At 42.6% G+C, this 144,179-nt stretch overlaps 1 protein-coding gene and 1 non-coding gene across 2 annotated transcripts; both read right to left on the bottom strand.

Annotated features, from left to right (window-relative positions):
- Nucleotides 1-51,620: 51,620 nt before the first annotated feature.
- On the bottom strand, nucleotides 51,621-51,694 carry trnai-aau (transfer RNA isoleucine (anticodon AAU)). The gene has a single exon. It is a non-coding gene; the product is annotated as a tRNA-Ile (tRNA).
- Nucleotides 51,695-54,931: 3,237 nt separating this feature from the next.
- On the bottom strand, nucleotides 54,932-141,948 carry tgfb2 (transforming growth factor, beta 2). The gene is made up of 7 exons (XM_034102628.2): nucleotides 140,705-141,948; nucleotides 71,005-71,168; nucleotides 62,047-62,179; nucleotides 61,844-61,954; nucleotides 61,219-61,378; nucleotides 59,027-59,180; nucleotides 54,932-58,919 (listed from the first exon to the last, which is right to left on the bottom strand). Exons 1-7 carry the CDS (start codon nucleotides 141,048-141,050, stop codon nucleotides 58,761-58,763), a joined length of 1,227 nt encoding a protein of 408 aa, XP_033958519.1. The 5' UTR covers nucleotides 141,051-141,948; the 3' UTR covers nucleotides 54,932-58,760.
- Nucleotides 141,949-144,179: the final 2,231 nt, after the last annotated feature.

Raw genomic sequence — 144,179 nt, 5'->3', positions numbered from 1 at the left:
ACAATCCCTCAAAACTCACCTTTTCACTCTTGCCTTCAACTCCTAATTCACTAACCCCTCACCCTTATTCCACCTAGCTTAGCACTTTTTACTTTTATTGTTATTTAGTTTTACTTGCTTGTAAGTGCTTTGAGCACCAGGAAAAGCGCTTTATAAATGTAATGTATTATTATTATAATGTGGTATATTGACTACATAATGTTTATTATGTTACAAGGCAAACTGGTGCTTTTTGGACCTCAGTGAATATGGTCCTGGTTAACCTGTTGTAGTGCGCATGCGCAGTCTGAAGGTGAAGTTCAACGTGGAGTAAGGATGTGAACGACATAGCGGTGTCCTTCTCCTTAATACACCACAAAAGCAATCTTTCTAAAGTATACCTGCCAATGTTTTGAAAGGTTCCGTGGTAAAGTGTATTACCAATCCAGGCTTGTAGTTTTTCTTAACTATTGGTGGAAATGTAGACCGAATATGACAAGAAATGGAAACTGCTGAAGCATGGTCGTTGGTTAGGGTCATTGCAGTAGGAAGTTCAGCTTTATTTATAGTATCACACGTGGCTGCAAGGAAGAAAACCATCCCCCTCCGTTCCAGCTTCATCCATGAAGAGTTTAATATCTTCATGCTTGATGATAAAGTCGGAGTGAAGGAGTTGCCTTTCCAGGATGACAGGACATCTTGCCAAAGACGCATTTCCAAGTTTTCCATGCATCCTCTATACAACTCATGGAGAAAGGGGGGATATTATTCAAAGGTTGGACAGGAAAGATGTTGCTTGTGGAATTATGCAAATGGTATAATTGAGGAGTCCAAAGCAGGCTAGCTGGTATTTGGTTTAGTCTGCCAGCATAGACCTGGGCATAGTTATGTGTTGTATTTTCTATGAGGGTAGAGAAGCCTGGAAGGACATTGAGTCCAAACTGATACCTAGATATGTGGTGGAGGTACTTGTACCAGATGTGTTCTCTTCAGAAAGAGGGATGCCAAGGTCTGAAAAATATGTTGCAAGAGTAATAAGCCCGTGGTGAGACATTTGGAAACCTGGGGAATTTAGAATTTAAAATGTTAAACAAATATTACATCCATTAATTTTCAGTTTCACAAAAGTATAGGTAGACATGTTTCTAACTTCATCTTACCACTTCATATCCTTAGATATTTATACAAACAGTGGCCATCAAGGCAGATTTCAATAAGGCTTCAGATGGTTTGGCTTTATGTGTGTGTTTAATGGAAACTCTTCAAGTTTCTGTGGGTGAGACAGGAGCCTGCAAAGTTTCCATCTTAAGATGTTGGACAAATGTGATGCGGTGATTCCTCTGTGGTGATTCAGATCCTCAGCAGCAGGTACTATACGGGAAAAGTTTGTAACTTGGAAAGCAGCTTTTTGTGGTATGCAAAAAATATCTGTTTTTGATGTGCGTATTATAGGTTCAATTGGTTATAGCTGCAAACACTGGTCATCCACATAGACTGCCTTCTGTGTGCTAGGAGTACCTTGTTTTTCTCTGTCTGTAGGACTCCCCTTTAAATAAACTGTCATTTAACTCCATCGCCTGTGAGCCCAAGACCAAATGAGATTCTAATTTCTCAGGCTCCTTCTAGAAGTACTCATTAAAATGTATAAAATATAAAAACGAGTTAGAAAGGACATAAACCTAATTTACTAAATATTATTTCAGACATAACGTGTGTTAGTGAGCAACCAGGTAAATACAGCAGAAGTTAATATAATATCTCTATGGAAGAAGTAAAAATGTTAATTTACAGCAGTGATTTTAGACCACTCTGCCGTGGAACACCAGTTTGCCACGAGAGATCGCCAGGTGTGCCTTGGGAAGTTGTCCAATCTTACTTAATCGTTCCAACAAATATTATGAAGTGCTGCAAATAAAATCCAACAGTGCCTTGGTTCCAAGCTAGCTTAAATATCATCTCCAAAGGAAACACCTGTCACTTCAAAACAAAACACAAAAAAGACACAAAGGTGTCTGAGAGAGCTCTCAAAGCTAGCTACTTAGCACTCTGCTCACTGTGTGCGGTGCTGCTGTATTAACATGGCTGTGACCATCTTTCCATGGTGTCCACATTTAGGGGATGGCTTTTCCATCTTCACGACTCACTTAAGCAAATGTTGAATGATAAATCCCGGTATATTTCTAGGAAATAGGGAGAAAATAGACACAGGCTTTTACTCCATCCAATTACTGAGAAAGGTCAAATTATTTCCATCATATTTTGAGCCAGCTGTGTCTTACTTTTACCGGCAAATTACATTTAGTGATGTAATCAAACCTGCTGCTATGACTAATATTATGAAATGCTGCAAATTAAATCCAACAGTGCCTTGGTCCCAAACTAGATTAAATATCATCTCCAAACTAAACACTCGTCACTTCAAAATAAATAAACAGGGACTTTTTTATTTGCCTGAGTAAACAAACTGATTAACAGGTAACTGTTATGAGAAAAAACACAATGGTGTCTGAGAGATCTCTCAAAGCTACTTGTGCTGAACTCATAGCCAGATTGAGAGAGTTGTTATTAAATTCTCATTATATACTGTACGCTACATCGTGTCATTTTGTACGTTTTTGGGTTAATGTAAAAATGCTATTGCAGCTCAAAAAAGTTTGAAAAACACTGAATAATGGCGCTTTTCCACTGCAGCAGCCGGGTTTGGCCTTGGTAGGCCAGGCTCACTTTAAGCTGCGTTTCCATTACAGTTAGTAACTGGGGTAGTAACTATTGTAACGACGCAGTGTAGGCGGGCGATCGGCTGTTCGGCGGGCGGAGCGACGCTGCGTAAAATACAGCTAACGGGAGAGTTTGGGCAATCCTACAACGCAACAGAGACGACAAGATGACTCTGATCACTTCAAAACGACAACGCTACTAACGTTCGCTAACTAACAATGTGTGTAGGGTCACGCTCACTATATGGCGAGTGTTTCAAGTATTTAATTCATTTTAGCTACCACTTTTATGTATTAAAATTAGGGCTGTCAGTCGATTAAAATATTTAATCGCGATTAATCGCATGATTGTCCATAGTTAATCGCGATTAATCGCACATTTTTGATCTGTTCTAAATGTACCTTAGAGGAATATTTTTCAAGTTTGTAATACTCTTATCAACATATGAGTGGACAAATATGCTTTATGCTAATGTTTATTATCATTTGAACAATGACAAATATTCTCATGAATATTAAACAACAACCTCTGAACATTACAAATATTCGCCTCAATTCAACCTGGAACCTCTCTCATACAATACAAATTGTGTGTGTGTGTGTGTGTGTGTGTGTGTGTGTGTGTGTGTGTGTGTGTGTGTGTGTGTGTGTGTGTGTGTGTGTGTGTGTGTGTGTGTGTGTGTGTGTGTGTGTGTGTGTGTGTGTGTGTGTGTGTGTGTGATGGATGGATGGATGGATGGATCGTCCGTTGGAGCTATGTGCAACTCAAGGCATATTATGCTCGAACGGGAGCTGCCTGGACGCTGCAATCATGTTGCACTATCCGTGCTGAGTGTGCTGACTTCTCCTATTATGTCCCACTGTCTGGCTTCCTGCATAAAGTGAAGTGCTCGGCGCAGTTGTGGCGAAATGTCGCTCCTCTGTTTTCATTTAAACAGCTCCTTATATCCGTTAGCGCAGCTAGCTAGCACCAGATGCTAACAACAACAATGCACGTAAGGTCTCTCTCTCTCTCTCTCTCGCTCGGGCCAAACACACACACACCCTCCCGGTCCTCCCGATGGCCAGTCGGTGCCTGCCGGTGAGCGTGGAAGTGTGGTCTGCCACAAGCGGGCAGCAGGAGCGGGGCTGTCAGCATCAGCTTGTAGATGGTATTTTAAACTCGATGCGCTCTGAAACTACGGGGCGGCCGAGGAAAAAAAATACACATGCGTTAATCGCGTTAAAATAATTAGTGGCGTTAATTTTTTATTGCGTTAGCGCGTTATTAATATGTATGCTTTTTTATGTGTATTTCAGAAGTTATACAATTTGCAAAGTCGCCGCCGCAGACCAAGTGCAGTGTTTCCCCTACCATTGTTTCCTGCCAACAGAGCCCCGCCCCCCTGAAATTCAAGGTGTTTAAAAAAAAAAAGAGATTATAATTTTTTTTTTATATCCATTGATGTGTGTAGTGAGTTTGGTAGAAATATACTGTATAATAGTGAAGTGATTGAATATTATTTTTCGGAGTTGCACTTTGCAGACGGTCCCTGAGCACTCATTTCTTCTCCGGCTGCAGATAGAGACCAATGTAATGTCTCCAGTTTGGAGGACAGCACGTATTGGCTTTTTTTGATCAAAATGTGATTGTAATTCGTTGTCAACCTTACCACGGTACTTAGGAGACGTCATTTGTGTGTGAACAACGTTTTGTTCATGAGTTATTGATCCGTGAAATCTGAATCTGCCAATATCGTTCCAACTTTACACGACTTGTCACTCAGTCATCAGTTTCTATAGACTATCTGGATTTAGTTATTGCGTAATAATTGTGTTCCCACAAATTACTAATGCGTGGGAACATAATAACTAATTCGTGGCCACGCATTATTAACGCGTGGCCACGCATTATTAACACGTGGCCACGTATTAGTAATTAGTAACGGTGCACAGCTGATAGAAAAGGACTTGTAGTTTTTAAAGATATCACTGATTTTCTTTGAATTAAAGAATGTAAATACTGAGTTGAAAGAATAGTCAGGGCAGGGTTTTGGGTGGGCGACTGTGAGGAAGCGCACACACTCCCTCACTAACATGTTGGTCTTAACTATTTGTTTGTTAAGAAAGGTAGTAGGCCTACATGTTTTTTTCTGAGTTGCCTTTATTTCAGTTAAAGTTATAAAAACAGTTTACATAGACAAACTAATAAAATGAGTCTAAATTCGTTTATCAGTCTGTAAAACACAAGCACCAAGTAATCACCATTTCCTTTGTTCAGACCTGGAGGCCATCTTGTCCCAGTGCTCAAAGGGGGAGCACGCCTCCAAAGTACTCGCTTATATGTGCCGTATGATTAGGCGGAGTCTTGGACGCGATTGGTCAGGAAATGTGTGATTTTATGAGTGTCAATTAGGTTAAAAACTATCCGTTTTAAGCAGACCTTGTTGTTCTTGAAGATATAATATTTATGGCGATGCAATAATGAATTTACTTAAGCCTTTAGGGTTGTATTAAAGGTAGACAACAGTGTTTAATTTTGTATTTAAGCCTTCACTCCGCTTTCAGAACCATGACCTGATTGGCCAGGTTGGAGTGGGAAGGCGGGCCGTCTCCTATAAATGTGGTTGGGAAGAGAGGGGAAGGGGGCATTCGTTTTTGTGTTTGTTCCTTGCTGGTGAATGCAGCACCAGGCATAAAGTTTGTGTTTCTGTGGAATAATGTGGAAGGCTAAGAATAAAACGCCTGTTTATTTTTTGCAAGAAAACCCTCTCTCCACGTATCGTTCTTTCACCTGCACCTCACATCGTAACAGAGACACATCTATGGATTCAGAATTTCAATAGCTTACCATTAAATGACGGATATACCTTTCTGTCTGTGATGTTTTACAAATCGGATATTAATGTGTAGAAGTAAAACATGTGAAATAATATAGCAATATCCTGTAAAATTATGGGAAAACATGAATAAAACTACACATCTTCAGATGTTATACATGGAAAAGTTATTATGTCACGCCCTGGCTCAAGGACGGACAAAGGAAGGAGACCACACATGATTCATCCAATTGAAGTGCATTTATTTAAAGAAACTAAATTAACTATGAAGTCAGTTAATCAGTTATGCGTGTAGTGTGTGGGTGTGTGAACATGCATCAGTATATAAATAAAGAACAAACAAACCAAGGTCCAGTAGAGCCAAGCTACCCAAGAGGAGAGAAAGACTGACTGCTCAGGCACCCATACTTGTAGCTGAGCAGTCAACCCAAATCAGGTGTCAGCAATCTCTCCTGATTTGGGGAGTGGCTAACCAGGGACCTGAGTCTAAGGCCTAGGGGCCGTCACACCTCCCCCCTTAAGAATGAGGTAGCACCTCAGATCCTGAAACAAAAACAAGAACATTAGACACAACATTTTTTTCCAATTCATAAATCCGAGTAACACGTTTCAGAGCACATACAAACTGCATTATAAGCCTATCAAAAGTGATACGAGGCAAAGAAGGAACTATGACAAAAAGTACCTGAGGTGACTACCGAAATTTGCACAAAACCCGCAATCATTACAGCCTAACCCCAGGAAAAGCAACTACTGCTGCTTAGTGGACGAAACAGGGAATGCCTGTACGGCCAACACTTCAAGAAGAATGGGACGAAGCTCCCCTTGCCTGCCCCATCTTACCCAAAGAGGTTACTGTAGCTCTCTTTCACATACTTCCGTGTGTTACAAATGTTGCACTCTGACCTTCTAGCCCAATTGACATTGCCACATGTTTTGCACTTCCAATCATTTACACTGAAGAGACCCCTGCCCTTCCCAGCCAGAGTTTTCCAACTATCTGTTCCTCCAGCTATCATCATCTGTGCCCTCATGGGTTTCTTCCTGCCACATCTGTAACAACTGCTTCTTCTAGCAAAGTTCATCATTCCACACTTATCGGACAAAACCAGTCCTCGCCTCTAACATGAAAACTCTTTCCTGCAATGTTTATTTTGTTACCCCTGAATGGCTTTGCATGATCTGGCCAAACACGACCACCTGCCAGGTCATTTCCCAAAATGATGTCCACTCCAGTCACGGGCAACTCTGGACGAACACCAACCTCCACTTCTCTCTGGACCAAATCACAGGACAGAAACAGTTTATGCTCAGGCACAGAAATGGATTGCAGACCAATCCCTCGAACTGGAACACAGCGCCCCATGTCTGAATCTGGAGAAAAAGGCAAGATGGCCTCCCTCACCAAAGTATTCAAAGCGCCTGAGTCCCTCAAAATCCTGACTTGAACTTTCTTGTCACTCCCAACTAGGGTTACAAAACCGTCAGACATAAACGAAGCATAACCCGACTCAACCTCTGAGATATCAATTGCCTTACCCTGCATTTGCAATGGAGCCAAGACTTCTGTTTCACCAACTCTGGGATTATGAACAGTTGTAGCCAAACCAACTGACTTCACACGAAAATTGTTGCTTTTCCCCTCTAGCAAAGGACATTCTTTTTTCCAATGACCCTGTTGATGGCAATAATTACACACATTTGCATTGCTTGTGCCATTAGGATGCTGTGCAAACTTTGGGGACAAAGATCCTGCTTTCTGAGATTCATTCCTTTCATAACGCTCACCAAAGATGCGCCTGTGCGTCAACACATACTCATCAGCCAGTACTGCTGCCTCCCTAGGACATGTGACTTTATGTTCATTAATATAGGTTGCAATGTTCTCAGGGACCGACTGTTTCAACTGCTCCAGAATGATTAAATCACATAACTGATCCAATGTTTTTTACACCAGAAGAAGAGTACCAGCGCTTGAAATGCAAGATCAAATCCCGTGTAAATTCCACATGTGTTTTGTTACCACTCTTTCGCCAGTCTCTAAAACGTTGGCGGTACGCTTCAGGCACCAACTCATAAGCCTTCAAAACAGACGATTTCACCGTATCATAATCTTTACAGGCATCAGAAGATAAAGCGGAGTAGGCTTCTTGTGCTTTACCTGTAAACACACACTGCAACATTAAAGTTCTGTCCTCATCAGGCCAGCCCCTTGAATCAGCAACACGCTCAAACAGACAAAAAAAAGTGTCTATATCATTTTCATTAAACTTTGGCAACAACAGTAAATTACTTGCAACATCAAAGCGTGAACTTACAAGTTCCTCATTCAATGCCGATGCAGACATTTTACCTGCCCTAATCAAAGCCAATTTTTGCAGTTCCAAATCCAGTTTCATTTGTTCTAACCTCAAAATCAACAATTGTTCCTGTTGTTCAAATGTCAAGCCAGACACATAATTAGTGACCATGCTCTTACCTCCCCTGTCCATCAGTACCGCACAGTCTAGCAAATGAGCCTTTATAACACTTTTCAGGGTTTCCTTTGTTTGCTTGGAATCAAAATCAACAGAGTAATAATGAGCAATCTTCACCAACTGCTCCTTTGTACATTGCTCCAACAACTCAGCCGAGGGACACTGAACAAAATCTTCCACAATGTTAGCCATATCAAACCACAAAAATCTAGCAACCTAGATAACCACATTGAGGTAACATACACCGAACCTTTACACTATGCAACTAGTGGCAACAACAACTGGTGACTCCCCATGCTCAACTAACTAATTAGAGTATGTCCCTTATCTGACTAAACTCGTACAGATACTTGTGGCGGGTATTTATTCACTGAAACCCAGTGGCACTGGAAAGCAACTGTATACACAGCGACCCCACAAGAAACCATGGACGTGATCCCGAGACAACTGCTCTAGCCACTTTCTCTGTCACACTAAACCCAACCCCGACAACAGACTCTCTATTAGAACCTGCTGCTTGGCCTCACAGAGGAGAACACCAGTCACATGCCACACCAAACATTTAGCATATTTACCTCAAAGAAAACTGGCCCAAACTAGATTATAATAAAGCTCTCCAAAACAACTACATCCATGTGTGATACACCAACCTAAATTAGCACAGAAAATTCATACCAACAAAATGTATGTCAAAATTTGACTTTTGACTTTAGACGAGCCCCCATGTCACGCCCTGGCTCTAGGAAGGAGACCACACATGATTCATCCAATTGAAGTGCATTTATTTAAAGAAACTAAATTAACTATTAAGTCAGTTAATCAGTTATGTGTGTAGTGTGTGGGTGTGTGAACATGCATCAGTATATAACGAAAGCACAAACAAACCAAGGTCCAGTAGAGCCAAGCTACCCAAGAGGAGAGAAAGACTGACTGCTCAGGCACCCATACTTGTAGCTGAGCAGTCAACCCAAATCAGGTGTCAGCAATCTCTCCTGATTTGGGGAGTGGATAACCAGGGACCTGAGTCTAAGGCCTAGGGGCCGTCACAGAATTGTATGCTGTGTGTACCTTGTGTGCACCGCCTAGTGGTTAAAGCACGTTATTGAATTATTTTTTTAATATGTTATATTTGATGAAAAACATATTAAGAGTACATACAAAATAGGGGGAAAGTAGAAGGTCAATGATAAAAATATAGAATATAAAAAATCAAGAAGATACTGTAAGTGATCTCTACAATAAAACAGTTTAGTACTGGATGTACAAAGATATTAATAGGAGGAGGTGCCAGTTTTGGATAGTCTTCCGTGGTTTCGTTCCATTTCAAAGTGCTGTTTGACACTCTGCGTAACCTTGGCGCACTGCCACTCCAACATCCAATCCCAGAGCTTGAAGATTAATCACGGGGTTTGTCAAGCAACGATAGCTGAGGATTATGGGTAGTGTAGTGTCTTCGGCCATCCTAAACTCTGAATTTTTTTTTAGGATTTCATATCGCATTTATACCATATCCCAACGTGCATTGCGGCTAAAACATCCATTCACCGAGCTTAAACCATAGCTGAGGATCTTGTTCAGTGGGTGTGTACATGAGTTTTGTATCGCAATGATGCTCGAAATGTCCCTTATAGGCCTACGTCTGTTTCCGGTTATTTTATTTTGAAATTCAGTTCCTGATGGACGCCAAAAAAGCCAGAGATTATAGAATTAAACAAATAAATAAAACAAGGATAATTGTGTGTTATTGTTGAGTAAATAACAGTGTGTTATTTTGAAAAGAATAACAAATTAGAAGGAAAAAAAGATTGAAAAAATACAGATTTCAGTATCCTGAGGCTCTGAGCCCCATTTATTTTCCTCGCGGACGGCAAAAAAAGTCAGACATTATACGATTTAAAATAAAAACAATAATTGTCCCCTATTATTGAGTAAGAACATGTTTTTATGAACCCCACAGCTTCCGGTCTTCCAAGACCCGACCGGACAAAAAGATGTGGTGCAGGCAAGAAACACACTACCAATAGAAATATATTGCTTTAAAAATCGTTCTGTGTGACACGAAGAAAAGGGGAAAATCATGTTGGTGAACACGAATCAATAGATTAAATAACACAAAATGCCGTAAGACTGAGTTGCACTGGCTGTCTGTGTTGCTGGTGCTCGAACTGAACGGTGCTCTGGAGCACTGCCATCACTCATTGTTCGGGACTCCTCCTTGCTAGTCACAATGGCATCTAGAACAGCATACATGACTTGTTAATTCCACAAACTGCTGCAGCACAATATTAAATAACAACAACAACTCTAGCCGTCCTGGGCAAGACACTTCACCCCAAATTGCTCCTGTGGCGATTTTGATTTTTTTTGTTTATTTTTTTTTGATTTGATATACTTTATTAATCCCCGTGGGGAAATTGTTTCTCTGCATTTGACCCATCCTAGTGTTAGGAGCAGTGTGCTGCCATTTTGAACGGCGCCCGGGGATTGTCCACAGTATGTAAGTCGCTTTGGATAAAAGTGTCTAACAAGTAACATGTAATATATATTAGGGCTGTCAAGTTAACGCGTTAATAACGCCACTAATTATTTTAACGCGATTAACGCATGTGTATTTTTTGTCCTCGGCCGCCCCGTAGTTTAAAATACCATCTACAAGCTGATGCTGACAGCCTGCGGCAGACCACACTTCCACGCTCACCGGCAGGCACCGACTGGCTATCGGGAGGACCGGGAGGGTGTGTGTATGTGTGGCGCGTGCGAGCGAGAGAGAGACCTTACGTGTATTGTTGTTGTTAGCATCTGGTGCTAGCTAGCTGCGCTAACGGATATAAGGAGCTGTTTCAATGAAAACAGAGGAGCGACATTTCGCCGACAACTGCGCCGAGCACTTGACTTTATGCAGGAAGCCAGACAGCGGGACATTGTAGGAGAAGTTCGCACACTCAGCACGGATAGTGTGCGCAACATGATTGCAGTGTCCAGGCAGCTCCCGTTCGAGCATATGCCTCCATCACACACACACACACACACACACACACACACACACACACACACACACACACACACACACACACACACACACACACACACACACACACACACACCATTTGTATTGTATGAGAGAGGTTCCAGGTTGTTGTGTTTAATATTCATGAGAATATTTTTCATTGTTCAAATGATAATAAACGTTAGCATAAAGCATATTTGTCCACTCATATGTTGATAAGAGTGTTAAAAACTTGAAAAATATTCCTCTAAGGTGCATTTAGAACAGATCAAAAATGTGCGATTAATCGCGATTAACTATGGACAATTATGCCATTAATCGCGATTAAATATTTTAATCGACTGACAGCCCTAATATATATATAATAATAATAATAATATGGTGTTAGCAAACAATAGCTCTAGCTAATGCTATCTGTGCTAACCGTAGCCCTTCGGGGTTCAATAAAAGCATGGGTTGTCGAACATAAATGTAAGGATAAAATAGGCTTGTTTGTTAGAAGTGAGCTGTACAATAGATAGGGACACAACGCTTTCAAGCAAAGAACAGAGCGTTAGCAAACACTTACCATCCTGCATGGCCGTTGCCGAGTCCAGGCGTCGTTTTCGCGTTGCGCCGTCGAGCTCCCGCTGTATTTTTTCATCCGCAACGAGGTGGAGTAACGTCTGTACCTCGTCAAACGACCACGGCGTGTTTTTGTTGTTGCTGCCATTTCTTTATGGATTTGTTGACGGTAGCTCGTCTGTTTTAAAAATGGTGCTTGTCTCGCCCAAGAATTGTGACGATTCTCTCTGACCAATCAGCAGTCGGGAGTGTTTACGTCACTAGTTTAGCATATTCAGCTCAGTTGTTGGCTCGGTAAGAACCTCGATTTTGGAGGGCCAGAAAATAGTGAAAACGTACCCGTGAGCCGGTACTACCCCTAGTGGAAAAGCAAAACAAAACGGGCCGGGCCGCACTAAACCGTGTTACGTGCTGCAGTTGGAGGACCCAAATAATCCTGCAGCTGCTGACTCTCCACTGTAGTCTCATTGATGGTGATGAGGAGGGCTTCTCCCTGTCGCTGCCTATGTTTTGCTGACATTGACCTGGAGGTTGTTGTCTTGGCACCCAGATGTCGGGGCTTTGACCTCCCCTCTCTACGCCGTCTTGTCGTGGTCAGGCCGATGACATTGGTGTCATCAGCAAAGTTAATGATGCTGTTGACAATGTTCATTTAGACCTTTAAATACGGTATGATTAGAACAAATCTGTAAGGCTTTTAATAACTGTTATTACCTTGTCGTCCATTTTTCACTTGCCACGCACAGATAATACTCTTGAAACCCACAAATATGGTTGAATCTGCAAGAATAAAAGGTTGCTGTTGCTAGTGTTATTCCTGCGAAGCCAGACTGTTTACATACAAGAGCCAGAAAGTGTGTGTGTGTGTGTGTGTGTGTGTTTGTGTGTGTGTGTGTGTGTGTGTGTGTGTGTGTGTGTGTGTGTGTGTGTGTGTGTGTGTGTGTGTGTGTGTGTGGGTGTGTGTGTGTGTGTGTGTGTGTGTGTGTGTGTGTGTGTGTGTAATCTGTTCACCTGCTGGTGTGTCTCTGCTTCATTGTCAGCTACAGTAGCTAGCATAAAAGTCTCACGCCTGGGAAAAAGCAGGGAGCACACACACACACACACACACACACACACACACACACACACACACACACACACACACACACACACACACACACTTCCTAAAAACCTTCATGATGTTATGGTTTGTTTATTGTTCCACCCCTGAGGTCTGCTCTGTGAGATGAAACAGTGATTGGACAGTATTAGTCTTCGTGCATTTCAACTTTGGTGGGAATGAAAAATGTTGCCTCCAGTCAAATGTTTTTGGCTCCTTTTTTAAACAATAACTCCCATTTAACTTGGTTTTCTAAATGTGCTGCAACCTTTAAACACATGTAAAGCATAGTTTTTGTTTCATTGGCATTAAGCATAACACATGACTGTAACAAGCTCAACAGTTATAGTAAAGATAAAGGTGTGACGTGTAAGATAAGTGTGTATGTAAGTATGTGTAAGAATGTAAGCCTACAACATAATGAGCTAAGAGGTTCACATTCTAATTCAAATCAACAGAAAATGTATCCTACTAACATGTTATTGGTGTATCAATACGCCACACTGTTTTCACTGCGTCACATGTTTCCTCATCAACATGTTAAAAACTACAGAAATGTGCACACCTTTTCTCCTTTTTTATATTAAATAAAATGATGTGTTTCGCATCTTAAGAGCCTCTTAATCCGTGTATTTACCGTCTATTTGTTTTTCTTTATTACACAAGTAAACGGAAGAGCGTCTGAGAGGCCTTTTTGCTGTTACCTTACTAAATGGTCTAATGGTCATTGGAGCGAGGGGCCAAACTCACGGAAGTGATTTCAAAACAAAAGCACTCGTTTGCTTGGAACGGTGATAATATTATAAACAAGGTGAATTTAGCGATCACAACGAAAACGACCAAGACACATTTTGAGCCCAGAAAATGGATTTACTAAGGGCTGTAAATATAATAAGCCTATGTCTGAAATGGACAACATTGTTAGGAGATGTAAACTATACAGCGATTCTGCACTGCGGTCACTCAGCCGTCTCTCGAGTTTGTTTTTTCAAATCAGCTGCTCTTCATTTTTTTCCCTGCTATATTCAATGAGTGATACAAATATTCTTTACCACAAGTTCTTAATAAAACTGACACTCTTGGACTCGGTCCTAGTTTGACTTCTACCAGAAATGAAATGAAGTACTTTTACTGTGTACTTTGTGAGTAATCCTCTGTCAAAGTCCCCTCCATACAGTGTTGGGAAAGTTCACTTTCTACATGAACTAGTTCAGTTCACAGTTCACAAATTTTAAAATGAACTAGTTCAGTTCATAGTTCATAGTTCAAAATGTTGAACTAAAGTTCATGGTTTCAAAAATGAACTAATTTATAGTTTATAGTTCTTTTTTCAATACGTTGCTGCGAGCTATTATTTGTCTCCTGTACGATGTTAATGGGATTTGGGTGGTAGTGGATCTGTTTTGGCTCTCTTTTTTATTCGCCACTCACACATACCGTGAAAGGCTAGTCGTGTGCTTATTCTCAATGTGCCGTTTAAGGTTTGTTGTCGACGCCGTCGATGTACGGACTTGCTTTTTCAAACCGGGCGGACACAGTTTACAGGCAAACGTTTGATTTTTTCCGTCTGAGTCAGTACTGACTTTAACGTAAAACTCGTTTAAATGCTCATACGCCGACGCCGGAGAGCAGGGGTGGGGAACCTTTTTCCTCTCAATGGCCATTTCAATTTTTACAATATCCTCAGAGGGCCGTACAAGTTATTGACCTCTGCTTAAAAAAACTAAAATCACAGCGCATTCATTTCATTCTGTGCAAAGAAAAAGCAACCTCTTAATCCAGATATCTCACCATGACTCGCGTATGCATGCACGTGCAGGGTGTGGCGTGCTCCCCTGGGAAGATTTTTTTTAAATGTTGAAGTTAAACATCTGGTGCACTTTGAGAGCAACATTAGGAGATCTATGGACACATCTCTCAACACCCAAACACAACTGTAAACAGATTTTCTTTTAATTTATGGATATTTGACAAATCACTCCCCTTTCAAACTGTATTCTTCTTTATTAATAACTGTCATATAGTATTTTATACCTGTTTACTTTATTCTCTTATTTTTTTTATAACTATAATGATCATATAAAGATGTGCCTTTACCTCACTGGTTGTAGAAAAAGCTTCTTATATCCGTTAGCATAGCTAGCTAACCAGATGCTAATGATAACAACACAGTTATTGACTGTCTGATCAGTATGACAGATGAGCAGATCGCCACTGGGCTTTCAACTAAAGACACAGACACGCAGAAACTGCGGCATGTGTATGGATTTATCGGTACTGCAATTTCTGAAGTGCTGGAGTGGCTTTCTGGTGCTCTCCGTCAGAACTGCACCCCTGTCAGTCGAGACATATACCACGTGATGACACGTTAGGCTCGTGTTGTGTTCAAGGACCCTGACCTTGGCCAGGAAAAACAGGCACTCGCTTGTTTAATTTTTTTGCGGTCTAGATTTCTTTAATTTTTTTATTTTTTGCGTGTGTTTATAAATTACCTCGAGGGCCGTACCAAATTGTCTCGCGGGCCGTATACGGCCCGGAGGCCGGAGATTCCCCACCCCTACCATAGAGTCTCAATCTGAGCGAGTGCTGCTCCAGCTGCTCTCGGCTTCGTCCATACTAATTCATTCATTCATTCAATGCTCGCCGGTTCCGCGGCTCCACATTGTTTGTTGTGAGGAGTCACAGGCAGCTTGCTGTTGCCAGATTGGGTGGTTTTCCGCATTATTTTGAAGCCTGTTTACTGTGTGTTTTAACTGGGATTTCGGCTGAAAGGCATATGAAATCTGGCACACTTTTGAACGCCGTTATATAATACAGTGCTGAGAATGAACGCACTTTTGAACGCCGTTATACAGCGCTGAGAATGAACGCGTTCTCAATTACGTTCATCTAGCGGAAATACAGTACGTTCAGTTCACGTTCGCCCAAAATATGAACGCGTTCATGAACGATCGTTCATTGAACGCGTTCAGGTACATCACTGCCTCCATAGTACATAATGCATATTTTTCTGCTATCTTTGATGAGTGATAAAACTAAAATGTTACCATTAGTTTTTAATGAAATTGATTATGTTTGACTTTGTATTAGTTAGCCTACTATCACAATACATTGAAGTACTTTTACTGTGTACTTTTTGAGAAATACTCTGTCAAAATCCCCTGCTGAGAACAAAATCAAGCCACTTCTGCTAAGTTTGATGAGGGAATTCTTTTTTGTTGCCATGAGTTCTTCGTGAGATTGATCCTGTTGGACTCAGTACTAGTGAAACTACCCCACAAGTACTATGAAGTACTTACTGTGTAGCTTTCCAGTAATCCTCTGTCAATGTCCCCTCCTGAGAACAAGAATGCATGTTTTTCTTTTAGTAAGCGTTACAAAACATTTCTTCCTGAGACTGATATTGTTGGACAGAGTATTTTAAGAGGATGGTAGACTTGATATCAGCACTACTTCCAGTCAGTACTCCAGCAGCAGCATGTTTACCCCTTGGAGTCTGGCTAGCTGGTCACAACTATCCTTCAGTAAAGTGACACACTCTGTCACATGGTTGGCCTATGATGCTGCTGCTGTCTTTTAATATATGATTATTTCTCTGCCGCTAGTTCGTTCCTCGCATATTCTTCAGTCTCATCAGCCTCCTTCCATCAGTCCCAGTCAACGCCTCCAGCACACTTCCAGTATCTGACTCCATATGATATTGTCCTGATGCTGTATACAAGGGTGATGCTAGGACTGACTTAGGGAAGAAAGCTTTGAGATGCGCAGCTCCTCTGTCTTGGAACAGTCTGCAAAAGGAATGGAAGCTGAGCCATTTGGTTCCACTAAATGTTTGTAAAGCAAGCATAGATGCTATCCAATCGGAAACTGTTGGAACCTGTAAATGCCACTAGCTATGTAAACTGTAGTCGCTGTAAATATGCTGTATGATGTCCTTTTTGTTTTTCTGTTGTTTTATGTTTTATATGTATTCATGTGGAACCTACTTGCAGCAGGTCACCCTTGAAAAAGAGAGCAATGATCTCAATGGGAATCACCTGCATATATAAAGGTTTGAAATGAAATGAAATGATCCCCCTCACAAAATGACCCCTCTAGAGTCTGAGTGCCAAGGACCTCATATTATGTCTGTCATTAATGTTACATCACCCATTATAACAATTGTCTTTCCTTTTTTCTCTTCTCTTAACTGAATAGTCCTGTCTTTAAGTATAATACAATGTAAAGTCCTTTTCCTGCACCATTTTAAGGTTTCAAAACAGGCATTTTTACTGTATGTGTTTGAGAAATGACACAGTCAATGGCCCAGAATTGCACTTGATAAGCTATGAATCTTGTGGTGCTTGAAGAAATACACACCGGCCAGGTTATATGATTTTTTTGGAGCCCTTTTTTTCAATATTTATTCAAATGTCACTATTTATTTAAACAAACCACTATCTGAGGATAATACAAGCAACCATAAAACACCCTTTATCTAGAGAGCCATTGAAGCCCATGAAGAATTTATCCTTCCACAAATCTTTTCATCTGTTAATAAAGTTGCCACGTGTTTTCAAATTCAAGTTAAGGCACTATCTGTGCAGAACATTAAAAATATTCTTCATTTGCAGTATTTTATTTGAAAAGTGTTCAGACAGACTGCATCAATGATATGCTATATATCTATATAATATCAATACTGTTAACTTCAACCAAAGTCAATTTAAATAGCGGGTTAATTGCCATGCATTGATATAGTTTACGTTCAATTTCAACTATTTTAGGCAGAAAAACGTAGCCTATATTGACTCAAACTTTTTTACAATGTACTATAATTTAGCTCTTGCCTCTAGACCGACAACTTTTTGGAGCTGGAAGTGAACCGGATTCCGGAGCTAAGGGTTAGGGTTAGCCTCTGCACCGCGCCTCTGCGGTGTGAACAGGAAAAACGGTACTTTTCAGGCTCCAGCTCCGAGCCGGAGCTGAAAACGCGTTGGTGTGAAAGGGGCATCAGACTCTCTTCCGTTTACTTGTTGAATAAAGAAAAAAAATGGACGGTAGTGGTGCAGTCATGACATATTTTTGTAGGCTGACCTGGAAGTTAGTTTCAAGCCATTTTAGGTAAGCATTTTAGGTAATGTGCCAGATTTGCTCCAGTTTGTGACTCTTACAACCTCAGATCCAGTGCCTGGATACGGTTCCAGGTTCCTGCTGTGCGGACTGAGGCTGGGAAAAGGAGTCTTTTTTATTATGGTCCTTGGTCTTGGAATGACCTTCAATCACGCCTCAAACTGACGGCACTTATCTCAATAGCTTGTTTTAAATTAAAGTTGTCTGAAGTCCTTACAACCAGCTGCTCTTGCAGTAATAAGTAGTGCCTTTCTTACTGTCCTAATGTGCACAATGTAGTGACTGCTTTTTCCTCTTTTGTTTTCTTAGTTATGTTCTCTGTATTGTATATGTTTGTGTTATGTGTAACGTTGCTGCCTTCTTGGCCAGGTCAGCATTGCAAATGAGAAAATTAGCATCACAAGGGCTCCTGTTAGGATTTCTTAGCCCTGAGAGCAGGATTAACTGAAAAGAGTCCAGCGAAGTGGGTGGCTCCCCCCCCCCCTCAGCTGTTGCCGGCCGTTTGCGCTGGGCTGCTGGGCGGAAGAGCTCGATTCTTGGCTTGCTTCCCTGTTATCATCTGTGGTCTTCTCCTATTGGCCGGCGTCGACGGGGGCGTGTCCAATGCAAATCCTGTTGTTAATTTACAATATTCTAATGTCTGTGGTTAATAAAACATTCCCTAATAACAGTATTGCAGCGTCGATAAGTGAGGGTTAAAGACAGTGTGCTTAGTTTATGTTTATGTTTATTTAGGATCTCCATTAGCTTTTGCTCTTGACAAAAGCTACTCTTCCTGGGGTCCGACACTTAAAACAATACAACAATAATACAGCAACATTCAGGACATAAGTCCTGACATCATTAACAACATCAACAACAATTTCCAACATCAACAATCTCATCCACTTTCAATATCAATCTCAGCCAAGGATGAGTGCACAAGACACCCACCAGTACAAAGTATGCGATCAAATTCAATTAGGGTTCACAGCTCACAAGAGTACATGGTCATTATTAGATGGCACTTCCATCTCTTCTTGAAAGAGGCTCTGGACTCTATTTCAGCAAGGTAGTTTGGCAATGAGTTCCATTCCTTTATAAGACACAGAAGATTTCAGAAGATTTGCAGTCTTATGGTCATGCTCGTCTCTTGTGTAAACTATTTGATCATAAAAATACAGTGTTTTGTTGCTAAATTGGAAATTCTTTAGAAAAATGATGACACGAGATTACAGACGTTTCTCAACCGGAAGCCATGATAGGTTTCTATGCATAACTCCAATATGAGTGTGCTTCGAACAGTGGGGAGCTAGTCTGGCAGCCTTGTTTTGAGCTATTTGTAATTTCTGTATATGTGTTTTTGCTGCTGATGACCAAATGACCGGACAGTACTCAAGATGTGACAAAACCAGAGACTGAATGACTTGTTTCAAAGTGGTTGGTGTTACATACTTTGTACATTTTCACAGCTATGCTCCTTCCCATTTTAGTTACGATACTGTCAATATGCTTTGTCCACCGTAAACCAGAATCAAGAACAATGCCAAGCAACTTAGTCTCGTTGACCTGTTCCACTGGCTGACCAGCCGGCGTCCGGCTTAATGAGGATTGCTGCTTAACATATGTCTGGATCCGAACACCATTGCTTTTGTTTTTGCAATGTTGAGTACCAGTTTGTTATTGTTTACCCAGTCTGCTATGGCTTTAATCTCTATTTTAAGTAGATAGTTTAACTCACTGCATGATGATGCTGTACTGTACATTGTGGAATCATCAGCATACATTATTACACTGGACTTATTTAATACGTAAGGAAGGTCATTTGTGAATATAGAATACAACAAAGGCCCAAGCGAACTCCCCTGTGGGACCCCACACTGCAACACCTTACTTTCAGAAAAGCTCCCATTGAAAAAGACTCGCTGCCTTCCTAGTCAGGTAGCTCTCCATCTAACACACAGCAACAGAACCAAAGCCATAGCATTTGAGTTTGTTCAGCAGCAGACTATGATGATTACATCGAATGCTGCGCTAAAGTCTAACATCACAGCTCCTACAAGCCTCCTATCATCCATGCTCTTGAACCAGTCGTCGGTCATTTGTGCAAGTGCTGTACTTGTAGAGTGACCATCTCTATAGTGTAAGGAAATATTTGTATGTATTCGTGCAAACTGTGAAGAAGCTTGAAAATGATTTGTGTAGACAACTGGGCTGGTTTTGGGCCTGCTAACATGTGGTTTTGTGAGGACAAAGGAAGAAGGGCTGGTAAGGGTTTTATTGCTGTGGGGGAGCTGGACCGAGACCCCACTGTGGTCTCGGAATGTGATGGGGGATGTGTGTCGGTGCAGAGGCTGCAGAAATAGGAGACAGTGAGGGTCAGAGGTGTTTATATGAGATGACTGGACCAGTTGTCCTTAAACTCCACCCCCTCCTGTATCATTTGGTATGAAAGCCTATCCAGCTTGCTGTTCTGTCTCTCTCTTCACGCGTCGCTGGGACAGGAGGTCTGGTGGCCTGTGGGCAGGAGCCAGGAGTAGGCCAAACTCCTGACATTACACATAATACGATATGATTGTGTATGGTAATGTATTTGATTGTATTGCATTGTATATTACCATTAAAGTGGATTATTGTTAAACGGTTAAGTGTATGCTCTGGATTCCCTTCATGTAAGATAACAGCTTGTAGGAACGCGAGGAGATTTAAGCCTATATCTCCTAACAAATGGTGACCCGACGTTTCCGTGTAGACAGGGCTGTGGAAGGATTCAGAGTGTTTTTGAAGTTTGAATGGAGTATACAATGCATATTTTATACCATGTTAGGAAAGTTATATAAACACGTGAACGTTGATCGTCAGGTATAGAGAGTCCTGCGTAACAAGAAATTAGAGCAGTTTGCGTGGATCTTCAGGTAGTTTAGTCCTGAAGTGACGAAGGAGCGGTGCAGTTCGTGAGTTTTGGGTGCAAGTCCCAGACGGCGAAACCTGGATGGTCGATATTTAAGATCGGTCCGCCGTTTATAACTGGGGGTAAAATAGCAGTCTGAGATCGAATAAGCGAAAGTATCAATGGACTGCTATTCTGTTAAATCCTTGGGAGAGAGCGCTAACGTCACCTACATTGTGACGAGACCGGCTCCCGTTTCCCTTGTCTGTAAAAATTAATTTGAAAGGCTGACGTAAACATAACGTTGATCGCAAGGTAGGCAGAGAGTCCTGCGTGACGACATATGTAACACGTTATCAGGCCGGACAAACTGTACGGGGAATAAATCTGTGTGATTTTTACCTAAATAACCTGTGTGAGCGATTGTCTGTGGTAATCAGGCATTCGCTCAGAAGAGTGAAGCTCATTTGTGCTCTGCTGCTGCCATCTAGTGGCTGAAAGGGGGGGAAGCACGTTAATTAAGTCAGATAAATAAAAGCGAAGTCAATATATTGCGTCAGAATAGTAAAGACAATTCTGAAATTCCAGGGAGTTATCGGGAGCAATGGGAACAGATTAAGAGATTGATTTTAAGTGGAATCAAAAAGGGGGATAAAGAAAAGGCTTGTATATTTAAATAAATAAGCTGTCTGTAGGTTGTCATTGTTGATTAGTAAAGACCTTGTTTTATGTTGGTAAATGTAATGGTACAAAAGACAGGGGTACTTATGCCCGTTTAGGTTTTCAATGTGCGCCATCACGTTAGAACAGGATTGGTGGCATTTTCAGTTCATTGCTTACTTCCACACGCCTTCCCCCTCCTTGTCTCTTTCACGACTATAGTTAATGCATTGGAACGATTGTCAAGTTGCCGTGTTTCTAGGAACACGGCTGTTCCGGAACGGCCTTTCAAAATAAAAGCCAAAGGCCGCTGTCCGCCAGAGATGCCTTCACAATAAAACAGTAATTACCTTAACAATATATTTAACTTATATTGCGTCTTTAAATATTGATTTTAATTCATTACAGATCTAACCTGCTTGTAACACAACTTTGATCAAAATAATAGGATAAGCAAGTGGTTAAAGGGGGTTTCCTGTCTGGCTCATTTGATTTAGAACTGAAGTAAGGGAAAATAGTGTTTTATGAGTCATTCCTCATGGTTTCTGAAGATAAATCATCAGTTTGTCTGAACTTTGATATAGAGATAGGATCATGGTGGAGAAGGAAGACCTTTTTTTGGTTTCAAATAATTAAAGTAGAGTTTAAGGATGAAGTAAGCAGGACTTCAACTGGCCAAAAGACATTTTGAAGTTTAATATTCTTGGTTAGCAAACAAGACATCTGATTATTATGTCACACATGATAATCTTGTTATAGAACTAGCTTAAAAAATTGGAGAAAATATGTAGATGTTCTTTCGTGGTGTGTGGAATATGTGATGCTGGAATCATGTACGTTTTTCAATGTATAGGAGAAAATGTTTCCTGAAAGAGTTATGTTGGGTACATATGTAGCAATGGATGAAACAATTTTTAGAGTGAGTTTTTGTAATATCATTTGTAGACATCAATTAGGTTGTTTAGATGGCATTTAACAATTAAGACAGATAGTATGATTACAAAGAGTCAGAGTGGAAAGGGTTGGATTTATTTAACCTCAGTGTGCTAGATTTTTTATAGGTAATGCGTCCCGAGACCTGGACTCCCCCTCTGAGTTAGAAAAGGCTAAGATCCCGACCCTCCAAGCAGACAAAAGACCTAACCCAACAGGAAACTCCTCCTTCTCCATCGAACAGACAGAGAACCAGAGCTGAAACGACAACAACAAGACTGCAGCCAGAACTATCTCCGCCTGTGGCATCCAGAACCAGACAGCATGCTGACGGGCAGAAATCTACCCTCATCAGTCCCTCAGACAGGACCATGAAGTTCCAAGCTGAGCACAAGAGCAAAGTGTGGGAGATGAGCAGAATCCGCCCTCCATAAAAACAGCAGGGAGACTGTAAAGGAGGAGATGAAATGCAAAGCAGTGCAAGATGGGGCATGCAGATGTAACTGGGCCAATGGCTGACAGCGGATGAAGTTACAGCGGATGGACTGAAGAGAACACAGAATCAGAGGAGTTGGCATGGTCGATTAGAAGTGAGGAGGCCGGGGTCACGGCTTGAGAAAACCAGAGGAGGAGAAAAGGAAAACGGGAATGAGTGAGTTTGCACATAAACACACTTATTCACAAAACGCACATTTAAAGCATAAATACGTAAAGACAGAAAGATTTATTAAATAAAAATAGCAGTAACTATTAGAGTAAAATGAGAACACACTGAGGGTTCAGAATACAACCATATTCTTCAATCTTTTCATCAGGTTAACATAATATTCTTTGACATTTTTATTCACGTGTGAATAAAGTAGTGGGATAGTTTTGGGAACCACTCTATAAGACAAATCTTTATCTGTATGGATAATGTTAAAGGGAGAGCTGGTGCCAAGCCAGATATAGTATTCCAATCTAAATAATTGATTTCACCATTGTAGCATAGTTATTACCATGGGAAATATGAAATGACTTCTGTTTTTAAATCCTTGATAAAGGAGGGAGGAATGGTTGCATGTTCGGACATCCAGGGTTCCACACACTGCTAAAGAGTTTAACATTGGTTTTTAGGTGGACCAGAATGGATGACATGTGGTTGTTATACCATTGTTATCGTGAACTAAACATAAATAAGGACATAGTATCTGCTTGAAGATGAATGGATTTCATATCCTAGAGGGGATTAGTTATTGTGAAGACTCCACAAGGTATCTACTAATGTATTGTAAAGAACTTGAATTGACTTGATAAATAAGTGAAGATAAGAAGATCTATGGACCATAAATTAGTCAATTGGTAAATAAAAATAGCGGAAAAGAGGGGAACTATTAAAGGGAAGTGAAAATCAGTCTAATACACAATGATAAAAAAAAGGGGGGGGCATGAAGGAAGTATGCACTGGATTTTTTATTCGTGTGTGAATTTGGTAGTGTTTTAATTTGTTACAGTATTGATCAGTTCAAAGGGAGAGTTTTAGTAACAGCTCTATAAGATCAGATAAATATTTATTTATATAGGTCATGTTGAAGGGAAAGCTGGTTCTAAACAAAATATAGTATTTCAATTTGAGGTACTGGTTTCATGTTCAGACACCCAGAGTTCCACGCACTGTGAAAGAGGGTAACATTGTTCTTTAAGTGCACCAGAATTGAAGATAAATTGATAGAATGAGTTATGGAATAAATAGCAGAGCTTTACAGATCCTAGTAATGTTTTGACACAAGATAGTGAGGTACACATGTTTCTGAAATAGATCTATTAGTCATTTTAATACTAATTAGGTGTAAATGAATTGCAGTAATAGTAATAGTACAATAAGGAAGTGACATTTTTTTGGCTAGACACTTTTCAGGGAATGTGGGAAACAGCAAGGAGGGGTTGGAGATATCTTGAACATTATAGTTGTAATTGTGAATTAATAAATGATGGCGCTCCATATATACAGATTTGTATAGACGGAGGATGCTGGCCTGTGCTGGAACATCAAAGTCTCTGCAGAGCACAACACATGGCCAAAAAGACTGAGACCAACTGACCGACAGGGTAACTTGGGAAGGCACTGTCAATGACTGACTCTGAGGTGTACCTGACCAAACCTGACTTTACAACCTGACAGTGTGAGTGTGAGTGTGTGTATGTCTGCACCTGATCAGTGCAACTGCGTGATTTGAAACGATGACTAATCAAGCATGTTTTGGACTAACACATTATTTTGTGTGAAATAGTGTGAAATGAGGGTTTCCTAACATTGCACAAAAGGGGAAACCGTATCTAATCTGGTTGATGATGTTTCACTCCCACAGGAGGTGGCGGTTTGCAGAATGTGAAACTCAAACTATGAAATTTGGAATTCTGTTTCTTTTAGGACTGAATGATGGAGAGAAACACTCTCAAGTGTTTACTGGGAAAAATGTTTGGTATTGTCTTATAATCCATTATGACCTGAAGGTTTTCTTCCCATACAGGTTTTTGTTTACACATGAGAGAATGTGTAAAAAAGGGGGAGTGTAAACTTTACAATGTACATTTTTCATTTAGGGACTGAAAGGAACCTGCTGCCCAACTCCATTGTTCAATCTGACCATTGATTGACAGTTTTAGAATTGACCTGCTCCATATTTGGGGATAAGAGGCTGTTTGGTGAATGTTGACATGTCTCTAGTATTGATTGAGTTATAGCAGGTAACACAGGTAGAGAATCAGTGGCCAAGGGGCTACTAGAGAGATGTAAGTCCAGAATGAAATACTGGAGAGGCTGACCGGTGAGTAATGTGTCAACTAATGTTTCAACAGGTATTAAAGTAACTGAGGTTTGAAATGTAGAAAGAACATATTTACAGTTAAGCTAAAACATAGTAATGTAATGAGACACAATGTAATTTGGACAACATCATGTAACTAGTCTGGTAAAGAAGTAAAAGCCATAGACTTTATTGTTTAGGTCATTATGGGGATATACATTTCATCTACATTTAGAAAGACATTTGATGACAGTTGGTGGAATTCTGTATTCATTTTTTAGTGGGATAATATCTAAGCACTGACGGGTAGAAGCAGTATCACCAGGAAGCCATTCACTTTGTTAGTATTGTGATTTTGGTTGTTTTTGAATCCATAAGATTAGTGTGTTTCTTTACCAGAAACATTAGCAGTTCAAATCATATTTTAGATTTTTAATGGGATCTCAGGGATTTCATTTAAAAATAAATACAGATGCTTGTCAGAAATTCAGAGCTATTGAAATATGTTATTTAGTTTACCTAAAGATGTTGGGGTTCTTATTTAGTTGGCACAGTCCAAGATTCTGAAGCTGCACAATTAATTTAGAAAACCTGTGCACCGACGTCTGTTGTTTTAAGACACCCCACCAACAGGCTCCAAGTGGCCAGGCACTGGTGGGTCAAACAGCCGAGGGCCCCAGAGCCCGGAGCGTAGGCTTGAGGGATTGGTATCAGATTTCTCCACACAGGTTGTGGATGCCAAAAGGGGGACCCGAGACGCAGGAGGCTGACTGTCAACCCCAGGCTCTCCAGCCCCGACCGAGTGACCCAGAGGACATCCCGTGCCGTCCGCCTACAAGGAAAGGGGGACAACTGGTACCACTGTGCGGAGCCAGTGTGCGGCGGGGGAAAACACCTGCGAGGACCCTAGACGACATCAGGACGGATCGGGCTCTCATCAGGGAGGTCGACTCGGAGGCTGTCATCAGCGGATTGGAGGAGAAGGACATCCATCATCCATCCAGCAGTCGTCCCAGGAGGCATCATCAACGGACCGGAGAAGGAAGATCGGGAGGACATCTATTCAGCATCGACTCAGAAGCCGCCGTCAGCAGATCAGAGGGGACAAAGACACGGCAAGCCAGGACGGCACAGGGGACTCCACTCTCCGCTGAAACAGGAGTGTGGGTTAAGTGCAACAAGACGGTGTATGGAGCCAGCCAGGCCTGCCAAGCTATGGGCAGCCTCTACCATGACAGCTGCTTCACCTGCAGCGCCTGTAGTCGAAGGCTGAGAGGGAAGGCGTTCTACTATGACGCAGGAAGGGTTTTCTGTGAAGAGGACTTTCTGTACTCTGGGTTCCAGCAGTCTGCAGACAAGTGCAACGCAGGTGGACATCTAATCATGGACATGCAGGCCGGCAGGCCCTGGGGAAGTCTTACCGCCCCGGTTGCTTCCGCTGCGTCATCTGCAACGAGAGCCTGGACGGAGTGCCCTTCACTGTGGACACTGAGAATAAAAAGTATGGAGACTCAGCAGACAAGGATGCAGTTTTTTGCAAGTGCCTTGTGTAAATTGCACTCTCTTTTTAAGAGTGCAAAAGAGGGAATTGTAAGGAAATATTTGTATGTATTCGTGCAAACTGTGAAGAAACTTGAAAATGATTTGTGTAGACAACTGGGCTGGTTTTGGGCCTGCTAACATGTGGTTTTGTGAGGACAAAGGAAGAAGGGCTGGTAAGGGTTTTATTGCTGTGGGGGAGCTGGACCGAGACCCCACTGTGGTCTCGGAATGTGATGGGGGATGTGTGTCGGTGCAGAGGCTGCAGAAATAGGAGACAGTGAGGGTCAGAGGTGTTTATATGAGATGACTGGACCAGTTGTCCTTAAACTCCACCCCCTCCTGTATCATTTGGTATGAAAGCCTATCCAGCTTGCTGTTCTGTCTCTCTCTTCACGCGTCGCTGGGACAGGAGGTCTGGTGGCCTGTGGGCAGGAGCCAGGAGTAGGCCTAACTCCTGACATTACACATAATACGATATGATTGTGTATGGTAATGTATTTGATTGTATTGCATTGTATATTACCATTAAAGTGGATTATTGTTAAACGGTTAAGTGTATGCTCTGGATTCCCTTCATGTAAGATAACAGCTTGTAGGAACGCGAGGAGATTTAAGCCTATATCTCCTAACAATAGGCACTACGTGTCATTTCACCTTTAATTCACTGTTTCAAAACGTAGTCTTTATCCACCTGCTAATGCTAACCTTAAATTGAAGCTAACAATATTTACTCGCAAAAGTCGTTGTGTGCACTTACGGTTTTTCAGAATAAAACTGTTTTAAATTAAAACAGTGTATTCAATTTAAATTACGCTATATAAACCTTTTATTTCTTACACTCCCTCGACAAAAAGCAATGGACTTCCTTGTCGGATTTTGGTACATTGCAGAAAATAAGCTTTGTGGCTAACACCAATATGTTATTTTTGAAGCGTAAATGCAATCGGCAGAAATGAAAAGCTAACGTTAGGCTATAAACATCGCTGTGCATTACACCTAAAAGCTAAAGGGGGGCTTGTGCCGTGTGTTGACGTTTAGTTTATTTAGTCACTTTTGTTATGACACATAGAAGCTTTGGGTATTCACGAGTGAGGTATTGACGTATTTTATCTCGTAGAACAAAATGTGAAAATCTCTTAAGCTTGTGCTAAACACAAACTTTATTTCAGGCTCCTAAAAACAAAACCTTTTCTAAAAAACTATGACTTCGATACGAGGGAACAGGAATGCTAAGCCCTTTCTGTGTTTAAGACACAAATGACTGCCCCACTCAATGATCCCTAACTGTCATACATCTCTCTTCTTGCCCATAAACCAGTACTTCTGCCTGTCCCTTCACTAACCCAGCCCTAACCCCACACTTATTTTGCCCCCCTCTCTTCCAGGTCATTGGGTTTATCCCCGGCTAGGCTTGTCATACTGATGGACAGGGACAGTTGGGTGTTTTGGCTTCAAATCAAGGCCAGCACTCAGCCTTTGAGACAACGCTGCATTCAATGAGGGGGTCCATTCCACCGGGGAGAGCTGAGAGTCATTCAATCCACTGCTACCTCTCACATGCCCTGCCCAAACAACACACAAACACAGCAAGAGAGGGGGGGTCACATACACTTTCATATAGAGGCGTACGTCACAGACTCATGCATATTACTCAGAGCTCAAGATCAAGTGAAATAAAAGTTGGCTGAGCTACAATGATATCATATGTAGCTTTTCATCTGTCTCATTCAGATGATTATCAGGATCCTGAAGCAATAAACAGCACTGGGTCCACTGGATACAGATAGATACACATCCTCTCAGTTCTACAGACATTCCATCCACTCTGGCAGCAGCCATTTATCTGGATAATGATGCAATCTCCTAATGTAAGGCGAATTTCACGCAGAAATACCTCCTGCATTACTTTCGTAAATTTTTTGCCAGACCTATGCAATAACCAAGATTAGGCCAACAATCTCATGTTTCTCTTGATGATGAATCCGACCCTGTGGCCATTTGCTGCATGTTGTCCCCTCCCCTAATAAAGGCCAAAAGATAATTCCTAAAATATTCTTTGTTGGCTTTTTTTTTATTATGTTGGCATTGGACTGGTGTCTTTCTGGCTTCCATTACAGCATGTGTAGTTGGTTTTAATACAAGCTATTCCTGTAAATAAATAAAAATCTGCTCATTCTTGCATGTCCTAGTGGACCTAATTTATTCTGAGATATCAGCAGTCCTTGCACTAAGGTCAATGCCACGCTATACAAACATCGTTTTAAAAATATGCTATATAAATAAAACTTGATTTGATACAGATAGTGCAAAATGCAACACTTTAAGTCTTTACAGTTTTACAGCTTAACATTAAGAAAATACACTAAGGAAATCCAATTGGTCTTTGTCGAGGGAGCCCTTGTGATGCTAACCTCCGGGTCGGCCAACAAAAATACCTCTTCACTTCAATGCCCACAGACAATGTAACAGACCTATTAGCACTATTAAGATATCAGGCCAACCCATTCTCGATCTCAGCTCTTCAAACAGGGACTCCTACTGTAGTCACAGTACTGCCCCTGGCCAAATTGGAAATCAAGTTTTAATCTCACACGAGTAGGATGTGAGTGTTTAGGTTTGTTAATATCTGCCCTGAAGGGAGTAGGAAGTAGGAACAGGAAGTAGGGTTTTCTGCAGCCCTCTGGATGAACTGGTCCGCAGGTCACACAGTTTAAATACAAAGTAGTTCCTAACAGCTGCAACACAAACATTGTTCCCTTTGACAGTATAGATGTCAATCATAGAAGCACAGCAACCAGCAGGTCAGGTGTTGTGCCTAAATCTGTGTCCCATAAAAGTGTATTCTTATTAATGTGACTTTTGTGGCCTTCGACAACACACTCTCACTCCCTAAGCGTCCAATAGCGACGTTTGGTCAGTGTCCGTGGCGTCCAATTGTGACGCTCCTAGGCTCCTTCAGCGTCATAAAGGGACGCAAATAGCTTTCAACTGATTGCAATGCATTCCCATCTGCGTCGGGATTTGACGCTCATGGAAGCACGGCATTCGTTTGAGTCGGCTGCCCTTAAAGGCAATGTGAGCGTCCATTCCCATTGGATAACGGAGAATTGTACACCCGGAAGCAGGCTTGGAATTTCGTCATTTTAGGGGCAAGGCCATTTGGCCTTCCCGTTCACATTTATTTTAAGGGCACAAAGGCCACATGACAGGGCACAAAGGCTGTTTGGTTAAATTACGCTGGTCAATCAACATGACTGAAAAGTGTAGCACTAACATCAACACCAGTCGTTTTACAAACGGCTGAATAGCAATAGTGTTTCTTAAACGTATACGTTAAGTTCAGCCATAAACCACATAAGTCAGTCAGGGGTAGACAGTAAGGGTAAAATTGTATTGTCACTGGCCCCACCATTGTAACCACTGGCCCGGAGCATTCGTCCACCAAAAAAAAAATCACACATTTGTTGCAATAATTTATGCACTAACTACATTACTACTTGTACTACAACATTTTAATCATCAGTTCTTCCTCATTTCCCTCAATTATTCATATTTGGTTTATTCAAATAATGATATTGTGGTCATTGTTAAAAAATGTCTGCTATTATTATGAGTATTATTATTTGTATAATGCACTTTCTGCCTTCCTGTCATTAGGAGTTAGACATGTAATGGCTATATGTAATTGATTTGATTAGAGCCTTCATTATCCTAAACTGCTGGGACATTTCGCCAATACCTTTATATTGTCTACTCTTCACTTACTTGTCAGCATAGGTCGGCATTGATGTACAGAGCCGACAGAAGACCTTGTTTATACTGGCATCATATTGAGAGGTGCAGTGACGCGTCCTGAAACCAGGAAGTAAGCTGCTGGTTCCCTCCACAAAAAGCAATGGAATTTCTCCACAGGGTTTTGGAAAATAGCTGGAAATAAGGTCTGTGGAAAACAAACCTGTTTGATAAATGCACGTTTTGTTCAGCTGGATAATCTCCACATGTCTACCCTACTTTTATAATTTTCGAATCATAAATCTAATCGATAGATTATAAAAGGGTTTTAGGACGCGGCACTGCAGCCAACTCCCTGTCACTCCTTTAACTCCTCCGGTGACTTTCTTTTATTTGAAGATTGTTTTTTGCACAGCGCTTGGCCGGTTACCGCTCGTATTAAAAACATTTTGGCGAATGGTTAGGTGGCGCGATAGTCTGTAGTGAAGAAGGAGCGCCCTCCCGCTCACGGGAGCCTGCTCGCGCTGTGCTCCGCAGCAAACAGCTGTTTGCTGCTGAGCACATCGCGAGCAGCAAACAGCTGTTTGCTTTCCCCCCCCAACAACGACAACCGACTCACGAAACGCTATGTTGTAGCGTTGATAAACGAAACAATTTAACTAAATTGCTAGTCAAAGTCACTTTTGACAGAGGCACAAAGGCCACTTTGGCCGTGAATTGCATTTTTTTTAACAGGGCATCACGGCCAACGTGCGGGGCAACGACGGCCATGGCCGTCGTGGCCGTCGTGAAATTCCCACCCTGCCCGGAAGTAAGTATTCCTCTTACTGTCGATTGATTTTACAGTGATATCTGCACTACTCATCGACTAAAAAACACCAGATTATCCTTGTTAATTACACAACATTGATTGGTTTAAATTGTGTGCAATGCTTTTGTATTTTTCCCCTTCGATTCGGAGTAAAGGATGGCAGAAGACACTACACTACCCAGAATCCCCAGCTATCGTTTGTACTACACCATGTGCTCTGTTTGACAAACCCCATTTTTATCACCATTCATTCCGATGGCTGGCGTCTATACATGATCTTCAAATTTCTCCCTGCAGAAAAAGAAAACATGGCCGAACTTCGTTTTATTCTCGGTGGAAAATGCCTATTTTAAAGTTAGTTTGGCCATTAAAATGTCATTTGATGCGAGAAATATGAGTTGTTATTTCAGATTATGTGTGCAGTGGATGTACATGATCTTTAGTTTGCTAGTTATTATGAAGATTACTTCAGGAAATCGCGACGTTTTCATTGTTACCAAGGTGGTTGCTAGGGACGCTGCTATCGATATTATTTCTGTTATGTTGTGTAACTGTTTAATGGTGTTATCTTTATTGCTACCCCCTTCCCGTCAATGTATAGTGTTGGTCCACAGCGCAAACATATTAGTTTAACAAAATCCGCATCTAAAGATATGTTATTTTCCCCCTGTGCAATTCCAGTCTCACATCTCACAGCACATCGTCATTAACACAGACCGAAAAACATTTAAAAAAAGAAAATAATAATACTTTATTCTGAGTGTGCTTGCTTTTCTCTTTGAAAGTCATCACATAACGGGATTGTAATACACGGTTCGGCTGCATTACATATTACATATCTGCTGTAGTTCTGTATTTATAGAGCCCTGATGAGAAGACCTCTAGACAAACATGAGGAACTGAAAACGTGACGTGGATCATAAATATATCAGCCATTAAACAACATCTTACATTTCTTTTCATACAATACGTCTCCTTGCAGTATCAACACTAATTCGGCTCACTTTTATATTTGATCCAATTGGTAGATAGGCTGTATTTACACCATAAAGGTGCACAGCTGATATAAAGGAACACCTGGTGGTTAAAGCATGTTATTGAATTTAATTATTTTTATTATTAGATATTAATACGATCCCTATAAAGTATATTCATTACTCGTTATTCTCTACTAATAGTTAATTAAAGACTGTATATAATGACTATTTTGCACATCCCTTTCAAGATTTCAAGATGTTCTAAGGTTTATTGACATATCATATAGGCCTACACAACTGTGGTGTAGTTCTGCACTGAATGAAAAACTTGGGTCGCAGGTTCCTCAATAGTGCATTACAAGACATCTATCAATATGTGTGCATACCTCCAGCAATGTTAACTATGTTGAAGCACTTATTTTAACTGATATTATACTCTTATAAGATGTATGTAGATATTTCATCTCCGGCCTTCCCAGGTATTGAACAATCAATAAATAAAGAACACAGAATTGTTGAATATAAAACACAGAATTTGTGTGATTATACTAAATGATTTTCAAATAAACACAACTGCATATTTAACTGTTACACATGCTGATGTAACGCAAATGTTCCAACTTGGGATCAATAAAGTATATCTTATCTTAAGCTGATCGATGGCTACTGCCATATTTGCAAATGTGCCTCTGAACCTTGACAAGTGCATGTTTCAGGCTTATCAATTAATGTAATGTAATGTTATCACAGGGGTCACAAACATAAGACCAGCTGTTAAATAAAGCTCTTCTGACCTTAGCTGGCATGTGGGTATATATATTAATACTGCCCATTATGGGCACAAGCAATTTTCACCCATTTATTAATTATATGTTTTAAATGTGAGTGTTTCCTGTCCCCTAAACCTCCAGGGATGTACACAGTTTAATACTGGCAACTTCTTATTATGGGAAATACGAAAACGTCTTTTAAAACTACAACTCCCAGTAGAGACGTGCCATAGAGAACATGTTGCGAAACAGAATAGCCAGCATGTGTAGTTCTGGGGACGGGGTGGGGGAGGGGGGACGCGGTGGACCCGTTCAAATCCAGTTTTGGACAGTCTGCCGTGGTTCCATCCCATTTCAAGTGCTGTTCGAGAATCGGCTTAACCCTCGGAGCACACTCTCCAATCACAGAGCTTGAGGACTATCACGGGTTTGTCAAACAGAGCACATGGTGTAGTCCAAACGATAGCTGGGAATTCTGGGTAGTGTAGTGTCTTCTGCCATCCTTTACTCAGAACAAATATTTGTTTCTCCGAATCGAAGGGGAAAAATACAAAAGCATTGCACACAATTTAAACCAATCAATGTTGTGTAATTAACAAGGATAATCTGGTGTTTTTTAGTCGACGAGTAGTGCAGATATCACTGTAAAATCAATCGACAGTAAGAGGAATACTTACATCCGGGTGTACAATTCTCCGTTATCCAATGGGAATGGACGCTCACATTACCTTTAAGGGCAGCTGACACAAACGAATGCCGTGCTTCCATGAGCGTCAAATCCCGATGCAGATGGGAATACATTGCAATCAGTTGAAAGCTATTTGCGTCCCTTTATGACGCTGAAGGAGCCTAGGAGCGTCACAATTGGACGCCACGGACACTGACCAAACGTCGCTATTGGACGCTTAGGGAGTGAGAGTGTGTTGCCTTCGAATGGAACCAACAACAAGTCATTACAATGTGCTTGTTAATCTCTTGTGAATTTCAAAGACCTGCAAACAAATAAAAACTGTGATAAAGACAATTTAGAAAGTAGCAGCCATTGGCTCTTACATTTTCAACAATACATTCTGAAATTGAATTTTAAAATAAGAGGTTTTAAGTGCCTCTTAAAGCCACCTGTTTTAGCTAGTTTTAGGTTTACCCCCAAAAGCTTTATCAATGTCTGATCCCCTGATTAAACCTTAGTGTCAGATATTCCACAGGACAAGGCAGCACACCTGGGCTAGGTTAGGACCCTGCTGCTCCATCCTCCACGGCTGCTGAGTAGGCAGAGCAGCGCCTCTCTCCACATCCTGCCTCCATGTCACCCCCCAAGTCTATAAACTCTGGGAAATTCCCAGCCTTGTAATGTGACTGTGTAAAACATAATACTATGTGCAGGATTCTCACTGCGTCCTTAGTCCTGGGCTACTACAGCCACAGATGTTTGAGCAGGCATCCAGGAACCCTGGCGAGGTAATTTGCTTGGAAGAAGGGAAGTGTGTGTGTGTGTGTGTGTGTGTGTGTGTGTGTGTGTGTGTGTGTGTGTGTGTGTGTGTGTGTGTGTGTGTGTGTGTGTGTGTGTGTGTGTGTGTGTGTGTGTGTGTGTGTGTGTGTGTGTGTGTGTGTGTGTGTGTGTGTGTGTGTACACATGTGCGTGCTTGTGTGGGCATGTGAGTTAGCGCAAGTAAAAGAGGGATTTCAAAAGGCAGATTTTAACACCAAATCTGAACGATATTTTACTGATAACTTCTTTTTATCTCGTATTTCAACTGTCAACCTTTTCCAAATGTCCTGACCTCACAAATGTTTCAAGAATTTTCTTTCTTGGTGAAGTGTAAATTGCAGAGGGACATTGGCACACATACACAAATTGGTCTAGAAGCAGCCCCAGCTGAGCGTGGAGCTGCAGTGTGTTGGAGAGGTAGAAGCATGTGAGCAGCAGTGAAGGCAGCTCCGTGGAGTTTCCATTCAGCCATGTCATATTCTTTCCACACTGACTGCAGTGTTGCACACACCTCACTCTCTGTCCTCGGCTCAGAACTACCTTTACCTTGTCTCGCCATCTTTTTGTATATTATTGCCTTATATTAGAAAAAGTTGGTGTCTTGGGAGAACATAATGCCACTTGGGAATCCATGTTCTTCAATTTATAAAGCTACATGCTACGCCATTTGCTCTTTGCTCTGAGCAAGGTTGGGCGCAGACCTTTCCATTGAAAACAGCTAGTAGGGTTTTGTTTTTATACCTACCCTGCTAGCTTGCGCCAGTTAGCACAGCTGTCATCTGATTGGTTGCACGCAAGCTCCAGGAAGACCGCCAGCCGATGAAGCAAATTCTCGTAGTGACAAAACGGTGGTACTACACTAATTTCTAGTCTGTGAAGTTATTGGGCCCAAAAATACTTATGGAAAACTGTACGGTGCCAGATATGGGTACTTTTTGAATCTACTGTCACTCCATTTTGGCATCATGCGCCATTGAGAAACTCTCATAGCAAATTAACGGGGTCTCTCGCCTCCGACGCTGTAACCAGTTCTCTCCATGGTTACACGTTAAATGTTCAAAAAGAGATAACCACAAAGCGATATTTAACTGAAAATACTAGGGAAATGTTTACTCAGAATTTTCTTCCACACTTGCCCCTGCTAACATCTCAGTAAATGAGCTAGTAGATCATTTTAATTCAAAAATTAAAAATGTTATAGATGCCATTGCTCCAACTAAGGTAAAGGAAGTGTCTGGCAAGAAAATATCTCCATGGAGAAAGGCCATGACAACAGAAAAAAGAGAATGTCGAAAAGCGGAACGCAGGTGGCGAAAAACAAATCTCCAGGTTCACTTTGAAATCTATAAAGAGAGACTTGGCCTTTATAATTTGGAATTGAAAAACGCACGACAATCGTTCTTCTCTGACATCATTACCAAAAACAACGCACGTGCCTTGTTTGCTACCGTCGACAGAATAACTAACCCCCCAGTGTCATTCGCCTCTGAATTTCTATCCACCAGGGCGTGCAATGATTTTGCCTCCTTCTTCACTGACAAAATTCAGAAAGTCAGACAAGCAGTCAGTGCCTCTGCATCAGGAACAGCAAATGTGTTGTCTCTGTGTCCACTTAACATCAAGTCAAACATCATGACACAATTCCATCAGATTAATGATAAAAACCTAGAGGACATTATACAACTTCTGAAGTCCTCCTCCTGCTACCTTGATATTATTCCAACAGGATTTTTCAAAGATGTTTTGCCTTGCATGGCCTCAGATCTACTTCATATAGTAAACAAATCTCTTCACTCAGGTATTTTTCCACAGGCCCTGAAAACTGTAGTCATTAAACCGCTCTTAAAAAAGAATAATCTAGATGCTTCAGTAATGAACAATTACAGGCCCATATTAAACCTTCCATTTCTAGGTAAAATCATTGAAAAAGTTGTTTTTCAACAGTTGAGTAATTTCTTGCATTTAAATAGTTGTTTCGATGTGTTCCAGTCAGGCTTTCGTCCAAACCACAGCACTGAGACTGCTCTTGTAAAGGTCTTTAACGACATCCACTTAAACACAGACAGTGGCAGAACTTCAGTGTTAGTATTATTAGATCTCAGTGCTGCGTTTGACACTGTTGACCACAACATATTACTAGACCGACTGAAAAACTGGGTGGGACTTTCGGAAACAGTTCTAAATTGGTTTGAATCCTACTTAAAGGACAGAAACAACTTTGTTTCTATAGGTAAATACACATCTGAGTTGACAAATATGACATGTGGGGTACCTCAAGGCTCCATCTTGGGGCCTCTTCTCTTTAACATCTACATGCTACCACTGGCTCAGATAATGAAAAACAACAAAATAAGTTACCATAGCTATGCAGATGACACACAAATCTACGTAACAATTTCACCAGGAGACTATGCTCCAATTCAAACACTGAGTAAGTGCATTGAACAAATCAATGACTGGATGTGTCAGAACTTTCTCCAATTAAACAAAGATAACACTGAGGTAATGGTTTTTGGAGCCAAGGCAGAACGTATAAAAGTTAGCGCTGAGCTTCAGCCTGCAATGTTCAAAACAACAGATAAAGCCAGAAATCTAGGTGTAGTCATGGACTCTGACCTGAGTTTCAACAGTCACATTAAAACAGTTACTAAATCAGCCTACTATCACCTAAAGAACATATCTAGGATTAAAAGACTAATGTCACAGTAGGATTTGGAAAAACTTGTCCATGCTTTTATCTTATTAGGGAGGCGTGTGGCGCAGTGGATAGAGCGTTGGTTTTCGGATCAGGGGGTCACAGGTTCAAACCCCACTCAGCATGTTGTTGTGTCCCTGGGCAAGACACTTCACCCCAAATTGCTCCTGTGTGGATTGTCCACAGTATTGAGTATGTAAGTCGCTTTGGATTAAAGCGTCTAAGAAGTAACATGTAATGTAATGTAATCTTCAGTAGACTGGACTACTGCAATGGTGTCTTCACAGGTCTCACTAAAAAATATATTAGAAAGCTGCAGCTGCTCGAGTCCTCACATCACTCCTGTTCTGAAGTCTTTACACTGGCTTCCTGTGTGTCAAAGAATAGATTTCAAAATACTGCTGCTGGTTTATAAAGCACTGAATGGTTTAGGCCCAAAATACATTTCTGACCTCCTGCTAAATTATGAACCATCCAGATCTCTCAGGTCTTCAGGGACTGGTCAGCTTTCTGTCCCCAGAGTCAGAACTAAACATGGTAAAGCAGCGTTCAGTTATTATGCTCCAAATATCTGGAACAAACTCCCAGAAACCTGCAGGTCCGCTGCAACTCTTACTACTTTTAAATCCAGGCTGAAGACTTTTATTTTTGTCTGCACTGCAACTTTTATCCATGTATTTTTTCTTTTTAATGACTGATTTTAAATGCCATTTTCTTAATGTCTTTCATTTTTTGTAAAGCACTTTGCCATTTTCTTAATGTCTTTCGTTTTTTGTAAAGCACTTTGAATTGCCTTGTGTTGAAAAGTGCTATATAAATAAACTTGCCTTGCCTTGCCTTGCCTTGCCATGCCTTGCCATGCCTTGCACGTTAAAAGGGGAGTGACAATCGAGGTCATAGTTGAAGTCATTTGAACTTTGACCGTAACAATTTAAAATCTCTCCATAGAAACACAACAGCAACATCAGAGCAGAGCCGTTTTACCGCTGGTCATGTGAACGCAACTTCAGACAAAACGATTACAACCAATGTTTTATGGTTGGTAACTGTAGAAAGGTTTCGGATAAAAAAATCCAATATCAATCTACTGTTTTGAATTTTCTAAAGCTCTGATTTATGGGCTCAGAACAGTCTCATAATACACACATGCACACAGAAGGATTCACACTTGTATTTCATGATCCTCAACAGGATCCACACTTGTGTTTTTCAATGCATACACAAATGTGTTCCGTTTCATATACATGTAAATAAAATCCAAATACAGAAAAAGGTTTTACATATGTATTTTTGATCCTCACATATTTGTTTTCCGTTTAAAACCTCTGAACCTTCAAACACAAACCGCTTTCTGTGCACGGATCGCTGTGCATTCGTGTGTGGGTTTTTTGAGACTCCCCTGACGGTCACCCGATTCATACTTGTAATTTTTTCTATCGATAGCCAATCAGATGTCTCCTCAATTCTAAGCCAATCACATGAGCGCGCCCCCATGAGGGTATGATTTATTGCGTTCATGACACTTCATGTACGCATTTTGCGCTGTCCGGTCAGCTCGTTAAACAGAGGGAGGAGCATCAGGTGATCATGCAGAGCAGCGTGTCTCCGTCAGACTCAGCAGCTGATCTGATCTCTCTCTCGGGTCCGGTTATACTTCACTCGCGTTTATGTCCATATCGATCAGATCCAGCTCTCCTGATCGGCCTTTATAGAGAGCACCGATCAAACTATTAAGATTGAATATCGGCCGATAATGACCGGTGGGTGGTGGGGCTCCCCCCGTTAACAGGTCACTGTCTAGCACTGGCTTCGTAGTGCACTGATCGATTAGGTAACCTGTAGCTGCTCCCTCCACACTCACAACAACTTCATACAGACATAAATAAAGCAGCTCTATTCGCCATACAGGAAACACACATTTAAAACGGTTTTGCCTGCCGTTTTTGTGTACACAAGCATTCATCAATGGTTCGGAAAGTGGCGCTGTACCTTAATAATATAAAGGCTTGTATTTGCGTGCATTTCCTGTTTGGAAAGTGGCGCTGTACTGAGAGTGGAGGTGTCCTGACATTAGCGCCTGCAGGCAGGCTCCATGGAGCTGTCAGCTCCGGACAGCGCAAAATGCGTACATGAAGCGCTACGTCATGAACGCAAGAAATCATACCCTCGTGGGGGCGCGCTCATGTGATTGGCTTAGAATGAAGGAGACATCTGATTGGCTATAGATAGAAAAAATTACAAATACGAATCGGCTGACCGTCAGGGGAGTCTAAAAAAAAAACACACACGAATGCACAGCGATCCGTGCCCAGAAAGCGGGTTGTGTTTGCAGGTGCAGAGGTTTTAAACGGAAAACAAATATGTGAGGATCAAAAATACACATGTAAAACTTTTTTCTGTATTTGGATTTTATTTACATGTATATGAAACGGAACACATTTGTGTGTGCATTAAAAACACAAGTGTGGATCCTGAAATACAAGTGTGAATCCTTCTGTGTGCATGTGTGTATTATGAGACTGTTCTGAGCCCATACTGATTCGCTCCTTCTACTGTCTTCTCTATAGCACCGGGCATATCATTAATGTAGTATTCTCCACCCATTTAACATGTCAAACCGTGGAAAATATCCCATTTATCATTAATAAATTGAAATAATTACAACAGATGGCTACAGACCTACAGCATGGTTGCATGATCTGGGAAAGTCATTGGAAGTTAGGGAGAGCTTTTTTTTGTACTTTTATTGCAAAACAAACTCTTTTATGTGTGTGTATGAGAAGCGCACACACAAACACAGATACTGCTGAACCTGTGTACTGATGTGGTCTGACCACAGAATGAAAATGTGTTCCTCATTTGGGCAGAGCGGGATGTGTGTTCACTGCAGTTCGGTGCAAACCAAGAGTTAAAAGCACAGTGGTTAGCTGTGGATGTGTTGGCCGGCTCCCCATAATGACAATACCAGATCGCTATTATCAGAGGTAATAGTACGAGTGCCCCCCCTCTCCCCCACAACATTATATTCCTCTCTCCCTGTGTACACCTCCGTTTACCAGTGGGAATCTCCAGCTCTATTTCAGCCCAGATTTCCTTTTAATTATTATTGGTTATTATCCTAAGTGGGATTTTACACGCACAGCTCTAATGTTGCACAGGGTCACTGAACCAACATAGAATGGTGGTTACTCAATCTGCATGTTCTCATCCCTGACCTCACACTCACACTCCCCCTCACACTCCCCCTCTCTCACACACACACACACACACACACACACACACACACACACACACACACACACACACACACACACACACACACACACACACACACACACACACACACACACACACACACACATTCAGCCCTGGGCTAAACCGCTCTCCCATGGCCCACCCACGCCACATCCCTATGGGTCTCCATGTTACACACTGGTGCACCATGGGAGAAAATAAATCTAAATTCTCTAGCAGGCCCCACTTCCATTTCTCACAATCATAACTCACTCCAACAATAAAGGACAGCTATCGCTCACTGCTGGCATGGATGAGGGAGTCAGTTTCACCGCATCTGAACTGAGGCTTGAAAGGGTCAAAGAAAGGTGTGTGAGGATGGTCCAGAGGACAGGCATTATTCTCAGACTTCCTCCTTTCCCTTTCTCCCTGTGTGTTTGAGACTGTTCTAAACAAGAAGAGCAACTTCATCTGTTGTTTCAGCAAGTGCCCCAAAACAACATGTGTTTATGTTAATGTGAAACACCTTCTAGTGGCCGTAGTGGTTATGATTCTAGGAATTATGTATGTCAGAAGAAAAGGAGGAAAGGTGACGCCCTGTGTAGGGAGTAGGTTGTGGCTCCTGGCTGAGTAAAAATAAATCAGACCTTAACCTGTTAACCCCTGAGCTGAGCCTGTTTTTCAGGTCTCAGGCTCGAAAATGACATTCCCAGAACAAATGACTATATCTTCACTTTTAAAAAGGGGGAAATTAATAATCTTTTTTCTCAAAGCAATGATAAACCTGTGAGTTGGATGTAGAAGAGTCAGAATCAATATAGAATTTTTTATTTTAAAGTAAATTCAGATTGAACATAGTAAACAAATGTAAATTATTAAAGTGTCCATCCAAAAATAAAAAAACACTACTTATTGTGAAAACCACCCTTGAATGATGGGATCGGAGACTAAAAGCTTTAGGAATCCAAACTATAACATATAAGTACCCTGTATCAAGATTGATGCAAAACAAGTGACAAAACATGTCTGGGGTCATTTGGGTGCTACGTCGTGTGTTGTCTGGGTTCGCTTCCCCTGCCGCGAGTTTTGATCGCTCAGTGATGATACTTATATTTCTAGAATCTGTGGAATCTCAGCTTGCTTGCTAATATCTTGTTTGTGCAGATCCGATAAGTAATAAAGTATTTCTACCGTGAATTCTGTGATAAGTGCGTTTGCATTTCTTCGCTCAGGGCTCATTTAGACGCTTCTGGTGAGACTTGTGTTTTGTTTTTTGTAAAAATTGTTTGTATCGTCAGTTAGCTGCGTTTCTTCCCATTAAGTGGGCATACCCACTTGCAAAACAAACTCAAACTCATTAATAGGTTGTTAAATGGGGGCGGGGGCTGCCAGGCTTAACAGGTTAACATAGGAGACCGCGTCATTTCTAGTTTCCAACTGACAGTCAACCCTGGATTCTTTCTAATTGTTCACTTATCTTCATCAACTGTTGAAACCCTAAAGACAGAGGCCCCTAACACGGCAATCATTTCACATGAGCCGCGTTCACACTGCGGTACTTTTCCCACAAAGGTTCATACGAACTTAGTTCCAGAAAAAGTCCCTGGGGGTGGATTAGGCAAATGAAGCCGCTGACGTCACTTCTTCTTCTTCTGCTTTGGGTTTACTGGCAGGCCGCAAACCACTTCACAGCGTATACTGCCGCCCAGAGCGCTGCCGCCCAAAGTCTCCGGCCGGAAGTCCCCGGAGTTGGGGACTGGCTTCAGTAGAAGCTGCTGGGAGTCCCAGCAGCTTCTACTGAAGCCAATCCGAGTAAATCGCCAGAACGCCGACACCTCCTCATCTCCACCGCGCCCATGTTTTATTTTGTGTTGCCATAAGTTAGTCTCTCTGCGTTTCTGCGCTGGGCTAATGCTAATGCTAATAATGCTAATGCGAGGATAATAAAATGGCGGCTTCACAAAACTTTTTGGGAGTTTTACGGGGCGTGGTTTGCAATCCGCCCAGCCAATCAGACATATAGCTCTTTTCTCAAAAAAGAGCCGCTCGAAAGTCTCTGCTCTCTAGCAGGGACTTTCGAGGGGGTAAAAAGGTTCGCATGAACTACTTTTAGTACCGGCTCTTTTTGGTGTGAACGCGATCATGAACTAAGTTCGCATGAACCTTTGTGGGACAAGTACCGCAGTGTGAACGCGGCTATGGACCCTGTTCTGCTCATTTTCAGGTTCATATTTGTATTTTGTGCCACTACTGTGACATGTCTCCTTGCTTTAATGTTCAAAAAGCTCTTTATTTTTCTCATACTGCCTGTGCTGCAGCACCTCTTTTCACCCTCTGCCCAATATAATCTGATTGGTGAACAGCTTAGAGATGTCCCGCCTATCAGGTACAGTGTGTTGGAGCTTGCCAATAGAAGTGTGAATATTACATATTGATGTCACCAGTGGCGTCGCCTGGCCTGGTCCTTCATTGTAACAGTCGCGGGTATACTGTGTATGGGCGTGTGGAGAGTTGCAGTAGAAAATTCCACTGTAGCGCCCGGTGCCTTAATGGGAAACCCTACATGTTTGAGCACCCTCTATGAAACGTCAAGCTACCCCACAGCACCCCCAAAAGAAAATCTCTGGCGCTGCCACTGTGGGCTAAGCCCCGAATGTTTCCAGGTCCAGGAAACGCCCCTGGATGTCACTACGTTACAGAAGTAAACGAGTCAAATGGAGGCGTTTCAGGCAGGAACTTTGGGATTTTAGCCTTTGTAGACCATTTACATGCACACAAATCTATAAAGATAAACCACACAGACATTATTTACCTAGGTTGAAACATCATCAACTCATGCAGACTTTCTGTCGCCTTAGTTGCGCCTCTTGTAATGATTGAGTAGTGGCAACTCTTTTGGGGGCCAGTGTTTGTCATGTGATCCTGCTTTGATTGCCCGTGCATTTACGCTGCACGTAACTGGAGCTTATCAAAAGCTGCTAACCTAAAACGCTGTATGTTTTATTGGGTGAGTTTGGGGAATTGTAACCTCATGGTTGTTGCTGCCTGAATGGCCTGTTCTTAATCCATGTAAAGCACTAGTGACTTTGCTTTGAAAAGCGCTGTATAAATAAAGTTATTATTATTTAACAGGTGGGATTACTAACAATAGCCATGTTCCTTGTTAACATTAATTATCGTCTATGTTTATGATTATATTTTTTAGGGAGTGGTTTTGAGAGCTCGGAGGTCAGTGTTGCAAAAAAAAGTTGCCAACTTTAGGAGCTATCTAGCTACCTGATGCTACATGTTGCTAGCGTCTTTCATTGGAAAAGGGTAGGCAACATTCTGATCATTTATTAAATGTACTCTTACTGGCTTCTCTGAATTGACTGAATCACTATTCCTATTAGCATCTCAATAGATTTAATTCCACCGAAGTGTGTCTTGGAAGCAATTACTAAACCAAGTAGAGTTTTCTTTTAGTTTTTCCCATCAAAACATTGTACTTTAGGCCTGATAGTGAACAATTACAAACATATTTTGTGATAGCATGCATTCTTTGGCATTTTTACCTTGGTAGATTTCCTGCCTGTCTCACTTGGTGAACTCCCCAGGTTCAGACAATAAAAAAGATGATATCTCTGGATGTGTTCAAGGCTCAATATATTGAAGTGAACTTAAGTTAAACATCAGACAGACAGGCAGGCAGGCAGGCAGACAGGCAGACTGCTGCTGGAGGGATTGGATGTCTCTGGCTCCAGGGCTGCCTTCCTGCCTCTTTCTCTATCATGATATCTCCAAGACGCCTGTCAAACTTTAGAAGAAACCAGTACAGAGGAAAGAACAGAGGGTGGGGGGGGGTTCACTTTGTACTGAGCTTGGGAGCGATACTCCAGGCTGCCTTTGTGCCCCCCCTATTCTGTGAAACACAAAGAGAGTTGCTAATCCAGAGCTCAAAGAGAGTTGGCCTTCCTGTGTAATTACAGTCGCAATACAACACTCTGTCTTCTGGGCTATTACCACCACCACAAGAGAGGCGGGTCCAGGGAGGGGGGCACAGTGAACCACACCGAGATGGTATCAACTTTGGTTGAATTGCTGTCAATGGAATGCCTTGGCTGCGAGCATCCAAACACAAACACACACACACATTACGCGGTTAGACATGTACTTTCTGTCAGTAGCCTAGCCTCTGAGAGTTTTCTCTTCTTCTGTGGGCCAACACATTTCTGGAAGCTGATGTCACAGTTTCAGTACCTCTCTCTCTGATTTTGTGTTATTGTGTGCCGCCAGCTGCAGCTGAGTAACCAAAATCTCCAAATCGCTTTTCTCCCCGGAGACAGAGTGCCCTTTCACCCTGAAAATCTGTCTCCTGCTGCAGACCTTTCACAGGGAGTGCCTGCTGCATGGCTGAGGCTCTGTGCAACATTCAGCAGGACCTCAGCTCGTCCCCTCAGAGCTCACCCGTGGTGGTTATATGCAAAGACAGATAGTGAAGAAATGTTGCACAAGCCTCAGGAATCTGATTGGATTCAATATTAAAAAGTCAACCGGTCCTCTTGTAGCAACATGTCTCTGTCAGTAAGAAAACATCACTTCTTTACACAGAGAACGACTAATTACAGCTTAGTTTAAACAGAGAGCTGATGGAAATGTATGTGGTGGTGATATTTGAAGTCAGAATACAACAACTCTGGCTCTGAAGTAAAAAATGGAGAGAAGATTTCTTTACTCATTGTAACAAAGCTAGAGCAACTCACAAACACAAGCTACTGAAAACTAAATGAAACGAAAATGTACATTTCTATTAACACAAATTAAATGAATCAGGTTGCACACATCACTAGTAAATGACCTGCACTGGATTATTTCTTAAAGAGCAACTTGCAGGTTTTTTTTTTACTACATTTATGCTTAACCTTGCCTGAAAATTACAGTTAAAAAAGTTAATGCAGGATTTGATATGTTTTACATGACATAAGGGCAGGAATTCAGAGGGAAAGGAGCCGTTTTGAGCTCTGCTACTAAAAACTGCTTTTTTGTAACGTCAACCGCGTCATATTACGTCACATGGGGGAGCAACTTTCTCGGACTCCTTCTCTGCCGCGGTAGTAGTTTTTAGTTGGTTTGAGCGGTTGTGATTTAGTGAGCTGGTATTTCTACGGTAATTTTACATTGTATTTCACCATTTTTAATCATGGTGAGATGGAATTTGTGCAGGTTGCACAAACTCGAGCCTGTCAGGACATCGAGTCCACAGTTTCCCTAACCCCCAGTTTCCACTGGGTCCGTCTGCGCCGCGTCACGGCTGCGCCGCGGTTTTGGTCCGACCTCCTCTAGCGCCATAACCCACCGGACGCGTCCCAGAAGCGTTTCAGAAGCGTAGCGTCGTGCATGCAGGCTCGCAGTTTTGTTATTGATTCGGGCATCCTGGACATTTGTACTTCTACAAGAAAGTAAGTAGGCTACGTAGTTAAATGTTTTATTTTTGTGTCTGTTTAAATTGTGTTTATTGAATGGCTCTGTACTGTACCTACAAGTATTAATTAACTTAAAATATTAATATGTAGTTGTTACCTTCCACTCCACAAACTGCAGCGACTAAAAACCAGGCCTTGTCCTTTCTGATGTTGTCCTTGTAGTAAGCATTGGTTACATCATATAAAATATTGTGTTTTTCCACTTCCATGATGAAAACCTCGTCGTCCATTGTGCGTATCGTAGTGGAGGTGTTGTGATGAAGGAGGGGGGTCTGCTAAATTAGTATATGTGGGGGATGGGCCTGGCATGGATGCTCACCTTTCCACTTCCTGCGAGGGGGGGCTGCCTGCCCGACCTTATGTTACGGCTGCGCCGCGGCAAACATAGGATTCATCCTAATTTTGGAGAAGCGCTGCGCCGAGCCGCTTCTGGGACGCTTCTGGGACGCGTCTGGTGGAATAGCACCCATTGACTAGAGTTGGCAGTCGTAACACGGTGCAGCCGTAACACGGTGCAGCCGTAACACAGCGCGGCGCAGACGGACCCGGTGGAAACTGGGGGTAACAGGAAAAGGACCGGAGCTAGCGTTCGTTCGTTCCTAGCGTTCGTTCGTTCCTGGGTGCGTTGTGCGAGGTGCTTCCACAGGCCAGGCAGCACATACTCTCCACAGCTGAAGCCTATCAAACAAAAAGTTTATCAGGAAACCGTATTACATCTCTCTCCTCCCCTTCGCTCCTCTCTCTCTCCCCTCCGGTACACAGCACCGTAAGACGTAGTGTGGAGTTGCATTAGGTAATGCGAGATACGGCGGATACTTGCGCATTAGTTTCTGTTATGGATCAGTATCAACAGTCCTGCCAGTAACGTTACTATATTATCAATACTACTTTAGTTATAGCCTGATATATGATAGCTAACTTTACAATGTTGTGATGTGACTGACGTTAGCTAACATTAACTGTCTGTAGCTAACGCCGGTCACTCACCAAGACAGCTGCCCTGTTCTCCACTGGTTCTCCTCACACCACAGCTCCATTTCTCGCCGATGGCCGTTATTTCTTCTAATCCTTGGCTGCTCCTGGTCTCTTGGATGCCTAGCAGGCTCATAATTATAATCATATGCATTCGAATATATATGTTCAACCTCTTCTGTGTCAAAACTAACATTGTGATCCATGTTTATTCATACGTTAGACCGGCCGCTCCCGTCACACGCGGGAGGTCACGTGGGGAGTCTTTTTTTATGCAGAAGTAAAAATGTCTTACAAAAACGCTGCCAGATGTCACTGTAGTGTATATTTCTGTATATTTCTTTAAAAATCTAGTGTATTCATCATTTTCCTACACATGTATTCACTGGTGTGTCTAACCTGCAAGTTGCTCTTTAAGAAAGTTTGGCTTTCACTTCTTTTCTTAAGAAAGTTTGGCTTTCACTTCTTTTCTTTTCATCAGGGATGTTGTAAACCTCAGGGTCATTTAATTTATTGAAAGGTGTGTGGACTTGAGGAATGGCAAATTCCACTAGCGGGTGCTAGTGGAGCTGCAGGCCCCCCCCTCGTCCATTTGCGCTGTCTCGCAGACCCCACGCAGCAAGCAGGAAATGAACCCGGCTCACACTGTCCGCTCCTCTCAGAAGCGAGCCGCGCAACGTCCCGCCAACACGGCACCCAGACCCCATGCAGCATTCTCATCTGTTTGTCATTACTGGTATCATTTTCTGGTTGCCAACGCCATTGTAACACATAATCACTGATGTTCCGCTGTAACGGTGGTTGACTCATCAGAACAGAGTGGGCGAGCTGACCAATCAGAGCACAGTGGGCTCATAGGGAGGGGGGGGGGGCAGGAGCTCCAACAAGCCGTTTAGGACAGAGAGTGAATAATACACATACTATACAGAGATGCTGTATGAGAAACCAATTTGAGTTTGGAAAATTGCACAATATAAATCTATTCTAGTAGACCTCAACAATGGAATTATGTTCAGTAGAAATGGCCATGACATGGGACCACCTCTTAAGCCCCACGGACCCGGAAATCACGTAATTTGCAGGAAACAACAGGCTTGTTTGAGACGAGCTGCGGCTCGCCTCGAAAGTAGACGAGAATAGCCGATCGCAGCCGGGGGAGGTCTCAAAAAGCTCGCCTGAAGTCGGACAGCTCGGAGTCGGCTTCTTCTTCTTCTCTCGTATTTTTGGCGGATTGCAAACAACTTTAAGGTGCATACCGCCACCTCCGGAGTCGGCTTGACTCGGTTTGCATTTATAAAGAATGCACACATGTGTTTAATCGTTAATGTCAGATATGTACTAAGTAAATCCATTTGTTCCTGCTCAAGATTAGATTAAACTTTATTGTTATTGCACATATTACAGGTACTGAGACAACGAAATGCACTTTAGCTTCTAACCAGGAGTGCAAAAAGCAGAAAAGTAATGTACAATCTACAGAATAAAATATAAAATGAATTGAATGATGAATAAACAGTGAGGGGTATGAATACACTAGATATACACAGCAGCCTGTGAGCAGTATGAGCAGTGTGTATGAATATGCTAAGATATATAAAAAAATAACACACTGCTAACAGTGACCCTCTGAATTAGCCCCGAGTGAAAAATGCTAACCTATTACTGCAGTGGTTCCCAAACTTGTTGTGCCCAAGGCACACCAAAGGACAAGTAAAAATCTCAAGGCACACCTATTGTGCAAAATAGCCCTTATAACACGTGTTATCACTCATATCATGTAAAATATCTGTAAATGTGCATAATTATTTACTAATGCCAAATAAAATGTGACAAAGACAACTATATTACTCATGAAATATTTATTAACGAAATATTTCAGAAATTAATTTGAAACGTTATCAAATTAGGCTTCATCAAAGCAGCAACACACTCATTTAAACCAGACAGGTCACAACATTAAAAATGAGACAAAGGAAATTCAGCACAGAGAACTGTCAATGCAAGGAAGCTGCATTGTCCATGGTCCTGAACTACAAATTATAAATGTAACATTTCAGCAGAGATGGGGTCGTTACTAAAATAAAGTAATATATTACACTACTTCGTTACTCTCTACATAAAGTAACTCGTTACTTTACTCGTTACTTTACTCGTTACTTTACTCGCAGGGCCGGCCCGCCCCTCCCTGCAGGCAGATCACGCAGACTGCTAAAGTTTCAAATGTTCTCTTTAGTTCAGTTTCCATTGTCGCATAAGACTGATCCAGATCCTGAATGTTTTCCTATCTGACCGTGGCTGTTCTCTGTCTTCTGCTATCTGTATATTTTGCACAGTCTATCTCTGCTCACTCTGTTGCGTCGGCGTGTTCTCCTGCGTGTTGGCCATGTGTTGCACTGGAACCAGACACCGCAAAGACTTCAGCCGAGCACGTACGAACTGAGCATGCGTGAGTGGCAATAACTCTCCTTACCAGCAGGCGGCGGTAGTGTGTATTCATCATTCAAAACAGGCAACAACCGGAAGACAGAGAAGAAGAACAGACTGTGATATAAACAAACAACAAATGGCGTGTGCGGTAGCTCCACCTTAGCATGTGTTCTTTGCAGGTGCTTGTTGAGGTTTGACGTGGTGTTTACAGCAGTGGATAACAGCTTCTGGCCTGGACACAGTTTGCACCTCACCGTCACATTCCTGTCTATTCTTCGGATGAACTCAAAATAATGGGCATACCTCCACCTCTCGAGAGTTATCGCTGACTCAGCCATGTTTATGCAGCACTGCATGTGGAGATGTGTCGTGCAGATTACGTACATATAAACCTACAAAGTACTGATATAGTAAATAAAAAAATAATTATTTTTGTGTAGTTGTATATTGCAATAATAATGTATGGTTGTCACAAAATCCCACGGCACACCCGGACTTGCCTCACGGCACACCGTTTGGGAACCACTGTATTACTGCACCGAAAATAACTCCTAGCTCCCTTATTACTTATCCTAGCTGCTAGTGCTGCATACCGGTACGCCGAACCGGTACTGGACTTGTAAAAAGTTTCGGTTCAAGTCCAGTTAAAACCGGAACGCCGGGAACCGGTACTTGGACTCGCAAAAAAACTAGCAGTTATGTATATTCTGGTGTCTGTGGTTATTTAAACATTCCCTGATAAACGTTATTCAGCGTCAATAAATGAGTGCTAATCCCAGTGTGCTCAGTGTACAACATCACATGTCATTTCACCTTCGATTCACGGTTTGAAAACGTAGCATTTCGCCACATGCTAATGCTAACCGGAAGTGAAGAATGTTCAGAATAAATGTATTTAGTTAATAGTGTGAACTTCCGGTTTTTTCAGAATAAAACTGATTTAAATTAAATAGTGTATTTAATTCAAAATTACGCCATATCAACATTGATTTTAATTTCTAACAGTATGTATGTACATCACTATGTATGTAGTATGTACTGTATAATGTACACATGTAGAGTTGTAGAAAATACATGGTTTACAGACAGTACAGTACACTCTGACTGTACAGTCACTACAGTGTAGCCTATACTGTATAGTAGGTGTGTAATGCGTATAGTCTACTCTACACTCTACCTTTCAGCAAAGCTTTAGGGATTTAGGCTTAGTCAGCTCAGGGACTGTTTGGTTACTTTAGTTTGGTAAATGAAATAAATGTTTGAACTTTGTAGTAGTTCAAACTTCACTGTAGTTGCTGTCATAAGTCATTTGTAGACTAAGTGGCAAAAAGTGTTTTTTTTACATTTGTACTTTGCAGAGAAATGTAGACACAAGTTGGAAGGGAGCACAATAAACCTGATGAGTTTTAATTTGAGTTGATTATGAGTTAATTTCAATTGATAATTAGCTCACAATAAGTTCACTTTAGTTACTCACACAACTTGACACAAGCCATGGGTTCAGGTCCGGACATATAAGTCCGGAACTGAACCTGAACCTCTGGACTTGAGTCCGGACCTGAACCTGAATGTGAGTCAAGGTACGCAGCACTACTAGCTGCACATCGTTTATGATCGTAAATACATTCCAACGGTGCCCACCTCAACACTGAAGGATACAAACTTGCGACGTTATCAACAAAAACGTACATCAAAACATGTGGCGCTAGGTAGCCTACAACGCTAACATGGCTTACCTAGGTCTTTGTCTGGTCAAAACTGGTCTTCAATGGCATTAAAACGATGCTGTAGTTAATCCATAGGTTAATATCCAATGTGACTGTGTCCCATTTGAAATGTTCTGATAATCTATAAGCAATAAAACTGCAATTCAGTTTTCAAATATCAGAGCAGGAAGATCCTACGCTCTGAAGCAAGATTGCATGCGGAGAGACGCAACCTTTTTTTTAACATGAGTGTGTGCGGGACGATTTCCCATCGATTATATTGGCTCTAACGGTCAGGAAGAGATGTCCCATGTCAAAATTGAACAAGGGGGGCCAGAGATATGGAAAATCCACCCAAATGGCCCCAGAAGAGGTTTTTTTTGCTAAATCTGTCTAAAAAGGTCAAATATCACTTGTTTTGCATCAATCTTGATACAGGCTACTTATATGTTGTACTTTGGATTACTAAAGCTTTTAGTCTACTAACCCATCATCCAAGGTTAGTTTTCACTAACAAAATGTTTTTTGGACGGACACTATAATTTACAGTTTTTTATCATGTTCAATCTGAATTTTCTTTAAAATAAAAAACATCTATACAGATTCTGACTTTTCTACATCCAACTCACAGGTTTATCATTACTTTGAGAAAAAAGATTATTAATTTAACCCTTTTAGAAGGGAAGATATGGTCATGGTCATTTGTTCTGGGAATGTCATTTTCGAGCCTGAAACCTGAAAAACAGGCTTGGGGTTTAACAGGTTAATAAATTAGATTCACTGGCCAGTATGGGGATTGAACCCATGACCTTGGCGTTATTAGCACCACGCTCTAACCATCTGAGCTAACCGGCCGAGAATTCCACTGTATTGTGATGTTTGTGACCTTTTCTTCTATTCAATGTGATATGTTTAACTAGTGAAAACCCTCACATTTGGGCATGCTGCCATATAATGGTAGTTTATTGTTCTTTATTTAAAAATGAATGTTAAGATTGTTATCCTGCTAGTTATTCCCATTTTGCATTATGTAATTTGATGAAGTCTCTTTTTCTGTACGGTTTCAGATTCATCATTATCATATCCTAATAATGTGATAATGTTACATTATCTTCTGTTACTCCCAAAGACTGATCCTAAGTCATTTAAGTACAAAAGTCTCAATTACTATACTTGTTATGGCCTTACTTTGAATGTACCTCTTTAATATATTTGTTCTTTTTTATTGCATGGTGTGAATGTTTGCGGGAGTTGCCTAAATCCTGTCACTGTGTTTTATTAAACCCTAACATAAGTGAAACATGTCATGCCTTACCTCAGTGGGTTATGGAGTTGTTTGTGCTTCAGATCAAAGTCTTCCTCAAAGCATTTAATGTAAAACGCTTTATTGTTTCCTGCAGTTAACTGATCCAGAGGAGGGGAACCGCTCACACAGTCCAGTCCCCTCGTGTCGCTGAGCAGCGCTACTGTGAAGCTCCTGTTTCACCATTTTATTACTGATGATCCATTGTTCACAGCTCTCAAGAAAGGAAACAATTATTCTGCCTTAAATGTTACAAAAATAGTCCTTTCATAAAAAACGAAATATGTGTTTGTTTTTTTAAGTTTAAACCAGTGTGAAGAACTTCCACAATATGTTTACAAATCAGGTGTCTACCTATAGTGTCAAAGAAGAAAACGTAAGCCAAGTACAGGAAATATACAGCCCTAATGATCCAGATTAAATGTTAGTACTGTATTCTCCTCCAGACATTTTGTTTAGTATAGTTTACAGAACTTTTTTTTTAGTACATGAATTAAAAGCGTACACAGCATTTTTTTGTTAAATCAGGTGTCCAACTACTGCATTAAAAAAACAAGTTTAATGTGTAAGCATGTGCCTTTTAATGTATCATTCTGTGGTTTTAAAAAGTATTCAAATATTGTAATCATGCTAGTATCCCATATAATTGTGAGGTACATGTACTTGGGTATTTCCATTATCTGCTATTTTATCATTCTACTTCACTACAATTCCAAGGGAAATATTGTAATTCTTACTCCACTACATTTATTTGACACGTGTTGCTACGTTTTACATAAATAATGTGTTCATATGAGTACTTTTCAACCTCTCCTTTTTTAATGTGACTATAAGGGAATACTGTTACCTTTTTTGTGTATCCTGATTACGTAATCCCATTTCAAGTAAGACACTTCTATCTAAGCCTGATCAACTCTGATTTCTGGATGTTAGCTTCATGTACAAATTCCTTCAGCACTCTTACAAACCCAAATCATTTTTTACAGTATCAGAGTTAAAACATATTGACTGGTAAAAGGCTGATGAATCATCAAACTGTTCTCTAACCCACATCAGCAGGGGTGTGTGTGATGATGACACACTGCAATAGTTTCAAGTTGATATATATGATTCGTGGAGGTCCAGATTAGGCCTGGGAGCCGGTGCCAGGCTCTCCTCGGGTCTTCTCTCCTGGACAGGAACCACACAGAGCCGGGACCACACGCTCTTTATTTATCACAGGTGCAGACCTCTTCCTAATGGAGCCTCATTCCACAGCTGACAAAAACCTCCCACACTCTTTGTGCTGATCTCACTCCCATTGCTCTTCACCCCACCAATCACTCGTTTGTCCTGTCAGCATCATGATAAATCCATCCCATCAGGATTTACCTTGTTGTGTCCCCTAAAACTAATAATCGTATAATTTCAGGATAGACTGGAGACAGGAGTTTACAATGTCTTTTTTATTTTGTGACACTCATGGTAAACAAACTGTACACAGAAGACTTTAATTAAATGTATTAGATCAACTAATTTCATATAACTGTATTAGGTTAGTTGAAACCAATAATATGAAGTTGAACCTACTATTTTTTATTTAAATGTAATATTGCTCCTTTCAACTTGTTGACATAATACATTTAATTAAAGTCAATGTTTCAGTTTCTTCAGTGCACTTTGATCAGTTTATAGAGCCCATGATGGAAAGGAACAGGGAGAAAAAAGTCTAATGTTACCTCTTATTTAAAAATAGATGGTCAGTCAATCACAGCTGCCTATATTAACATTTAATTTCAGTAAATTGAAAAAAAACTAAAACAAGTAACCTGAAAAAAAGAAAGAAAATATTCAACACAACAATCTTCCATCAGCAAAACCGACAACCGGACATCTTCTTACTGTCTCTTTAATTTTTTTCAATACATTTTCTTGAACCTCAGGATGTTCATACAGCCTTTTGAATTGTTTGGTAAAGAATTCCACATTTCAACCCTGACTACATGTGTGAGTAAAGACAAAATAAATTGAAATTCTTTTTTTTGTGGAAAAAAAGTCAAACTTTTATTTTGAAGGCCCGATTTTCTAACGCTGTGCATTAGACTGGAAGTACCGGAGACCATAAACGGTTTTGAAAATGTCTGTCACGTGGTGATCATCTTCTCAATAAAACATCTTTGCTGATGTTTTTTCGAGTCTTCTGGCCAATCAGCATCAAGATTGTTGCCGGAAGTCCCCACGGAGAATAACTCAGCGTGTGTGCCTTTTTATAATACAGCTCAGCTTTGATTCCATCATCTCATTAAACCTTTTTTAAAAGCATACTTTAGTTCTGTGAAGGGAGATATGCACTGTACTTCACTTTAATTAATATTGTATGCTGAAAAGCGTATATATTACAGCACCATTTTTTGTTGAATAGATTTGAGTGGTTCAAAATGTCGGGTCGCGATGTATTGAAAAGTGGGTCCCGAGGCCTGACCAGTTGAGAACCACGGCTTCAAAGCAAAATATTTCTGTATATATTCTGGAAAAATATTTTTTTGCTCAACTAAAGAAATCTGAAATTCAGTTAAATCTTTAAGTTTTAACAGCTCCGAATTTTAAAAGGGTTTAATTGCAAGAAAACCGGTCATCCAATACAACCTCTTTATATTGTAAAGAATATGACCTTAGAAATCATTCTGTTATTGACTCTGAATCTGTTCTTTGGACAGTGGGGTCATCATGTTCTGGTGCAAGCAGACCCAGATGTTTACTACACACACACCCGCTTCAGAAAGTACACACAGAACACAAAATTCCCTTGACACTTAAATAATTTATTTACCACTTGAGCACCACAACAACAATGTGTTACAATACAGCTTTGTGGGTCACAATAACACCATCATCATCATCATCATCATCATCATCATCATCATCAAAAGAACAACAAATACACATAAAAATAACAGCTCTGTTGTGATAAACTAAGGTGCCTAGCTCTCTTGTCTTCTGCTGCACAGCGAGTCCACGGGGGGGTGCTGGGGGTCAACTCTCCTCCCGTCATTAAAGGGGGGGTTCACACTAACTAAGGACACTAAATACTTTGAAAATTAAACAGCATCAGTGCAATTTTTTTGTTGTTAAAGAAATAAAAAAGATAATGATGGACAGACAGAAAATGTATGGGTGAAATACAATTGTTATATTAACAGTATGACCACACACAATGACTCTACACTGAAGAAATTGAAGCATTGACTTGAATTAAATCTATTATGTCAATAGACTTCACATAACTCTATTAGGTTAGTTGAAAGCAATAATATTAAGTTGAACCTCGTATTCTTGCTATTTAAACTTCATAGTATTGCTTTTAAACTAACCTAATTCAGTTATGTGAAATGCGTTGACTCAATACATTTAATTAAAGACAATGTTTCAGTTTTTTCAGTGTACAAACCAGTCAGTCAGTCAACGGCTGGATACATATGTTTTTCAATGTCATACCTACTCTTCATTAATACCTTTTAAAAACTTTTATCAGCTACTTCTGCCTCTGAACCTAGACCTTGATTTGTGGCTGTGGTGAGCGCATGAGAGGGCACCGCTTTACCGCTAAAGTTTAGGAAATGTCCTCACTTCTTTAAATGTTCGCAATGTGGGGAAAGTCTCGAATTGTTCGATATCAATCTCTGCCAAACAAACCAAATGGGACATGAAGGATACCTCTGTTCTTTGAACGATGTTCTTGATACAACAGCAAGATTCTGTGTGCACATAAAATCAAAAGGATGATTCCGGTTTGCAGTGGGTCTGATGTTTAGAGTTGGTGGGCTTTCTGTGTGCAGCTTGCATGGTTTCCTGCCGTTTCCTTTGATGGTTTACAGTTTGATTTGAGTTTGATTTGATTGAACTTACTCAGAATTCCAACATATATTGATTGTGGGGCAAATGTACGTATTCCATCTGTTATGGTTTGTTCAATATCAGAACTCAAATGACCCGACTATCTTGCACACAATGAATGAAAAATCCGGACACCAAATGATGAAATGTCAGGATTAAATTCCCTGCTAAAAGTCAGGCTACTTGCATACTTCTGCGCTGTATATATTTTTATATTCTAGTTGTAGATATCTGGGAACTACTTTAAACATGCCGAAACAGCCAATCTATCCAAATTATTTAAAACACTTCATTTAGGGGTCAAAATGAAAGTGAACACTGCTAAGATATCAATAATACCCTCTCAATGCACTGTGAACATACACACTGAACACTGTCGTGGGCCCAGTTCAAAGGGGTCTGTATACTGTGTAAAAAAACAGCCGTACCCTTGACGTCCTTTAACTGTCTTCAAAGCTAAACAACCGTTTATTTATTTGTTACAAAACTCCAGAGAGATCATTTTACTGTGAAGGATTCAATCTTGGTAGGTGCCTTAAGGCGTGTGAGCACACAGCATCTCTTTCTAAGTTTTCAGTCTTGATTTCGCCGTACAAGTGTGTTTACAACAGATATCATCATTCCCCCTTTAACGCTTTTGGAATGACTTCCTTTGGTTGGTGACTTAACAATGTCAAACAAATAGATAGTAGCACAAAGATATGATGAAAGACAATGGGGCGATGCTAGTCTGTCATACAAGGGGGTGATTAATACATGGTTGCAATAGGAAGATAAGATGCTGCTCTGAAGTGTTCCCTAGCACCTTTCTGTCAGCACACACACTCTGTGGACACACAGCCTTATGTCATCTTCATATTTATCTGACGGGAGGGTTCGGGCCAGGACAGTAAATCCCATTGTGACAAATACATTCGACTCCTTCACTAACTCTGCGGCCAAGAGAGAAATCAGGTTTCACTGATTTCTAATGTTTGAATGGAAATTATGTCTAACTGCAAACATTAGACCATTGTTACAATAAACCGGAATTATCCTTCAACGAGCTTCCATGTAATTCTCTAATGGTGGCTCATGCATTATTCAACAATCCTTTCCCAACATCTTTAAATCACAAAATGAAGTAGATATTATACATACATATATGTACATCATCAGTGTGAGGTTGATTCCAATTATCGACTGGGTCAAACTCTTCAGGGTGCTAAATTATAAACAGATTTATTTTAAATAGCAAACAAAAGGACAAGATCTATAAAACTCCAAAAGATACCAAAAGGATAGACAAACACAGAAATGAGGACACGGTATGGTGTGACTGTGAATACTGTGGAGGGCTGATGGGGTGGGGGGGGTGTTAGTGGTGGGGCTGGGTACATTTCAGGACTTATTTCACATATAGATCACTTATATTTCCAGTGTTTGCCTTACTCTCGGTGTGACAATCGTGTGAGGTGATGCATAGTGACGGGGCCTTCAAAATGCAAAAAGGGATATTGACAGTGTGTGTGTGTGTGTGTGTTTTATAAATGTGTTCTGCCAGCTGAAATTGTATTAGCAGGGAACGTTATAAGAGGACAATTGTAGTGCCTCTACTGTGACATGTCTCCATGCTTTAATGTTGAAAAAGCTCTTTATTTCTCTCATACTGCCTGTGCTGCAGCACCTCTTTTCACCCTCTGTCTGAAATCAGAGCCCAGTCTGCTCTGATTAGTTAGCTGGCCGGCTCTTTTGTGATTTGTAAACCGCTTAGAGATGTCCCACCCCTTAGCCTATCACGTACAATGTATTGGAGCGCTAGCCAATAGAACGTGAGTTACATAGTGATGTCATTATGATACTGAAGTAAACACAATTGAGGCGTTTCAGGCAGGGGGGAGTGTGTGGGAGAGAAACTCCCTCTGGAGGGAACACAGGGATTGTAGTCAGACCATGTACACGCACACAAACCTTTAGAACATACTGCAGGAAAGGGAAACCCGAAAGGCAGAATAAGGCCTCTTTAAGACTGTAATCTTTATTAGTCGGTGATAAGCTCATCCTGTCCGATTCATCAGTTAGGTTCTATTCAATACAGTCAAATCTTTTGAAACCAATATTTAGTTAGCAACCAAGACAGCAGTGAAAGTCCTCAAAGCCTCTCTTCATGGTTTAAGCTGCACTAATAAAATATAAGCGCAGTTATACTTTTAGTTTGGGTTGCTTGGCCACATAAGAACAAACTAATTCATGCAATGTCCGACTCATGTACGAGCGAACACCTGCACTGGCACTCTTCTGGGAGAAGTAGGTTCAATATGTTTAAAAAGCCTTTTGATGCTTGGGTAGCAGGGGCAATAGCTCGTCGTCTGCAAGTGCCTTCATCATTTGATGTGTTAGTTGTAAAAATAAATGTTACTTTGAAATAATGTAAAGCTCAGTTGTACTTGTACAGCATTGGTATATAAGTCACGTTTCTGGTATCATGACAACACTGTTCCTGTTTGTTGTGCTCGCATTGAATTGTTCTGTACCACCATACTCCAGCAAACCAAGCAAATAGTCCAGTTGGACTGTATGTATATCCAAATCCACTGTGTGTGTGTGTGTGTGTGTGTGTGTGTGTGTGTGTGTGTGTGTGTGTGTGTGTGTGTGTGTGTGTGTGTGTGTGTGTGTGTGTGTGTGTGTGTGTGTGTGTGTGTGTGTGTGTGTGTGTGTGTGTGTGTGTGTGTGTGTGTGTGTGCGCGCGCTGCTTTGTAAGTTATTTCAGCTGCACTTGCAGGACTTGACCTTCATGTTGGAGAGCTGCTCTATTTTGGGGGTCTTGCCGATGTAGTAGAGGATAGTGAGGGGCTCCAGGTCCTGGGATACGCAGCAGGGCGATGCCGAAGCTTCAGGGTTGATGGTGTTATACAGGCCTAACACCTAAAGACACAACATTTAGAGATGTTTCATAAAGATAATATGACATTAAGCAAAGGAAAACGACCTGACCCCATAGATAGTTTAATGGTCGACCTGTCCCTCAGTACCTTGGAATGCTGGGTGTCGGCGCTCCACAGATATGGACAGGCCCCGGCACAGAAGTTGGCCTCGTAGCCCTTTGGCTCGTGGATCCACCTCCAGCCGAGGTCCTTCTTAAAGTCGATGTAGAGAGAGCGTAAGCAGCAGTTGTCCTGGACGTTTCTGCAAAGAGATCAGGGGAGAGTTCTAACAGGGTGCAGTATGTGTAAAATGTTTAGAGGGGATACAATAGATAACGTTTATACAAAGGGTCCTCCATTCATAGTCAGGCTTTTTTGTTGTGTCAAGGTGGGGCAGGATCTTTCTTCATGGGTAGAAGGATAAGTCTCTGTGCCCATGCATCGACTACAGACGACTCAATAACATCACTGTCAAGAACAGGTACCCCCTTCCACTTGTTTCCTCTGCATTTGAACTGTTACAAGGTGCTACTATTTTGAGCAAGCTGGACCTACATAACGCTTACGTGAGAATCGGGGTCGACAAGTGGAAGACGGCCTTTAATACTCCTAGTGGACATTATGAGTATTTGGTCATGCCTTTTGGACGTATCAATGCACCTGCAGTCTTCCAGGGGTTGGTGAATGATGTTCTTCTGGATCTGCTCAATATCTGTGTTTTTGTGTACCTGGAGGACATTTTGATTTTCTCCACGTCCAAACAGGAGCATGTTTGGACTTGGAGGACATGTACGCCTAGTCCTCCAGAGGCTCTTGGTCACCACTGGAAACATCAAGAGGGACCCTGAAAAGACCAAGGTGGTGACTGACTGGCCGCACCCTTCAACACGCAAGGAGCTCCAACGCTTTCTGGGTTTTGCCAACTTCTACCGAAGGTTCATCCGAAGCTACAGTTTGGTGGCAGCCCCTCTCACAGCCCTCACCACTGTGGCTGAAGGGGCTTATGGTGAATTGAAATCACGCTTCACCTCTGCTCCTATTCTGATATTTCCAGATCCTACTCGCCAGTTTATTGTGGAGGTAGGTGCCTCGGACACTGGAATTGGGGTAGTTCTTTCTCAACGGTCAGCCGAGGATCAGAAAGTTCACCTGCGTGCCGTCATCTCTCGAAAGCTGTCCACAGCAGAAATAAGTTATGACATTGGGAACCGAGATTCTAAGAACATCAAACCTGACACTCTGTCTCGCCAGTTCAAGCTCCCTCCGGACTTCTTCATCTCTTGCCTATTCCTCATCGTCCCTGGTTCCTCATCGTCCCTGGTTCCACATCTCCTTGGATTTTGTCACTGGTCAACCACCCTCAGACGGTAACACAGTCATACTCACCGTCATAGATCGGTTTTCAAAGTCTAGGGGGGCGGTGGTGGCGAAGTCGATACGGACTTGGCTTGGCAACTGGAAGGTCACCAGTTCAAGTCCCGGCAAGACCAAGTGCTACCGAGGTGTCCCTGAGCAAGGCACCGTTCCCTACACTGCTCCCCGGGCGCTGTTCAAAATGGCAGCCCACTGCTGTGGGACACTAGGATGGGTCAAATGCAGAGAAACAATTTCCCCACGAGGATTAATAAAGTATATCCAACTACCCTGCTTATTCCATTAACCAGATTACCTACTGCCAAGGAAACGGCTGAAATCATGTTACAACATGTGTTCAGGCTGCATTTTCTCCCCATTGACATGGTCTCTGATCGGGGGCCACCATTTACTTCTCGCGTTTGGTCCGAGTGTTGCAGGCTGCTGGGAGCCAGTCTCAGTCTCTCGTCTGGATTCCATCCCCAATCCGATGGTCAAGCATGTTGCCTCACTCCCATCACTCCTGGACATATACAACACCCACCTCACCCGCAGAGCACTCAGCATTCTGGGTGACCCCTTCCATCCCTCCAACTGCCTCTTCACTCTCCTGCCTTCAGGGAGGAGGTTCCGCAGCCTGAGGTCGAACACAACTAGACTAAAGAACAGTTTTTTACACCAGGCTGTCAGGAGGCTGAACTCTCTCCCCTCCCTCCCCCTTTGGTTCATTTGTTCTGTTTTTAATTCACTAGGTGAACCTATATGTTCATAAAATAGTGTGTGTGAGCTTAACTGTGTGTATTAAATTAAAACAGAGCATTTTCCTTTTTTTTTAAACAGTAGAATGTGCTCACGTGTTAAATGATTTGTTTATAGACTTACTTTACAGGTGACTGGTCATTTTAACGGAATATATTTTTAAAGTAACCCTTATTCCGGGTTAGTACCTGGAGCAATAGGCAGCATCCAGAGCTCTCTTGGCTCGATGGTTGCTTTGGTGGGAATGTGACTCCAGCCGGTATGAAGGCAGCAGCATGAGCAGGAGGTGTGGAGCCCGGGATCTGTGCTTAGGCACCGCTGCACTTTGGACGAAGCTGTCATCAATACCTGGAAACATAACAGAGACCAATAAGCTGCATCTAAGGCACACATTAGCTTCAAAGGAAGTTATTGGGGGGTGGGGTCAGCCCACCAGTGATATTGATTGCCAGTCCGACTTTGGCTTAACCCGTGGCTCTTGCAGGATTTAGTGAAACGTTGGTGCCTACACATCAAACCCTCTGGGGGGTCCCTATAGCATGCTCTACTGGAAGATACATGTGGACATTTAAGAGTTAAATGCATAAATTCTGTGCAGAAACATTATGCTAAATCTATGAAGAACCTTGTGCTCTTTTTAGCAAATTATGTATAAATGCATTGGTTTTATACATTTGAATGGATAGGGTATAGGGTAATCAGGAAATTACAATATAAACAACACAATACTTGTGTTTTCATCAGAGTTGTTGACATTCATTCAATTTGGAATAACACCGAACTTATCATGAACAACATTCTGGTTCTCCTGACCTGCAAAGCGTGCTTCCAGCTCCTCACTCTTGTTGGGAATAATGTAGTTATTTGATGGCACAAAGGTGCAGCATGGACAGTGCAGGCTGATCTTGAAACCACTGTTTCTGTCTGTGGAGAAAGAAAAGTCACAACAAGAGGATGCAACCAAACAACACATGGGGCAAACCATGAGGAATGTGATGGGGGGGACATGTGCTCACCTCTGTGGTTCATCCATTCACTCACTGCCTCCGTCACATCGAAGGAGAGCCACTCGCCCTCCGTCTGTGTTCGTACCACCTTGCTGTCTATATATCGCTGCGTCGGGGACGTCAGGTCTTTGTGTCCTAAAATCTGTGTAGAAAACAGAGGCAAGCACAGTTAAAGTTGTATAACAGATAATTACTTCAGTTTAAGAAACTTGGAGTAGTCTCAGTAGATACAGAGAAATGTCTATATATATACATTTACATATATATATATATATATATACACATCTATTATTGCCTTTCAAAAATGATACTAGTTTTACTAATACTACAATATTAGTTTGTTTCTGATTGATCAGGGTTTTGTGACTTTACTTCTTTGTTTAAGTTAGAGAAAGCTTGCAGTCATGGTTAAAGAAATGAAGTGAATTAGCAAAAAGGTTCGGGGGTAGAGCCAAACCTGAACCACACCTCTAATCCGGCCTGGTTTGTCTCTCAATTTTAAGACCCACCCACCCTCCCCTTCTCAATTCAATTCATCTGTTCCCCTTCCTACCCCATCATTTTCCACATCGCTACATCCCTTCATCCCCCCGACCCTTCATCCCTTCAAACATTCATCCCTTCTTTTGGTCTCCCTTATCTCTTTCTATTTCATCTGGCACTTTTTGTCTCATTCCAGGTAGCATCTGGGGGCTAGATCGGGCCGAAGCACACCTGAAATGGAACCCCCACCCTGAGTCTTCCTCTTCTTAAAGGTGCTTTAAGTAACTTTAAGGAAAAATCTGTTACTGCAAAATCAGTTACCAAATATGCAGTTTACTGAGCTTTACCAGCTGCTGTATTTGCTTTTGGTAATGCAGTGTATTCTAAACAGACACAATCACAAGACACACACACAAAGCCATAACTTAATACACCACTCATTAGCATAGAAGACACACAAGCAGACAAAGTATATTTGGAGCACAATTGTTTGAGGCGTTGGTTGAGGTCTAGCAGTCCGCTCTTTTCTCTCTCTTTGATTGATTGGCCAGGTCTGGGAGGAGCAATGAGAGCGCAACCAGATGCTGGACAGAGTGTGTTATTCAGCTGTCCTTCAGAACCATGTGTTTCTGTTGGCTCATCCCTGCCTAATGTGTAAAACACAATTCCTGCTGCTCTCACTGAGATCTCCTGTTAGGACGGGTTAGGAAAGCCTGAGTGAAGGGTAGGCACAGTAAATAGAGAGAAGAATCACAGGTGAGATTCATGAGTTTTTTTGATGTGGAAGAAAGAGATTTTATAACTCTTCTGAGGATTGTACTTGTTGACTCGTCTAGGTGACTGTAACACTGTAATATACTCATGGTCCTCTAAAGACTTTTGTGTTTCTGCTCTATTTTATGTCTAAAGCTGAATTCGCATGATGATTTGGCGCAGAGCCTGCAGTGAAAATAGCTAGTTACGTTTTGTTTCTATGGTTTCCTCCCTTGCTAGCTTGCACTGCTTCATACAGCTGTCATCTGATTGGTTGCGTGTTGAAAGGGCAGCAGTAAACAAAGTAAATATGAATCATCATTTTTACTTTCAAGTGGTGCTGGACTCCGAAGGTAGCGCTTCCACGTATTCAACAGCACTGCTCTCTCCATAGAAACACAAAGGCAACGCCAAACGAAGAGCTGTTTTATCATGTATCATGTAATTGCAGCTTTAGATCCTCATGTTTACTTGTGTTACTTTTTCAATACGTCTTTGTTAAAACATTGTGGCAGGGATTCAGTAAAAAAGCGATAGACGTCCGTGAGAGGTCCACGTCAAAGTATACAATACACAACAAAAGCAGTTCTAAAAGTAGAGTTTTTATGTGTTATTCGAACATGGACAGAATGATGCAGTAATGGGTGTTTGTCAAGAGAGTTCTAGAGGGAGGGGCAGCTATGGAGTAACATATGTAAGTCAACTTAAATCATGTACGTAACTTACATACATAACTCGAGTTACATAAGAAATATACTTAAAAGATAAACGACTTGTTTTCCCAAACCTAACAAGTACGTGTCTTGTGTTTAAGTTTATCAAAGTACCCTAAAGATCAATTTACAAAAGTTGGTCTGAATTAGCTGTTGAAAGTCTTAAAACAAGACTAACGTGTCTTTGAGTGTGTTGTTGGTTGGCTCTCTGTATTTATTGCCCCTTTTTATACTGATCATTAAAGATTCCTTCCAAATGTGCTTCATAATGAATGAAAGATCCTCCTTGAACTATGTAAAAAGTTATTAGGGCTTCCGTCATCTAAATAATTATCAAATCAAGTGTTTGAGTTAATAATTCCCCCTTGGTTTTTTTCATCCATAGATTATTTTAAAAGCATATATGGAAGGGATCTTTCAATGGTCAGTGGGCTACTGTGGCTTTGAGTTAAAGTGCTCGTCCACCAATCGGACATGGTCAACATGTCCATTGTCAGGATGGGGAAAATAGGACCCAAGTGCAGTTAAAAATACAAAAAAGGTTTGGTAACAAAAAGAGAGCTTAATTAAAAAAAAGCCGAACACAGGAAAAACAAGAAGCTAATTAACATAAACAAAACCGGGGAGCACGACAGACAGGAACAAACGTACAGACGGGAACAGGCAGGAGACATGGACAAGCATAGACGAGTGTGGACGAGCATGGAACATGGACATGAAACGACGGGCAGGTATCATAGACATTAAGAGACGACGGTCAGACATGGAGCACAGGGGAAGACAAGACTAAATACACAGAAGGGTAATCACAGGACAAGACACAGCTGGGCAGGGGAGGCAGAAACACAAGGGTAACAGGTGAACACAATCAGACAATCAGACACAGGAGGGAAAATAAAGACAGGAAGGCAAACACAGGAAGCAGGACCAGACACAAGGAGGAAAACATTTCAAAAATAAAAAGGTGGAAAATGAAAACAACATAAATCCAAAACCATGACATCCATGGGTCCTTGGGCAAGACACTTAACCCCAAATGGCTCCCAATAGCATGGCCAATGACGTGTCTGAATGTAACGCATAAAACGATAACGGGTCCCAATGTGGGTAGATCAGCGAACGAAGCGCTCTGGGGGGGGGCAAACGGCACCGTGTTTACGCCTATACGATCATTTCCTGATAACGTTGAAGCAATAGCCCCGCCTCTCCCACCTCTCCTGCTCAGAGATCAGCTGTTGGGCTGTCAGAAGAGGGGGAGGAAAAGAGAGGCTCCGTTTTTTATTCTTATATTATTATATAGAGTCGTTATCAATTTGTTTTAAAGCTCAATAAATAACAAAGAAGACCTCTGACTGGCACTTTTCTAATTTTGTCCGGAAGATTTCAACTTTAATGGACATGTTGACCGGCAGAAAAAAAATCTAACTGAAACTCTGCCGCACGGTTCCCTCGTCCCTTGGAAGAGGCGGACAGGTGGGTGTTTTTCATCTGCTGGTGGACTACCGGAGAGATTTATAGCAGGAGCAAACGCTTGCCTCTGGGAGGGAGAAAAAGAGCCAGAGCGTCCACAGCGGAGAATAAACAGAAGAGCAACCATGGCAACCATGCGCAGGAAGTCTTCTTCGCTGCTTTTGTGGCAGGAGTACAGCGCCACTTACAGGCCCAGCATATGTACTACAGCGTCTCCAGCGCTTTCGAGCGGTCTCGTGTGAACGGACACGTTTCTGGTGCCTATTGCGTGTGGACCAAGCGGCAAACTCTGGGGAACAGCCGGGACGCCAATACAGAAGTGCCACACCCTGCAGTTCATACATGGGCCGCTAGGGACTGGCTGCAAAAGGAGCAATTTCCATAGACCCCCATGTTAAAATGCCCAACTTTACAGCAGAAAAAAACATGTTTCTACCCATGGTAGAATATTATAAATATTATTATCGATATAGTTAGATTCCACCTTCATGATTATGAAGATATGATATATGATGTGTGAGTGAATTGTTTTCTAATGTAAAGTGTTTGCATAAATTAGGGCGTGGTCACTTTGATGGACATGTACATGTCTCACTATCAGCTAACAGCAACTTGTCCACTCTGCTAGGCTACAACCATAGAGGCTACAACGTTAGTTAGTCATAGTCAGAGTTGGGTGTAACGCGTTACTGTAATAATATTACTTTGTCGGTAGGAGTAGTGTAACGCGCTACCTTTATAATTCAGTAATCACACTACAGTTACTAACATTGCCCCGGCACGCGTTACTTTGTTACTTACTAAAATCAGTCATAATCAAACCTCAACAAACACCTGCAAAGAACACATGCTAAGGTGAAGCTAACGCACAGCTATTTGTTGTTTGTTTATATCACGTATTCTGTTCTTCTTCTCTGTTTTCCGGTTGTTGCCTGTTTTGAATGACGAATACACACTACTGCCGACTGCTGGTAAGGAGAGTTATTGCCACTTACGGCCCGTCCACACAGCGGCGTGCGTTGACGCTTGCCGGCGGGCGTGTCTGACACTCGACCAACAACCAATCACATGAATCTCCCGCCCCTGACACACAAGCAGCGGTTTGATTGGCTAGAGCTTGTACTGGCATATGATTTGATTGGCTGACGCCTCACCGAGGCGTCAAAAGTTGAACATTGCTCAACTTTTGTAGGGAGCCACGCCAGCTACGCTCCACGTCGCTTCCCACAATGCATTTCGGCTAAAAGTGACGTCACCCCATTCAAAGTGAATGGGGAAGCGTCAACGCACGCCGCTGTGTGGACGGGCCGTCGCGCAGTTCGTACGTGCTCGGCTGAAGTCTGGTTCCAGTGCAACACATGGCCAACACGCAGGAGAACACGCCAACGCAACAGCGTGAGCAGAGATATACTGCGCAAAATATACAGATAGCAGGAGACAGAGGACAGCCATGGTCAGATAGGAAAACATTCAGGATCTGGATCAGTCTTATAACAATGGAAACTGAACTAAAGAGAACATTGGAAACTTTAGCAGTCTGCGTGATCTGCCTGCAGGGAGGGGCGGGCCGGCCCTGCGAGTAAAGTAGAATAACGAAGTAGTGTAATATATTACTTTTTTTTAAAGTAATATGTAATATATTACTTTTTTTTAGTAACGACCCCATCTCTGGTCATAGTACTGTACTTGACCCTTTAGCTTTAGCCGTGTTCGTGGTGATTGTGCCTTTTAGGGAATATTGTTACAAATACCAGACAATTAAAATGTCGTGCTGTGCGCTTGAATGTACTAACAGAACTTCCAAGAAGTCTAAAATGATAATATTATACATTGTTAACCCTGTTCGCAGGTGTTTGTGTGCATGGTAGCTTAGCTTGTTACTTATTATCCAGCTAAGGACGTAACCCTTTATACATACATATACATTTTAGTTTATGATTCAGCCTTGGGTAAGACTTTTATAGTCTATGGCTATGACGCCCATAATGCTAAACGGGAGCAAATGTTAATAGGGGACCCAATTATCCCAGTGGTGGCCGCCGGAGCTAACGAGCCGCAGGGGGATAGCTCCAGCCGGCGTCCCGGAGCTAGCCCACTGCGGCTCCGTTAGGTCCGGGCGGTGGAGTCCGTCGTTATAACTGGAGATCAAGGAATGCAGCGAAACGCAGACTTGGTTTGCCTGCTGTAGTATTAGCTACATAAATGATGTTTAACAAGGCTTATTAAGCTGAACATCGCCACAATTGTTCTGCTATGTATCGGTACTTATTTTCTTAACGTGTGAATGACAATCATTAAGAATAACAAAATATAGCTAATTCTCTTGCAGATTGTCTAATTTGATTATGAATGTAACGTTTATATAGGGGAACTACACTGTTAGCAGTAACTTGGTATGCATGTATTTCATGTTCGCTTAGCTTCTTAGCCTGAGCTAGCTCTGTTTACTTCCAGTTCGGAGGCAGCAGGTCCCGCCTCGGCTCCGCCTCTTTGCCGGCGGGATTAGACTCTGACGTTGCTGTCAAGCCGTTAGTGGGCGACTCCGCCTACTAAGGGCTTCTCGGCAACTCTGCAGAATCCTATGGGTGACGTCACGGACACTACGTCCATTTATATATACAGTCTATGGTGTGGATGGAAGACTTTTTTGATATCGATTTCGGTCAGTTTGCGTTATCGTCCTCGTGTGGCTCCAGCCTAACGGCCCGTCCACACACAGGCATGAAAATAATCTTTCAAAGCTTCACCCATTACTTGAATGGGGTGACGTAGAAGATTTTGAATCTTCGCCGAACTGCATTGTGGGGAGCGGAGCATGGCTTTGCAAGCATCGTGAGCATCAAAAGTTGAGCAATGTTCAACTTTTGATGCTCCCGATGCTTTCGAAGCTGGCATCAGCCAATCAAATCCCGTTTATGCAAATCCCGCCAGTACAAGCGCTAGCCAATCAAACCGCGTGCAAGCTGGGAGAGCCATTTCCTCATATTCCAAACGAGAAATTACGGTAGCAAATCACCCGGTTCTTTACGACCAGAACTATTTACCGGGATACAAACCGGAGGAACCAGGCATGGAGGGAGGTGGCAGAGACAGTGGGTGAAACTGGTAGGTTTTCGCCTGTTTGGAGAGTTTATATACAGTTTAATTCGTTTTCGTTTTCGTTTCATTGCTATTGCTTTGTATGTCGGCGGCGGGAGATTCATGTGATTGGTTGTTGGTCGCGTTGCTCGCAAAAAATCGCCAAGCTTCAGACACGCCACATCAACATTTTTGTCATGCCTGTGTGTGGACAGGCCGTGAGTCTCCCTGAGCAGGTGCACCTTGTATGACAGCCTCTGCGTCTAATTCCACTGAGTGGAACCGGCCTGAAGTTAGACAATCCAAGGAATTTTAAAGTTCTACTCACTTGTGTTTTACGAATATAACCAACTGGTGATAGTGTCACCTGGCATTACTGTTTAAGAAAATAAATTCATTTTACATGAATTTATGACATGACATGTCATGTCTTAGGAGTCAGCAGTCTTACTATGTATAGACATAAATAAGTGAGTGATGGATGTAAACAAGGTGCATGTTATCGGGTCTCCCTCTTTGTACCGCCCCGTCCCTTCCTCCCTCACACTTCTAGGCGCTTGCGTGAGAAGATCTGTGTTTGGAGCAGAGTGCAGCCCAGCTGTCAGCTCCTTGTCTGTAAGTGAAAATGTGACCTGGGGGGGTGCAGACAGGCTGACAGACAGGCAGCCAGGGGTGACTGCAGGGCCCATCACTAATGTGAAATCATTAGTGTGTTAGAAACAATCATCCCTGTGAACAGTGCCAGTCTTATGTGTGTATGTGTCCACCTCAGGTGTTAATAGTACTGCTATAATGCAGCCCTGTCTGAGATCTGCTGCTGTCAGACACTATGGCCTATGCTTTTCTTGTTAATGAAGTTTGAGTTTCTGCTATTTCATTTCGCAATGGATTTTAGAGCTCTCCAGCTCTTTCCCAAAAGGTGGTCTTTTCTGATTCCTAATGAACTGTAGTAAGAAGATGAACCTGAGGCACACAACACAAGTGAGGCAGAAATTGAAGCAAATTTTTCGTAGTGACCAAGCTCAACCTCTGTGTCAATCTATGACATCATTGGTCCCAAACATACTTTTCTCCATCGACTTACATTGGTTAAAAGACTGCTGTTATTTTCTTTTTACATAAATCAACTTGCCAGGGTGTACACTTATTATACCTTATTATTTTCTAAAAGTTGTAAAATGCGCTTAATCCGAATCCAACATTATTTGCCCTAGTCATTCATCTGACTGAGCCGAGAGCGGCCATGAAGCTGCGGATTGGATGCGGGGCTTAAAGAAAAAGCCATTTTGGCTTCATGCGGCCTCCATCAAGTTTCAAAACAGAAAACAGGCCCCCGCCTCCAACAATGTATCCAGTTGTCTTTAAACATCAATGCGGGCAACCTAAGTGTTGTTTTCTCAATAGTTAATAGCTGATCTGTAAAACATGAACAATTCCATTAGTTACAATTGATATAACTTTTGCAAGGGTCCCTTATTTGAAAGCGGCATCCAGATATTTTCTAGCACTGCTGCTTATCTGTTTTACTGATTATTTAACCAGGAGAGTTTAATTTGATCCGAGTTGTGTTTATCTGTGAAGAAATGGACTGGGACCTTATTGTAGATAGATGAGCCCATCACAACTGTCCCTTCCAGGCGAAAGTGACAGCAAGTGGTTTCCCCCAAAAAGGGGCGTGGCCTTACGTAGAGGGAAAGTATCCAGATGCGTTGCTCTCATCTATCACAGCAGCAGCACATGAATTAACCGGCTGTTTATACAAAAAACAACAATTGAAGTGCCTGTCTCTTTAAGGCCCCTCTCTCAAAAAGCCCAGTCTGCTCTGATTGGTCAGTGTTTCTGGTCTTGTTAGCTAGGTTTCAGATTCATTTTAATTGTGTCTGTACAGTGGCCATAATCCACACTGTTATTAATACATCTTGTGTTGCTTACCAACCACTTAGCTTAGAAACCACTTTTTCACATTTTCCTAGGCTGGATGAGATCTGGAGAAGCTTTCACACACATCTTACACACATTAAAATAACAATGTTCAAGTGTTGTCTTTCAATCTAATCATGATGTTAAAGTAAAAATAAATGTTAAACCTTTCCTCGCCCAAATAAATTGAACTCTTGAATGATGAAAATATCCAAAAATCAACAATATACCATAAACAAACAAAACAAAGACTCTGATGTGCAATAAAATCTATGTGCAATATGTAACTAGTTACAATTATTATTATTGCTTGCTGTCTTCTTAGTTTGACTACTGAACACTGTAACAAGAATCTGTACGTATCTCTGCGCTATATATAAGTGTACCTCTGTGTTCTACCTTCTACCACACTACATTCTACATGTTACCCTTAATTTATTTTACAAATACTGCTGCCGCTGCTTTTCTACCCGAATATGTACTTTGTAAATTGTAATAACTGCTCATTGTTATTTGTATAAAGGGTTCCCGCCGGGGGAAGTGTGTGTACCTGGTACAGTTCAATGCGCTGCTCAGACACCCGGGCCCTGTGGTTTTGAAGACGGAAGATCCTGAGCTCAGCCTTCACCAGGTTGGAGGCGTTCTTTTCCATGGAGGACACATCAAACGTCAGCCGCCTGAAGTAAGGGTTGAAGTGTGTGGGAGAGATTACATCTATAAGAAAGGAGAGAGAGAGAGCGGCTGATTAAGGATAAGTGTGTGAAAGTTAGCGAGAGAACAGACAAAATGACTCGATATCTCTCCAGGGAGACATTACTTTATCTGTGGTGATCCACACTGAAAACTGGAACACTTTTTGGGATCGGAAAAAGGGAAAGATGGGGACCTCAGTGTGTCAGAGAACTGTACTCTGCCAATACAAATTAAAATAATATCTTCCTTTTAAGTGGTTTGTTGACAGCTGCACAGAAAGTATATATAAATATATAAGTATAGAGAACAGAGTTTTTGGGATTAAGAATACATTTTTGAAAAGGCAAGGCAAGTGTATTTATATAGCACCTTTCAGCACCAGGCAATTCAAGGTGCTTTACAAAAATGAAAGACATTCAGACAAAGGCATTTAAAAACAGTAAAAGATAATAAAAGAAACGTTAAAAGAAAAACAAAATATGAAAGACATTAAGAAAATGGCATTTAAAATCAGTCATTAAAAAGAAAAGCTAAGACAATTTTAAAAGAAAAGACAACATTTTAAGATTGTAAGAGTAAGGCAGGCTATAGGCTCACTATATGTTCAATGTGTGTTAATGTGATAGCATTTAAGACATATCATACAATCCAAATATTGGAATACATGGAAATTCATAATTCACGAGAGGTCATCCCCAACATTTTTGTTGGTAATAAATACAAAACAAACACAATGCTTGTGTTTATACACCACCTTATATGTTGGATTGAGTCGGTATCAGATCGGGATTTTTCTGTTTTGGTAAAACAGCGCCCAGTCAACGAATAAGTACAAGTTTGGGTTGAGAGTGTTGACGGCTAAAAACTGTAGCGGTACTGACGGATGTACATGTTGTTGTGTTTTCTATTGTTCTGTTGTGTATGTCTGAGCTGTGGCTCAGGATCAGAATTCATCTAAAGGGGTCTTATTGTGCTTTTTGGGGTTTTCCCTTTCCCGTAGTGTGTTGTATACTGTAGGTTTGTGTGCATGTAAATGGTCTGCAAAGGTTACATCCCTGTGTTCCCTCCAGAGGGAGTTTCTACACACTCCCCCCCCCCCGCCGGAAACACCTCCTTTGGACTCCTTTAATTACTTCCCTAACATACCGATATCACTATGTACCATTCACACTTATTGGCTGGCTCCAACACATTGGCTAAGAGGTGGGACATCTCTAAGCGATTGACCAACACATTGTTACACATTGGCCAGCTAACCAATCAGAGCAGACCGGGCTCTGGTTTCAGACAGAGGGTGAAAAGAAGTGCTGCAGCACAGGCAGTATGAGAAACGTAAATAGTTTTTTAAACATTAAAGCATGGAAACATGTCACAGAAGAGAGAAGAAAGAAGAACCTGAACATCATCAGAATAGGGCCCCTTTTCGTACGGTACTTTAGTAAATGTACTTTAATATGTTCATGATTTCTACTCCCTGTGACTTGTAAACAGATCCTGCAGAGTCCAGAGTGTGCCTTTAAAGTCTGAATGATATCTCTCCTGGCGTGAAACATTTCAAAGCCAGGTCAGATGAACCCTAACACCCAGTGACAGCCGCCATGCACAGTAGCAGCAGCACAATCCCACTAACCCACTGCTGAGCACCATGTGTGTGGAAGTGTTTGACATACGCTTACACAGCACTGGGGGGGACACGCGCAGCACTGACAGCCACATGTGTTGCCATGTCTGACAGATGCAGTGGAACACACACACATGAACAGCGGAATACTGAGAACCATGTGTGCGGTGGAGACGTGTTTGTCAGCGTCCCACAGCACGAGGCCCGGAGGTCTGAGAATGATGGCTGTAACGTAAGGCAGAAGCCCAGGATTAGCAAGACACTGCGGTGTGTTTAGAGAGAGAATACAACCACAGCAAGCAGCCAGACATGCAGCAGCTGACAGGCCAACACACAAACACACACACACACACACACACACACACACACACACACACACACACACACACACACACACACACACACACACACACACACACACACACACACACACACACACACACACACACACACACACACACACACACACACACACACACACACACACACACAAGAGAAATACGTTTTTGATTCATGTCCTGTACTTTTTTTTTTAATATGGCAATTCTTGTCAAACCTTTAGATGTACTGTCTCTGATTTAATTTGGTTTCACCACAAGCGCAAGTGTTACAGGGTTTTTTCTAAACCTGGCAACGGTGGCGCTGGACCCTATTACCTTCGCCGTGCGTCCTCATACCGAAATGCAGATTTACCCCGTAACATTTTAAAGCGAAGTAAAGAGAAACTCCCTCTGGAGGGAACACAGGGATTTTAGACTTTGCAGACCATTAACATGCACTAAAACATATAACACACTCCAGGAAAGGGACAACCACAAGAAGCAGAATACAGCCTTTCGAACAGACAGTTATGAAAAGAGTAATAAGAGACAGATCCATTTGAAACCTTTCTCTGTAATACTTAAGTATTTGCACAGTCATGCAGTTTACTGAAAGTGTTTTCCCTTAGAATAGAATAATAGGACTTTATTGTTCACAGACATGGAAACTTGTTGTTGCCCCTCTGGCAGTTCATTAAACATCAAAGCTGAGACCACATGAAGACAGCCCTGACACTATGTACACTCCCATGTAATAACATTTAAGAAAACATGTCGTCTCTTAAGAACAGAGCAAGCCGACTCCCTCAGGATAATTGACTTCCTATGTACATTGTTAGTATCCAGCTTCACTAATCTGCCAAATACATGGTCATGAGTGTTCCTCAGAAAACAGAATACTTTATATTTAAAGAATATATGAGTAAGAAAAGCCAAATCAGTAAAGTAACTCTCCTAACCCTGGCTATAACATATCAAGCTTTTCAAATATGAACATGCTGCAGTCCATATGAATGAGTACATTGTGGATAGAAGGTACAGAGTACTGTACTACAGTACTGCACGTAGAGCTGTGAGCAGGCCAGTGGGAATCCTTTCTGTTTGCTTGATGAGAGAAAGTGCCATCCTTGGTGGATTTGGAGTACCTATGTAAATGACATAATAGCAGAAACACACTAGAAGAATGAAGCGTACAGAAAGACTTACTGTCTGCTTCACCTTCTGACTGTTTGTCCAGCCAACTCCCAGGACCCTCACACCCCCCTGAGAAATACCTCGCCGCTGTTGTGTTTCAGCCGGCTGTCTCCAGAGTGTCTATCTCTCTCCACACTCAGCATATTCAGCCTAGCATCAGGACACAAAGTTAACATATGTGCCAACTCAGCAGATAACCAGTATATATATGTATATGTATATGTATGTAATATGTATGCATGGGTTTAAATGTATTTGTTGAGATGCTGCACCACCTTTGTCAGAACTACAGGAAGATCTTCAGTCCAGCAGCTTTGAGCTAAATGGTCGTCATAATGCTCAGATTCACAGTGACAATGTTACAATGCTGATCTTAAGCTAATGTGGGTTATTGTTACAGTGTCCCTGATCCTATTTAAATGTGTGCGCATGCTAACCACTGCGTATAAGCACCGCTAAGGTTGATGGGAATGTATTTTTCAAGGTTTTAGGTCAAATATCAAAGTATTGGAATGATTTAAACTTGACCTAATGATGACAATCCAACCAAAACCCTTGTTGAGACATTTGGATCTTAAAAGTGTTGCTATACCAGATAAGCAATCATTTATTTAAGATGTAGGACTTTACAGTTGCGATCTTATCACGATAAACAAACACATTTTGGTTTTAGCACAATCATCAGGTAGCTGTGGTACCTGATGAACTCCGTTACATCGACACAGTTATACCGTCTGCAGTCTGTGCTGCTGCTCGCCCTCTTCGCAGCTCCTTTTCACCGTCTGTTTGGACAAGAACCGTGCGTGAGCACTGCTCTCGATCGGCATGGGTCATTTCCTACAGCAGTGTCTTTTGAAAAGTTTGGGTCTAACAGAGTCTGCTGCGTCGAGTGTTTTAAACTCATTCTACCTGTGGGTTGAAATCATAGACTATGGTAAGATGTAGGAATAGGCCTAAAGTTCACTAACAACTTATAAAAACACAGCTGTTTACTTTTTAAATGAATCACATAACATTAATGTGAGGGTCTGAGGACAGAGGGTCTAAGGACAGAGGGTCTGAGGACAGAGGGTCTAAGGACAGAGGGTCTGAGGACAGAGGGTCTAAGGACAGAGGGTCTGAGGACAGAGGGTGTTGTTTTTCTCATACTGATATTCTGAACAATCTGTGTTGTTGTATTTGTTGTAAAGTGTCTCTACTGTAGGCTATTTTTATTATATGTACAGCACTTTGGCTCCACCAAAAATTGTTTATAAATTTGCTATATAAATAAAACTTGATTTAATTAACTTCATACATTATGAAGGCTGTTACCATATTTTCATTTATATTTGGAATTAAGACATGTGCTCATTGTCTGTAGAGTGAAAAGAGATTGAATAAAGTGTCAGAGAGGGCATCCCGTTTAATTGTATAAAATTGTATACTACAAAACACAAAACACATATTGTGACATACATCTTAGGTCATATCGTGCAGGTCAATATGTGAGCTACTCCAAAAGTTCCAGCCACCAACATCAGATAGATAGTTTGTATAAAACAGTAATAAAACAGATACATAAATAATACTTGTAGGTTAAAACCATTAGTTAATATAACTATAACTATATATATTCATTTATATTGTATGTTAACATATATTAAAATGTAAAAACAAAAGGGAGAAGGGGTCGGATTAAATAAGTGTAAACTTCTTCCGACCCCTTTCCGGACGTGTAATTAGCTAAAGTTTTGTTGATATCAGACGATGACACTACAGATTATTCAATTATTATTTAAATATTTCGTTTAGTTATTGCATTCATTTGTATAGTACTGTATCATGTCTGTATCATCTTTTGTTTCATTTGTATTTTCTTTGGTTTTACACGCTCGAAAAAAGAAAAAAAAACTAACTAACTAAACTAACTAACTAATTAGTGAGTAAGAATGACTAAGACGTGAATTGGTTAAACAACACTTCCTCAAGTGATTTCAAAGTGTACTAAAAGTGTGATGCAATCCACCTTGGAGAGTAGGACCTGTTGGACATGCCGTTGCAAACCAATGAGAACCCAAGCACATGGAGGTGCAGCAATGCTCTCTGGGAAGCGTGTGACCTGTATGAACTCCGAAGCAATGCTCTGATCAAACAAGCACACGTCAACATGTTTAATCCCCTGCTCCATCCGGTCAGCGGCCGACACCGAGCAGTGTGCCGTGTGAGCAGCCCAGGCAGATGAGCCAACACTAACAATGCTCTTTCTTGTTTCCTTCCCATTCCTCAATGAAGAAAGTCACACTTGAAACTCCTGGAGGACCGGCTGAAGGTGAACAGTTTACACAAACTGCTGCCGAGCCTCATGAATGAGTGTGCTGTGCTTGAACACAACACTGGAAGCATTGAGCAGAGGCCACGCTGACACATGCTGGGAATGGCAGACACACACTCACATTCAAACACACACACACACATTCTGATGGACGTCCAGTGGTAGAGCCCAGTTCTAGGGTGAGACTGATATTTGCTCTCATACCAATATTTTCGATGCAATTAACAACTAAAGGGGACATATTGCTGATGTACACGTTCATATTTGTGTGTAGTGTCTCTCCTGGGACATGTCTCCATGCTTTCATGTTCAAAAAGCTCTTTATTTTTCACACTACCTGTGCTGCAGCACCTCTTTTCACCCTCTGTCTGAAACCAGAGCCCATCACGTAAAATGTGTTGAAGCGCAAGTGTTACATTGTGATGCCATTATCATTATTATTATCATTATTATTATTATTATCATTATTATCATTATTATTATTATTATCATTATTATCATTATCATTATTATTGCCAAAGTTGCCTCTCACACATATCCCACAATGACTGTGGGATATTTGTGAGAGGTAACTTTGGGATTGTAGCCTTTGTAGGCCATTTACATGCACCAAAAACTATAACACACTACAGGAAAGGGAAAACCCTAAAAAAAAAACATAGACAGTGGATAAAATAATCTGTGTAGTTTGACACTTACATGTAAGTATTAAAATAAAACAATATATTGTCTGTACTGCAGATCAATATGTAAAAACAATTCTAAGCTCATTGCAGGGACTCAGTATGCTTCAGAGCTGTATAACATGTCATCCTACCACGATATGCTGACTACTTTCACACCACCTGACCATTCTCTGTGTGAAGCATTATCTACTTTTCCCCTTTTTTTCCAATGTTGAGATGGCTATTGGTGTCATGGTGTACGGAGTGTACAGAGCGAAGTAAACAGTAATGTGGGAACAGCAGTGTGTGGTTTTAGGGGGGGTTTAATGCTGTAGCTGTTGTTATCATGCTGTTCACACTACTGCAACCCCCAACATAAGGGAAACTCTTATGTGTACTTTGACACTACCATCTGGAATCTTAGAGTGATGCTCAGAAGAAATTAGTTTTCAAAACAAGAAAATTACTGAGCATTTTACCATTCCCAACGCTTCACCTTTCAAAAAAAAATTTTTTTAAATGTGTGTTTGGTCTGATGCCTGAAATAAGGTCTCTGGCTAACACAAGCTGATTCACATTTGTTCTACATAAAATATGTCAGTAAATACCCCACTGGTGAATGTCTGAAGCTTCTGTGTCATTAAAACAGCCGTTTCTAAAAGGTGTGGACATTAGCCACCTTTAGCTTAGCAATGTCGATGCGCAGCCATGAAATCGTGATGTAGTTTGTTTAAAGTCTAATGGTAGCTTTTCACTTGAAAAAAAGTGGTGCTAACTCGTGAAGGTCCTGTTGTAGAACTTGACAACACTTGTACGTATCATATATGTGTGTTTGTCACAGAGCTTCATTTCTGCAATATTCCAAAAGCCAACAGATAAATTCATCACTTTTTGTTGAGGGAGCCCTTGCAAAGCTTACTTGCTGTCGAAACTGCTGACGTCTGGAAAGGAATACAGTATTCACTATCGCACCGGCAGACTGATGAGCAGCTTCTTTCCACAGGCTGTGAAATACCTAAAATAATTCTACACACTATATCATAGCATAAAGGGACTAAAACTGCATTTTGTTGCACCATCCTGTGTTGTACATTAACAAACAAACGTAATATTATTTTCAATGCTTTACCACAAAGCTGTACTTGTCATACATCCACAAATGGGATGGGTTTAATGTAGTCAGAATTTTACTTGACTTTTCACTATTTGTGACGATTTAAAGTTGCTTCAATTCAGACCCTCCATTTATATTTCCAGATACATTTGGGTATTCTAGTAAAAGGAGATCTGCAGGGAAATTCCAGAGGTTCGTTGAGAGAGTGGGCCACAAGCCAATCACTGCATGAGTGGCTGCAGGCAGCGGTATACAGCGGAGTCAGCCCACATTACCACTGATTTATCCAAACTTGATGATCAAAATGATCCACCACAACTGGCGCCACTTTGGCCGTTTCTATGAGTGTGTGTGTGCGCAGCGCATCACATTGACGGGACTAAGACAGAAGAGAGACGAGTGATGTCATATCACTCTCACACACACACACACACACACACACACACACACACACACACACACACACACACACACACACACACACACACACACACACACACACACACACACACACACACACACACACACACACACAGTGACATGAAGGCTTTCATAGAGTTTCTCTCTCAGAGAAAAGTTGATGTCACGAGGGTTGTCACACACAGCCATCACGGGGCCCCTGATTTCCGTAATCACTTCCGTAGTCACTTCATTACTCATCACTCCCATTACCTCAAATAGCAGTGGCAAAGCACTAAAACATATGATGTAGGACTAACCCAAGTTACAGGAGTACAGAGATTATTTGAGAGACTGTTCTCTGTTGGTTTAATTAGCTGTTAGATAATGAGAACATGAATGGCACAACCATGTTGCCCTGCTAGGTCCTTGGCTCTAAGTTAGGGTTACCCCTAGATTCCACCGCGTCTGCGCTGCGTTACGGCTGTGCCGCGGCGTTCACAAAGATCGTGGCCACTCTAGTCAATGGGTGCTATTCCACCAGACGCGCCGCGTTACGGCTCGGAAGCGTCCCAGAAGCGTGTCGGCGCTGGGCTCCGCTCAAAATAGGATTCAAGTCTATTTTTCTACGCGAGGTGTTGCAGAGGCGCCGGGCAGGGAATCCGGCCCATCCCCAAAATAAACTAATTTTGCAGACCCTATCCCTCCGTAGTCTTTCAAGTAGGAGGAGAAATGCCAGCGTTCTCTTCCGGTTTACAGGCACTGTGTACATTTTATATATAGAATAATTATGATGATGAATGCATTTTTTTAAATAAAATCGGTGGGAGAAAAAGTTTTTAGAGAGTACTTGTCCATAGACAAGTGAGTTTGGCAATTTACTTGTCCGAATACATTTTTCACTTGTCCAGAATGGACAAAAATTGGGGCCACTGGAATCTTCTTCTTCGTCATCGTATTTTACATTTTCCCACAGTTTTTACGACACCGCTAACGTAAGTGAGCGGTAAGATTGTACTGCATCACACATAGGGTTGGATATCGTTTGGATTTTAACGATTCCGGTTCTGCTTTTCGATTCCGGTTATTTGAGAGGGTAAAAATAAGTCAAACTGGGAGAAAAATATATTTATGAAAACATTAAGTCAAATCTGTATTCCTATTTACAAATCACTTCATATTGTTTAATTTCTTACAGTTATTGAATTCAATTATATAAAACTAATCTATGCATTGTTTAGTTAGTTCTAAGTGGTGCAGTTTGAGAATGTACAATTGGCCCAGTCTCCTCTGATGTTACACTCAGGGGAGGTTCTAGGGGGGGCCAGTGCCCCCCTAACACTGACCTCTGACCCCCTGTGGCCCCCTAACAATGAAAAGTAGTTTTTTGTTTTTTTTAAAATGTTAAATGTGTTAGTGCAAACATTTCACTATAACTTAAGCTGAATCTAACAGTAATAACTATAAGATCTATCTGAAATAAATAAGTGTACTGAAACAAATACCAATAACTGTATTGCATTGTTTTCTTATGCGCAATTACTTCATACTGTCAAGTTCTCTTTTTCGTCCTGCATTTATTGTGCCCCCCTCAGAAAATAACTGGCCCCCCCAGTCAAATTGGTCTAGAACCGCCACTGGTTACACTGCAACCTACCTATGAGACAGAGTCCAACCACACATGTCCAACACATAGGACATAACCTAATAATAATAATAAATTATATTTATAGCCTATAGGCCTAGCGCTTTTCTACAACTCAAAGACGCTTGCACGCTTACACATGCCCTGCAATACACATCCTGCAGCTGCCCAGCTGCTCACTGTTTGTAAAAGTAAATAAATAGTATTTTCATTTCAATAATGTAGCTACTTTCTTTCTATACCCTGCTTCATAAACAATACTGACATCCCTGTGCTCCTCCGAGTCTGGGTCCGGGGATGTGAGGACAGCGCGAGGACACAGACAGGGAGGCTGCTTCACTTCATAAAGGAAATGGCGATCAATATTAACAACACAGGAGCTAAAACGCTTAATAACCTTCATTATGTGTTAGAGGAAGAACATAAGAAAGTTTGACAAAGATGAGGCTGTTAAACGGGCAGCGGATCCGCTGTGTGTAGAAAGAGAGAGAGAGACGCTGAGCTGCACCGTGCAGCTGATACGGAGCATAGAGAGAGAGAGCTGCAGTCCGCGGGGCTCGGTCTCGCCTCCTGTCCTCACAACTCCTATTAATCCCGGTACCGGACAATTGTTATTTGTTCCTACTCGGAACCGAGTTTTGCTTCCCAACCCTGCCACTGTGCTACACTTCCCGCCCCGCCCCCGTCTAACTGTACAGAAAGCGGCGAGATGCATTTCCTTAGGAATCGACAAGCAGAACCGAAACTAACATTTCTAAACGAACAATGACGGACACGTACAATTTGCGAATGAGTTCTGCCTTTTGTAAACTGAATGTATCAATAATTTGTCAATAAACGTCACTTGTCCGCCGGACAAGTCAATTGACAGATCTACTTGTCCGATATTGTAAATAACACGTCCCGGACGGTGGGACGTGTACTTTTTCGCACACTGTAAAATACAGCAACACATCTTTGAGTCATGTTGTTTATAACTGGAATATTACAATTATTATTAACTTTGTCTGTACAAAGTAGCCTGTCCAGGAAATATGCCCAAATCAACAAAAACAGCGAGCCGGCAGGCAAGACGCTCCGCTTCTGAAACGCTCCAGAAACGCGCCCGGTAGGGTATGACGCCGGAGGAGGCCAGACCAAAACCGTGGCGCAGCCGTGACGCAACGCAGACGGACCCGGTGGAATCGAGGGATTAGGGTTCTACTGTTCAGTACTATCCACTGAACCCTACCACTTTTTCATCCACTACTATCCAAACATTGAAGTTAGTATAGAACAAATAGCTTCTTCCCCAAGATAAAACATATTTTAGATTGACCTAAGTGTCCAACATTTTAGATATAAAGCTATTTAATTTGGTGGGCCCCTATTGAGACCTATTGTTGTATACATTTTATTAAACACAATGACCACCAATTCTTAATCCAGTTCCTCAATATTGACACCAAATGTGTAACAAAAGCAGCACATGTGTAACTTGTAAAAACTGAGTCACAAATATTTAGCATTGTAGCAAATATGCTAAGTAGGACTGACCTAAATAGTCAACAATTTAAATGAAGCGAAGGCAATTGGAGGTTATGAAACAAAGGAACATTCCATTTGGTCTACATGGGGCTGCTGAAAGTTAGATTTTACCAGAACAATTGTCTGGTTTCTCCCAGTAAATGATGTACACTATGTTGGTATAAATATCAATGTATTAACACTGCTGTGTTGCACTAAAAATGTCCACCTGCTTGTTGTGCGTGAACAAATCACCATATAGACTAAGTTCCACTATAATATAATAATACTGTCCTGAGATTCAAGAGCATGTTATATTTAGAGCATTGGACACAATCCCCCAGTTTGTTTGACTGTCTAAAGTGCTTCATGTATTTCAGAATCCTTCATGACATTGACAGTAATAATAGACACAAATGTACACCTCATAGTGAGCCGGAAGCAAACAGAGGCCCATCTGTCAGTACCTAATATCTTTAAAATAATTAAACCTCTAAAGTGTTTCTGACCAAAGGACATTTAGAGTTTATAAGAAACCTGTGTGAGGATTGATTAAAGGGGTGTTTCCTGCACGGGGGGAGAAGGCTGCTCTCTGCTTCCCTGGCCGGTAAACTCTCTGACTGGTGGCTTTGTCAGCAGAAACCACTGGCTTCAAGGTTCTCTTCCACTCTGCAATGAGTTAGTAGAACTCTGAGTGGCGGACTTCTGGCTAATCTGTCATTACGACATATTTTCCATATGAAATGTAAGAACAGAATAAGGCTGCACTGCACATACTGTAGGTAAATGATACTGGTAAAACTGAAACATATGCTTAGATTCTTAAATATTGTCTAATTGGGGTAATTATCAGCAAACAAAATGTACTGTAGTGTGTCATACTATATATCCTTTTGAATATGTTCTTGAACTACATCATAGATTGTAATTGCTCAGTATGACGAGGTTTGGACCAAAAAGCACAACTAAGAGGCTGGTAATCAGGCAGGTTAATGTAAAGGTTCAGATGTAATGGTGTTCAGTTACAGCCTGTCTGTAGGCATACTTATCCAGAATCAGGCAAAGGGTCAGAAGTCCAAAGAACCATCCAAAGGGTTAAAACAGACAGGAAAAAGGCAAAAATAGAAAATAGCTGTACACTGCAAGGCCAATGGGAAAGTAAAAAAGGTGTGCAGGGAAGCAGGGGAGATCAGGTAATGTTGAATGGCAGGAACACATCATTTACTGCATGGCAGAAAGGAGTGGTGCAATATATGTATATATCCCATCTGCCTCCAGGCTTTATGCTAAGCTAGGCTAACCAAATATGTACACATACATGAGATTGAAAATGTTATCTCCCGCTTGGAAAGAAAAGGGAAAATCGTATAACCCAAAATGTTGACATTTTTCATTGATTCAATACTGAGATATAACTTTCTTCGATGTATCTAAAAAAAGCTTTGATCAAAATAAAAAAGAAGAAGCGTAGTGTCCCTTAAAAAAGTGATGAATATAGATAGTGTGTAATTTGAAAGTATCAGTTGCAGTATCCATGTGATTAACGACCACTCTCTTTTCCTTTAGACCAACTCCATGTTTAATATGTGGTTATTTTTTCCAGTGGTGTAGACTAAAAATCTGTGCTGTGGAAGATAACTCACATTATTCATGGTGATGACAGTTTCTATGGTCTTTAAATAAATACTAACTTCTGCCAACCAGGAGGAAATGAGCACAACAGCTCTTGGCAAATAGTCAAATAGCAGCAGACAATCAGCCCTATTTGACACCAAATGTGTGTTTTCATTGCCAAAGGCTTTGGGCATGCACATTCTCCTATACTCTGGGCGCTTGACATTGCAAGTGTGGGGCTTGCCCAGCAAAGTGACGTCAATAGCCAACAACTTTTACCACGCTTTTTTACCAAACTATTTTATCCAGCCGCCTGGATGGGCTCCATTGGCCCAACTCCTTAACGGTACGTCCACACAGCAGCTTTTCAAAAATCTTGGAGCTGGGCGTGTCTGACAGCTTGGGGATTTTTTGCGAGCAATGCGACCAACAACCAATCACATGAATCTCCCGCCCCCGACATACAAAGCAAAAAACCCCGGGGATTTTATGCGAGCAATATATATATAAACTCCCCAAACAGGCGAAAACCTACCAGTTTCCCCCACTGTCTCTGCCACCTCCCTCCATGTCTGGTTCCTCCGGTTTGTATCCCGTTAATAGTTCTGGTCGTAAAGAACCGGGTGATTTGCTACCGTAATTTCTCGTTTGGAATATGAGGAAATGAACTGTGGTCTGGTTCTCCCTGCTTACACGCGGTTTGATTGGCTAGCACTTCTACTGTCAGATTTGCATAAACGTGTTTGATTGGCTGACGCTTCCAGCTCAGCTTCAAAAGTTGAACATTGCTCAACTTTTGAATCCTGGAGATCCTGGACATCCTGGAAATCTTCGCTTCGCTCCCCCACAATGCAGTTCGGGGAAAAGCAAGACAAAGTGACGTCATCCCCATTCAAAGTCAATGGGCAGAGAAGCGTTGGAAGCGGTGGAAGTTTCTTCTGAAGCTGCTGTGTGGACGTACCGTGACACTCAGGAGTATAACATCGAGATACTCAACTAGATTGAGGCAGTAACTCACTCCCAACATGAAGGCAGAACACTTTTTTTTCAGGAAGACACCATCAAGGCCTCAGACTTTGAGGTACTGACTCTCATTCCGAGCTCCTCACACTCAGCTTCAAACCACAAGTGGGGACATCTTGGTCTGATGAAGACAACACAAGACTTATTCTGAGGTTCCCAAACAAGGCACTCTCCTCCACCCACTACCCATGAAAAAGGAATACATGTACTTATTCTAATAAGAGTAGCAATTATTAAACTAATGACAAGAAATCGGTTAAAAGATCACAACTTTCAAGATGGAAGAATGAAAGATACATTACATTTATGGAAAAAAAGAACTATGAGATAAGAAATGAAGTTCATATCTTTGATGGAATATGGAGGAAATGGGTGTGATATAGAACACAAAACATTACAAATGACCCTGTGGTAAGATGTGACGATTAATCGGCACATGAGTGTTTGTTCTAATTATTTCTCCCTTTTTCTAACTTGTGGATTGTTGTTTAGATATCTGGTGTATTTTAGTTTTTTAACTTCTCATTGTGTTATGTATGCCATGCAGAGGTCGCGTTAACCGAATAGTTTCCGTCTATGACGTATTTTGTTTAACAATGAAGGAATCTGAAAGCAGTCCGTCATTTTGACAGATTAGAACAAACTCGGAACAGCGCCAAAGTTTCCACTTGATGTGGTTTGGAACGTGATGGTGTTTAATCACGGCAGAATTTAGCTGTATCTGCCAGTAGAATTCTGAGCAGGCACAAGCTCCCTCTCCTCTTTTTTTTTTTTTCAAGCTAATGACTCACAATTCACGTTTTTCTAACAGGCCTGAAACAGAGGGACATGAGGTATGTCTAAAATGCATGATCTGTTTGGTATTTTGAGCAAAACACATGATAGACATGTTTTTATATTTAAGCAATAGCTCACGACAGGCCGTGCTATATGCTCATTATATCACAGCTAAGGGGCGTGGTTCGGCCCGACGCGAAGCGGCCTGAAGTGAGCTATTGCTTTTATAAAACGGTTACCAAGTGTGGCAATATGAAAGAAAAATACACACTCTAATTTAAATAGTTTTTATTAGTAAATAATGATGTTCAAAATAAAATAGTCCCTCCGTTGCCTTCTGCACGAAACATAGTGTGAGGTGACTAACAGCTAGCGAATATATTAGACAGAGAACGTTGATCCATTATTTACATTGATTTGTATGTTGCCGTTTATTTACTTCTCCGCTGCTTTCTTGTTCCAGTCTGAAAAGCAAACTGCAGGCAGTTTGCTTTTCAGCCCAACTCTACACACACACACACACACACACACACACACACACACACACACACACACACACACACACACACACACACACACACACACACACACACACACACACACACACACACACACACACACACACACACACACCATTTGTATTGAATGAGAGAGGTTCTATTTCGTATGAGGCTTCGCCCTCTAAGGCTATCGCTATTGGGTAATCCCACTGACAGACTTAATCCACGCCCACCTATGACGTGGGCCCCACCTCCGGCCTCACTTCCGTATAAATAGGAAGATGGCCCGTCCAACTGCTCCCATTTTTCTTCAGCACTCCGTTGCAGAAGCACTGTACAGGCACAAGCTCTTTTCAGAGCTGTTTACTAGAAAGCAAACATTTCCCCCTGGCCCCATCCTCCCTCTCCTCCGGACGGGGGAGACAGGGCGGGGCTCGGGGTTAGCCGACATATGAATTACGACCGGCTGTGGCTGGCTCGCTCCAGGGAGGAAGCGGCTTTACACAGACGATACAGGTGAGTCCTGCCGGGGATTGGAGCAAGCAAACGCGGCTCTCATTCCCAGGTGTCGCGCACTCATTGTGTCCGTGCCACAGACAGCAGAGAGCGAACGCTCTCGCGGCTGCGGCCGGGGATGATTGGCCAAGCCCTTGATTATTGGATCCGAGTGGCGGGCAGCAGTCAGGCGACTCCTTCCCCTCCCTTCACGGATCACTATGTGGTTCCCCCGGCCCCATCCTCCCTCTCCTCCGGACGGGGGAGACAGGGCGGGGCACAATCTCGGCTCTGCCGTATAGGCGGTATTCTCCAGGAACTCCCGGAGATCATCGGAAAGGCAGCCGCCTAAGGAGATCTCCCCGTTCCCCGGTTCAGGAGAGCTCTCCTCCGGATGACATAAGCGGTTGCCTCATAGCCTGTCGGTTATTAGGCAACAGGGCTCGCGGCACAAACCGGCTGTCTTTAAAACCTGGCGGTTGATTAGACAGCACGGACTTGTTTCCTATGTCACAGATATGCCTCCACACACCTTTCATTCCTCAAGCGGGTTTGAGCGTGAACACGCCTCAATGTCCGGTTTACGAGCCTTCTCCTAAACGGCGACATGATGAGAGCCGCTGTGCAATACAGCGTGTGGAGGTGCAAGAGCCGGCTGTAACCTGTCAGTCAGCAGGCAGCAGGGCTCGTGGCGCAAGCCAGCTGTATTTAACCAGGCGGTTATTAGACAGCAGAGCTTGACGTTTAAACCTGATGCTCCTAACCTGTCGGTTAGCAGGCAGCACGGTTTTTTTCCTCTGTCCCAGATGTGCCTACTACACACCGTAATGAGCCCAGGGCTGTTATTACGCACTGTGTGAATAGCACTGCACACACCTCCGCTCATTCCTCAGCAGGTTTGAGCGTGAACGCGCCTCAATGTCCAGTTTACGAGCCTTCTCCTAAACAGAGACAGGATGAGAGCCGGTGTGAGATGCAGCGTGTGGAGGGCCCCTCGCAGCTTTTCGGTCCGGGCCCCTCTTGGGTTGCTTCACGGGCAACGGCGGCGAGGGCTCTGACGTGGCTCGTCACCATGACAACCACAGCACATCCAGAGCATGTCGCGCGCTCTCAGAATATTACTCAGAATGGCGACGTGTGTGTTCGATGGACAGATGAATAATAATAAGCAGCAAGGCCCACCGGGTAAGCCGGCTGCCCCTAACCTGTCGGTTATAGGCAGCATGGCTCGCTGCATAAATAGGCTGTCTTTAAAACCTATTGGTTTTTAGGCAGCTCAGTTTTTCTCCTCTGTCCCAAACCTACCTCCTACACACGGTAATGAGCCCACGAGTGCCATTATTACAGTGAGGACAGCACTGCACACAGCTCCGCTCATCCCTTAGGGGTGTTGAGCGTGAACGCACCTCGGTGTCCAGTTTAACACTGTAAGCAATTACTGTTATTTTTCAGCTGATTTCGGCACTAATCTACTGGCAGCCCCCTAACCAGAATGTTTCTGTGAATTATTAAATTTTTACAGTAATAAACTGAAATTGTTCAACAGTATGAATACTGTATAATTTCAGTGTATTGCTGGCGTCTCTGCTGCCGGTATTTTACTGTTAATGAGAAAGGCTGTAAATCATTTCACAGTATGAGTACTGTGGTATGGCAGTGAAGTGCAGGCGTCTGTGAAGAGACTGCCGGCGCTTTACTGTTGTTTGACAGGAAAATGTGTTACAGTGGACATAATGAGAGCCTGTGTGAGGTGCAGCGTCTGGAGGGCTCTGGCGTGGCTCGTCACCATGACAACCACAGCACATCCAGAGCAGGTTGGCGCGCTGAGTGGCGGCGCGTGTGTTCAATGGACAGATGGAATATAATATGCAGCAAGGCTCCCCGGTTAAGCCGGCTGCCAATAGCCTATTGGTTACTTGGCAGCATGGCTCGCTGCCTAAGCCGGCTGGGTTTTTTAACTTATCGGTTAATAAAACAGCAGGGCTTACTATTCAATCCGTCTACCTTTAAACTTTTTGGGTTTAGGCAGCACGGATTTTTCCTCTGTCTCAGACGTACCTCCTACCCACGGTCGTAATAAGCCCACGGAGGGCCATTATTACACCTCGGGTGGACAGCACTGCACACACCTCCGCTCATCCCTTAGTGATGTTGAGCGTGAATGCGCAGTTTACGAGTCTTCTCCTAAACGGCGACATAATGAGAGCCTGTGTGAAATGCAGCGTGTGGAGGTCTCTGGCGTGGTTTGCCACCAACCACAGCCAGAGAATGTACACCTGGCGCTATCAGAGTACTGGATGGTACTCAGGGTGGCGGCGCGTGTGTCTGATGGACAGATGGATGAGCAGGCGGAGGGGCAGAGAGTCTCTGCAGTTCGCCTCTCCCCCCCGCAGTTCTACGGGATACAGGAAGTCCTGTCATCCCGGGAACAGTGTCTCGCGCTCCGTGCAGAGCGGCAGGAACTCTGGTTAAAAGGAAGCTTTTTTCCAGGGTTCCTCATGGGGAAGAAAATCAGGGTTTTTACTCCCGGTATTTTCTGGTCCCGAAGGAGACGGGGCGGGGGGAATGAGACCCATCCTCGATCTGTCAGTGTCCAACAAGGGAATGGCCTTTTCCCATGCTGACGATCAAACAGGTGCTGGAGTGTTCACCAGGGAGGTGCACATCCATAGTCCTGAAGGATGAAGTCCTCCACGTAACCATCATCCCGAAACACAGAATTTCCTGTGTTTCTCATTCCTGGCTCCACGCACTTTTTCAAAGTGGGTGGAGCCGGTGGGAGCAGCTACTCAGAATGGGGATGAGTGTGTTACCTGGACGACCGGCTGTGGCTGGCTCGCTCCAGGAAGGGAGGAAGCGGCTTACAGACGATACAGCTCGTATCTCATCTGTCAAACCTGGGTTTCATTATCAACTGGAAGAAGAGCTGTCCTCGTCCCTCCCAGGTTATCTTTTTAACTGGGAGTGGAATTGAACTCAGCCCGCATGAGAGCGCGACTCTCACAGCGGAGAGGGGAGAAAGTGACAGCTCTCCTCCGGCGCGTCACACCCCGCGGGGCGGTGACAGCCCTCTCCGTGATGCAGCTGTTAGACATGATATCAGCTGGTCACGTGGTGATCCCCCTGGGTCTCCTTCATAGTGAGGAGACTCCAGGTGGTTTATTCGCCTGTGCATCGACCCCGTGCGTCAGAGGAGACGCATGGTGTACATTCCTCCTTCCGTGGTTTTGGATTTGACCTACTGGAAAAATCTCCACGTCAGTGGGGGTGCCCCTGAGCAGAGTGACGTCACACACCACAGTGTTCACAGACGCAGGCTGAGGAACGTGCATGTCGCAGGCAGTGGGGGGACAGTGGCCGGGTCACATGTCTCTCCATATAACGTGCTGGAATTACTCTCCGTATGGAAAGTGCTCCAGCACTTCGTCCCGTGGCTGTACAATCAACATATGTTGATTCAAACAGACAACAAAGCAGCGGCGGCCTACATAAATCGCCAGGGAGGTGTTCGATCAGCACAGCTGCTGAACACACATCCTACACAGCCAAATGGACAGCGTTCCGTGTGGTGTGCAGGGAAAAACCTGGACCCCGTTGGGCCCCCTGCCTCGTGCTGTCGTTCCGCCAGCTGTTGCTGGACAGGAATTGGCTTATAGCACGGTAAAAACATATGCTGCTGCCATTTCATCTTGCCACGTAGGTTGGGGTCAGTACGGTGTGTAGTCACCCTCTGACAAAACGTTTTCTACGGGGAGCACAGAGACTCAGACATGTGTCACGCACTTTAGCGCCTCAATGGGTTTTTGGCTTAGTATTACGCACACTGAGTAAAGCTCCATTTGAACCTTTAGATCAGGTCCCCCTGAAGTTCTTGTCAGCCAAAGTAGCTCTGCTCTTGGCTCTCATATCAGCTAAAGGGTGAGTGATATGTCTGCTCTCTCTGTGGCTCCGTCATGTCTCCAGATCCAAGGAGATGGCAGTTCAGCTGTTTTGCGCCTTAAACCGGCTTTTATGCCAAAGGTGATCACAAGCTCTTTTAAGTCGAGAGGGATCACTTTGGATGGTTTCTTCCCTCCTCCTCACACATCAGAGGAAGAAGCCACATCTCATCTCCTCTGTCCCGTACGTGCGCTGTCATGTTATATTGCACGCACAGCCACGTTGCGCAAGTCTCAGCGCCTGTTTGTGCATTACAGAGAGCACTCATTAGGGCAGCCTCTATCTGCACAGCGGCTGTCGCACTGGTTGTGTGAGGCTGTGTCACAGGCGTATGTCTACTCTGGGGTGGATCCCCCAGAAAACATCAAAGCGCACGGCACCAGAGGAATTTCAACCTCTATGGCGTTGCATGGAGGAATGACAGTGGAAGACATTTGCAATGCTGCATCTTGGTCTACCCCTGTTCTTTTATTCGTTTTTATTTGGAGGGATGTCTCCCATTCCTCTCTTACACATTCAGTACTGAGTGTTCTGTCAGATTGAGTAATGTCAGGGACTAAACGGCGTGCCCTCTCTCCTGCCTATCGGCATTCAGAGAGCTGCCCCTTTTGCCCCTCTTTTATAGGTTTAACAAGTGGGATTTGTTTATCTCTACTTTTTTTAAACGACGGGTATTCACCTTCATTCCCTTAAAGAGAATATTCATTTGGAATAATGCTATATTTCCAGGGACTGTGATGCTCCTTCTTTTTCGCATGGGTTATTAATTGAGTAGATGGGTTTTTGTGCTTCTGGTTACGGACGGACCAGTGGGGCGTGGACTACATCCTGCTTCGCCCTTAACCCAATAGCGATAGCCTTAGAGGGCGAAGCCTCATACGAAATAGACTGAGGTTGCGTACTGTAACCCAGCTTCTATGAGTATAGGCGCAGCTCTCTAAGGTTCGGGCCCCACTGGCTCCGCGAATAGCTGAAGAAAAGCTGTTTGTGTGGGAGCAGTTGGACGGGCCATCTTCCTATTTATACGGAAGTGAGGCCGGAGGTGGGGCCCACGTCATAGGTGGGCGTGGATTAAGTCTGTCAGTGCTGCACACGTGCAGTGGGATTACCCAATAGCGATAGCCTTAGAGGGCTGCGCCTATACTCATAGAAGCTGGGTTACAGTACGTAACCTCAGTGCCAGGTTGTTGTGTTTAATATTCATGAGAATATTTGTCATTGTTCAAATGATAATAAACATTAGCATAAAGCATATTTGTCCACTCATATGTTGATAAGAGTATTAAAAACTTGAAAAATATTCCTCTAAAGGTACATTTAGAACAGTTCAAAAATGTGCGATTAATTTGCGATTAACTATGGACAATCATGCGATTAATCGCAATTAAATATTTTAATCGACTGACAGCCCTAATTTTTATATATCTGAGACCATAATATATGCCAAAAAATTGCATAATAGGATTTTTTTTTTTATTTGACCAGGAAAATAAGAATTGGTAGAACAGCATTTCAATTTGTCTATGAAAAAATTCACAACTATAAAACCATATTCAATTGCAACGTTGCTTAACATTGCTAACACCGCCTGAAACACCTCCATTGTCTCCTTTGTTTACTTCCGTAACACACTACAGCACTATTCAACACCTGGTTTCTATTGGCTAGCACTCCAAGAAATTGTACATGATAGGCTAATGCTACACATCTTTAAGCGGTTGACCAATCATCAGAGCCGGCCAGATAACCTGTAAAGGTTTAGTCTGCAAAGGCTAAAATCCCAAAGTTCCCTCCAGAGGGAGTTCACACCCCCCCCTGCCTGTTACTTTCATAACCTAATGACATCACCAACACATTGTACATGATAAGCTAAGGGACGGGACATCTCTAAGCTATTGACCAATCACAACAGAGCCGGCCAGCTAACCAATCAGAGCAGACTGGGCTCTGGTTTCAGACAGAGGGTGACAAGAGGTGCTGCAGCACAGGAAGTATGAACAAAATAAAGAGATTTTTGAACATTAAAGCATGGAGACATGTCACAGTAGAGACACTGAATACTAATATGAACCTGAACATGAGCAGGATATATCCTCTGTAAAATAGAGCATAAAAAGAGTGAATACTGGACTGTAATCAAATTTGACACCAACACCTCTCTAGATGAATAATCATGTTATTCCATAACTGCTGGATGTGTAAAAAGGCAGTTTTGCTACGCACAACTTCAGCCACTTCTGGATATGCACCTCAAGGTCATTTATTGAATCGTTTATTGGGCAGGGATTATGCACATTAATGAACACTTAAAACAATAAAATGTGTCAAGCGTAAATATGCCAGATTTAGCTTTGAGCTCATCCGTCATCACTACAAGTCACAGTAAAATGTATCAGGATCTGTTACTAAATCGGCAACAGTGTGGCGAAGCAGCTTCTCCCGCAGCCTTCTGACCTCGGCTGAGTTTCAGGTGCAGGTTGCATCTAACCAAACTCTTTGAGCTTCCCACACTGAGCCAGACTCAAGGGTTTCTGAGGAAGAGATGTAATGATCCAGCTGCGACTGGACTCAACTTTACGCACTTACAGGGCAACTTTACGCACTGTCAGGGAGTTGGAGGTTGCAACATGAAAGAGTCGTTACAGTGACCCTGAAGACCGGAACAAACAAAAACTGTTGGATTTGGAGCCGGTTTGTAAGGATTTAGGCATCCTCAATACTTCACTCTTTTCTTTAAACCTAATTCTCAGCCATGAAAAGGGTGTTCCAAATGTACTTTCCAAACCTTGGTTCTCTATTCATGTCACGACCAGGTGGCAGCCACATTATTCAGCTCTATCTGTGGGCCGAACAATAGCAGATCTAAAATGTGGGAATGCATAAATGAAAACATTTGCTGTGAAATAATTACGCTGTGATCCCAAGCTGTTAGGAATTCAGCTGTGACTGCATTTGCAGATGTACTGGCATGAAGGAATGGACATGTGCACATGTGTCTCCTCAGCACTGGTGGTGGGTTCTGGCACCGACATCATCATTACCATCTCTTTGGACTCGCACACATATGGTGATATTATGAGGTGTTTTGTGTAATATTTCAAACTGTTCGGAAACCATAAGTACCATTACTGAAAAGCATGTAGATCGAGCATTAAGCAGTACAGGGATCTTCTGTTTCTTTCTTCCAGTGTAGGCATGGTGCGTTGACTTCTGTGTCAAGTTCCCCAGAACTCAGATGTATTACCGGATGCAACTGTTTACTACCTCAGAATCACTTTGACTGTTTGAGAATGGAAACACAGGCTGCATATTAGTCTGCAGGGCAGAAAGGCCGGTACTGTCTTGAGGGAAAACTATTTGACCTACTTTAAAATATTTCTCACTTCTGTAAACCATGCACAGGGGAAGAGTAGGGGAGCGGATGAGGAGTATTTAGAGTGATAAAAACACTTTACATACAATTAAAGAAGACATATAGAGAACATATAACTACAGTAAAACAGTACAAGGTCACGTAATGAAATGTGAAGCAATTATACGATTCTATTCCACAGAAGTTACTTACAGTATAAAATTCCCACCACTTATAAATGCTACGTATGGAGGTGCTTATCCATGTGGAATTTGATATGAGGACCCATTCACACTTTTCTCTCCCTTTAATGTACTGCCAATTGTATCTTAATTTCACCTGTCTCTCACACTGTGTGTGTGTGTGTGTGTGTGTGTGTGTGTGTGTGTGTGTGTGTGTGTGTGTGTGTGTGTGTGTGTGTGTGTGTGTGTGTGTGTGTGTGTGTGTGTGTGTGTGTGTGTCTGTGTGTGTGTGTGTGTGTGTGTGTGTGTGTGTGTGTGTGTGTGTGTGTGTGTGTGTGTGTGTGTGTGTGTGTGTGTGTGTGTGTGTGTGTGTGTGTGCTCTCTCTGAAACATGAGCAGAGAATATAAATAATTGTGTGAGCGTCACTGCAGACTGAATATAGTGGAAACACAGTTCAATCATTTGATTACAAGCTGTTGTTATAATCAGCTGTCCTGGGGCCTCATTTATAAAGGGATATACGCTCAAAAGATGGCGTACGCCAGTTTCTACGCAATGTTTGCGATTTATAAAATACTAACTTGACGGGAAACGTGCGGTCCTCCACGCAAACTCATGCGTACGCACTAAGCACAACAACGGGAGAGACGAGAAACTGCGACAGCGTTGGCAGAAGGAAGAATGGAGAGAAATATGTGGAAATAATACCATAAATAAAATGTTACCTCATTTATCATATATGAATAATTCATTTTCAAACATTGATTAAAGCCAATCTTAAAATGATTAAACAAACGCCTGTTTGAGACTCCTCAGTGCACACAAAAACATAACTTGGAGAAATTAATAAATACGGATATTATTTAAAACCACCTCGAATATGTTGTGCTAATGTTATGAAATGTTTTCTCATAAATAATGTGGTTTTGCATTTATATAGGTTGTACGAGCATGGTTTTATATACTACCATGTTTAATCATGTTTTATGCCGTTTGCCAAGACTTGATAAGTCGCTCATAAAACACAGGAGGTATGGAAGCTAAGAACACCATATGTGGTCAATTGTACAGCTAATATAATACAACACATTAGTTGTATTTCCTTTAACTGGTGGATATAGGGTTGCTGCAGTGGAGACGCTGCACACAGCTGATCGACAGCTGGGATACAAACCACCAAATACGAAAACATAATTCAGATCCAGTCGTCATGACTCCAGTCTCCGGAGGGATTCCCCAATCATTTCTTACAGTCTCTCATCAAGGGGGGGTCTCCTGTCCCCGGTACAAACACACTGCCTGAGGAAGGCTATGTGTATTATTTTTGTCATGAACCTTTTTCGGACCACTTATTTATTTATTTTGGTGACGATCCGACCTCCATGCTGCTCCTCTGTTTCAAACGGCATCCACCAAACAATATGATTTATCTCGACTTTCCCAAAATAACCAAAATCTGACACGGTGAGAGATGTCTTTTTTAGCTGTTCTGTCGTAATTTCCTGCTATCTTCTTCATGCAGTCAGTCAAAATGAATGAATGAATGGGCGTTTCTTTGACTATTTATAGGCAAATATGGGCGTTACGTGAAGCTGCACTGCATTTTGAGTAGATTGTGATTTATAAAGGGAAACAGCGTAGGAAGTGCTGTACGCACTTTCCTCGCCGGTACGCAATGTTTGGTGAATCGGAAAATGTCGGAACATTTCTGCACCTATTTTTTGGATTTCTACTACGTAAGCAACCTTCCCACGTGAATCCTACGCACGGCGTTATAAATGAGGCCCCTGGTGAGTACTACACACACTTACACTTACACACACACACAAACACACCTGCACACATACATGACTGTACGCTATATTGAATACTGTAAAATAAGTTATCTTAAACATTTTTCTATATTTGTATTTCTTAATGTATTCATACCTTGTGTTAAAGGTGGGGTAGGTAAGTTTGAGAAACCGGCTCGAGATCGCTAGAATTTGAAAATACACAACCGGAGAAAATCTGCCACTTCCTTACGGCCCGTCTACACTACAGCGTCGAAAGCTCCAAGCTGCTCCAAGCTGCCCATTCACTTTCAATGGGGTGACGTCACGTAGCCGCGCTTTTTCGCCGAACTGAATTGTGGGTAGCAGAGCGAGGCGTCTCAGGCGTCCCAGGCGACCAGAAGTTGAACATTGTTCAACTTCTGGTCGCCTGGACGCCGGAGTAGCCAGCGCCAGCCAATCAAATCCCGTTTCCCAAAATCTGACAGCTGAAGCGCTAGCCAATCAAACCGCGTCTAAGCTGGGAGAGATATCCCGCCGTTCATTTCTATATTTCAAAAAAAGTCGGAGGAGAAACTAACTATCGCCGTAGCGAATCACCCGGTTTTGTATGACCAGACCCTCTTCACCTACCGGGATACAAACCGGAGGAACCAGGCATGGAGGGAGGGGGCAGAGACAGTGGGGGAAACTGGTAGGTTTTCGCCTGTTTGGGGAGTTTATATATATATTGCTCGCATAAAATCCCCGGGGGTTTTTGCTTTGTATGTCGGGGGCGGGAGATTCATGTGATTGGTTGTTGGCCGTGTTGCTTGAATAAAATCCCCAAGCTCCAGACACGCCCAGCTCCAAGCTATTTTTGGAGCTGTAGTGTGGACGCTCCGTTACAGAGCCCCTCCTCCAACACACACGAACGCGCACATGACCAATGAGGGCACGAGATAAGTTTGTGCCCCGATGGAAGGCTGACAGGCAGGAAGGTACTTGTTACAGTATTACGGCTTCTACAGATGAAATTTGTTTATGGATTTTTTGTCAAAGCACTTCAGATATTCATTGCTATCGGGATGTTAAGAGCATTCCATGGAATATAACAAAAAGTGTATCTCGAGCCGGTTTCTGAAACTTACCTACCCCACCTTTAAGAGGGCAAAAGAGGAATTTCATTGTACAATGAAGCTGGTTTTTAACCGTGCAAAAAAACGTCTGATCTTGCACCCAATGTAGAAGCAAACAGACTAACACATAAGGCACAATGAACCTCAAGGTGACAGGATACTTTAACCTGCTCTTTTTCTCACATTTTGGCAAATTTCACACAGCACGTTCACAAAATCAACATTAAAGAGATAGGACTACTTCTTTATGAGCGATAAGCAGATGCTTAAGAAGTATGCCTCAGCTAAATGTCTTAATTATGAAGCTGGTTTAGTATGCTACATGCCATTTGAGCTGTTCTGACCTGTTAACATACACACAATTTGTACTACTTTCCATCCTGTTTAAACTCAAAGTATTTCAAATTGTCTAATTTAGAGACCACTATTAGGACTTCCACGATTAGGTCCATGTGTCTTTTTCACAGTACTGATTGAGATGGAATATAAAAACAGTAGGCTATACAACAAATGTAATAATACAAGCTAAATGTTTTCATAGCTAAAGAATTCGTAACAGAGACTGTGAATTACATAGTTGTCCGGGTTTATAGAGGTGATTTTGATTGAAGCTAAGATGGCGCCGCAGATGGCTGCTTCTGTGTTTTGGTGCGCTCTGTTTTGTCTTGTTTTGTGCGTTAATTCAGTGTTTACATACAGTACACCAAACTCTTTCACCAGGGAAGAGCTCCTAAACATTAGAGAATTCAAACAACTTCAGCGGATTACTTTCCCACTTTTCTCTGCTCTTCCGTGGAATTATTGGACATTCTTGTCAATGGTACCCTCACGTGCATTCGAGCACTGAAACGCCACAGGAGAGGGAAACGGGCCGGGACACTTGTACGCCTCCGGAGCCGCGGAGTTCGCACGCCGCTACCCGGAATATTCCTCTCCAACGTGCGTTCCATAAGCAATAAACTGGACAAGCTTCAGCTACTGGTTAGAAACAGAGACTTTTCTTCATCTTGTGTTTTGTGCTTCACTGAGACCTGGCTGTGTGGATCGATTCCGGACGTGGCTCTGCAGCTGGGAGGCTTCCAGCTGTTCAGAGCGGATCGTGACACGGAGCTTTCTGGCAAATCAAAAGGTGGAGGAATATGTTTTTACACACACATTGGCTGGTGCAACGATGTGACAGTGATTCTGCAGCACTGTTCTCCCAACTTTTATCATCAACTACAAACCCTTCTATTCCCCCCGCGAGTTCTCTTCATTCATACTGGTCAGTGTATACATCCCACCGCATGCGAACGTGCAGGAGGCGCAGCGCACACTCTCCGACCAGATACTGTGTGTGGAGAGGACTTATCCGGACTGCCTAGTTATTGTTCTTGGTGACTTTAACAAAGGCAACCTCAGCCACGAACTCACAAAGTACAAACAGTTTATTAAATGCCCCAACAGACAGGGGAACATATTGGATCACTGTTACACCACGATCAAGGGAGCCTATCACACCGTCCCCCGCGCTGCATTGGGCCACTCTGATCACACCATGGTCCACCTGATTCCTGCATACAGGCAGAAACTCAAACTGTGTAAACCTGTAGTGAGGACATTCAGGCAGTGGAGCAGTAAAGCTATGGAGGAACTTCAGGCGTGTTTGGACTATACTGACTGTGTTTGTTTAGGACTGCTACTCAAAGTCTGGATGAGTATACAGAGGTTGTGACGTCATACATCAGCTTCTGTGAGGACAGCTGTGTACCAACACGCACCAGGGTGAGTTTCAACAACAACAAGCCCTGGTTCACACCAAAACTGAAACAGCTAAGATTGCAAAAGGAGGAGGCGTTTAGGAGTGGCGATAAGGCACGTTTTAGAGAGTCGAAGTACGTCTTTGGCAAGGCGGTGAGAGATGCTAAACGACAATACTCTGAGAAACTCCAACATCAGCTCTCAGCAAACGACTCTGCTTCTGTCTGGCGTGGTCTAAAGGTGCTTACACACCAAACTGACACCAACGAACACGTCCCGACAGAATGTCGCCTCACGTCTCCTGCGTCTTGGCCATGTTTCGCACTGGAATACACCGCAAAGACTTCAGCCCACGGCCAAGTTGCACGTACGAACTGCGCATGCGTGGCAATAACTCTCCTTACCAGCAGGCGGCAGTAGTGTGTATTCCTCATTCAAAAGAGGCAACAACTGGAAGACAGACTGCATGATAACCGAGAGAAGAAGAACAGACGGCGTGATATAAACAAACCACAAATAGCGTGTGCGTTCCATTTTCACTCTACAGCGAAAAGCTCATGGGGCTTTCCCGAACCTGTGTCGAGAGCTGGAGTTCAATGAAATCTCAGATTTGCCTTCTTAATAGTTTGTTTGGGTCCCTCACTTCCGTTTTGCTTCTCATGCACCGATTCACTAGCTGAACAGCCAATCAGAGTGATTTATTTAGCCGACGGAATAGGCAGCGGAAGGTGTTGGCACGGCCGAAAAGAGACAACGGTGCAGTACACACCAATCTGAGTATGGCGACACGACGCTCAACGACGGCCCGACATCTATCGACGCCGATAATCGGCTCGGTGTGTAAGAGGCTTTACCCCCAGTTTCCACCAGGTCCGTCTGAGCCGCGTTACGGCTGCGCTGTGGTGGTCGTAAGGATCGCGGCCACTCTAGTCAATGGGTGCTATTCCACCACACGCACCACGTTACGCGGCGCAGCCGTAACGTAAGGTCGGGCAGGCAGCCCCCACTTGCAGGAAGTGGAAAGGTGAGCATCCGGGCCAGGCCCATCCCCCACATATACTAATTTAGCAGACCCCCCTCCTTCATCACAACACCTCCACTACGATACGCACAATGGACGACGAGGTTTTCATCATGGAAGTGGAAAAACACACTATTTTATATGATGTAACCAATGCCAACCAACAACAAGGACAATATCAGAAAGGACAAGGCCTGGTTTTTAGTCGCTGCAGTTTGTGGAGTGGAAGGTAACAACTACATATTAATGTTTTAAAGTTAATTAATACTTGTAGGTACAGTACAGAGCCATTCAGTAGTTTAACATCTTGTGAAAGTCGTTAAAAAACTGTTCAGACGCTACGCTTCTGAAACGCTTCTGAAACGCTTCTGGGACGCGTCCGGTGGGTTATGGCGCTAGAGGAGGTCGGACCAAAACCGCGGCGCATCCGTAACTGTTCACCCCCCTCCCCTCTAGCAGGAGGCTGCGCTCCATCAGCACCAAAAGCTCTCACCACCTGAACAGTTTCTTCCCTTCCGCTACCGGCCTCTTAAACAAGGCACTTACCTCAGCCACAACATAGTCTCTATATGCATTATATTAATGCACACAATGTTCATACTGCTTACTGCATATATTTCTTGTTTCATATTTCATATTTGATATCTTATAATTCATTCATAGCATTCTATTTCCATTTAAATGACTGCTTTATTTTGTTGCTATTTAACTATATTTGTATTACGGTGTCCTTAAAGATTTTTGGTTTTATATTTTATGTATGCACCATGACATCAAGTCAAATTCCTCGTATGTGTGAACCTACCTGGCAATAAACCTGTTTCTGATTCTGATTTATGGAAAAGGATACCTGACAAACATAGAGAGTAATGGCGACAAAAAGAGGAAGAGGAATGAAAGAATGATAAAGAGTTGAGCAGATAGCAACAGACAGCTACAGACAGCCAAGAGGAAATGAAGGAGACAGCGAGAGGGATGGGAGACGGGAAGAGGGGAAGGAGGTGTCGGGAGCGTCAAATAAAAGCCTGAGAATAAGTGGAGAGAGGGAGAGCAGGAGAGGAAAAGAAAAGGCTCTGCAGCGGGGGAATGTGAGCTCCCGCCTGTCTGGTTCCCTGCAGACACCTCCGCCTAGCCACTCACCTGCCAATACTAAATTGAAAACAACTCTGCACATAATCCCGAGGAACTAAAAATACCCGGCGCTTTGAAAGCCCCTCCACCACGTCAGTCTCCACAGGACCAATTCCCAGCAACAGATAAACACACATATACACAACGCTGATGCATGCTCTTTATGCACTGTGTGACCGGGATTATTGAGGCATTATAACAGAAACAATCATAGAGGGATGCAGATTTACATAAACTCTATCACATAGGTACGAGGCAAGGGGTTTGGAGCTTTGGCTACCAGCTTCACCGATCCAAAAACAGCTAAAATAATATATGCTCTGATTATCTTCACCTTGTTTTAAAAGGGTACAATTAAAAGTCGTCAACCTCCAAATCCTCCCTTTGTTTTCTATGATTTCAAACGGCTGGCAGCCATATCCAAAATAATTTCCATATCACCAGTGAACAAACTGCAACAGAAATAGATCCAGCACTCTGAGCCAGCGCCTGGCAGAGATAATGTGTTTAAATGTGCGCCTGTCAGTCTGATCTTGCATCCTAATGGCCCTTTCACTCTTATATTTGCTGAGATAATATATGACTGTTTGCACGAAGGAAGTATCATGGTTGTGGGGATTTACCATCTATTAATAACATATTCTATTGACGGCTGACCCCAAAGTCCTCTTAACCAGCCTGTGGAGGCTGCAAGTGATCATGTTAGTGCAATTAATGGCTCACCAACTTTAAATGTTAAAACAGAGAGAGAGAGAGATCAATAAAACACAAATATGGTTGAGATGAATTATTATTCAGTTGTGCAACAACAAATAATAATGAGGTACATCACCTTGCTTCAACAGCAACCAATTGCAGAAATGCCCCCCCGAGTACAACAAACAGACAGCAGATATAGGTTTTCTAAATGACGCACCCACATTTTCCTAATCATGTTTAATGCACGAACATAGAATAGTTGATATGTTAATATGTTCCAGATATCAAAAGGTCATTATCTCATGACGTCTTAAGGAGTAATTCATATCTTATCAGGATATGAATTTCCCAATTAACAAAGCATATACGTTTGCACATGACCACATACAATTTTCCTTACATTAACTAACAAACTAACTGTATTATAATCTAATCAGCACCTTTGTACTTACTCTGACATTGGGTAAATGTATTTAACGTGGGTACATCTGCTGATAATTAGCAAAGAGACAATGGAGCGTCTGACCTGTGTTACCTTAATGCAGTGGTTCTCAAACTGCAAAGATTTCTTTTGGGGGTGCTGTGGGGTAGCTTGACGTTTCATAGAGGGTGCTCAAACATTTAGGATTTCCCATTAATCTACCAGTCGCTACAGAGGAATGTTCTACTGCAACAATCCCCACGCACACAATGTACCCGCGACTGTTACAATGAAGGCTTGATAATCAGCTCACGGCATATAGGTGTAAGCAGGGGTAAAGTGCTATTTTTATAGGTGGTGTGTGGACCTCACATAGGGGGGTCCGGGGGCAAGCTCCCCCGGGAAGATTTCTAAATATTGAAGTTGAAAGCATCAATCTGGTGCACTTTGAGAGCAAAATGAAGAGATCTATGGATACACCTCTCAACACCCATTTGAAACAGAACTGTAAACAGATTTACTTTTTCTTTATGGATATTTTACAAATCATCCTTTTAAACTTTTTTACTGTCATATAGTATTTCATACCTGTTTTTCATTTATTCTCTTATTTTTTTATAACTATAATGATCATATAAATGTGTGCCTCGGAAATAATGTTTACATTAATGGTGACCAAAACGTTTGAGACCCACTGAGATAACACTGATTGAGTCCTTTAGCTCAGGGGTTCCCAACCTTTATTGTGCCAAGCAATGGCGGTTCTAGACCAATTTGACTGGGGGGGCCAGTTATTTTCTGAGGGAGGCACAATAAATGCAGATACATTAAACAAAAATTGTATGTAACAGCCTGAACAAATACTAGAACAATATGCATCCAAAATATATTAACAACGTTTAAAACAGAACCGGTGTCGTTTTTTGGTTTTTCGGAAAAAACGGAAAACCAAAAAAACCGACGTTATTCAGTTTTTAAACCAAAACGGGAAAACAGATAAATCAACGTTTTGGTTTTGTTTTTATGAATTACGGATAATCCAGTGATGGGAAAACGAGGAGAAGGCGCATTATGAAGGAGGTGTGTGTGTGTGTGTGTGTGTGTGTGTGTGTGTGTGTGTGTGTGTGTGTGTGTGTGTGTGTGTGTGTGTGTGTGTGTGTGTGTGTGTGTGTGTGTGTGTGTGTGTGTGTGTGTGTGTGTGTGTGTGTGTGTGTGTGTGTACCTCGAAATTAAGATTAAACTAATTTATTTTGGGAACACCCGCATATAGGCTACCTATGGAGTTAGCCAGATGTGTGTAAATTACTGTTCATGGTCATTTGAAAACAAATGGCGGTGTTGGACAGACACAAACACAGAGCTGAGCACACACACACACACACACACACACACACACACACACACACACACACACACACACACACACACATCATGCGCATGGTGACTGGACATCTCCTTCATACAACTAATAAAAGGGGGAGTAATCGGGCAGTTCGATGTGTGTAGAGGTGTGTGTAGAGGTGTGTGTAGAGATGTGTGTAGAGGTGTGTGTGGTTAACACATAACAGCCTGCAGTCACTCGCTGTTCTGATGAAGGTAAACACAGCGAAGGCGGTGCGTAAAAAGGCACAGCTCTCTGCGCGCTGGTGCTGCACTTCTCAGAAGCGGAGTTACACGTCCCGCTGCCTCCTGATGCTGCCTGCAGCCATTTCATGAAGTGAAGGAGGTTTTCCTTCTATAAAACAGCTGCGGGCAGCAGATACCGTGAGAGTCCCGGACATGAATTCATAGATCAAGGCAGACTGGTTTACTCTCCTGTTTTGCCAATCCGGTGCTTAAACAAAGGTAAGGCAAGTTTATTTATATAGCACTTTTCAACACAAGGCAATTCAAAGTGCTTTACAAAAAAATGAAAGACATTAAGAAAATGGCATTTAAAATCAGTCATTAAAAAGAAAAGCTATAAAATAAACATATAGCTCTTTCCCCCCTGGCCGACATGTCCTTAAAATGAAGTCCGAGTTTGAAATATATCTCAAATAATGTATGCACTGCCATTTCCCCACATAAACATAACCGTCTGCAATTACACGGTTGTCTAGTGTGCGCTCCTCTTCCTACTTGGCGCACCGGTAACTTTCTCGTGCGCACAAGAGGCTGAGACCAGGCTGAGCCGCCGAATCCCTCGGAACATCATAAAAGCCATTTTCAACGGTTATCTGGTGAAAGATTAACTATGGTTACTGGGTGAAATAATATGACTGGTATAGGTGCGAACATTAAACACTTTTTTAAAAAAATATTATGATAAAATATTTTTATATATTTATAATTCTGCAAATATTACGATACACTCACAGCTATTTCGCGGCCCGGCAGTAACACCTCCGCAGCCCGGTACCGGTCCACGGACCGGGGGTTGGGAACCCCTGCTTTAGCTCACTGAGTCTCTCAGTCTGACAGGAGAGGACTCTCCTCCACCTTGTTGTTGAAAAAACTCCTTATATCCGTTAGCGTAGCTCGCTAGCACCAGAAGCTAACAACAACGATCTCCGGTACCGGTGCGCTTTCTCTCTCTCGCTCGCACACGCACACAAAATGGCTTGTTCCACACACACAGAGACGAGCTTTAATAAAACACAGAGACCCAGACGTAATAGTACTGTACTGTATCATATTATTTTCGAATCAATAATTTTTCAAAATATGATTTTTTTATTTTCTTTTTTAAATAAACCATTTTTCCTCCTGGTCTCTCTCCTGTCATGCCTCGGCGCCCCCCCCACTTTGAGAACCACTGCCTTAATGAATAAGCGAGAAATACGCTGTATAAGGATCTGCCATAACAATCAACATCTTCTTTATTAGCTAAAAGTTCTGGCAATGGGCTAGAATTAAAATAAACCTTTCCTAGTCTGTGAAAGTCCCCATTTTGGCCTTTTTTCACTGCCAAAATGTTTCACTGTAAGGGAAAACTTAATGGATTTTAACTATTTGTTTGGTTAGGAGTGTAAATGGATCCATCCATTGTCCCTAAACCCCAAAAGTCCCAAAATATCTCAATAGGACCAACAGCCAGTCATTTTGAACAGGAACGTTCAACGTTTTGGTTTTGTTTTGACCTGTCTATGCTGCCCCAGAACGCCTCGTTGGAAATGTCTCTTTTTCCACTGTTTTCTTCCTGGCTACAGTGATGTGCCCATACCCAAATGGACCCATTGGTCCAAATGGACCAATCCGTGGAGCCGTTAAATTAACACACACACTCAATCTTTTCTCAGCTGCAGCTCCGCCGATTTCTCCTCCCTGAGACGGCGGGACGTGGCGAGGCAGGCTGCGGGTGTGTGTGTGTGTGTGTGTGTGTGTGTGTGTGTGTGTGTGTGTGTGTGTGTGTGTGTGTGTGTGTGTGTGTGTGTGTGTGTGTGTGTGTGTGTGTGTGTGTGTGTGTGTGTGTGTGTGTGTGTGTGTGTGTGTTCGGGCTGGTTTCGCTGTGTCTCTCTGTCTCGCAGACGGCCACTGGGCTCATAGGGAGGGGGGGGGGGGGGGGCAGGAGCTCCAACAAGCCGTTTAGGACAGAGAGCGAATACTACACAGCGATGCTGTATGAGAAACCAATGTGAGTTTGGAAAATTGCACAATATAAATCTATTCTAGTAGACCTCAACAATGGAATTATGAATTATTAAGCACCTTTCAACACAAGGCAATTCAAAGTGCTTTACAACAATGAAAGACATTAAGAAAATGACATTTAAAAACAGTCATTAAAATGCAAAGATAATAAAATAAACATTAATAGACAAAATACATGAATAGAAGTTACAGTGCAGTGTAAGATAAGAATAGTTCAATTAAAAGCAGCGGCAAAAAGAAAAGTCTTCAGCCTGGATTTAAAAGTAGTCAGAGTTGCAGCGGACCTGCAGGTTTCTGGGAGTTTGTTCCAGATATTTGGAGCATAATAACTGTACGCTGCTTTACCATGTTTAGTTCTGACTCTGGGGACAGAAAGCTGACCAGTCCCTGAAGACCTGAGAGATCTGGATGGTTCATAGTTTAGCAGGAGGTCAGAAATGTATTTTGGGCCTAAACCATTCAGTGTTTTATAAACCAGCAGCAGTATTTTGAAATCTATTCTTTGACACACAGGAAGCCAGTGTAAAGACTTCAGAACAGGAGTGATGTGATCCACTTTCTTAGTGTTAGTGAGGACTCGAGCAGCGGCGTTCTGAATCAGCTGCAGCTTTCTGATAGATTTTTTAGTGAGACCTGTGAAGACACCACAGTTTTTTTGTATTCTTGTGTTTTTTGCATTTTCTAGTGTTTTAAATGTTTTGTTTGCTAACTCCAACTACCCCGGACCGACAGGCAAGGAGTATTCAATACAGTTGCTGGACAAGAAAACAACTACAACAACAACCCACACACTGGATACTACGCTTACAGAGGAACTAAGCGGCCTCGGAATATTCCGCCCGACCTCGCCCTCGAGTGCTACCCCCCAGCTGGAAAGGAGACGCCGCAGGCGGTGTGAAAGGAAGCAGAAGAGGGGTAAGCGCGAAGGCATCGGGGCTAGGCTAGCGGCTAGCCCACACATGTTGGGCCCGCAACATTGCCTTCAGAGAGGGCAATCCAGCTGGTCTCAGAGCAGCCAGGGCCAACCTATCCTGTGGCATCCGGAAAGCCAAACGACATTACTCCCGGAAATCTGTACGGGTCGGCAGCAACACTTCATCCACCATCACACTACGGGTTCCCCCCAAGGATGTGTTCTCTGCCCCCTCCTCTTCACCCTGCTGACCCACGACTGCACACCCACCTACAGCTCCAACCCCTTTGTCAAGTTTGCGGATGACACAACCGTGGTGGGTCTCATCAGCAACAACGACGAGACCCACTACAGGAAGGAGGTGAACCAGCTGGCCACGTGGTGCATAGACAACAATCTCTTCCTTAATGTGGAGAAAACAAAGGAGATAGTTGTCGACTTCAGGAGAACCTCAACCCAACCCCCCACCAATCAATGGTGCTGCAGTGGAGCAGGTGAGCAGCACCAAATTCCTGGGGGTGAACAACACTGAGGACCTCTCCTGGAGCAACAACACCACGTCACTCGCCAAGAAAGCCCAGCAACGAAGAAGAAAATAGGAGCTCCCACACCCATCATGCACACCTTCTACCGAGGCGCCATCGAGAGCATCCTCAGCTGCTGCATCACCTTGTGGTTCGGAAGCTGCACAGCATCCAACCGCAAGACGCTGCAGCGCATCGTAAACACTGCTGAGAGGATCATTGTTGCCTCGCTCCCATCACTCCTGGACATTTATAACACCCACCTCACCCGCAAAGCACTCAGCCTTGTGGGTGACCCATTCCATCCCTCCAACTGCCTCTTCACCCTCCTGCCCTCAGGGAGAAGGTTCCGCAGCCTGAGGTCGAGCACAACCAGACTGAAAAACAGCTTCGTCCACCAGGCTGTCGGGAGGCTGAACTCTCTCCCCCCCTCCCACCTCTCCACCCTGCCCCCACTGGACCGGGACTTTAACACCCCCCCACACACACAGACACAACAAATCCAGCACCAGTCACTTTTTTACGCTGCTATGGACATTTTTGCACTCTCATTTGCAATATGTACATCATCTTTATATATATATATATATATATATATATATTAGGGCTGTCAGTCGATTAAAATATTTAATCGCGATTAATCGCATGATTGTCCATAGTTAATTGCAAATTAATCGCACATTTTTTATCTGTTCTAAATGTACCTTAGAGGAATATTTTTCAAGTTTTTAATACTCTTATCAACATATGAGTGGACAAATATGCTTTATGCTAATGTTTATTATCATTTGAACAATGACAAATATTCTCATGAATATTAAACACAACAACCTCTGAATATTACAAATATTATATATATTATATATATACAATTCAACTTGGAACCTCTCTCATACAATACAAATGGAGTGTGTGTGTGTGTGTGTGTGTGTGCGTGCGTGCGTGCGTGCGTGCGTGCGTGTGTGTGTGTGTGTGTGTGTGTGTGTGTGTGTGTGTGTGTGTGTGTGTGTGTGTGTGTGTGTGTGTGTGTGTGTGTGTGTGTGTGTGTGTGTGTGTGTGTGTGTGAGTGAGTGATGGATCGTTGGAGCTATGTGCAACTCAAGGCATATGCTCGAACGGGAGCTGCCTGGACGCTGCAATCATGTTGCTGCAATCATGAGTGTGCTGACTTCTCGTACAATGTCCCGCTGTCTGGCTTCCTGCTTAAAGTCAAGTGCTCGGCGCAGTTGTGTGGATAGGGCGCTCCTCTGTTTTCATTTAAACAGCTCTATTCCGCGTTTACCTGAGTAAAATTCAGGTAAGGTGATTGTCAAGTGCCAACAATCAGGAGAGATATTTGATAGTTGGTGCAAACGAGTAATAAAGTATATTAATTAATCATGTTGTGCACTATCCGTGCTGAGTGTGCTGACTTCTCGTACAATGTCTGGCTTCCTGCATAAAGTCAAGTGCTCGGCGCAGTTGTGGCGAAATGTCGCTCCTCTGTTTTCATTTAAACAGCTCCTTATATCCGTTAGCGCAGCTAGCTAGCACCAGATGCTAACAACAACAATGCACGTAAGGTCTCTCTCTCGCTCGCTCGAGCCACACATCCACACACCCTCCCGGTCCTCCCGATGGCCAGTCGGTGCCTGCCGGTGAGCGTGGAAGTGTGGTCTGCTGCAAGCGGGCGGCAGGAGCGGGGCTGTCAGCATCAGCTTGTAGATGGTATTATAAACTCTGAAACTACGGGGCGGCCGAGGAAAAACAATACACATGCGTTAATCGCGTTAAAATAATTAGTGGCGTTAATTTTTTTATTAACGCGTTAACTTGACAGCCCTAATATATATATATATATCCTGCTTAATTGAAGTAAACGGTTATCTTGTGTATTTTTTTTGCAATTATTGAGTCTTCTCGTAATTTAATCTGTGTTTGTTATACCTCGGGACTGTGGGAAACAGTATTTCGATCTTTATGTGTGTACAAACATATTTTGAGATTGACAATAAAGTTGACTTTGACTTTGATTACAGTAGTCAAGTCTACTGAAGATAAAAGCATGGACAAGTTTTTCCAAATCCTGCTGTGACATTAGTCTTTTAATCCTAGATATGTTCTTTAGGTGATAGTAGGCTGATTTAGTAACTGATTTTGAAACTCAGGTCAGAGTCCACGACTACACCTAGATTTCTGGCTTTATCTATTGTTTTGAACATTGTAGACTGAAGCTCAGTGCTGACTTTTATATGTTCTGCCTTGGCTCCAAAAACAATTACCTCAGTTTTATCAATAGCCGCGTTCACACTGCGGTACTTTTCCCACAAAGGTTCATGCGAACTTAGTTCATGAACTAAGTACAGATCGCGTTCACACCAGAAAAAGTCCCTGGGGGTGGATTAGGCAAATGAAGCCGCTGACGTCACTTCTTCTTCTTCTGCTTTGGGTTTACTGGCAGGCCGCAAACCACTTCACGGCGTATACTGCCGCCCAAAGTCCCCGGCCGGAAGTCCCCGGAGTTGGAGACTGGCTTCAGTAGAAGCTGCTGGGAGTCCCAGCAGCTTCTACTGAAGCCTTCCGAGTAAATCGCCAGAACGCCGACACCTCCTCATCTCCACCGCTCCCATGTTTTATTTTGTGTTGCCATAAGTTAGTCTCTCTGCGTTTCTGCGCTGGGCTAATGCTAATGCTAATAATGCTAATGCGAGGATAATAAAATGGCGGCTTCACAAAACTTTTTGGGAGTTTTACGGGGCGTGGTTTGCAATTCGCCCAGCCAATCAGGAATATAGCTCTTTTCTCAAAAAAGAGCCGCTCGAAAGTCCCTGCTCTCTAGAAGGGACTTTCGAGGGGGTAAAAAGGTTCGCATGAACTACTTTTAGTACCGGCTCTTTTTGGTGTGAACGCGATCATGAACTAAGTTCGCATGAACCTTTGTGGGAAAAGTGTGAACGCGGCTATTGTTTGTTTTGTTTTGTTCAATGCACTTACTCGGTGTCTGAATTGGCGCATAGTCTCGTGGGGAAATGGTTATGTAAATGTATGTGTCATCCGCATAACTTATTTTGTTGTTTTTCATTATCTGATCCAGTGATAGCATGTAGATGTTAAAGAGAAGAGGCACCAGGATGGAGCCTTGAGGAACCCCACATGTCATATTTGTCAACTCAGATGTGTAGTTACCTATAGAAACAACGTTTTTCACAATAACTGTAGAAGTCCAGTGTACATTTGAGTCAACAAAAATATAGTTTTTACTTAAGAATAAATTAGAGAAAGGCTGCTTCTAAAGAAAAGGCCACAATGTTTTCAACATCAGTCAAAGAAAAGCTGCATTCTGAATCTTTGATTTACACTATTTAATAATATGTTATATAACTGCATCCTATAATATCATCATATATCTTGAATATTCAAGTTCCTAGTATCAAGAACAGTAATTAAAATATAATTATAGAAGACGTACTATGCTCGGGTTAATATTTGTATGTAGTGCCTCTAATGTGACATGTCTCCGTACTTTATTGTTCTCATACTGCCTGTGCTGCAGCACCTCTTTTCACCCTCTGTCTGAAACCAGAGCCCAGCCTGTGATTGGTCAATAGCTTAGAGATGTCCCACCACTTAGCTTATCATGTACAATGTGTTATCAAGGTGATGTCATTATGTTATGAAAGTAACAGGCAGGGGGGGAGTGTGTTGGAGAGAAACTCCCTCTGGAGGTAACTTTAGAATTTTAGCCTTTGCAGACCATTTACATGCACAAAAACCTATACAAGGAACAGGAAAGGAAACACCCCAGAAAGCATAATAGGGCCTCTTTAAAGTTAAAAGCTCGCCTAACAAGAAAGCCAATATCAGATTATGATCAACACTGTATGATCTCTTATAATAGGCAATTGACTGAGCCATAATACCACCCTGTAAGAACTGGTGTCTATTTGCACTGCTGTAAATAAAAGCTTTTAAATGCTAGTTATTATTATTATTACATTGCATTTAGCTGACGCTTTTATCCAAAGCGACTTACAATAAGTACATTCGACCAGGAAGACACAACCTTGAAGAAAAAGAATCATATAAGTACATCAGGTTTCATAGAGCCAAGTATTTCAAGTGCTACTCAACTGGCTATAGATAAGCCAGTCCTTTATTAGTATATAAGTGCTCTGTTAGCAGTTCTTTGTTAGTAATTCTATCGCTCGAGGTGGAGTCGAAAGAGATGAGTTTTCAGTCTGCGCCGGAAGGTGTGTAAGCTTTCTGCCGTCCTGATGTCAATGGGGAGCTCATTCCACCATTTTGGAGCCAGGATAGCAAACCCACGTGCTTTTGCTTTGTTGGGGGTGGCTCACTCCCAATGTTGTTTTATGAGAACAAAGCAATTAAAGAAACATGGCAGAGACTCAAACATACACAGGGTGTGTGCACATGCAAAGTGGCAGCCTCTCTCAGTAAGGGACACACACCTCAGTGCCCACAGCTCACAGCTCTGCCACCAAGCTGTTGCATAACCCAGGCTGAGCAGCGAGACACACACGCTGCCTACTGCACTCCTGATAAGACTATCATCTTACACAGGACTTTTGCCGTTGCTGTAAACAATACAGAAAGTGCTGGAGGAGAACTTGTTATTCTTTTAACTCTCGCTCAGTCGTCTCTTTCTTTCCCCCTTCTGTTACGCAATGCTGCTTGGCTACAGTGACTGAGCAACTGCTCATATGGCAGCAGCGCCCAGGTCTTGCGTAAGTGAACAGAGAGCGGGCACTCAACAACAACCCTGTGCTGAGGTGTCCCTCACTCAGGAAAATGCTCAAGGTCTTAGAGTTTTCAGCCCTCTGTGCAGCTGCTTTCTCTGTATTACTCAATCACAGGAATAAAGGATCTCAGCTGAATATGGAAGATTCTGATAAAGAACTGTAGCCAAAAACCTGGGCTTCGGTCATCACAGTTGAATACTCACACTCCACAGAAACAAAAAATGACGGTTAGTTACCATGCAGTGTGTTTGTAGCAACGCAGCAATAACAACGTGACGGCTAGTTCTAATACTGCCCAAAAAAGATCCATCATAGTGACAATGACATAAGCTGAAACGTTTAAAAAAGAGCTCCCGCTCACGGGAATCAAAAGAAAATCAGTTCCATTTACCCTGGAGAGGATTGAATTATTACAAAAATGTGAACACAAACACCGTCTGAATACATACTGAACTATTTGCTGAGGCTTCAGTATACTAAACAAATAGTGGTAGTAATATTGATAGACTTATCTCACTACATTTAAATCAGGCTCACTTTACAGTGACTAGCTGTGTGCAGATAAAATGCTGCAGCTTTTGAACCTCAGAGTTCTCTGCAGGTCCTCACTTAGACATGTAAGTGTGTATTTCTACAAGTTTCTAAAAGTCCTGGAGACAACACAAGAAAGATTAAGTCAGGATGCATCAGAGCTATAGTTTGACTCTTTTAAAATCATCTGAATACAGTTTGCATATCACGGTTTCAAATTTGGAACAGTGTATATTCATGTAAGCATGTGGCTCTGTTTGGCCTGATGGCTGGAGCTCAACCCCCACTGGCTTCATCACTCATGCTGTAAATACAGACTTTCAAAGCAGCATTCATCCTCTACCAGGTCTCTAGTCTGCAGCCTATTCATATCTCTACAGACTGAAACAAGAACCTTACATTGTTCTTTCCTGAAGCTTTGACTACATTTACTTCACAAAGGCTGCCAAGGTTTAGCCAATTTCTTAAAATTAAAGCACTTTCCACAGTTCATCCAAGACGTAGAATACTTAACCCAAATATTTTGCCGTTCTCATTTGTCACTTTTGAAGGATGTAAAGCTCTTAATGTGTGAGGACTGGTACATACAAGCTATACTATAACACGACTGTGTTTCTCCATTGTGACATCCCAGATCAAGCTGTTACAGTTGGCAGTTGGACAGCAGGACGGAGCACGGGGGTCCGGTGAAACAGGAGAATACTCTGTATTTACAATAATAAGGATTGAACATCAAAGTTTATGTACGATGTTTCCCTGATGTTGATTTGCTTTAATGGTAAAGTTGCTGTCAGATTACATGCTCAGAGAATCCACAATTGTTTTTGTATGTTTACATTTCCCCTGTTGCAAATTTAAAAATTGCACTTTGGGAAAGCCTTTCGTTTCAAAAATATTTCGGTTCGGTACATACTTCGGTTTTTAGGTCACGGTTCGGTACGTTTTCGGTACAGCAGAAAAAATTATCACAAAATATTAACTATTTTTTGGGGGTTTTTAATTATAATTAAACTGTGAATAATGTATTCACTCAAATAAATACAAAATATAATGAAAATAAACATTAAGGTGCAGCATTTCGATGAACTGAAATAATCTGTACTTGAACTGTGCTGTACTAGTTTGACATTAGGACTTGCTTGCTTGTCATTGTATTTTCATGTTTTTTTTAATAAAAATTAACTTGGCCACATTGCTTGCCGAAAGGGCAGATCTGCTGGCACTAACAATGTCTCATGCTGTGGAGAACACCCTCTCGCTAGGGACAGAGGTAGCAGTCAGATACAGCCAGGTAGCGCTTTGCTAACATGGCACTGAACTTTTTGCGAATGGTGGAGGCTTAAATGCTAGCGGGAGTTGGGTTTGCACTTCAGTCTTTTTTCTTTTGATACCGGTAATATTCACGTTCGGGTGATGCCTTTTCAAATGACTGGGCAAGTTTGATGTATTGCCAGCCGCGTAATCAATTTTAGTTGAACAATGCCGACAAACAGCTTTGGTTCAGTCCACCTGTCTTTGTCCGTCATCCTTGTACGTAACTGTGGAACCAAAATGTTTCCGAACCGGAGACTTCAATGATGCTAGAGGATTTTCGAGCTCAACTATATCTGCGTTCACCATTTCGACAGTTCCCCAAACTACTGACTACATTTGAACGCATCCCTGTGACCAGCTCTCATAGTATGCCTCTCGTCCAATGAAATGACTTGGTCGCTCTAAAAACTCAATAACTTAGATTATTATTTATAGTTTTGCTGAATAGTTTCATGTCCGCTTACCTTAGAAACGTAAAATGCGACGGCAGTGTGCAGATGGGGAGCATGTTAGCTTAGCTCGGTAGCTTCAGCTAGCTCTGGAACTTCCAGCTCGGTGGCAGCAGGTCCCGCCTCGGCTCCGCCTCTTTGCCCTTATTTGGAGCAGGCTGCATCAGGCGGGAGTTGAACTCTGACGTCACTGTCGAGCCGTTAGTGGCCGACTCCGCCTACTAAGGGCTTCTCGGCAACTCTGCAGAATCCTATGGGTGACGTCACGGACCCTACTTCCATTTATATATACAGTCTATGGTTGCACCCAATGTGAGCAAATTACACTGAACGCTGCGACGCAGCACCTGAGATTACTTCCAAAAAGTTTTTCGCGTTCTCAATCTTTTACGTTTAACGTTATATTCGTTCGGTACACTTCGGTACACTCGTGTACCGACCCGAAGGGCCCATACCGAATATTTTCGGTACGAATACGTATACCGTTACACCCTTACTTTCTACGAATACTGACAGTTCTTTATTTCTGTATAGTCATGTGTTCTGGTATAGCATAATGGATTGCATTATAATGATTATTAAAGACTAAACTTTACATTTCAGAATCTACAATATTTGATGTGCAGCATTTCAGGGATTTTTGGAAAGTCTAACAAACAGTAATTTGGTGTTTTGACAAGCCTCCCTACACAAACAGCCGCCACACGACTGGGTTTATTTAGAGAGGTGCAGGGGAGATTAGCCAGTAGTTTCACTGTGTCTAACTAAACACCATCCATCATGCTGAACAACATGCACACCGGGCTCTACATGTCACAACACACACACATGTTAGCAAGGAAAGCTAACAGAACCATGTGTCAATTCCTATACTTTCATTTTAACACATGAGATTAAGATTAAGATGGACTTTTATTAATCCCTCGTGGGGAAATTGTTTCTCTGCATTTGACCCATCCTAGTGTTAGGAGCAGTGTGCTGCCATTTTGAACGGCGCCCGGGGAGCAGTGTGGGGAACGGTGCCTTGCTCAGGGACACCTCGGTAGCACTTGGTCTTGCCGGGACTTGAACTGGTGACCACCGCCCCTCACCATGAACCCCACATCTTCCATTTTTATGTCATTCCACACAATCTTTAACAAATACATAAAACGTTGAAAAAACCAGCTGGGCCCTCTAGTCTCTTAGACCTGGACCTAGGTTACATAAACAGCTAATTCTGTCAAAATCAAGCACAGAGTTGTTCCCCACTATATATATATTATAGTGCTGTCAAAGTTAACGCGTTCATTTTGGCGATTAATTTTAAACATTTAATGCATTACATTTTTTTAATGCAATTAACGTGGTTTTGTTTACTTCCGGCTGACTACTTCCGGTGGCGGCTGACCCATAACCTTTGGTCACTTGCGCGGGCAAACCGGGCAAACATCTATCCTAACTAAAGGAGAGTATATGGTGGAAAGATGGATAAGGGCGGACTTTTAGAGGGAAAGTTTCATTTTAAAAAGTTGCCCGACGGCTCGTTGGACAAAACCAAGGCAATTTGCACAGTTTGCAAAGCCGAATTTAATTACCACAGAAGTAGCACGTCTTTAGCAAAACACCCTGCTAAAATTACCTCCACGGGACCTCGCCAGAGTCAGGCCCGGTTCCAGAACAAAATGACTAAGGGTGCATCTGAGATTAGAGAGGGTGCAGTGGTAAAGTGCTATTTTTATAAGTGGGGAGTGTACCGAACACCCTCTATGGGGGTCCTCACCTCCTCTGGGGGGGTCCGGGGGCATGCTCCCCCGGGAAGATTTTTTTTTTTAAATATTGAAATTAAAACCATCAATCTGGTGCACTTTGAGAGCAACATTAAGAGATCTATGGATCTATGTGCTCTTTGCTTGATTATGCCTTCCCAGTCCCTTATCACGTAGCCCAGGGGTCGGCAACAGGCGGACCGCGGTCCGGACCCAGACGCCGACCTATACGGACCCGGAGCTATAATCAATACATTAATAGGGGATTTTTCGGCACCTCCCGCTTTTTTAACGCTGATTTGGGTGACTTGTGTAATTTGTAGAGAACCGAAGAGTTTTCGTTTTGGGGGTGGGGGGGGGGGAGTCCGTCCGTCCGTCAGGACAACTTCTCACTTCAAAAAAGAAGAAGAAATCTAGACCGCAAAAATAATTAAACGAGCGAGTAGGCCTACCTGTTTTTCCTGGCCAAGGACAGGTTCCTTGAATACAACACGAGCGTAACGTGTCTTCACGTGGTATATGTCTCGTCTGAAAGGAGTGCTGACAGAGAGCACCGGAACGCCGCTCCAGCCCTTAAAATATTGCAATATCCATAAGGAGCCGTATACATGCCGCAGTGTTTGCGTGGCTGTGTCTTTAGTTGTAAGCACAGTGGCGATCTGTTGTTATTAGCATCTGGTTAGCTAGCTATGCTAACGCATTTAAAGAGCTTTTCTACAACCAGGTGGAAGAGAGCTCTCTCCTGAGAGGCTCAAATAACCTCAGCTCAGTGAGGTTAAGGCACACCTTGATGTGATCAATATAGTTATTAATGAGACTAAATGAAAAACAGGTATAAAATACTATATGACAGTAACAAAAAAGTTGTTCAAAATAAGGAATAGAGTTTAAAAGGAGAGTGATTTGTAAAATATCCAAAAAGAAAAATATGCTTACAGTTCTGTTTCATCTGGGTGTTGAGAGATGTATCCATAGATCTCTTCATGTTGCTCTCAAAGTGTACCAGATTGATGCTTTTAACTTCAATATTTAAAAATCTTGTTCACATGGATAGGACACTAAATACATTTGCACACATCTTGTGTCCATATCTTTCTGTGTTGGTGGTCATGTGACACCGTGCACGTGCATGCATGCGTGAGTCATGGTGAGATATCTGGATTAAGAGGTTGCTTTTTCTTTGCACAGCATGAAAGAAAGGCCAAATGAATGGGCTGTGATTTTATTTTTTTAAGCAGAGGTTGAGTTCAATAATTTGTACGGCCCTCGAGGATGTTGTAAAAATTGAAAGGAAAAAGGTTCCCCACCCCTGCTGTAAATAATAATAAAAACCCTTGATTTATAACATCTCTGTCTCCTATTGATCTGAGTATATTATAAAGAATAGCCAGTTAATTGAAGCATTATAGCACAGGCCTTTGTCAGATGGTATATTACGCTGTTTTTTTTCTGCTTCGAATAGTTCTCTCTTTTTTCACCATACCTGTGTTTGCATCACTGTAACCAATGAGCACCTGCATGTGTATGAGAATGGCCCTGACTCCATTTCAGCCCAGATTTACAAACTCCTGGCAGGACAAGCTCGAGCTCAATTCTCACACTGAATTTTAAAAAGGTGAGTGAGGAACTGCAATATAAGAGGGAAAGAAAGAGAAACTTTAAAACTGTTCAATTGTTATGATGTGTAAAGACTGATATTGTTCTATAATCGTCTGAAACTGTTAAGTCATGATGTGAAACGGTTAACAAAGAAAAAGGGAAACTCAAGCTGCTGCTACACTTTATTTATCTAAAATTAAGCACTTTTAAGATGCACACATTTTCAAAAGCTATTTTATTTATTTTCTCTATTTTATTTGTAAATGCAGCCCGAGAGGAACATTACACATATCCACAGTATTTAAGTAATGTTAATTTACAATAAATATTGTTGTTTTTGTACTTTCTTTATTTGATTGGCAGTCAGTTGTTGATTATATGCAGACGTTGATAAAGCTACAGCTACTTCAATATATTTCACACTAATTCATGAAGCAAGTTAGACATTTTGATGTTCCGGACCTTTGCATGGGGACATTTTCTCTAACTGGACCTCGTTGAATTTTAGTTGAAGACCCCTGACGTAGCCTATAAGAGCATGGCGCCAGTTGTTGTAGCCAGTTGTGGTGAAGGCATCTGACTTACTTGAACCGAAATGTCTACATGCATAGCAGAAGATGGCATCTTTTTTACATGAATATTCCAGCCAATCTCTGTTTTGAAACCATGAGCTGCAAAATGAGCGCTGTACCCCACTGTACAGGCGAGTTGGGTACTTTTTTTAATATACCTGCAGGTAGGGCCGGACTGGAACAATAAGTCAGGCCGGGAATTATACACCCAGCCAGGCCACTACCAGTTTTTTGTGCCATTTTGCTGGATTTATTTGTCAATTTTTACAGCGTTGCTGCCCATAATGATAGCGCTCTAAATCTACTACCCCAAAATAAACATATGGACATGGGTTACTATTTAAAAAAAATTGCAAATCTATTTAGGAACCTATGTGAACATATTTTAAGCGGGGGTGGACCTCAAATCCTATAGGGGGGTCCGGGGGCATGCTCCCCCGGTAAGATTTTTTTTTTAATGTTGGACTTAAATGCATCAATCTGGTGCATTTTGAGGGGGAAATAAAGAGACTACACCCATATGAAACATAACTGTATACATTTAAATAATCATAAAATCATAATAACATGGCCATAACCAATAACATCCCATATCCAATATGAAAAAACATTGAAACTTGTTTATTTATTTGTTTTTGGTTCATTTATAGTTGTGAGTGTGTATGTGCTCCTGAATCAGCCTCACCTGTCTCCCTCTCCTCCCCCTGCTCCTCTTTGAGGCAGCAGCAAAGACTAGTTTTAGCTCTCAACAAGTTTTAATTGTTTATCTTACCTTTTTTCACCTAGTTAACGTTTTTTATTATTATTCATGCATGTTTTACTAATCACTCCCCCCTCAAATGGAAATATGTGTTTACATAAATGGTGACCAAACCGTTTGAGACCCACAGAGTAAACACTAAACTAAACACTCATGCCCCTTTCACACCAGCGCCTTTTCAGCTCCGGCTCGGAGCTAGAGCCTGAAAAGCGCCGGGTTTTCCAGTTCACACCGGAGCTGCGCCGGCTCTTAGCTCCGGAATCCGCTTCATTTCCAGCTCCAAAAAATTGTCGGTCCAGAGGCAAGAGCTTTGGAGCTAAGAGGTGACGTCGCTTACGTCTCTCTTACGTCGAGGCGTGCAGGAAACTAAACCCACCTCCCATGGGTCGACTGTTATGCCTGCCTACAAGCAGTAGTGCCTATAAACACACTTTATAAAGTCAGGCAACACTAACCAGGCTTCGTGTGATTCTGTTTATGTGTGCCTTACTTTGACCATCCGTTCGCTGTTATCCATCATTGTGGAGAGAGACAGACGTGTTGTTTTGTATTATTGCAGCTATCGGATTAGAGTAGTCAGTTTAGCTTCGGTTGCTATGCTAACATCACCCGTTTTATACCAGAGACACTTTCATAACAGTGTTGTGATACCAAACAGCGTCAATTCAGACTGACACACATTCACTTAGGCTAAGGGAACTGGGGATATGCATCAGCTGCTTGTGTGAGTCGGACAGTGAATACTTTAGAGCGGCCGCTGCAGTGTGAGCTAACCGGGAGCTAACGGGAGAATAAACTCCCGTGGAAGAGCAGCCAATACTGCAGCGGTCGGTAAATGCTGCAGAAACACATTAATAAACAATGAACCACGGCACTCTGGAGCAAAGTATAAGGTTGGAGAAGTCGTTATTCAATTTATTCTGGCTTCGTGTGATTAAAAGCAACACGATCATCGACCCGACGCTGTTGTTGTTGTTGTGAGCTTCCGTTGGGGAGCAAATCAGCGATGTAAACGGTGACGTCATGACGCAGCAGGGGCAGCTCTGGGGCGCCAGTGGGCGGTGTGCACAGAGCGGGAGCTGAAAAGGGAAACCGGAGCTGAATCAGAAAAGCTCCCGCTCGGAGCTAGAAACTGAAAAGCGCTGGTGTGAAAGCCGCATCAGAGTCCTTTACCTCACCTGAGCTGTAGTTATCAGCCTCTCAGTCTGACAGGAGAGGGCTCTCCTCTTGTTGTTGAAACAGCTCCTTATATCCGTTAGCGCAGCTAGCTAGCACCAGATGCTAACAACAACAACAATACACGTAACCGGTGTGCGCGGTTTATCTCACTCGCTCGCGCCACACATAACACACACCCTCCCGAGCTTGAATGACACACAGAGACCAATCGAGTATGATCTGTATGAAAGTGGCCATGTCGGCAGGCCACATCATGTAGACAGCCAGTCACCCTCTGTGAGGCAGAGTCAGACCCACATTTGCGCAGCGTTGCATTCACAATACATACGTATACAAAAAAAAATCCTCAGGCCAGCAGGCCACTTAACAGGCCAGGCCATCGGGAAACCTCCCGGTCCTCCCGATGGCCAGTCCGGGCCTGCAGGCTGCAGGCTCTGTTTTGCAGAGGTCCTCTGGCACTTGCGGGCCGCCGAGGGGTGGTGGCGTTTGGGGCAACGGAGACGGCTGTGGCTGCTCCGCCTCTGTGGGCGAGGCGGGCAAAGCCGGCAAGTCGGGCGGGAGGACGTTAGTGTCCACGACAGTAACGTAATGTCCCCATGATCTGAACTGTTATTACCTGCAGTAGATGCAGTGTATGCTGGCGATAAGGGCTGGTTGTTTTAACCATTTTCTGATCCATCACTGACTGCTGTGTCAGCACCTTGCAGATGATGAATGTGCAGCGGCACAGGTCACGCACCTGACATAATAACGTTACTTACCGTTTAAATTGATCAAATAAATACAGCAGACAATGCTATTCAACCACAATTACAATTTATTTTATTTCAACTATCTTCTTCTTCTTCTTCTTCTTCTTCTTCTTCTTCTTCTTATTATTATTATTATTATTACTACTATTGTTAGTAATAGTAGGCAAAATGTAATATTTTTCACTTTTCATTTTTTTCACTTTTCATTTTTTTTTTTTTTACTTTTCATTTTTCAAATGGGGGTGCATAACGACTGAACTGAGGGTGCAATGCACCCTTATGCACCCCCGTAGAACCGGGCCAGGCCAGTCTAGACTACAGGAATGTGGCACTCGTGGGCGAATAACGAAACCTGTAAGTGAAAAGTTAACCAATTCCTTGGTTACTTGGATAGTTAAAAACTGCCGCCCAGTTAGCACAGTAGAGGATGATGGACTGAGATAAGTAATTTGTGTTGCATCGGGAGATACCTCTTATAATTTACCCTCGAGAGGAACCATTATGTCAAGAATACACACGTTATATGAGGATGAGAGGGCACAGCGGACGAACATGCTTGAGCAAGCAAAGCACATCGCTGTCACAGGTGACCACTCTGTCAACAACGATAATTATTTGGGCGTCACAGCGCATTTCATTGATCAAGACTGGACTCTGCAGTCGTTTCCACTTACTGTGAGTAAAACCGAGGAGCGACATTATGCCGAGGCATACATCTAACCATTTTCTGGATGTTGCAAACGAATGGGAAATCAAGGAAAAGTTGACCACACTCGGCTCTGACAGCGCTCGTAACATGGTAGCTGCCGCGAGGCTACTTCCATTTGAACACCTGCCTTGTATGGCCCACAGTCTGCAAAGAACAGTCACAGTCTCACTTAAAGACAGTGGATTTGAAAGTGTTCTGGCCAAATGTCGCAAGATTGTCGGGCACTTTAAACATAGTCTAACGCTCAGGAATTAAACGAAGAGCAAGTTGCACGCGGACTTAAGCAAGAATCACTTGCTCCGGACGTTGCAACAAGATGGAATTCTACGCTGGAGATGGTAAAGAGGATGCAGAGAATCAAACCTCAAATGGCTGAAGATCACTACTGCCCTTGACCCTAGGTTTAAAGACCTTAAGTGCCTTACAAAAGATGAAAGGAGTGAGGTGTGGGCTTCAGTACGCGACCTGATGATGAGAGAGACACGTGCACAACAACCACCTGCTGAGACAACAGGATGTCCATCTTGCTGTGTTCTTCTGATTCAGATACAGATGACGAGGAGGAGTCCATAGAGCATTGTCTGGATCGCTACAAAGCAGAGCCAAAAATGGACATAGAGGGGTGTCCACTACAATGGTGGTCAAAGAGAGAGGGAGCACATGCCAGGCTGGCACCCATTGCACGCAAGTACCTGTCAACCCCTGCAACCACAGTGCCTTGTGAGAGGTTGTTCTCACTCTCAGGCCACATCGTACAAAAGAAGCGAGCTTCTTTGTCCCCTCATAACGTAAACAAACTGGTCTGCCTCAGTAACTGGCTGAATGTAAAGAAGGACTAAGTAAATTATGTCTATGGAGTGAAAAATGTTCAATGTTCAATGTTCTGAATTATTTTTTGTATTTGCACTGAGCATATGTGCACCTTAAGCCATTAAAATGGTCTTTGAATTTAAATATACTTTCTCTGTGTTTATTCTACATTAATTTGATGATTTTAACTAAATATTCATTATAAGCTTCAGTCTTAAGTAGAAAAATGCAATTAATTTATTGATAGATTAATCGCGATTAATTACAGAAATGTGTGCGATTAATTAGTTAATTTTTTTTAATCTATTGACAGCCCTAATATATTATAAATAAAAGTCGCTACATGCGGTGATAATAAAACTTAACATTCAAATGTTACTCCTGAGTTCTCCTCATTGACAATATAATGATGATTTTGCTAACAAGAAGTGGTGCAGCCATGGGCGTCGCAGCCGTTATATGAGGATGGGACAAGTCCCCCCCCACTTTTTCAAATGATTAGTTTAGACCCCCCCACTTTTACCATGTGGAAAGTCCGTGAATCGGTCTCTCCACTCACCGCACTTTGTAGAGCGCTGTGTCAGTGCTTCACTATCAAATCCATTCCACTTGCTTATTGAGAGAATGCCCAAATCAATGAAACTCCATACCATGTTTTCACTGCTACTTTGTACCAAGGCAGATTCTCACATAGCGTGCATGTTCAAGGAGTGTTGCCATAGTTGGACAGCTCAGATCTGTTGTATGAAGCGATGCCGGTAGCGGAGGTAAGGCACACACACCAAATGTTCAGGACATTGTTAATACAGCGAAAATCAAAGCTGACGATCTCTTGGTTTGATATGTTTTCTCCCCCAGACAACATGGACATAAGAACAAAAATGTCAAAGAAGAGGAAAGTAAGTCATCAGCTGGTAGCAGTTAATCAGTTAACAGTGATGGCGGCGGCGGCAAAAGCGCCTCACTTCTGGAGAGGAGTTTCGTCTTTATGTCATGATAGAGAGATACAAATACTGAATAGTTTAGATGAGAAAAGGCATCGGAATGCCAGGTTACTAGTATTTATCATGTAAACAGGGAACATGAATAACCCCATCTCTCTGTGCTCATGTAAACACCATGATGTCCATGTAGAGCCGCAGTCAGTGTGTTTTACTGGAGCCTCAGTTCGATAAGAGATTATTTACTGAGTTCTTTAACTTAGGTACTCTCTCTCACAATGGTAATGTGCATTATGTTTTAATTATACTTCTTATCATTCAGAAGCTGTTTGTGTGTGTTTATGTTTTACTGAGTGCTTATAGGCCATTTCTCTCCCAGTATTCAGTTAACTATTTATTTTCTGTGCACATTACATAGACTAGCTAATATTCTACCTACTGCTTGGGACTTTGAGTCTTCAAAATGTCCAATGTCACAGACTGGGACTTACTTTAGAGTCAGTTGTATTTACATTCAGTATGACTTGTTATGATTCAATGTGAAAGAGTATACTGCTCAATAAATAATGATCACTTCACCACCTCTCTTGACCAGTGGCGAGCCGTGACTTTTATACCTAGGCCCTCTGACCCCCCCCCCTTCCCTCGAAAAAAAAGAAGAGATATTACGTCACAGCGTAGACTTCAGCGGAATATCAAAACAGTGGCCCGGGGTGCAAAACGCATCAATGACAGCGACCCTCTACCACACAGAACAACACCATTTATATAACCACCTATCATGACAGGGCACCCACAGCCAAGTAACAATTACAAATGAATTAAGTCGGCACGGCGGCCCGCATTGAAAATGACTTAGGCCTACCTTTGATGATCAAATCACTGAAACACAAAATCCATCCTCCTGTCCTTCTGGATGAAGCACTTGATGGCGGGTCATTCAGCTGATCCTTTGCCACTCCAGTTTATCATTGTAACTCAATCTTGAAAATGACTCGGTTAATAATTTCGCAACGATGTCATCACTATCACTGAAGTGAGCCATCATGAACGAACTTATGCTAATTATAAATCTATCGATCATAAATCTATCGATTAGATTTATGATTCGAAAATAATAAAAGTAGGGTAGACATGTGGATATTATCCGGCTGAACAAAACGTGCATTTATCTAACAGGTTCGTTTTCCACAGACCTTATTTCGAGCTATTTTCCAAAATCCTATGGAGAAATCCCACTGCTTTCTGTCGAGGGAATCCGAGCGCAGCTTACTTCCGGGTTTTAGGACGCGTCACTGCACCACTTGCATAGACCTCACAGCGGGCGGAACTTGTCATAAAGCCCGCCCATTTAGAGGTAAGATATGATTGGTCAATTGTACTGTCATTTGACATTACTCTCTCGTTGAGTTACTGTAGCTGGCCCTCTGTGAATGTAGAGAGGGACCAACAAGCTCTCCCGTCTTCACATAACTCGCAGAGACGGCATTTAACCCTTCCCATTCCAACAGAAACTGAACAGGCAGATTCGAAGGATTTATTTCTTTGGAAATATTATTTTAAATACAATTAAATCAAGTTATTTTGGTAAAACTAATGAAAAATGTAACAACAAAACAATATAAAAAATAATATATAATTTTTTGAATGTTTTCAAATATTATTTTTTAGAATATCTTAGGCCCTCACAGAGGGCCTAGAGGGCCCTGACGGCTCGCCACTGCTCTTGACATCTAGGCGCTTGAGAGGGAGTCAGAGGCAGAACACAGGGACAGTGGAGAGAGGTACGTTGCTAAGGTAGAACATCGATAGAACATCTTTGATAATGTCTTCTGGCCAATCAGAATCACGATAACGGCGTGGTGTTGTTGCAGGAAGTCCCGACGGAGAATACTTTTGCTGTAGTACATCTCTATATACATCGATACAACATTACGTGTTGATTTCTATCAACACGTAAAGAAATAAGACCCCACGGTTTGATGTAAAGTAATTCACATAGCCTCTTCCCTCTTCTCTCTGTGAGGAGCAGCAGGTTCGGCTTTCAGAACAAAGTAACAAAAAACTAAAATGGCAATAATTTTTTTAAATGTGTAGTAATAGATGTATTTATTTTTCTTCTTCTTAGTATTTCAAAAAATCTCCTGGGGGAGAATCCCCCCAGACCCCCCTGCAGGGGTTGGATTTTCGGCATGTCAACTCTTTCACTTGTGGAGAAATTGCAGGATTGGCTCCAGGTCGCCCTTTTTATTTACTACATGACAAATGTGCCTTTTTATTTCATAAAGTTCAATTTGGATTGAGACAGGGAAATAATCTAAACCTCACGCGTGGCGTTTCACTGTCAAGGGGAGCGTGTATGTAATTACATTGCAAATACTGACTTGAGCCCCACCACTGTATGGGTTAGCCCTACCATAGATTACCCAACACAAACACTCTGGAGCCGCCACTGCTTCTGTCCATGCTCAGCTACCGCAGCTACACTGTACAATCGCCGGAGGAATGGGCTGTCACTCAAAAACTGAGTAGCCAATGAGGACGCACCCCTGAAAGTCCCGCCCACCTAGGATGTTTGTGTCAGAATCGAAAATTGTGTTGCTAACTTCCGGGTTGGTCTACAAAAATACATCATCACTGCACTAAAGATACTACAAAAGAAAGCAGTGCATTTGACATGCGTCTGAAAAGAAAACAAATTTGACTGAAACTGTAATCCAGACCAATAAGTAGCAGGAAGAGAGGTGCCTCCTTCACTGTTCCACCTGAAATGCGACATCATTAATCTTTCCTCTTGTTTACAGTTGGAATGACAGAACAGTCTGTGCTACTATTAGTCCAGAAGAGTTAGTAGAAGGGAAATTTGACCAAACTATAATTCTTCTAGAAATCATCTCACAATGTGTCACAAGTTAGACACTTCTATTATTGTTTGTTTGATGGCTCATCTAAACTCTCCTGTCATTTCAGATCCCGCCTTCCTCCAGGCCCTTGTAATCAGCTCATTTCCCTCGCCTGGTCTCCCCAGCCCTTCCCCTCACCTGTTACTCATTCCCTCATCACTCCACAGTATTTATACCACCTCATTATCAGTTGTCCTTTGCCAGATTGTCTTGTCGTTTCCGCCAAGCTCTCCAGTGAGTGTTGTGCTCTAATCTAGATTGTTGTCCTGCCCGGTTTTTGATCCCTGCCTGCCTGTTTACGGATCTCGAGTTCCTGCCTGCTCCCTGTCTGGTTGGTTGCCTGTCTGACGGATTTCCTGGTTTTGACCCTGCCTGTCCCTGACCTGAATAAACTGAACATTGCTATACACTGGTTGTATCTGTATGTTCAAGGTCTGTGCTCTAGACTTCAACAGCGATTGTACTTTCTGCGTCGACTCCGGGCTTTCGGAGTCGACCAGAAGTTCATGTTACTGTTCTATCATGCAGTGTTGGAGAGCATCATTAGGTATGGTATCACCGCCTGGTACGGTAACTTGACAGTGCAGTCAAAGTCACAGATCGCTCGCCTGGTACAGACTGCTATGAAAATTATGGGGGTTAAAAAACACCCATCTCTCCAAAACATATATGAGCAGTCCATTATCAGACAGGCAAACAAAATAGTGTCTGATCCCACCCACATACTCCACCCAGAATTCCAGCTCCTACCTTCTGGTAGAAGATTCAGGGTTCCCAAGAGCAGGCTGAACCGCTATAAGCACTCATTCCTACCAATGTCCGTTAAGCTTCTTAACATTCACAGGAAATGAAATGTAGTCAAAAGTCAAATGTAATGAAATGTACTTTTTAAATGTTGGCCATAAGGGTTGTGCAATAGGTCGCCATTGTCAGTATGTGCGTCTGTGTGTATTGTGTTTGTTCAAACGGTATATGATTGATGATATGTGTATGAATGTCCACTATGTTTGTATATTATGTACATGTATGCGGAACTGCTGGACGGAGCCCAGAACAAATTTCCTTACGGGGACAATAAAGTATATCGTATCGTATCTGAGTCGTGCTATTGGGTTCTGATCTGTACCTGTGATCGTGACAGTACAATCTGGCCAACATGAATCCAGCCGACTCAGCGACAGAACCGCCTACGCACGATATCATGTTACAACGCCACGAGCAGCAGCTTACCTTCATGGCTGAAGCAATGCAGGAGATGGCCGCTCGCTACGAACGGACCTTTGTGAATCTCCGTGATCATCTTCAGAACCTTCCTGCTACGGTCCAAAGTCCGGAACTAACTCCAGCTTCCGCTGTTCGAGTCCTCCGGCATCGGATGCACGCCTGCCTCCTCCGGAACGCTACTCTGGAGCCCCAGGTTCGTGCAGACCATTCCTGGTCCAATGTTCCCTCGCCTTCGAGCTTCAGCCTTCCGCCTTCCCAACAGAAAGATCCTGGGTGGCGTATATTGTCTCTCTTCTCACGGGCAAAGCTAAAGACTGGGACCTTAAAGAGGCCTTTAACAAGGTTCGGGCCACCTCACTCCCGCCTCATCGTGCTAATGACTGTCCTATTGACCTGTTACCTGGTACTTCTCCTCCTAGAGGTCGACTTTTTTCTTTATCGGCTCCTGAAACTAAGTCAAGAGAGAAGTATATCAATGACTCGTTGGATGCAGGGCTTATCCGGCCTTCATCATCTCCTCGCAGGTTTTTTCTTCGTGGGTAAGAAGGATAAGACTCTTGTTTCCTCTGCATTTGAACTGTTACAAGGCGCTACTATTTTTACCAAGCTGGACCTACGTAACGCATACCATTTGGTGAGAATCAGGGAGGGGGACGAGTGGAAGATGGGATTTAACACTCCTAGTGGACATTATGAGTATTTAGTCATGCCTTTTGGACTCACCAATGCACCTGCAGTCTTCCAGGGGTTGGTGAATGATGTTCTGCGGGATCTTCTCAATATCTGTGTTTTTGTATACCTGGATGACATTTAGATTTTTCCAGATTCTACTCAGCAGTATACTGTAGAGGTAGATGCGTCGGACACTGGAGTTGGGGCAGTTCTTTCTCAACGGTCGGCCGAGGATCAAAAGATGCACCCGTGTGCCTTCTTCTCTCGGAAGCTGTCCCCAGCAGAAAGGAATTATGACATTGGAAATCGGTAACTGTTGGCAGTGAAACTTGCCCTGGAAGAATGGAGACACTGGTTGGAGGGAGCAGAGCAGCCTTTTGTGGTCTGGACTGACCACAACAATTTGTAGTACATCCGTTCAGCTAAGCGGCTGAACTCTCGTCAAGCCAGGTGGGCTCTGTTTTTCACACGCTTTGATTTTTCTCTTTCATACAGACCTGGTTCTAAGAACATCAAACCTGACGCCCTGTCTCGCCAGTTCCAGCCAGAGCGCTCTCCATCTCATTCTGAGAATATCATCGCTTCTACATGTGTCATTAGTCTGGTGACCTGGGAGGTGGAGGATAAGGTCAAGCGCTCTCATGCTGAACATCCAGCCCCAAGTGCCTGTCCTGTTAACCGTCTGTTTGTTCCTGCCACTCTCCGGACCCAGGTTCTCCAGTGGGATCATAACTCTCGCCTGGCTTGTCACTCAGGAGTGAGACGGTCCCTAGCCCTGATTCGACAGCGGTTTTGGTGGTCTTCCATGGAGAAGGATGCCAAGGAATTCATTGCTGCTTGCCTAGTCTGCTCCCAAAATAAGACCTCACGCCAAGCTCCCTCCGGTCTTCTTCATCCCTTGCCTATCCCTCATCGTCCCTGGTCCCAGATCTCCTTGGATTTTGTCACCGGACTACCACCCTCAGACGGTAACACAGTCATACTCACAGTCATAGACCGGTTTTCCAAGTCTGTCCTGCTTATTCCATTAACCAAATTACCTACTGCCAAGGAAACGGCTGAAATCATGCTATAACATATGTTCAGGCTTCATGGTCTCCCCAGTGACGTTGTGTCTGATCGGGGACCACAATTTACTTCTCGTTTTTGGTCCGAGTTTTTGCAGGCTGCTGGGAGCCAGTGTCAGTCTCTCGTCCGGATTTCATCCCCAGTCCAATGGTCAAGCAGAGCGAATGAACCAGGAGATGGAGACTGCCTTACGCTGTCTAGCCTCCTCCACTCCCTCCTCCTGGTCGAGGCAGCTTCTATGGGTTGAGTATGCCCACAACACCCTTCCTAGTTCTGCTACTGGTCTTTCTCCATTCCAATGCTCCCGCGGATACCAACCACCCTTTTTCCCGGCAGAGGAACGTGAGGCCAGCGTCCCACCTGCACAGGCGTTTGTAAGCCGATGTCGACGCATGTGGTTAAAGGCCCGCTCCGCGCTCCTGCGCTCTTCCAACCGTTATCAACAGACCGCCAATCCCCATCGCAAGCCAGCTCCACAGTACTCCCCAGGGCAACATGTCTGGCTCTCCACACGGGATCTCCCTCTCAGAGTTGAGTCAAAGAAGTTGTCTCCCCGTTTTGTAGGCCCATTTCCCATAGCTAGGGTTATCAATGCTGCAGCTGTCCGCCTGCGTCTGCCCCTTCTATGAGGATTCATCCTACCTTCCACGTGTCCAAGACCAGTTAATGTGAGCCCTCTTCAGCCCCCCTCTAGACCCCCACCACCACCCCGGACTATCGACGGGGAGACTGTTTACACTGTCCGTCGCCTCATCAAGTCCCGGCGACGTGGTAGAGGGTTGCAGTACCTGGTACACTGGGAGGGTTATGGTCCTGAAGAGCGTTCATGGGTGCCCGCTAGCAGTATCTTTGACCCATCTCTCATTACTGACTTTCACCAGGCTCATCCCGATCAACCTCGTGGGACGTCAGCAGCCGTCCATAGAGGGGGGGGTTCTGTCACAAGTTGGACACTTCTATTATTGTTTGTTTGGTGGCTCATCTAAACTCTCCTGTCATTTCAGATCCCGCCTTCCTCCAGGCCCTTGTAATCAGCTCATTTCCCTCACCTGGTCTCCCCAGCCCTTCCCCTCACCTGTTACTCATTCCCTCATCACCCCACAGTATGTATACCACCTCACTATCACTGGTCCTTTGCCAGATTGTCTTGTCGTTTCCGCCAAGCTCTCCAGTGAGTGTTGTGCTCTAATCTAGATGTTTGTCCTGCCCGGTTTTTTATCCCTGCCTGCCTGTTTACGGATCTCGAGTTCCTGCCTGCTCCCTGTCTGGTTTTGGTTGCCTGTCTGACGGATTTACTGGTTTTGACCCTGCCTGTCCCTGACCTGAATAAACTGAACATTGCTATATACTGGTTGTATCTGAGTCGTGCTATTGGGTTCTGATCTGTACCTGTGATCGTGACAAAATGTCGCTTGGGGCCCCAAGTTGGCCAGGGGCGGCCCTGCTTGTGTCATTTTTGGGTATTATATTGGTTTAGCATCACAATTAACTCTTGACTTAGACAATAGTTCTTTGACAAAACAGTATAAAGTTCCATCAAGTAGCTTCGGGGAACCTCAGGGAACAATCATATCAAATGGTCTAAAAGAGATAGTTAACACAACATGTATGTACACTGAACAAAAATATAAACGCAACACTTTTGTTTTTGCTCCCATTTTTCATGAGATGAACTCAAAGATCTAAAACATGTTCTATTTACACAAAATAACCATTTCTCTCAAATATTGTTCAAAAATCTGGAAAAAATCTGTGATAGTGAGCACTTCTCCTTTGCCGAGATAATCCATTGCACCTCACAGGGTGTGGCATATCAATATGCTGATTAGACAGCATGATTATTGCACAGGTGTGCCTTATAAAAATGTGGCCACAATAAAAGGCCACTCTGAAACGTGCATTTTTGCTTTATTGGGGGGTCTGGGGGGGTCCGAAAACCAGTCAGTATCTGGTGTGAGGGGTAGGGTTAGAGTTAGGGTAATGTTGTGAATCGAGTGGCCTGTGTTCGTCGTCCATACATACGCCTGCCCATACCATAACCCCACCACCACGGGCCACTCTATTAACAACATTACCCTAACCCTACCTCTCACACCAGATACTGACCCCCCCAATAATACAATAAAGCAAAAATGCACGTTTCAGAGTGGCCTTTTATTGTGGCCAGCCTAAGGCACACCTGTGCAATAATCATGCTGTCTAATCAGCATCTTGATATGCCACACCTGTGAGGTGGGATGGATTATCTCGTCAAAGGAGAAGTGCTCACTATCACAGATTTTTTCAGATTCGTGAACAATATTTGAGAGAAATGGTTATTTTGTGTTTATAGAAAATGTTTTAGATCTTTGAGTTCATCTCATGAAAAATGGGAGCAAAAACAAAAGTGTTGCGTTTATATTTTTGTTCAGTGTATTTTACAGTGGTTGAAAGAACTTTAAAACGATAAGTGGAATGTGAGTTTGTAATAGAAAATTAAAATAGTAGTGACCTTTGTACTTAAGAACTCTGTAGATTTGCGCTGTATATCCACCCATCCAATCTGCTGGATCATTGTTGGGACTGCAACTGACCTTTTCAAGGAGTAACTGATTCACAATAACAGTACCAGCGCAGCCACCTGTGCCCTGTACTACGAAGCCAGTTCAACAGACCCTGGATATGTTTGATTTATCTTAACTAACCCTAACAAACGAGATCTCGCTATGCGGCCATACGACGCTGGTTATCAACTCCGTAAATCAAGCCAGGGTTTCTCTCTCCAGCTGAGAGGGCGTTCACGTGAAAGGTGCGGGGTTAGCTACATTTGACCAATCACAAACAGGGACAAGTGTACTGACAGCGCAGCGTCATACTCCATTCATGAAAAGTAAACTAATATTAGACAAATATGAACTTTAAACATCCATGACTTAAACATATAATCCAGGATACAAGCCACACCTGCAAGGTGAATATAACAACTGGTTAAAAAATAACTACCGAGTGTTTGAAAGCGTACAACAGTTTTATGATATCATTGACCCGTCTAAGACACGAGTGGATCTGACTTTAATTACATTTGAGTTGAGTGTTTCGTCAACCTAATGGGTTACTTAAAATAATACTTCTGCATACAGTATGTGAAACTGTGAGTGTTGCACGGCCAGATACGGCTCAGCTAACTCAGATAAGGAAATATATTAGACCCTCCAGAAAAACGCGATTCTGCGATCGCAGAAATTACCGCATAATCAGCAAAATGGCGCATATTTTTAAAAAGCCGCATATTTATCAAAAGGCCGCATAATCCCCGCATTTTTCAACACAAAGTTGAGAAAAAAAAAAGTTAACTCGTCTTGATGATGCGCGACGTCATCAGCTCGCGCATCACAGAAGGTAAACAACACCGTAGAGTGAACGTGTGGAGCTCACACGAGAGTTTCTCTTCACCAAGATGAAAAAATCTAATCCATCTCATTTACCGACGAACATTTCTGCTAAAGACCGGGCAAAGCAGTACCCCGATGTCTGGGGGGAAACTATTCTGCACCCCGTGCAACTGTGTTGGAGCATAAGAGAACATCGACGGTGACGACCCACTTTGATTCACTCAAACATTCGAAAATGCTTTCTGCTGCGGCGGACAAGAAAGCCAAACAACTCACGTTCAGCGAGGCATCAACTTCCAAAACCCTTTCGAGGGCTACAAGAAACGAAGTGAGTAGCCTACAAGATTGAAGCTGGTTAGATAACGAACGAGTAAATGAAAACAGAATGAGGCGGAGAAGTGTGTGTGTGTGTGTGTGTGTGTGTGTGTGAGTGAGAGAGAGTGTGATTAAAATAGCCCAATTGCTTTTACAATAAATAAACATTGAATGTGTTTAATTGAATAGTAAATGGATTTAACGTTAGTGGCAGGTTGTGTGTGAGAGAGAATAAATAAATAAGACAGCCCAATATTTATTTTGTCCGCATATTTCGCAACTTTCCGCATATTTCGCAACTTCCCGCAATTTCACCGCATACAATCACATAAAACCCCGCATGTTTGATCGCATAATCAAGGATTTTAGCCCGCATAATCAAGGATTTTAGCCCGCATAATCAAGGATTTTAGCCCGCATAATCAAGGATTTTAGCCCGCGTTTTTCTGGAGGGTCTAATATATGATACATTATGATGTGATATGATCGATGATCTGATTGATGATGTGATATGAATGATAAGTGCGACACGTTGGCGTCTTCTCTGCATACGGCAGTTTAAACTGTATTTCCTTTATCCTGTAATATGACTTGATAGCCTTAAACTCCGCACACTGAGCTCTGATTGGTCAGCAGGCGGTGCTTTCACTGAGTTGATCTCTTTTCTATAGACGCCGGAGCCGGGCAGCGTCAGGTAAAAAAAGTTATTTAGCCTTCCCAAACCTGAGCCTCACGTGCCGCCTATGACTGTATGGGTTAGCCCTACCATAGATTACCCAACAAAAATACTCTGGCGCCGCCACTGTTTGTGGTCTACAATGACAGAGAAGAGCCTGTCAAGTTTGGCTGTACTCAGCATTGAATCAAAACGCACCATAGCTTTAAATCTAAATAAGTTTGTGAGGCGTTTTGCTGAACAAGATGGTAATCACCACATTCAGCTGTTTATAGGCATGCCAACTTGATGCTCTGCTCACGGATGAGTCGATGAGAATAACAAACTGTTAAGATGATGACCTTACGTGTGTATAACATTTTTCTTCTTTGTGGGGGTCTGCCCCCAAAAACTGTTTCAAGTCCTGAGAAAGTCAAATAAGACGGTGTGTCAAACTACACTGCCCAGCCAAAAAAAAGTAACCACTTTGATTTAACTAGGTCAATAGGTAAGGGCATTCCACTGGATAATAACTGTAGCGATGTTTATGTTTTAGCTGAATACACGTTTTTTAACCCTAACTGATGCAGTTAGTCACTTCTTTAATGTTTGTTCTTTCTGATGTAAAGTCAAGGTTGTAACTGTTTGCAATGAAGTTGTGGGGCGCTGAACTGTTCCTTTGAATCTTTTGATTTATCATAGTAATTAGTTGTCTTTCAAATTTGAAGGAGGGTGAGCAAGCATCTTGAGGAACATTCATCATTAACTCCTCCAAAAAATATAGTTTATTTAATAATAACACTGAATATGTGAATCATAACAGTGATTGACAGCTGATAGGAATAATATGATTGTTAATATTATCATATTCATACAGACAGACATCGATGAGACAGTTAATTAATGTACTTATTGCAGCAGTCTGCATAGATTTGGTACCCCTGCTGGTCTAAGAGTGAAACAAAGTCATTCAGTTATTGTTCAGTTAAAATTCATAAAATGATGTGTGCCACCTTATATATTTATATGTAAGGCTTTACTGATGTGCCACAATAATGTCACCTGATGTTATTGAGTTAAAATATTAATATTGTGGCTTTCCAAGTTAGCATTGATATATATTGATATGACTACGATTAAATCAGCATATACTTCTGCCAGGGGATGCCACCCCTCAAATTCTCTTGCCACCCCATGAATATTTTTCTAGATCCGCCCCTGACTCAGGGCCAGGCCACGGTTGTCTCACATGACTTGTTAACCAGGAAAGAACGATTCCTCCGCACACCCCCTCGGAAACAGATCTGTATCATCATAAGGGTGTAAAAGTGTGTATATTTTTTTGTGATATATGTCTTGCTCCAGAGTCATCTACCATGTATCAAACAGGTGCCACCAATAAAGCCTAATGAGTCAGCCAACCCTTAACCTGTTAAGCCCGGAGCCTGTTTTCCGGGTCTCAGGCTCGAAAATGACATTCCCAGAACAAATGACCATAACTTAACTTCTAAAAGGGGTACAATAATAATCTTTTTTCTCAAAGCAATGATAAACCTGTGAGTTGGATGTAGAAGAGTCAGAATAAAAATAGATTTTTTTTATTTTAAAGTAAATTGAGATTGAACATAGTAAAAAAAATGTTAATTATTGTGTCCGTCCAAAAGAAACATTACTTAGAGTGAAAACCACCCTTGAATGATGGGATAGGAGACTAAAAGCTTTAGGAATCCAAACTATGACATATAATAAGTACCCTGTATCAAGATTGATGCAAAACAAGTGACATTTGACCTTTTTAGAGAGATTTAGCAAAGAAAACCCAATTCTGGGGTCATTTGGGTGGATTCGACTCTCTGGCCCCCCTTGATCGATTTTGATGATTGACATCTCTTTTTAACCGCTGGAGACAATGGAATTGAGGGGATGTTCCACATGCACACACACATTACCAAATAAGGAGTGAGAGTGACGCGTAGCCAATACAAGAAGCTGTCATAAACTCTGGAAGCTATCATTAGCAGCTAATATTAAAACTCAGTTTTTGATATAAAAATTGAATTATGGATTATCAAAAAAAAATTCAAAACACATTGGATTAACCTATGGATTAACCTTCAGCCACGTTTTTCACGTTTTAATGCCATTGAACACAACTTTTGATCAGAATAACAGTAAAAGGTGAGCATATCTCCGTGTTTTGCTACCTAAAGCTACGTCGTGTGTTGTCTGGTTTTGCTTCCCCTGTCGCGAGTTTTGATCGTTCAGTGATGATACTTATATTTCTATAATCTGTGGAATCTCAGTTTGCTAGCTAAGCTTCTTCGTGCAGATCCGATAAGTATATCGATCGATTTATACCTAGAGTTATGTGCTAAATGCGTTAGCATTTTTCCGCTCAGGGCTCATTTAGACGCTTCTGGTGAGACTTGTGCTTTGTTTCGGTAAAAATGGTTCGTATTGTCAGTTAGCTGAGTTTCTTCCCGTTAAGTGAGTATGACACATTCATAGTTTATTAAATTTTAAGAAGCCCTGAGACACAGTTTCGTGAAAAGAAAAGCCCAGGTTAACCCTAATCCTAACCCTGACTACTACCACTTGACCAAACCACTTTCCTGTTCTACTATCATCATAAATAAGACATATCAAAACATTTCCACAACAAGTATGCAGATTTTAGCTGTTGGGAAAAAACTGGTAGTCACTCGTGGCAGCTAACCTGAGATGCTGTAATGGGATCAGTATCGGGAGGTTAAACATTGAATGACTTGCAACAGTCCTTTATTCCTGGCCTGAAGTTCTGCTCTCCTGTTTCTTGCATTGGGTGAAGTGCGTTGATAGTCCAATGCTCACAGTTTGCCACTGTAGTGCACACCATTGCAGAAACAAGTCATAAACTCTTAAAAAAAAAAAATCAGTCTCAGTCTCTCTGCTTCCTATTAAGATAGTGACACATCCTTCCTGCAGGCTCTTTGAAGGCCTGATTAGAGACAGATCTGCAAACTAATGCCAAACAACACTTTCTGTCATGCATCCCCTTTGCAATTTACACACCACAGGAATGTCTCATACCGGAACGGACGACACTTCCCTCTGCTTTGAGATTACCAGCTCTAAGTAATTTAGTTGTTTACCAGATATTTTGTTTCAGTTCATGATAATTAGGCCAATTCCTTGTTCATGCTGGAAAAATAAGTGTGTAAAAGTCCCCTCACTTGTTGAATTTAATGCAATTTTGCCAACAAAAAAAAACAAACAGGTTCCAAGTGTGTAATGTGGGGAATTGTTACCTGATGGGGAGCTAATTGCTGCCTTTGTATTCTGCTCACTAAATAAGAGCAGAGAGAGACATGTGGTCCACTTTTGCCTAGTAAATAGGCAATAATGCTCTGGCTCGCCATGTTAACACACTTTCTTTGAATTATATTTGAAATGTTCACTCAGCATATTGTTTTCATACAGAATTATGTACAGGAAAGAGGGTGAAATCTGTATCACTCTCTGATGCCATGCTCGTCTGTCCTCAAATCAAAAAGCAATTTCAATCAAATGCCAAATATCACTAAAGACAGACACTAGCCGAGAAGAAGCAGGATTTATCAGTGACTCAGGGGAAGTTCATTCAGACTGTGTTCAGCCACTCGTAACAGCCTTCCTGCCTTCAAGGACAGAGTCGCTTTATCAGGATGTTTCACCCTATTACACTCCTCATATATGCATACCACAGGAACAACACATCTCTTTTTGTCTACTCTATTTTCACATCTTCTGCAGGGGTCATGAGCAGCATCAATCTGTCAGTCGGTGCGATAAAGTCGACTTTATCTGCTGTAAAAGTAGTAAAAACACTGAAAGCTAAACTTGTCACTCAGTTGGCAGTTTAAAAGTAAACGAAGGGATAATAAAGCTATTTTCAAAGAGTGGTGCAGTGATTACGTATTTTGTAGGCTGACGTGAAAGTTAGCATCGCAAGGCCTGCCTCGACAAAAGGATTGTTGTATATTGCAGAAAACTAGCTTTGTGGCCAACACACGTTTATGATGGTTAACCAATCGTTCAGCAGGATAATCTCCACATATTAACAGCACTTTGTCATTTTCAAAACGCAGACGCGTTGGACATACACGAGCGGGGATATTTCTGATGTATTTCATGTCGTAGAACAAAAAGTGAAAAACACCAAAAAGACATTAAAAAAAACACTGACTCTGAGACAAGGGAACCAGAAGTGGTCGAATGTAATTTCCGAGTTTTAGGACTCATTCCTGCACCACTCTTTCCATCTGTTAATATGCAACCAATGGTTTCTGGAAGGTAAGTATTTAACAAACTGTAAGTGAACAATGTTTACGACACATGTTGTATTCTACACATGATCATTGCATGGTTTACTCGTTCTCTCTATGACTCTTCCTCCCTCAAGAATAGGTGCAGAGCATAATGCAGAGGCAACAGGTTGGAGAGATGCATGTCACCAACAGGAAAGCTCAGGGAAATAAAGGCAACATAACACGCCCTGCATTTCAGTTAGGAAGACCCTAATACTATTCTGCCTTAAAGAACAAGATATGAAAAAACCTGACATTCCAGGTGTAATACATTTATTCACCTCTTGTATTTATATAGTTGGCTCAGCATTTAAAAACAAAGTTGAATTGTTTAATGTATAGGTATAGCAGCTTGGACAGTTACAGAACACCTTGATAAGTGCTGCTGTCATTTTAAGTAACAGACTATTTTTCTTATGGGAAACAATACGATCATTTTTAAATCAATAAAATCATTTAAAATCACTTTTGTGTGTCGTGTCATTAGTTTATTTAATATGTAGCCGTGTCATAAGCGCTATAATGTGCGGCGAGGTGGTCATACATTAAAAAAGAACACTGACAGAGTCATCAGGTACCTTTCAATATGTTGCAAAACGATGCGAGTTTGTTCAGGAAAACCCAAATGATCAAGGCGGTGCCTCAAAGATTGAGTTCTGCACTTCGATATAGTGTGTGAGCTCCACAAAGTGAGTGTGGCTAAAGGATGGTGCAACCTAGTTTCATTAGATCGTCCTGTGTGGTTATGTATTTCCGACTCCATACTCCTGTTTGCTGAGATAAGTTCCAAACAGACGTTAAAAGTGAAGAGCTCCCGACTCAGTGTTTCTCCTGCAGGAATGTCCCATCACTGAGTGGTAGGCAGGGTATACACACGATGGCTCACAGCAAACTAGAGTTAAATAAACGACTGGGAGACGGGGGACAGCCCCTTCTATATGCAACCCCCCCCCTCCTCATTCCACTGCCCAGCATTTCTGAAAGGCTTTCAGGGCCAGTGCCCCACACTGCTGCCTCTGAGGATTTCCTGGCACCCAACCAAGTAAGATACTGTGTGTGATATTCAGTTTCACACAACTCACGCTCACAAGTCAAGTTAAAGAGACTAAATAAATAGAGCCTATCAGCTGAGGGTTCAGCATCTGTCTCCAGATGTGAGGACCTGGTCAGTGTCACCGCCTCACATGAATGGAAATCAGTTCTGGCCTCCTTCCTCCCTGCGTGTTGATTCTGTAATATTTATACCCTGCAAATGCTTTCCTGACTGCCCTTGGCACCGCGCCAGATCTATTCATATTTAAGGTATTTACACAAGAGGCAGGGCCAAGGATAACATCTGATGCAAAATACACCTCAGGGCATACACAATGTCGAGCTAATTTATTTTTGCTTCACTTCATGCGCTCGTATTTCCGATGTGAATGGGGAAACAATACCCGGGTCAATGGCCCTGCAGTTTCATTTAATATGATTATTATGTGTCCACAGCCAAGCCTTTCTCTCTGATGTGTCTCTGATCTGAGGAGAAACAGGATCAGGTCAGGGTCGGCCACAGAGCGGCACCACTGTAGTGAAGAGTTGTTGCTCAACCATGGCTTCCGCTGCAAACTACAAGTTGTTTTAAATTCATAAATAAAACAACACACCCCGTACACACACACACACACACACACACACACACACACACACACACACACACACACACACACACACACACACACACACACACACACACACACACACGGGCTGGACATCATTGTGCCAAACAGAGTGGCAGTGGAATAGTGAACTTGTAATGCTGACACTGATGTTTATACTAAAAAGGGTGAAATCATACAATTGACAGACAAAGCCTGGTAACATCAAAGGTCAACAGCGTGTTGCATGTGCTGAAAATGCATTCCAGGAAAGCTAAATGTAAACAAGTTGATGCATTTCAACATGCACACAGTTAAAGGTAACTTAACTAAATCAAAGTTTGACACAGAACAAGCAGAAGTGGGTCCTACACACAACAAACCAGGCTCACCTTGCAAACTTGTTGAGAATAATTTACATTAAGAACATTGGAAGCAGAAAGAAGTAGCTTCTCGTCTGCCATGTTATTTAAAATGAATAAAAGGCATCTTGAGCCACATAGATAACACAATATAGGTTTAGTCTATCGGCTCTAAGACATCTCTACAACATACACTGTAACTTGCCTATTCCTCATGAACAAATGGAACTCGGTAATATGTAGACCCTTGTGACATGCAGCAGTGGCTCAGTGTAAAAGCGCCCCATCTCTTCTGTTGAGTATAAGGGCTGTTGGAATCTGTAGGTCCTGCATTACTGCCATCGGCACAGACCCTGCACCTTTATTGTGATTGACAGGTCCTCGGGCCAGCTCTTCATTGTCCTCCCTTGTTGCTGACTGTAGGCTACTATGGATGTAAGAGAACTGGATACAGTGTCGGAGACGGGACACAGTGCATTCCTATGAAAGTTGCTAATTGGCACATGAAGCCAAAAATGGCCTGACCCTCACGAGCAAATGTACCCGTAACTGCGCCCATGGAGCATTAACGCTTGCGTTTCGCTAAGCCCCTTCTGCAATCCACAGCGTCGCAGTTGGTCTTGGCTCAGTCTAATAAATGGAAAGGGAATATAACTCTTTATTAAGCATTTAGCGCAATAAACAATCGTTAGGACCTAACGATTAAAATAAGGCTTATACAAGTGTTTGTACTAGGTAGATGATTTAGTTAAAAAAAAAATACTGCAGTTGGTTTTCACTGCAGACATTTGGTGACATTAAGTCTGCGTCATTCGGATAACGGAGAGCCTTTAAACTGTATGCCCGAGGAGGACACATGGAGATGAAGACTAAAAGGTTAACACAAACAATGTTGCCCCTGCCCAACAGATCATCCAGCCATGGACATTGTGGCAACACTGCCAACTGTAAAGTCTACAGATGTTATGCTTAACTGGTAAAACACAAAACCAGGTGTGTGTGTGATGTTGTTCTGGCCTGCAGATCTCGGAGTTTGAGGCGAAGATGTTGTTGATGTCTAAATAACCGCTCCCCCCACCCCCATTTCATCTGGCTGTTTCCCCTGCACTCCTCCAGCCAAGCACGAAGGGACGAGTCTTCCAAAACAATGACAAACACACGTGACCACGTCCAAACGCTGAGCCTATTGGGGACCTGGGTCCTTTAAACTTCACACTTCACTACCATCAGTGGGTGTGTGTCATTAATTAAGGTTATGCACACTTGGACAAACACACACACGTACTTACTCTCTGACGGGTATACTGGCTGCATGTCGATCTTGTGCACCTCCTTGGCGTAGTACTCCTCCTCGCTGCGCTGGCGCTCGCACGTCGCCGCGCGCTCGTTTGCCTTCTCCTGCAGAAGGTCGCGCGTGCTGTTGTAAATGGCGAGGATGTCCCGGGACACCTCCTCGGGCTCGGGGAAGTCCTCCGGCGGACTGCTGAGCTTCAGCTTGCTCAGGATCTGCCCTCGGATGGCCTCGATGCGCTTCTTCTTGAACTGATCCATGTCCAGCGTGCTGCACGTGGACAGGCTGAGCGCCACGGCGGCTAGATCCAGAGTGAGGAGAAGACTGACCACACACAGGTTCATTTTCTCCTCTTCAAATTTCAAATAATAAAACAGAAAAAAGTTCACCAAAGCGATTTAAATATCTCCAGGCAGACGCATTTCTCGTTCGAAAGTCTAAGTAAAGCGCCTTTATGTCTCCAAAAATCGTATTTTTCTAATCCCACAGTTTCTGTAAAGTGTACTTGAAAATCCATTCAACTGTCCCCGCAGACAAACAGAGCTGATATTCGGTCAGAAAGGATCGCGAGGATCTATTCCTGGATGACGGTGATCTCACAGCCGGAGTGCGTAAAGGTGCAGCTGGATGGTGCCGTGGGGGGACGTGCGGCCACCCGAAGCATCTGAGACATATGGAGGAGAAGTGGGGAGTTAGAGACAGCTGAGGGTCTGGTCAGCGGGACGCAAAGCCTGCGGGTCTGCGCACACCTCCACCGCATCCGCGCGCTCCACCCGCACCTCAGCCAGGTTCCTATCCGTCAGATTCAGAGAGTGGATGTGCGACACGATGCTTTTTATCCTCTAGGCATATTCTAAAGTGGTCTTAAAAAAAACACCCGAACCCAGACGCAGTCCTGGTGTCCTAGTTGTGAACTGTAATACAAGTAGGCCTATTTAAATCAATAATCCATAAAGAAGTGAGATTTCAGTGTGAAAAAGTCTTCCAGCTCGGAGTTTGCTTCGGGGCGACTGCATAGCGTTTTTACGGGTCTCCCTCAACCCATCTAGTCTGGGAACGGCTCGTCTTTGCGCGTGCCAAGTTGGAGAGTTATAAAGGACTGAAGTTCGCACGTGCTTCTCCTCCGCGCGCTTCACTCCGAGGCTGTGGTCATCAGTGTGGGAGCAGGGAACCCCTTCAATCTACGTTACAGAGCTTTTATTGTAAATAGGAGCGCTCGCTGTGCCCATTGGGACAGCGCTGCAGCGGCTAACGGACCACTGCCCCCCCCCCTCGCGGGGTGACGCAGGGTCTTAGAGCCCGTCAAGGCACGGCATCTAAACTGTTTACTAAGAACATCAGAAACATTTCTCCGTTGTTCTACTCTTTAAAACAGGGGTGGGGAACCTTTTTCCTCTCAAGGGCCATTTCAATTTTTACAACATCCCCCGAGGGCCGTACAAATGATTGACCTCTGCTTAAAAATACTAAAATCACAGCCCATTCATTTGGCCTTTCTTTCATGCTGTGCAAAGAAAAAGCAACCTCTTGATCCAGATATCTTGCCATGACTCGCAAATGCATGCACGTGCACGGTTGTGGCATGACCACCAAAACGGAAAGATATCGACACAAGTGTGTGCAAATGTATTTAGTTTCCTACCCATGATTTAAGTGGGGGGACCTAACCTCCTCTAGGGGGGTCCGGGGGCATGCTCTTTCTAAATGTTGAAGTTAAAAGCATCAATCTGGTGCACTTTGAGAGCAACATTAGGAGCTCTATGGATACATCTCTCAACACCCATATGAAACAGAACTGTACGCAGATTTTTTTTCCTTTATGGATATTTTACAAATCACTCCCCTTTCAAATTGTATTCTGGTTCATTAATAACAACTTTTTTTTACTGTCATATAGTATTTTATACCTGTTTTTCCTTTATTCTCCTGTTTTTTTAATAACTATAACGATCATATAAAGATGTGCCTTTATAAAGATGTGCCTTTATTTACTGGTTGTAGAAGCTTCTTATATTCGTTAGCATAGCTAGCTAACCAGATGCTAATGACAACAAGTTATTGACTGTATGATCAGAATGACAGATGAGCAGATCGCCACTGGGCTGAGACACAGCCACGCATGTACAGCTCCTTATGGGTAGGCTACTGTAATTTGTGAAGTGCCGGAGCGGCGTTCTGGTGCTCTCCGGCAGAACTGCACCCGTCAGACGAGACATATACACGTTAGGCTCGTGTTGTGTTCAAGGACCCTGACCTTGGCCAGGAAAAACAGGCATTCGCTTGTTTAATTATTTTGCGGTCTATATTTCTTTCATTTTTTCTTTTTTGCGTGTGTTTATAAATTACCTCGAGGGCCGTAAAAGGATGTAATTTACTCAATCATTTTTCTGGGTTATTTTATTCGAGGTTGTTTTTATTTATGAATGAAAAAAAAGTTGTATTTTTTATTATTTATTACCAGAAGTATTTACAAAATAAAAAGTATATAACAAACATAAGTAATACTTATTTTATTAATATTACAAATACAAATAAATAAAAACGTATAAAATAAGACAAAAAGGTGAAAACAAATTATCATTTCAAGTGGTTGTATTGTTGTCGGCCTAGCTGGAATAAATAAAATCACCTGAAAAGAAACAAATCTATATATTAGATGTGCCTACTTGTATCCTATTTGGGCCGCCTGCATACATTCTCTGGTTGGATTTAATCAAGAAAAAAATGATAAACAGATTAGTTCGATTTTTATGGTGCACTTTCAGTATAATATTACAAGAAGTGTAATTTTATTGCAATCATGACAAACGTAACATACAGACATAACACATCATATTAATGCAGAGAAGTCTGAAACACAGTATCTGCTGGGCGGTCCGAGGGAAGAGGAAGATGGGCTTTGATTTTCATGGTGATCTGAACTGTTTTCTCTATAGCGTTTGTTTCAGCAGTAGTCAGACAACTGAGAAAACTGTGATTGAGACAATAAATGTAATATTTAAAACGTGTAACTAGATTATGGCTCCTTTTAGCGGTTTCCCCCAAAAAATATCTCTGTTGAGCTGAATAAGTTCCAAACAATGTTCCTCAATTTAGTTCCTAAGAAATGGAACTCGTTTATATTCACCCTATAGCTTTCCATGTGGTGCTCTGATCATCTCTTTAGTTCCCAGACGTTCAGTTGAAAGGAGCCACAACTCATGCTCTTAATGACTGCCCACAATGCAATAAGAAAACCATGAGTGCATATTGAACATCAGTTTAAGTTATGACATTATGACAAACAGTCTGTGGGTCAGGGTCTCCTCCTGTCCCGATGTCAGATAGCACCACCTCCACCCTCCTGCCGCTCCCACACTCTGGGCCTGCCCGGTGCCAGCTTGATTTATGTCCACATCCGTCAGAAATGGTTTAATTATTTGCCAAAACCTAATGCCAGCCCTCCATGCTCCGCTCCACCAGAGCAACATTAT

Source organism: Pseudochaenichthys georgianus, chromosome 16 (genome assembly GCF_902827115.2).
Source record: "Pseudochaenichthys georgianus chromosome 16, fPseGeo1.2, whole genome shotgun sequence".
NCBI classification, from domain to species: domain Eukaryota; kingdom Metazoa; phylum Chordata; class Actinopteri; order Perciformes; family Channichthyidae; genus Pseudochaenichthys; species Pseudochaenichthys georgianus.
This window is presented reverse-complemented; position numbering and strand designations above follow the sequence as displayed.

Excerpts from the sequence above, each read along its gene's own strand:
- tgfb2 (XM_034102628.2), bottom strand. The coding sequence starts at position 141,050 with ATGAACCTGTGTGTGGTCAGTCTTCTCCTCACTCTGGATCTAGCCGCC. Across the intron at positions 61,955-62,046 it reads TGAATGGATGAACCACAGAG|ACAGAAACAGTGGTTTCAAG; the intron begins GTGAGCACATGT and ends CTTTCTCCACAG. Across the intron at positions 59,181-61,218 it reads GATGCTGCCTATTGCTCCAG|AAACGTCCAGGACAACTGCT; the intron begins GTACTAACCCGG and ends ATCTCTTTGCAG.